At 40.4% G+C, this 105,815-nt stretch overlaps 5 protein-coding genes across 9 annotated transcripts; 2 read left to right on the forward strand and 3 right to left on the reverse strand.

Moving 5' to 3' along the window:
- Positions 1-15,131: 15,131 nt before the first annotated feature.
- irak1bp1 (interleukin-1 receptor-associated kinase 1 binding protein 1) lies at positions 15,132-17,009 on the forward strand (the record flags this gene model as incomplete). The annotated part of the gene is made up of 4 exons (XM_083898766.1): positions 15,132-15,406; positions 16,315-16,396; positions 16,481-16,611; positions 16,689-17,009. The coding sequence occupies 4 exons, from the start codon at positions 15,132-15,134 to the stop codon at positions 16,942-16,944; spliced, it is 744 nt and encodes a 247-aa protein (XP_083754892.1). The 3' UTR covers positions 16,945-17,009.
- Positions 17,010-17,050: 41 nt separating this feature from the next.
- LOC310934955 (uncharacterized protein) lies at positions 17,051-21,026 on the reverse strand. 2 transcript variants are annotated; one of them, XM_083898765.1, is made up of 7 exons: positions 20,891-20,984; positions 20,427-20,584; positions 19,402-19,491; positions 19,191-19,279; positions 18,696-18,856; positions 17,425-17,541; positions 17,051-17,336 (listed from the first exon to the last, which is right to left on the reverse strand). In XM_083898765.1, exons 2-7 carry the CDS (start codon positions 20,549-20,551, stop codon positions 17,226-17,228), a joined length of 693 nt encoding a protein of 230 aa, XP_083754891.1. In that variant the 5' UTR covers positions 20,552-20,584; positions 20,891-20,984; the 3' UTR covers positions 17,051-17,225. The 2 variants fall into 2 exon arrangements, with proteins under 2 accessions (XP_083754891.1, XP_083754890.1); XM_083898764.1 differs by having other exon boundaries at positions 17,052-17,336; positions 20,427-20,587; positions 20,891-21,026.
- An 838-nt stretch (positions 21,027-21,864) lies between these two features.
- Positions 21,865-57,561, reverse strand: phip (PHIP subunit of CUL4-Ring ligase complex). Its single transcript, XM_083898760.1, has 40 exons — positions 57,423-57,561; positions 57,247-57,305; positions 57,132-57,161; positions 56,923-56,982; positions 53,961-54,111; positions 53,119-53,217; positions 52,393-52,553; positions 46,826-47,047; positions 45,033-45,133; positions 44,561-44,631; positions 44,004-44,104; positions 43,468-43,508; positions 42,868-42,966; positions 41,996-42,152; positions 41,308-41,442; positions 39,376-39,504; positions 39,010-39,235; positions 38,122-38,304; positions 37,557-37,740; positions 37,313-37,415; positions 36,891-37,028; positions 36,025-36,125; positions 35,690-35,897; positions 35,149-35,259; positions 34,835-34,942; positions 33,238-33,362; positions 32,795-32,877; positions 32,521-32,632; positions 30,454-30,515; positions 30,179-30,334; positions 29,233-29,353; positions 29,000-29,125; positions 28,726-28,801; positions 28,086-28,145; positions 27,851-28,003; positions 27,415-27,567; positions 27,111-27,322; positions 26,776-27,017; positions 26,508-26,654; positions 21,865-25,948 (listed from the first exon to the last, which is right to left on the reverse strand). The coding sequence occupies exons 1-40, from the start codon at positions 57,460-57,462 to the stop codon at positions 25,242-25,244; spliced, it is 5,553 nt and encodes a 1,850-aa protein (XP_083754886.1). The 5' UTR covers positions 57,463-57,561; the 3' UTR covers positions 21,865-25,241.
- A 4,178-nt stretch (positions 57,562-61,739) lies between these two features.
- Positions 61,740-70,011, reverse strand: hmgn3 (high mobility group nucleosomal binding domain 3). 4 transcript variants are annotated; one of them, XM_083898769.1, is made up of 7 exons: positions 69,865-70,011; positions 67,705-67,755; positions 67,435-67,464; positions 65,460-65,510; positions 64,915-65,016; positions 64,566-64,665; positions 61,740-62,760 (listed from the first exon to the last, which is right to left on the reverse strand). In XM_083898769.1, exons 1-7 carry the CDS (start codon positions 69,877-69,879, stop codon positions 62,753-62,755), a joined length of 357 nt encoding a protein of 118 aa, XP_083754895.1. In that variant the 5' UTR covers positions 69,880-70,011; the 3' UTR covers positions 61,740-62,752. The 4 variants fall into 4 exon arrangements, with proteins under 4 accessions (XP_083754895.1, XP_083754897.1, XP_083754894.1 ...); XM_083898771.1 differs by lacking the exon at positions 61,740-62,760 and having other exon boundaries at positions 62,818-64,639; XM_083898768.1 differs by lacking the exon at positions 61,740-62,760 and having other exon boundaries at positions 62,818-64,665.
- Positions 70,012-74,784: 4,773 nt separating this feature from the next.
- On the forward strand, positions 74,785-96,412 carry LOC310934716 (uncharacterized protein; the record flags this gene model as incomplete). Its single annotated transcript, XM_083898511.1, has 10 exons — positions 74,785-75,039; positions 76,147-77,034; positions 77,816-77,992; positions 79,053-79,452; positions 82,891-83,542; positions 92,218-92,327; positions 92,430-92,555; positions 93,184-93,290; positions 93,495-93,676; positions 96,248-96,412. Exons 2-10 carry the CDS (start codon positions 76,167-76,169, stop codon positions 96,410-96,412), a joined length of 2,787 nt encoding a protein of 928 aa, XP_083754637.1. The 5' UTR covers positions 74,785-75,039; positions 76,147-76,166.
- Positions 96,413-105,815: the final 9,403 nt, after the last annotated feature.

The following is a 105,815-nucleotide window of genomic DNA, read 5'->3' on the forward strand; positions in this document are numbered from 1 at the left end:
TGTTGTTTTTTTTAAATTTCAGAAAGAAAAAAAAACCATCCTTTACAGGTGTCGAGTATTTTGCATGATCTACCCTTACACTTGAACAAAACACAGCTCTGTTAATACTGGAGTGGAACCTTAATTAACGTTACTGGTAAATCCTGTGTTTGTCTATCGCTAATATATAAGACCAGCTTTAAGTCGCATCACTTCATTACAAATTCCAATGATCACAGAATTTGAGAGACAGAAAAAACAACAGAGCTGGTGGTGCCCTGAAACTTTTGCAAAGTACTGTATACTCTAAAAAAGTGATTTCTTAAAAGTAATTTGTGACACTTAATTTAATAGAGTTTTCTTATCTTATGTTACTGAATTTTATCTGCTGCAAAATTCAGTAATCCCAGTGTCATTACAATTTCTTATTATACACTACTGCCACCAATTCCTGGAGTAGCGGTCTCATCGCATGCCTACAGGCACGCACGCACACACACACACACCGAATTCCAATGAGTTCCTGTTGGTCGGTGTGTTGTGGCCATGTGAAACACCTGACACAGAGCTTTAGAGCTAGACAGCTCAGCGAGAACAGCATTCTTCTACGTGGACAATCACAGACATAATGCATTCCTATAGGCTTTTACACTAACCTTTAGCATCACAACTGAATGTCAAACCCTAACCTAAACCCAATTCTAACCCTGACCCTAAAACCATGTTCTCACAAAGATAGGTTTGGATCTAAAGTTGTCCTCACAGCCTTCTACAGATATGTACACACACACACACACACACACACACACACACACACACCACTGCCAGATCTGGCTCCCGTCCTCCATTTCTTCTACATATAATATATCAAAGCACCTTTGGGTGTCTATGGATCTCAGAAAATCCACCCTCACTTCCTCCTCCTCTGACATTCTCTCTCCCCACACACACACCATGTGTGGTGATGAAGGATGGTACCGCTTCTCTCTCCGGTCTCCAGCTGATGTACATACAATATTCCCGACAAAACACCTGGAATAACACCACAAACACATGTACACACAGACACACACACACACACACACACACACACACACACAGACACACGAGTCTCTTCACTTGCAGCTTCAAGACGACCAAGACACACACCCAAAAAGAAATCACAACTGAACTGCTGTGTTACACATGACTGTGGTATCATAATGCTTAATGAAAAAACATGCCTACATGCTCCAGTGAAACACTATAACACTATTTATTGTACGACACTTCAAACAAGGACCAAGAAAGTTGATCATTAAATAAACCCCCATGACACCGAAGCTACGAGTTTGCAGATTTTCATCTTGCGTGCCATACCTGCAATTTTACTGTCATAGAACAATCTCTTAATTGTTTTTACAAGTTTACATTATTCATCTGACCTTAGTTTAACTTGCTGGACTTGCTCTTTCATCTGCCAAAAGGCCGACACAGTGCTCAGAGGGCAAGACCGAGGTGGAGACAGAGTTGTAGAAATGGCCTGAACCATCAAAATATAGGGGGGGGAAAGAAAACAGAGAAAGCAGGAGACAAAGAGAAATAAACAGTGTGGGTGTTTAAGGTCATGCACAAGTGCGTCGCTGGCAAGACGTACAAAAAAGCACATCTATATGTAAATGTTTGCTATCTGTGTGCCTGTGTACATTCAAGCAGGAGTGTGAGTAGACTGTACAGTCTGTCTCAGTTCACTTCCTGGTCAGGAGTAGGAAGAGGAGGAGAAGGAGGAATAAATAAGATAAGAGAAATACAGTGGAGCCATTCATGAAGCATATCCCTACAGGGAATATGGCTCTTTGTCCAGAAAGGAACAGAATGTGCATCTAAGAACGAGGGTGAGAGGAAAATAATCAGAAAAGCTACAAGAATCAAATGTGTCAAAAAAGTGATACCATTTGATCTAGAGATATGTACAGTATAAACTGTGGTATGCGTGTGGTCTCGCCTTCTCATCCGGTTGAAGAAGAAGGAGAGGGACCCCTGTTTCCTTTGGCTCCGAACGCTCTGTTGTGACTATATTACCGCCCCTCCATTTCCACACCCAGCTACATATGTCTCCCATACTATAGCAAGAGGGTTTATACACGGAGTATAAATGCTAGGTTTGGACGACCTCAAGAACCAGAATGCATGGATTAAACTTTGGAGCTGTGGAACTGTAATCTGTGGAGCTTGTAATCAATTAAATAACTGTTTTGGGAAGCACATGGCACAATCAGCGCTGTTTTGCTACATCTTTGTATCAGTTGGGCAGATCAGGGCCCGTATTTATCAAGCGTCTTAGAATTACTCCTAAGAACCCTGCTAAGAGTAGACTTATGAGTAAAAAAATTATTCGCTGAAAGTTGCACCCTTACCCAAATAATGCAATAGATGCATTAAGAGAAAAGGGGGAAACCTGGAGCAAATTTCTTAATGTTTATTCAAAATATACAGAACCCAGAGTTCCTTTCTTCTCATCTCAGCACGGACAAATCCGCCAACCGCTTATCAAATTAAACCCCCATTAGCAGCAAAAACACACTCACCCAAACAACCTATTACCAACACAAATATGCCGGAGCCTCACACATGTTCTGCTACCATTCCTGCTCTGAGTAGGTCACAGGCTCTTTCCATTAACCTGAAAACAAATCTACTTGTCTCTACATTCTGACGAGAGGAGCTGAAGAGCATATGTGCTCACTGCTCCTGACCTGTGACGTCAATTGTCAGCGCCTGTCACTCTGCGTGTCCAGAAAAATGTGCAGATTTAGCCCCATAACATCACACCTGATGAGACGGCATCCAGTCCATAGAGCAATTCTTTCCATCCGTGCCTATAGAGTTTTATTTGCAGCCACCATAAAAGCAGTGTACGCAGGTAACTCGGCCCCATGGATCTTCCTTCTGTGTGGCAGCTGCAAAAGGATTTACCCCAAAATGTGGTCATGTATACCCTAAAAGTAAGACATTGCTATAAAAAGGACAATTTCATCCGTCTTCCTTCCTCTTCCTGTGTGGACCCAGGGGACGCCCTGGCCAGTGGTGGACAGAGAAATTCTTGGAAGCAGAGACTCACTGGAAGACTTAATAGGCACTCCATCAGTATAAAGCAATCATCAGATGAGCTTCAGGTAGATGTTTAGATGAACATGGCTGGGTGCATTTATGGGCCGTGTCCTATAGTAACATACAAGGATAAAAACCCAGGAGGGAGCCGAGGTGTCTCAGTGATAGCAGCCAAAAGCTAAACTGAGGAGGACGTAATACACGGAGTAGATGACAAGAAACATCAATTCGAGTGAATGCTGCTGCTGCTGCTACATCAACAAAGTAAACTCAACCTGCGGCTCTTAACCTTAAATTACAGAGATATGAAATTACGGACTCAAACATTATAAGCACACCAGGAATATGTTTTCCACACTTCTCTCTTATTAAACTAATGCAAGGCATGAGGGCCACGTCTCCAGGTCTTAGTAAAAGTTCGACCAGTTTGCCAGAACTTCTTTCACACATCATCAGGGGTACGAGGGATTTTCAAAGCCTGCTGAAATAGAGGTAACTCATACAACCGCTTTGGTCTTGTTTGTTAGAAGTTTATAGTGATTTGCTGAACATGCTGAGGAGCCATTCTGCTGCTGGTGAAGTGATTTCTGAAAGCAGAGCCCCATATTTGGATTACATTCAGTATTCTAAGTGAAATTTCATTTCTCAACATTTTTTTATAGCCTGGAGCCTTTCCAGTCTTACCACTGTAAAAAGCATCTAATCACCTCTATTTAAATGCGTTTGCTTATAAAAAGTGGATCAAGAATCTTTTTTCATAGTTTGCGTGTTTCGTTGAGATGTAGCCTCAGGCTTTTAGATGTCCTGAAATCCAATCCAAACAGAAACTCTGTAGATCAGCCTCTTTCTTTCCTCCTCCTCCTACTCTTCTTCTTCCTCCTCTCTGGAATTCTACTCTCTCGCTTTTTTTTTTCTAATAAATCTGAATGGGGCCTTTTCCACTTTTACAGGAACAGCAACTCATTAAATGGTTGATTTCAGATGGCAGAGTGTGAATGTTTTGAGTTAACTTTATTGATCCGAGTGGGTCTGTGGGCCTGAGAGAAGCGGACATGCCCTTCGGCACATAGGTAGTAGATTTACACCTGGGTCATTTAAAGACACCTCTAAGCCCAGATGGCCACTGGCCCACATTCTCTCCTGTGCTGTACCTGGAATAGACACTGCGGTCACCTCTCCTGCACACATGTTCACATAAATTTGGCAAAAACACCTCAGATAAGATTTTATTCACCAACCTGCATGAATGCACTTCTCTCCTCCAAGAACTGCAGTGATGCGTAATTGTCTGATAGTTCATGCCTGGTTTACTTCCTTGGAGTCTGTCGAGCATCACTTCTGGCTGCCTGTAGCACATACAGAGGTTTGAATGAAATGAATAAATAAATATTTCCTTTTTCTTTTTTTTCTTTAATGATCGTTTATCGGGCTTTTCTGTTTTATTACACACTATATAACATATAAGAAAGATTGAGCAATTGCAGGATGATTGCAAGACAAGGAGGTTTGACAAATACCACAGATATGAGTCTATAACACAGAATTAATGGCATGCAACTTAAATCAGTGAACCATAAGAATGAAGGCAAAGATTTTTTGTTTTACTTTCTATCACATTTTGGAAATACATCAGCCCTTCTCCGAGTTCTTTGAGCATGAACTCACGTTGACAACTCGTGGAATATTGAGGGCCTGAGAGAAATCGCAGTTCAGCTTAGTTAAGGAGGTTTTGGTGTTTTTGATATTTGCCCTCCCTTTACCATATCAGCGAGGGAGAGTTTGGTCTGTCTCTTATGTATGACATCACTGCCTATGCATGAGCCATTTCCCATAAACCTCTAGTCCCCAGGGTTTCCCACCCATGACTTCAGTTAATAGGCAGGATGATTATGAAGACCACTTTTCACAAGTAACTTCATTTTTATCGGGTAAAATACCTCTTCAATGGAATCAAACAGGAAGGAAATGTCATTCTGCTCCCCAGTCCCTCTCTCTTTCTGTACTTGTCTCACTCTCTGCCTCAGGGCTGGGCGCTGTGAGGCTGTAAGGTCCCTTTCTTCCCACAACTGCTCTCAATCGCCCCTGTGACTGCTCTGCTGTCAATCACTTCAACATCAGACCTACGCTGAACAGATCAAGCCTGTTGGCACAGACATGCACATGCATAGACACGTATTTATATACTGCACAAAGAAAACAAGGTTTATAGTGGGAGCGGAGATGAAGGGGGTCCTGTCAGCACCTGCTGGGCCTCACCAGAGAATCTGTGGAGACACAGATACACCCCCACACACACAGACACACCACAGGGCACTAGTTGTGAAGGTACCACTTTAATTTCTCACGTATTTACTCAGCCTCCCTCTACATTGCCTCCGGCCACGCTGTCCCGCAGGGTCAGTATGAAGCTGCTCTGCCCTCTCACAGAAGAAAGAAAGAGCGGGCAGCTGAGAACCACATCGGCAAACACACACATGCACAGAAATTACAAGTGTACGAGAAAAGGGAAGTCTGAGGTCATACGGCTTGTCAAATGTTAATGTAAAGGCACGCTGACATTTCAACACACACCTTAAGTCAGGTACTTCATACATGCAACACAATCTCACAGAAATACACAGACTCAATTGTCGAGCTCCTCTCATATGAAAGCAAAGTCTATTAATTTCATCTGTTTCTGTCCAAAACTGCGCACACATGCAGATGTAACACACACAAACATACACACAGAGTCCATTAGGCTCATGTGTTGGGCCTAACCCATGGCCCAGAGTGCTCTTTCATGGCTCCATCATTACATCAATAAGTCTTCACATTAATCTCAGCGCAGCAGAGCACACAGGCTATTACCAGACCGGCCCTGCACCACAGAGGCTCACTCCGAAGCAGAATAGAAGTCAAATATATTCTGGATAGTTGAAAAACACACAAGTCGTGCTTGCTTTGCAAGTGATGTGTCCATTTTTGAGGCTTGTTAGAGGATAAATTACAAATACCTCGAGTAGTTCAAATGCATGAAAGCATATCTAGATATACGGTATTTGGCCATGTGTGCTCTGAAAGGCCATCAAACAGACTTTTTTTTGTAGACTGCTGATTTAATACAGAGCTCAAAATTATTTTAGAGGAGCTGGTTTCAATAGTGACTAAGATTAATCCTTGGCCAAAACCTTTTCAAATCTGTGTAACATAAGTATCATGCCCCTTTAATGAAGCTCTTGAGAGCAGTCTGAGAAAAACATGGCAACTTTTCTGAGATTAACTTACTCCATTGCTTTATTGAATCAGCCTTTGGTCTGCATTTAAGAGCTACTATTAGAAAAAGGCGGCTTGGTTAATAATCACTAGGATGAGCTAAGGCCATAGGCCGAGGCTACCATTACAAATACGGCATCAATCACAACCAAAAACACACACAAAGAAAAAAGTAACTGCAGTGCAGTGAATTTCAAACTAAAATAGAAGCCAAACAAGAAAATGGCAGAAAGAGAAAGACATGTTGTGGAAGTGAAAGGAGGGGTGTTTGGCCCTCGTCTGTCTGGACAGGAAATGGGGTTCTTTAACCCTTAACCCTGGTCCACCATGTCACAGAGAGCGTTTACATGTGTTTATATGCCTTAGAACAGGTTCTTTCAGACACTGGTTTGATGGACAGATGGTCCTTGTTGTCATGGTAGCCCATGCAGGTGCGCACGTATGGGGTTTCCTGCCCCTAGGTGCAGGATAGTGGTGGGTTGGGGTGTTTATTATCCGCAGTGCCAACAGGCAGCAGACTCCTGCCGCTCCCAAGAGGTAAGAAGAATGAAGGAGGGGAAGGAAAAGAGGGGGAGACTGAGACACGGTATGAATGGAGAAAGGAAAGGAGTGAGAGTGGTAAGTTGTTAAAGCATGAGCATCCACTTTTATCGCTCAGGATCTGTTCTTGGATAAAAACTTTTTTTTTGTTTTAAAAAAGAAGCTGTGAAGTATGTTTTTCACTCTTCTGAAACACTGCCATAACAAAAGAGTAAAAGATTATTGCCTCAGAAACCTCTGCCGTTCCTGGAATGGTAGCCACTGCTAAGATGACCTCAGACATTGTTCCGTTGTGTTCTTTTTATTCTCCTTTCAACATTTCGGACCACAAATGGGAGTCGGGAGAAGGTAGTGGGGGGGGGGGGGGTGCAGTGTGGAGGGAGTCGAGCGGTGGGGTCTAAGGTCACTGCTGAAGATTCGCCCCTGAAGGCAACTCCACTGCAAATGGGCTAATAATAAACATTTGGTGTTTTGAGTTTCTGACTTAAGCTTCTGGACCAAAAACACATTTACTAAATGTTAAAATGCTGAACGTCTCTTCCAACGGTCTTTTTCAAAACAATAAATATCAACGAATGCTATTTATTAATATCGAGATTTAGGAGTGGAGTCTAAATTTATAAAACCAAGTAGCGTTTTTTAACCTTTAACTATTGAGCAAATTGCAGGATTAAGGTTATAAGTAAATGCCTCATTTGGGATCTTTTGCAACAGCTGTATGGTGGCACAATTTATTTATTTTAACTAAATAATACTTCGACGAGTGTCATTTACCCATTAAAATGAATAATTAAATCAAAAAGTATAAAATAGAAAATGAATTAATGAAGAAACACAGCAGATTTCTTGAAAATAAATTTCCAACCACTAAAACAAAAACTCTCAGAATACACAGAGACGGAGAGAGAATTCAGAATGGGCAAATATGTCTCTACCACCAGTCTAATCCCAGGCCTCACTGTCTGCGGTGTTTGTTTTTGTGTTTACTCTGGAATGTCAGACATCCGAGGACACGGCTGAGCGGAAGGTCAAAACCAGCAGAACTCCAAAGACTAAACAAACATTATTAAATTCTAATTTGTTGTAAAATGTTTGTGGAAAGTATAGGGTTGTGAAATCATTAACGATTTATTTCTGGTTATTTACTTGTCTGTAATGCACTGTGAGAGCATGTCCACTTTAAAAGGTAAATTACACAAGCACTCGACAACTACGGCATGCACGGAGAAACAGCAGCTCAGCATATCACGTATAATCTGGAGCAGACAGAATATCCTGTGAGGAAACTTGATTACAGGAAGAAATACAGCACCATAAAAGTGGGACATGAAACCGAGACATAACTGAGGAAGTGAGGGCTTAAAAGCATAAAGGAGTTTTAGTGAGACTGTCGTACTGCGACAACGTGTGACTGGACCATGCAAGAGAAAAGCAGCTCTTTCGGACAGAGACGGCGATAATGACAAAACCACATTAATTGACCGAGTCAGATCTTAGAGTTTTGATTGTTTGCATCTTGATATTAAATGTGTTTGGACATAAACAGAAAATCGGGAAAACATTTTCTCACGAAACGGAGCTCTGGCTGTATCCAATGTTAATGATCGTATGAAATCACACATCTGTCAGTGTGATTCTGTTGTTTGGAGGAGAGGAGCAGGAGAAGTGGACATACGGAACAAACAGGGACAGGGCGCTGAAAGGGTTGTTAAGTCTGTGATCGATCTTTGGCACTCAAACGGACACGGTTTCTGCGGACTCTGTGGGGAACAGCGTTGTATAGCCTTCATGAGGGGAACATGTGTTGTGTGTATTTGACTTTTCTGCGTGTGCATATATGTGTGTGTGTTGTGCACTCATTAGTGAAAAGCCTCAGCGCAGACTAGCTCCAGTTACAGTAGTAAACGCTGCCTTTGAACTTTTAATGGAGTCCTGAAACTCAACTAGGCCTTAAAAAGCACAAATCTTTAAGAGAAGACAAAATGGAGAGAAATGGGGTATGGAAAACAGACAAAGCCTTAAAAATGTACATTTAATAAAAGGTAAGAATACGAGCAGGGTTTAGAACTACACATTTATAATTTGTACAAATAAAAGTCCAACAATCCTAATGAAGCACAACTTGCATAAAATGACACCTGCTGACCTGATTAAAGCAGGGCCAAAGCATCAAGGTTCTGCGTGTTTCCTTCTCCCAACACACACACCTCATTATCATATATACATATATATACACACACACACATACATATATGGGGCAGTGCCTATAGTGTCGGCACCTGTGAGTGCCCCTGCACACAGTAATTAAAACATGCAGACCTTTCTATGTGTTTAAGTGAGTGGGTATTTATCTGGGTGGGTGTCTGAGCTGCACGGTCCTCTCTGGTGTGCATTGCAATAAACAGATGTTGGGTCTTTATGAGGTCTTTACAACAGGTTCAGCCCCAAGTGTGTTTGTGTACCATGTGTCTTAATGTATAAATAAATATATACTGTATGTGTATGCCGAACATAGAAACCTGTCATCAGAGCATCATAAAGGAGACGGAACAGGAAAGGTGCGGCATTCATCCTAAGTGTTGAGATATGTAATCACTCCATTAACGCTGCCATAATGTCACAGATTACTATAGGCACAAACGGTACACGTAGAAATGCACTGTGCATACAGTACATGACAAACTATCGGCTAATACAAACTATTCACTGATGGGAGAAAAGAGGATTTGGGGACATGACTGTTTATTTGGCTCTAAGCTGTTTACAGAGATGGACACTGTGGAGCTGAATGACAGCATGAGAAAATACCTCTGATAATATACCGACATGCAGAGAACTCAGCAGTGAACTCAGCCTTGTTCTTCGTCTCTCAGGACCTATGAGCATCAACTCTCACAGTCGCCGCAATGTTTCTGCTTTCAATGTCACAAATTTTTCATTTTGGAATGACGTGTAAAATGAATTATCCAAATGTATACATTTATTTAATGATTAAGTATGCCCATTTAATTCCACTGTACGTTGGTGTCAGACATTGTTTAAAGAAAATCAAACATAATTTTACATTTATTATTACAACTATTCAAATGGCTTAAAAATGTAGTCATTGTGCAAGAGTAACCCGTTTATCATTAGTGGTCTGTGCATCTGTAAAAAATGTAAATAAAAGCTACAAAACACCATTTAGTCATTCATGTTGGGATATATAAATATAAGTGCAGAGTTATGTCGGTACGTAAAATATGAAACACGAAGAGCCTTGGGAAGCTTTCTTTCTGTACATTCTATAAAAGGATTATACAACCAACAATTTTACAAACTAGACGGCCTCTGTGCAGGGACTTTTTTTTACTCATTCGACCATATTTCACAGCTGAAAAACCATACATTTCACACACTGCATTAGCTCAATTTAAAGATGGTCTCAACAATGAAGTTCCAGCTCGAGTTGTGATTTGACCGAGCTCATAAGTTCACAGAACCTCCTGCTGATGAAACAATGATCACCACCTGAGCTTATTGTCCAACACAGCTGAATACTGTTGGTTTTATAACCAATAAAACTGTTCATTGGAGGAGTCTGGAGACGTAAACAATGACATCTACATTTATTGGTTTTTTTCCCCTCATTCTATCAGCATCTGTTTTTAAACAAAGAGGGATATTTGTGCAGGAAATAAAAAATGAAACTTGACTTTTTTTTCTCCCCCTTTTACAATAAAGTCAGAGACAGATGACAGCTGTGGACACACAGAGTGCATGCTGCATGTTTTATCGCCTTCACTCATAAATAAAAAAACGCAGAGTGGAAGAAATACAGTCAAAATATACGATTTATGGCAACGGGCACAGGAGGGAGTCTGGAGATTTCTTGGACAATATGAAAATAAAACTGCAATAAAACTGAACGGGCCTTGATTGTGGTCTATGGAGAGACATGGAGGGCCTCCAACACAGCTAACTTTATTACTTCATCTGAGAGAGGGGGGGAGACACATCAACAGATTTGGAGACCATTACAGTCAAATCTTTTTTCCCTAAGTGGCCACAGTCTCCATCTAAGGACCCCCAGACCCTTTTCACCCAACAACTAGGGACAAAATGGAGGCCAAAAATGCCCCCGATTCAGTTTGACCATCTTTTTATTTACACAAGTACAATCGTTTTTTGGTTTTCATAAATCTTTAGAACATTTCATAGCAGACATCAGAGTGTTCTGTTAAACTGGTGGTAGTTATATAATCACTGGGTAGAAAAAAAAGAATTTATGCATTAAGAGTATAATCGACTCTTGTTTGTGCAAGTGGTCACAAACCTTATGATGATCACCAACTGAACAAATAATTTGCCATCAATTTAATTTACCATACTAACTTAACATTAAACATTATTTGGAGTTAGAGGTGTGGAGGGAATCTAGACAGTGTTTTTGAAGAGATTAGAGCAACAGATGGACCGGAAGGTGGATGAAAATGTCCTGATGGTTTGCAGGCCACAGAAGGAAAATGGTCAGGACTTCGACTGCGATTTAAAAGCAAAGGTCTCCTTATCTTCCTCATTCTCTCACATATGAAAATAGCCTATTGTTGGGCTGCTGCATCTTTCTCGGCCAAAGCCGCGCATCAGATCTTGGGTTTCACAGAGCATACTGGGGGACCAGAGAAACCAGAGACAACAACAACAAATATGGCCTTGTATTTTTAGGTTGTGATTATAAAGTCCATTTCACAGTTTAATACTCCAGGGAGACCAAACAAACTTTGCTGTTTGAAGAAACCAGAATTGGATCAAATCTCCGCAGCTCCCCACTGTCCTCAGAAAAATGAAAGAGGGCAGCAAATCAAAGGTCCACAGTGCATGGAGAGACTGTGGCTTTACAAATACCTTGTTGCTTTCATATGAGATACACAATTATGCATTTCCCTTCACTACACAGGAGGGAAAAATAAGATACTATACTTTTTTCCAGAAGGCTAACTTCATTAAACTATTGTTGCACTTTTTGTTTTACAAATATTCAACAGCACACTCAATGCAAAAACTACACAACAAATGTATATTAGCCTCCATTTTTGCTGCAAGATGCAATCCATCATCTACCGCTTTATCCTCCACTGGAGGGTCCTGGGGGGTGCTGTGCCCATCAGCTGACATTGGGTAATAGGCGGGGTACACCCTGGACAGTTCTCCAGTCCATCGCAGGGCCACATACAGAGACAAAGAACCATTCACTCACACTCTCACACCTACGGTCAATTTAGAGTGACCAATTCACCTAATCCCCATATCGCATGTTTTTGGACTGTGGGAGGAAGCCAGAGAACCAGGAGAAAACCCACGCACACATGGGGAGAACATGCAAACTCCTTGCAGAAAGGCCCTTGTAACAAAGTTGTTCCAAACGGGGCTCGAACCCAGGTCTTCTTGCTGCAAAGGCAAGAATGCTAAGCACTACACACCACCAACTGTGGGCCCCAGAATGTGTTTTTTTGTTCAATACAATTAAATGACAAGAAAAACACAAAATGAACATTGAACGCAGCAACGTTTTTACATAAGGCTAGGTACCGTTTATAAAAGGCCTGATCATTCTTGCTGCATCACTGACTGCATGTGCCAGTGAAACATTTACCACCATCATTATACTTTGTTGCCACCTGCTGACCAAACATGGATACTGACCAACTGAATTAGTGAATGTGAGCTGAAATGGAGCATAATGCTACTCAACATGAAACAGAAGTTACTTCATGATAATTATAGAGGTACATGTAAAGTTCCCATCTCCTTAAAAGTAATTGTATGTGATGCACAGCATGAGGGTGTATTAGTCTGAATTGCATGTTGATCTTTTGCAGGACAGTTAGAGGTTTAATTAAACTAAAAGGAACCCATTTTCACCACACATCGTCTGGATTCTACGGAGTGATATGTGGGGGGAAACTAATCAATTGTGAACACAAATTAATAACATGTGACCACACACTATTTTGTTGCTTATGCATTTTGACATAAAAAAAATAATAATTTCCATGGGATTATTCTCATTTACATGCTGTACATGGAGTAGTAGTGCCACTGTACACCGAAGACAACACCACAAAAAATATTTAAAATGTTCTCATCAAGACTCTAAACACAAACCCAGCGTGCACAAACAGACACAGGATGTTTACTTGCAGAGTTATCAATGAGTAAACATCCTTCAGAATGCGACTGAAATGTTTGTCTGTTTGTTTGTTTGTTGCACCTGTGTGTGATAGAACGAGCGCGTGCTTGGGGCTAGCTTGTTGTCCCCACCACTTCGTTTGAGCTAACAGGCTGAGAAAATGATAAAAACCGATACATTAATGTGAACCGGTTCAGTAAATCATTATTCAAACAGGAAAAATGACAGTTTACCTGATGTTTCATCTCTAAAGTTGGAGAGCACCGGTGAAAAACCTGCCGGTTGGCAACGAGTGGGTCCAATACCGCCGCCATCTGGTACGGAGTGTGGATGAAAATGTGGCTCTCAATGGACTACTACTGCAAAATAAATAAAAGAATGAATAATAATTATCTATACACACACACACACACACACACACACACAAAAAGAGTGAAAATGCATAACTTAAATAATTTACATTCCAACCGATATCCTGTCAATGACGATGAGAAGCTTTAATGCACACGTAATGAGTCTAATCGGTCACAGGTGTGACGCTAACCACGTGACAATTACGACTATGTGTGTGTGTGTCTAGGTATTACTGATGCTGTGGGGACCTAAATCTGTTTTACACAGTCACATTATGTGGACAAAAAGCAAGTCCCCATCATGTAAATGACTATATTTTAAGGTGAAGAATGTTTTAAGGTTATGTTGAGAGTAGGGTTATGGTAAGTTTAAGGTCAGGGTTAGGGTTAGGCCAGTAGTAATTATGGTTATGGTTAGAGTAAGTCTCCAGGAAATGAATGCAAGTCAATGCAATGTCCCCTTAAGTCCTGAAAACCTCACGTGTGTGCCCATGTATTACCAATGTAAACAAACCTAATGTAATAGTCCAAGGCTATTCAACGTAAGGCCGGGGGCCAGAACCAGCCCTTCAAGTATTTTTGGCCGGCCCTCGGCCCATTAACCCATAAATAATGAATGTATTATTAAAAAGCCTATTTCTGGCACTTTGCAACACTTTGCGTCCCTTTTTGGCAAATACTAGTACAGCTGTAGTTGTAAGCAGCCTATGTATGTACCAGAATATTTTGCACTAAGAGCCAACTGTAGCAATTGTACCTGAATATTTCTGCAAAAAATAGCCTATTGCAGCCATTGCACCTTAATGTTGTTTATATTGTTACCTCTAATTTTGTAAACAACTGTAACCGTTTTACACTATACGCAAATTGTATTGTACTTGAATGTTGGTGGTTTTGTTACTTACCTTTTTTGCACAAAACTAGCAGCCATTTCAATAAATAAGTGCTAAATAATTTATAACATTTTATATTTATTTGTATCCGTTTACTGTACATGCAACACAAATAGTAGTACAGGAGTTGACTGGCTGGACAGTCACACAAGGACACAACCAGCACATCCTGCTTGTTTAGTGACACGCCCTAGTTTGTATTTGGCGGAAAGTTTGTCAACAGAAGCAGTCTGTCTGCCTGTGTGTGAGGAGAGTGTTGAGTTAACTCTGCAGAGTCCTGTGTAGATTTGTTGTTGTGAACCATTCTCAGTCTGTATGTTTCACAGACATAAATCCATCATAAGTGGAGAAAATATCCTGAGACTGGTAAAGGAATCACAACATTTTCAGTTGAGTTTTCTATTTTATTAAAATGGGTCGCACAACACAAGACAAACTAATGAAGTCACATGGGGTGAACCAAATGAAACCAAATTGTATTTTGTCATACGCATTTATACTAATGAAAAACATTTTTTATTGCTACTACTACTACTACTACTAACAATAATAATAATAATGTCCCAATCACTAAAAACTACTTGTTTAGTTCCCTTCAAGACACACATCACAAAGCCATATTATAATTTGATCTAGCTGTTTACTTTGTTTTATTGCATAAAATGTTGTTTTTATTGAATGTTTCTGTTTCATAAACTTCAGAGCGTTGTTTTTGCTTTGTTATATATGACTTTGAACGTTAACTTCTCTATAAATAAAGATTGAAGAAGAAATATATTTTGGTGGGCGTTTCCTACAAGTCCCGACATGCACCTCGGCAATTACCATAGCAGCGGGAAGTTAGTTTCCACCATGGACGGCCAGAGCAGAGTGTTTACTGCGATACTACCGGCTGCTGGGCTGGAGTTTGCCGGTAACGGAAAGGAGCAGGGGCTGGAAGTACGGACAGTTAACCGGCAGTTACCCAGTAACCGTGTGAGGGAGGTCCAGGTGACGGGGACAGCGGAGGTTTGTTGTCCGGCGGACCGAGTCTCGGTCCGGGTCAGTGTGAGCAACAGTAAGGAGTCAGTGAACGAGGTCACAAACAGCGTTTCCCGACGACTCGAGTACATCATACAGACTGTCAGGTGAAAATAAAACATACACTACATAAGAGTGGATCAACAACATTAGCTTAGCATTAGCTGCCACGTGTGTCTATCAACATAAGAGGATTAGGTTTGACTTCTTCAAATGTAATTTTTTAGACTTCCAGAGTCTTCAATCTGTCACCCCTGGTTTGGAAGTGAAAAAATAAAGAGAATATGGTTATTTTAACTTGACATTTCTCATAAACTGTACAGTAAAATGTCTCATTTACAGTGTGGTAGTAGTCATATAATGTGCTGAACACAACCTAGTCAGTCCTGTCGTCAGAACTTATTAAATGTAGTTTTTATTACATCACAAAATTGATAATTTCTTCGATTTAGAGAGTGTGAATATAGGACTTTCAACTTGAAAATCCTTTAAAACTATACAGTTAAAATGTTTAATATCCAATGCACTAATAGATATCATGTGACCATGGCTTTACAGCATGTGCCAAGTGAATAATGTTAATAATAAAGTTAAATTTATAGAACCCTGTGCAATACATTTTTAATTTTAATTGATTTAGTTTAAATTATTGTTGAATGTTTTAGTTTGATGTTTATTACTTGAATAATTTTAACACTTGCATTATTTTTTTTATTGTAAGCCACATTGTAGCTGTTTTAAAACTTAAATGAAGGTATTCTAATTATTGTTACTGTATTTAGTGTCTTCTATATCAAGTGCAGATATTTTGAACAGAATCTGACTGATACTAACACCAAGTTGGCCCATCCCTGACACCATTTTTGACATTTTTCGGACCAAATAACTAATTTATTAGTTGAGAAAATAATGAACAAAACAATCCATTGTACAAATGATCATTAGTTGCATACCTAAAATATAAAATCAATGAGTTTGCAGTAGTCATGTGTTTACATTCATTCACTGTGCTTAGACAATATGGAGTGAGCGACACAGACACCACAGTGAGGAGGTTTCTTCACAGAGAAGCAGACCTGTTCCACATGGATGCAGAGGTATTCAGGTACTTAGCCTTGAGCATATAGAGTGTGTCTGTTGAGTTGTGTCTGTCTGACAGTGTAAGAAAATTGTTCCCCCAGGTGGTGGTGACTTTCTTGGATTTTGAGAAGATGGAGCAGGTATGCAGTTTCCTGCTGGAGAAGCTGGACAAGAGTGTCTGTGTGGGATCACCGCAGTTTTACCACAGTGAAGGCTGCCTGAGTCAACTGAGGTAAGAACAAACAAAGCACACCTCTCTACAGCGCTGCTTGATGCAGCACTTGTAATCAGTGTTTTTGTCTGTTTTAGAAAGCAAGCTTGCGTATCTGCAGTTGAAAATGCTCAGCAGAAGGCCAACGAAGTCAGTCAGCTCCTGGGACAAAGTCTGGGACACCCCCTGCTTGTCAGAGAGGAGGGGACGAGGGAGTGGAAGGACCAAGATGAGGACTGTGGGAGCGGAGAGCAGGGAGCTGCACCCGTTTCTCACCTTCCTCATGTGCCCAAAATCACTGCCTCCTCACGGGTGACTGTCTCCTTCAGCCTCAGAGACAGGAAAAAGCTCTAAAACTCATGAAACCAAAGGCCTGTTTGCCACAGTTAAAACACTTTATTGCACAATTGCAGCTGATCCAAAGGTTATTTTTAGACTTTAGCAAACACTGTCATGTCAATTTCTATGTACAGCAAATTGAAAGAAAACGTCCACATTTCAAGCATTGATAATTATCATGTAACATGTCTTTTAAAAATACATTAAAACCTCATCAAACTTGTGATAAGGCCAATAACTGACCACAGAGGGGGAAATGTTATTGTCAGATGGATCGAATGCTTTAGTCAGATTCTTCAGCCGTCCATGATCTCATCTTCAGGAAACAGCTCTCTGAGCCAGGGCTGCATGATGAACCGCTCGCCGTCAAAATGTGTAAAGTAATTCTCCAGGGTGGGAATGTTTGGCTACAGAGACATCCAACAGTGAGTCCAAGGCCATCATGTGTGTTTGTGTATTTGTGTGTGTGTGTGTGCTGCAATTTCCACGTCTTACCCTCATCCCGGTGATGCGCTCCAGTTGTGTCTGAGGCAAATATGCAACCAACAGAGAGGAACCCGCAGGCCCACTGAACAGAACTTTGTAGTGAGGCGTCCTCTCTGCAGCGCCACCCTACACACAACACAACACACACACACAGCCATTAAAGTCATGAACTTGTTTTTGAACACACTAAACATTTCCATGTGAGAGTAAGTGGAGCTATAATGTGGATCACTTGCAGTTCTGAAGCACTAGCGGGAAATCTATTCACTGAATGAAGTGTGTCCAACCCCTTTATGTAGTATTGTTAGTATATTAGGTATTTTCTAGTTGACCTGTCACAGAGCACAACAACTTTAGTTAGCAGCTAGTTGACACAATGTTGAGTTTCATTCTGTCTCTCTGTGAAAAATCTTCAAAAATAAAAACACTCCAGAGATGATTGATCAAAATCACAATACAGCTTGCTGCAATTTTCAAATAGCAATATTTCTTCAAGCCAAAATGTCTGGAAAAATTACCATTTCAGATTAAACATTGTCGTGGCCTGTACACATCATATTCTACAGACTGAAGATTATCTTTGTTTCACACAGATCTGCACATATATAAATCAGTCATCATTTTATGATCAGTCATGTATTTTAACTGAAAATGAGAATAATTATGCAAAAATGCCATTCTCTATCATATCGCACACTAAAGCTGTTGTGGTCAATTCGATATTTCTTCAAAACCATTCAGCCCTAGCAAAAACGAATACATGTAAATGTGTGGGGTTTTTTGTTTGTTTTTTAATATGGTGTAAACATTTATTAAATAAATGTTTTTAAAACATGTAAAAAATGAAAAGTGATGGCAAGTACAAACTTATACATGATTGTGTTTCTGTTGGGGGTAAATAGTAAACGTGGTTTACTATTTTACTGTACAACAACACACTGAACACAGTCTATTGAAGTCATCCATGATGGATGATGTCCTTTTCCTCAACAATTCTCCCACATTAGACAAAAAAAACCAGGACTCCTGCTGGGTTCAGGATGATTGGGTCAATATTCTGTCAGGCTCGGTCAGGTTCAGATGCACTCTGACAGAAGTACACTAGGCCAGTTTGAGTTCAGTTTCAGTGAACACACTCCACTTTCAGTTACGCTATGTGGGAGTGCAAGTCCAACAGTTGCACTAACATGCGCTTACATGTCTTTTAAAAGTCTGGTTTTAGTCGGACTAACACAACTATTCAGTTTTTTCAACATACTGAAATACTTGTGGATGCTAACCTCGAAGCTGGAATACACCTTGTTAATCCACTCTGAAGGGGCTCGCAACTCCGAGTCCCAGCTCACCACCACTCCAACCATGCTGCCCTTCCTCTCCCTCACCACCTCGCCGACTCGTAGGAACACAAACGGAGGACGAGGGCTGCGCGCGGTCTTGGACGCTGCGGGAAAAAACAACGAAGAAATAAGACGAATTGTACTTGAAAGAACTTTTCACTTTGAATACTTGATTTTCTTTAAGATTGTCAGATTACCAGTCTTTGTGACGTGTTATGAAATGCTCTATTTGATAAACAAGGGAGAAAAATACTGAAATGCAGTTTCACACAAGACTGTGTTTGTGTTTTTTTTTTTCTTTAAATCACTGAATCCACATAGCAACAACACCTGTGTAGGCTACAAGATCAAAACCACTTAATCCTAGATTATTTCAAAAAAAATATCTACAGTAGTGTCACACAGTATATAGATATACATATACACACAGACACAAACCTCCAAAGAAGCCCAAGTCATTGTCAAAAATCATTGTTTCAACGGGAGGTGACTCCATTTTCACTTCCTGCTGCATGCCAACGAGAGACCTTTGGAAAGCACAGAATAGTTTCAGTGTCGAGTGAAAACGGGAGTTGACATGAAAATGATTCTCATAGTAGAGGAGCAGCAACGGTTGTTATTGGCTCTACAAACACTCTGGCGTACTTACGTAATATAGGACATCTTCTGGTCTGCCCAGTCCATCCATGCTGTGGCATTCAGGTACGACTTTCTCCAGTCTTTCCAAATTCTCATCAACCTGAAACACCAAGGTCACCTGATGAATGTTTGAAACAACGTCTGACAGCAGAAATACTCAAAGCGCAGCATCCTAATAGCATATCAATAATGATGGGGAATCTTTATTTACATGTGACGAACAAAAATTGTAATATAACACAGGAATCAGCAAAGATAAAAGGACATTTTACTAAAAAGTATGTCCCTTAATGTCATCATAATCAGGACAATACACTACGATTTGAACCTCATTCTCAATGAGCTCACACTTAAAAACCCATTCTGTGTTGATTTTCCCTCCATATGATAAAATATAACTCTTCAATGATAATATCAAATGTTGCATATGAATCTACAGTTTATGTCTGCACTGCACTGCAATTACTTACAGTATTCTAATAAAATAATGGATACACTAAATATTAAATACATAAAACAGGTCATCAAACAACACGTGCAATTTGGAAAATGAAGAGGATTATTTACAGTGTAATGCATATATTATTATTTATACTTTTTTACTCACTGTATATATGTTTCTTTCAGTTATTTACAGCATTTTATTGTTCTATATATTCATATTGTTTTATTATGTGGGTTCTTTACAGTGTAATGTATTTTTTTACTAAGTGTATATAGTTTTTTAAAAGCTATTTCCAGTATTTTATTGTTCTTTACATTTATATTTTCACATACTTTTTAAGTACAAGGTTTTTCCGTGTTATTTCATTCATTTTGAAAACAGACATATTTTGAACTCATACATTTTCTGTTGGTGTCAGATTATTTGTAACATAATGGTGATGAACACTGGTTGGAAGGAAGGGCCCCCTGGGAATTTTTGCTTAGGGCCCCTACAGACTCTAGAATCGCCTCTGCACACACACACAAATGCATTTACATACGTTATAAAGAAATTACATGTCTGTCACTCACTCACTCACTCACACTTACCGCGTGGTCGCGTGGTAGCGCTGCGCGGCGTTGGTTCCGGTCCACTGGGAGATGAAGTACTGCGCGGGCACCGCGGACAGAATGAGCGCGAGCTGCAGCGCCACGGCCACGGGGACCTGAGGCATGACCGCTGATGATGATGATGATGATGATGTCACCTGCTGAACGAGACAGGTCAGGAGTGTGGTCACATATCAAACTGTGGATAATAGCAGCCGTAAAAACATGAAAGAAGCAAATGACGACGGAGACCGGAGCGCGTGACAGGTGGATGTGGATGTGGCAGCAGGTGCGCAACCGGAAACTGAAGAGCAGAGTTTGTTTTATAGTATTATTATTCTGCCGTAAAGTGACCTTTTAATTGTTTTAGATGTTTCAAACTTAAATGAGCAGAAAGGAAACCTCTACAGAAAAAAGTAAACAGCAAACTTTTAATATTAAATGATCAACTTATGAGTCCTTACCTTATGTTAGAGTCCACAGTGTTTCCTGCGTCTCTCTGACAGACATCATGAAGTGCGTCTGCAAACCAGAACACAGTGACACGCTTTCACTCCTGTTTTATTTACATAAACCACGCGCCGCCGACGCCACCTGTTTATCCCCATTATTGTCAAAAGTTTCAAACTCGTAGTAGTTTACCCAATAGCAGGAGCCCACGGGTGAAGTGACGGACCTTTCGCTGCTCGCCACGTCAGGACAACGCGGCGGAGCTGAACGCGTAGTAGGCGGCAAGTGACGCACTTACACGCTGTGGACACCAGGTGTCAGTGTTGCTTTGCTGAGCCCTGGTGTTTTTATTTCCATATAAAGACTGTGTTTGAGTTCATTTTATTTACTTATACTCAGCCATAAACCAAGCGACATTCACAGTTTAATAGTCTTTGTTGAGGGGCCCAGATATGGAAGTGTCTGTTAATAAAAAAAGAAAGTATTCACAGTATTTTAATAGAGCTCTGAAATATTGTCCCTTTATTATTAGTTTAACTTAAAGATGAGTCTTCTTTTGGTGTGCGACTGTGCCTGATTTACTTATTTTTAACAATACTATGATAGGTTTCTGTGTTTTAGTGTATTTTTTGTTATTTCCTGTAATATGCTCACACAAGAATGCAGATTTTCACACCCTCAGAAGGCAATTTCCCCCCATATTATAATGGCTCATTTACTTTCCTTTTATATGTAAACATACATACAAATACCAAGTGATTTTATCAGAATAAAAATCCATATTTTAACTTGTATTTTGTGAAAAGTATATTTGACCTTCACTGTAATGGAAAACATGTATTTAAGTGAACAAAAAATAAATAAAGCAGAAGTTAAAGTGTATATGGAAACACAACTGTTTATTTACTTAAAATATTGGTATGAACTAACAGGACAGCAGTACTCCCCTACACATACATTCTAGCTTTATGCTTTTTTTTTTTTGCATTAATTCTTTTATATATAAAAAAGTATCCAAACTAACAAAGACGTCCTCGCTTAGTTCACATAAATCAGCTTTCCCTTTCCCTTCCCTGCTTCATTCACTCCTCTTCCACATCCAATTACAACTTAAAAACAACCAAGAAATGTTTCCCAGTGGCTCACATGCAGCCACTTCACAAACACACACACACACACGGTGACCTTTCAACTTCTGACCCAACACTATGACGCCTGGTCAGAAACCGCACGACCAACCAAACAGCACAACTCTGCCACACATTAGCACAGGCCCGTGGTAAATGAATACAAATGTTCAGCGAGGGTCTAAAAAAAGAGCGAGAGCTGAGTGAAGTGAAGCGCTGACACCAAAACCTCAATGAGGTCGAGTCAGTGCAGAAACCCAGACAAGACAGATGTGACTGGTATGAAAAGGTAAGAATCAATCGATTAAACCCATTTGACTAATAACCACTCAATAAGGCCCCTTTTTCACAATTAGAGGTTGTGTATTGTCGCTAACATGGTTCAGGTTAACCAGCAACACTAAGTCAGCTTTTACTTTGACAGATTCAAACGTATATAGAAAAGTGGTTGATATGATTGAGAGACTGCGATACACAACCCTCTTCTTTTTTTTTTATTAACGTGGGAAACAATGGCTTCAGCAGGCCAAAAATTGCTTGTGTAAACATTACTAGTTAAGATTTGACAGGAAGTTTGATTCTGGAAACATTGAAATCATGATAATCTGTGCGTAAAGTTAAATATTCATTGTGACTGAGAAAGAAAACCCCTTTATGTGCCTATGTAGAGTATAATAAATCCATTTCACCTAAAAACAAACAACACCGCTGCCTGCAAAATATGGATTTGTTTCGGGCAAAGAATAATTTGCTTCCTACTTTGATCAAAGAAAAAACATTGACTTTGATGTCAACAGGAAGATGGCGTCACTGTTCTCAGCCATCTTCATTATGCAATAAAGCTCTTTATATACACAATATAAACAAAGCATTGGTGGGAGAAAAGGAAGTGTGTTCTCAGATAAGTGTGGCAGAGTATAAAACACCATTCCAGCAATACAACTCCACAGATCAAGCTGCTGAGACATTGTCCAAAATGGCAGGGACACACAGACAGAAAACATTTGACACGTCGTATGCAAAAAGAAGCTCGACACTAAATAAAACGACAACAAAATAAAAACACATTCAAAAGCCAGGTTCTAAAATCTCAGTGCCCAAACACAAACATTTGGCATCAACTTATCCATGACAACAAAACAACAATGATAAGCAGATCAGATATATGTTGAATAATATGTGACAAGGAAGATCAATGAAATCAATCAGATGGATGCAAACATCCAGGTTTCTCCTGCAGTTTGCCCCACAAGTGTCATCTTTTAGCCTTCACTGCCAAACTCGGAGGCCGCCATCTTTGTAAATTTGGTCCATTCAGTGTACAGAGCAAGAGAGTGACATTATATATTTGTTGTCTGTCAGACTGTTCATTTTTCCATCTTTTCTCAGCCTTGAGTACAAGCCTGTCAATATCAGTCCTGTCCCCAGAGTCCAGTCCACTGAACCCCCCCCCCCCCCCCCGTTAAAAATAAGAAACAAAGGGAAAACATATATCATGCCAGAGTAGCGAAGGCACACAATCAGAAAAATTTAGGAATCGTCTTTCTCTTTCTCGGCTTTTTGTCCAAAACTCTGAACCAGTTCTGCCTCTGTCCTGTTTGCTTCAGACGTGAGAAAGTGTGGGAACAAGTGAGACAGGATTGTGTGTCTGTGAGTGTTTGTGGTCAAATAGAAACATATCAACATTTCAAAAGTTCATTTGTCTATGTTAATAGTTGTAAAACACAAAGGGTTACTCCCTATGACTGCATTGATAACTGGTCTGTGGTAAGTGCATCTTAAAGCCCAGCGCTCCACTCGCTGTACCTTAGGTATAAACTGACGATAGGTTGGTTATAGGACCATATATTTGACAGGAATAATGGTATGTTCACAATAACAGTTCAGTCTTTTTTTTTTTTTTTTTCAAACTGCTATAAATACATTTCTTTGAGAGGTTTCACAACGATCAAACTGTATGCCACTGTCTGTACGCTGAAAGTGAATGGCACACTCACTCAGTTGCGTTGTTAAAAAACACATGCACGCGCTCCTTCAGTTTCACACACACTTGCAGAATCGTGACATAAGTTCATACGCACACAGGCACATGTACCTTGCAGGGCAGAGGCCAAACACGCACACACACATTTATACTCACACACGCGCACACACATTTATACTCACACACGCGCACACACACACACACACACACACACACACACACACACACACACACACACATACACACACACACACAGGAGACATAAAGGCACAAGGTATTGCTAATGTTGAGGACACATTGACACATGGATGATCGAAACATACAAATGAATCCTTTCATCCATGCATCCTGTTTCTCCTCACAATAAAAACAGTGTCTATTTAAAAAAAAAAAGAAAAAAAAAAGAAAAGGTTCTTCATCTTTCAAACATGCAAAAAAGAAAGAAAAGAAAACACCCACACACCCAAGCACATCAATAGTAAACAAAACCTACTGATCTGTAGTACCTGCAAAGGTACAACATTTGGTATATTAGCTCAGACAGACACACTCATGTCAGCCAACATGTAAGACTTCCAAAACAGAGAGCCGATCATTACGTACAAATCTTAGAAAAAGCTAATTGTGGGTTGTACACATATATATAAAAAAAGAAGAGGAACGATGATGACGCGGGTGAAAGATGTTATCAGGCCAGCGGTTGTTCTACAATTTTAACTCAGCGGGCAGGTTTGACCGACCCCGCCGACACTTGACCAGTTCTCTGAAATAGTAAGACGGAGATGAGCTACGTCCATCTGTCCTCATGACATCTTCAAGTACTAAAACTCTGCTACTGTCTTGTCCAGTCTGACACCAGCAGTGTTTACGGTCAGACAAGGGTGAGGAGTGGTTCACTGGACAGGAGCCAATCACAAGACCACCAACACGAGGGTCAGCAAACATCTATCAGATCCAACATGGACCAATAATGTAATAAGAGGAGCTTGAACATATGTTGTCTGAAATCCACTGGTTGCCATAGCAATGTGCTTTCTGGGCCGACAGAGGGAGGATTGGACAGGTCACTGCGCTGCTGTGTCTCCCCAGAGCCTCGGCTTCCAACAGCAGCAGATAAAGCAGCAGCTACCCAGAGGCACATACACATACATGCACACAAATAAGCATGACTTCCACAACTTGGCCCATTACTCCTCTGACGCAAAGAGATTGTGATCTCTTAAAATGCCTGTCACATCCTGTGTATCTCCTAAGTTACCAGCCTATCAGGTTGGCTTTGGCCTTTTCTGTTAGCTTACGGACACGCCCCTTAGAGGAGGTGCCAAAGGTGATAGACGAGTCCTCAAACAGCAGCTGCCTCTGCTCCTCCTCAGAGTCCTCCTCCATGTACCACGCTGACCGTCGCCCCTGGTTACGTGTGCGCATGGACCCACTTGCTTCGTCCCCCTCGTCCTCCTCTGGAGACTCCTTGCGATTGGACCGTTGATGGACAGTCTGCGGCGGAGGGGTGACCTCCTCGTTTCCCCTCCTGCTGCTCCTCCTCAGGGGCTCAGGCTCAGGCGACTCTGTGGGTGGAGTGGATTCATCAGTTCTTATTGTTCGGGGCCGACCGCGGCGTCTCGGTGTCGACGGTGCACCAGAGTCTGACAGCACAGATGTCTCCTGCGCTGAAGATGTCCCTCCTTCGTCGCCAGTGGATTGGTCGAGCTCATCGTCAGGGGTGGAGCTCCTGTGGTTCCCGCTCTTCCTCATCTCTTCCAGTTCCTGCTTGCTCTTCCTGCCTCTCTTCTTTCCTGGAGGGCGACCTCGGGGTCTGGAAGGGCTTGCTGGAGTTGTGACTTCTGGAGGACTCAGCGGTTGTTCCGTTCTGGATTTCCGTCCCTTCTTCCCCACGGCCATCGTCATAGGACTGCTGTGACCATTCAGGTGGACTGTGGTCTGGACTGGGCTGGCAGGAGAAACTGAGCAAGACAAACATTAAATCAAAGGGAGTAAAACCTCAATAACAGCAAAGTAACATTTACTTCAAACTATAATTATATAGTATTAAAAGGGGTTATATGTAAAGAACGTATTCTATTAAGTCATAAAATTTCCATGATATGTCACCAGAGATTAAGGAAACACGTTAACTTGAAATAATGGCTTCACTGATGACAACAGTTTAGTTTTCATTTGCAGGCTGCAAACTATGTTTTGGTTTGGTGTTTTTCTGTTTCACCAAATAACGCCTCAAATCATAGTACTTTGACACACATGATGCCAGCAGAGTTACTTCACCACACTGGGCTGCAGCTCAAAAAAGCCTCACTAACCCTCTCAAAACGTCTCAACAAGAGGAGAAGTAACATGAGGATCTTTGAGGATTTTTGAAGTCAGTTATTGTCACCTTGTCATCTCCTCTCACCATATGTACGTGTATGGTTGTGCACATTAACACAGAGCAACACAAAAACGTGTTTTGAACTGGGACTGCAGTGACATATTTCACATATATACACTTTAAGCACCATCTCTTACCAGGTGTATGTCGTACAGGCGTCCTGAGTTTCCGCCGGGTGCTTCCTCCACCACTACTCTCTGGGGCTGGAGATGGAGTCACCTTTTCAGCAACGGGTGATGTTGAAGCTAAAACAGAGTTATGACCCCTAAGTGAACGAGTCGACTCTGAAAAAGGCAAAGAGAAATAACTAAAGTGAACTGCTCCGCACATTTAATGCGAGACACTTTGTTACCACAACAGTATTTCCTGAAGCAAAATGTACATGTGCAACATAAGCAAGCTCACCCGTTGTACTCTGTGTGTTGCTTGTGGCGTTTTGCGAGGAGGACGGGGCAGGTGGGGAGTGTGCAGAATGGCGTGCTGCACTTCGTGTTCGCCCTGTAGCCGCTGTATCCGCCTTTCCGTTGACCAGCTGTTGAGGCTGTTTCAGGGGCGTGCTCTGTCTCAGGGAGGAAGGCCGTGCAGGAGGTGGCGATGGCTCCTTTTTTGCAGTCACCCTGGATGATACACGTCTCTTCCTCTCTGGGCTTAAAGCAAGAAAGAAGGAAATAATTCAAAAGATAAAATAATAATCCATCGAAAGAGCCATAAAATTGAAAATAAAACGTCCTTTCTTCTACCTGGATGCAGTGCTGCTTGTTGGAGATTCACTCCTCCGCCTCCTCCTCTTCATTGTGTGCCGTGTCTGTCTGTCTGTAGTGTGTCGTGTCTGTCTGTCGGCGCCCTGTCTGGTCAGTTTATCTGTCAGGCCGTGGATGGCCTTGTAGTCAGCCAGGATGGAGCTGACATGCTCCTCGAACAATGCAGAAAGCCTCAGACTCATACTGTAGATCTGGAGACACAATAAATGACACACTGGATCAACTTCTGTAGTTTTAAGTGAGTGTGTGTCCGTGTGTGCATATGTGTGTGCTCATGTCTTACCCGAGACTTCTTACTAGGTGTGTAAGCCTTGGAATTGCTGAAAATGAGCCGGACATCTTTGCAGAGGTCAATGGGAGACTGGTACTTTCCTTCTGTCAGTGTAGTGAGAACAGTTCCAAAGTCCATTGGAGAGTCAACTATTTGCAGGTAGTCCTGGGTGAAGGAGATGTAAATAGAATAATGATAAGATGAGAGCACGAATTAGGAGACAGGGTTATTATCAAGAGTACTGAAGCCATTTTACAACTTAAACACTCATTTCTTTTTCCAAATAGACTTTTTCTTCAGGCCAAAAAACAGTTTGCCCCTGTCACTTCCCTTTTTAAAGTGTATTTAGAGGAATTTCACACCCATAATAGTTTGCCAGGTTTCTGAGTTTGCAGGTTTGTGTGCACCACCATTAATTAAGAGAGAAGAGCAGCTGTTGCATAAGTACCGGATATTCCTGGAGGTCCACAGGTTCTCTGAAGGGCTCAGAGTCTTCACACTGAAATATCAGGTCCAGCAACTCCTTACAGCGCCCCCTCCATGCTTGAGGGTCATACGACGGAGGTCGCGTTCGGCGCTGGCGCTGCGTAGGCCGACGTCCCTACATTAAAAAAAGACAATACACACAATGAAAGGTTATGGTGTGTTTTCACTTAAGTGGACGTTGCAGTGAGATGTGTTACCTTATGGTTTCGAGTGGATGTTCCAGGTCTATTAGTATCTTCATCTTCCTCCTCCTCATCCTATATAAGACAAGGGGGGGAATGATTGTGATGGTGAGTATTGTACTGTACTAATCTATGTATATTTAACAATAATATAATATAGTATTTAATGTTGGCAAATACCAGCTGCCTTACATATATAATTTTAAAAGAGAATCTTGAAATTGTTATTGCTACCCTGATCTATAAAAGCAAAAACAAATACATGTAGAATACTGTACATATATATAACTAACTTCTGTTTCAACATTTCAAAGTTCACAATTCCACAATTCCAGTAAAAGCACAAATACTGTAGCTCTCCCAGAAAGACAGTCAACTGCATGGCTAAAGCAAGCTAATGCTATTAAGTTAAATATCCTACTTGTAGCGCTGTATTCAAAATTTAATAAATATAAGTGATAAATGTTGTTTTTAAAATAAGTACTAATGAATGTTAATAAATAATGTAGACCAGAGACTACCATCTTAGCTTCTGAATCTCATGGAATGTATCGTGTTACAGAGCTGAAAAATGTATCCATTCATTTAATTAGAATAAAAAATATGCACTCATAGGCCATGTAAAGACATGATGTAAACATGTTTACAAACACACCTCATCTTCAGAATCAGAGAAGGTTGCCTTCTTCATAGTTTTGTAGAGGGGCATGATGTCAGTCAGATTTTGGTCCCTGAAGAAGAAAGAAAAAGCAGTTAACAATTCAAATGTTGTGAGACTTTTAAGATGAAAGCATGGGAAATTATTTGAAATGCTGAGATGAAATGTGATATAATGCAACATAGCTAAAACTAAGTACCTAATGCTCAATACTTAATCATTTTAAACACTGTGGTGTTGAAATTGTTGATACCCCATTTAACACACTCACTTAATAAACTGCAGCATGAGGTCCGAGACAAACTTGGCAGTAGTGACGATGAAAGATCCCGGTTCATTGAAGGTTTGGGCGTTGTGTTCAATATAACGAACCTCCCACATCAGAGAGGACAGTCGTCTGAAAGGGGAAACAAACAATCACAGACCGTGTTTGAATTCTATCTGTTCCATATACTGGAAGCTTTCAGTATCTTCTGCCTTCTCTTCTGAGCTGATGCAAGTTACCGGTAGAAGCGGTTCACCAGCCTTTGGCGAATAGTGCTGAGGTCAGTGACGTAGGCCACGACTGTGCAGTACGTGGGATAAGCCTGTAGGTCCACTGGAAAGGCAAATGGCGCTGCTACATCTATGGGTGTTGAATTTGATAGGTGGATAGAAGACATGAAGAGAGTATTACTACGGTGACACATCAAATTTGACATTCAAGCATTTTTGTACAACTCAGAACCAAAACAGTTTCAAGAAACGGTCATTTGTAATGAGGGTGAACAACATAATGGCAGGAAATTGTGAGTGTGTTTAGTCAACACATGGGCATACACGGGTACATCAAGGAAGGTGAGGTAAGACAGAAACATTTCTTAACATATGAATTGTGAGACATAGATCAAGCAATCTGAAATCACCTTTAATCTAAATATTTTTCCCAAAATTCCAGATGTGCCTGTGAGAAAAACTGCAGCATAAAGCTAATAGGGAGACACCTAGATAACTGTGTAGTGTGTACCCCGCCTATCGCCCTATGTCAGCTGAGATTGGCACAACGCCCCTGCGACCCTCCTGTGGAGGATAAAGCGGTAGAAAATGGATGGATGGATGGTTGCTGACGTCTGTGTGTGCATGCTTTTCCACAAACTGTCTCTAGAGGGAGCCCTCTAACCAGTTTACTTCCACCAGGATTGCAGTAATACAAAGTCTCTAATGTGACATTACATCACTTTCCAGGAATACAAGCAAGCACCTCAATATCCGACTCAACATGTCAGCAGCTTATTCTTTTAAACATATGACTCGTGTCCCTGCTGATGAGCACAGAGCGGTGACTCATGCTGTGTAAAGTCATGCTGCTGTTTCTTCACAAGAAATGCAGCCTTTGTAGCTTAACATCACATCCCTGCTTGACATGACATAAGCAGGCTGTTATTATTAGAAAGGTTTGACGACGTCATACCAAGGGTGCAGAGCTGGTCAATGGCTTTGATGATGCGTTCACACTCTTCTGCACGTGTGCGGCAGCCCCATTCCCCGTCCAGAGGGACGTACAGCAGCTCCTTCTGCTCCTCTTCTACGAGCGGGACGCTCAAGCCCAGTTCGTCAGGGAATGTGGCTAAATAATGAGAATTTTGAGGTTTTAAAGATGCTTGAACTTAACTTTATTGAGAAAGAAATTGTGTGCGAGTCTTAGTGTGTGTGCATTAACGTGTGGGTGTGTATTAGATAACTCACCATCATCAGGAATAGGCTCCATATCCCACGGACTCATCTTCTCTGTGTCTCCATTGTCCCAGCTGGATGGGAAATAGAGTTGATATGAATCATTGACATTCAACAAATTGCTAGTTCTTTCTTTTTCTTTTGACATAAGTGACATGCAGTGTTGTAAGCAGTGACGGTGCTTTCCCACAACCTAAATCTGAAGTCTATGTCTGAAAAACATTTTTAAAATGATCTGTAACCATAAGGGAGGAAAGAGAACAAACAGAGAGCATAAATATCAATCGCTTGAAATGTCATGTTTAGTGAAATTAAAACAATGCAACATAAAGAGCAGCTGCAGCCGGAATCATTGTAAATAGTAAATTCAAACTTTGCCAGGATACTTTCTCAGAGTTTGTGGAGTTAATGAGTATTACAAGCAGCTATTTGTTTTCATCTGAGTGGGTTTCTCCATGCAGACAATTTTATTTGTAAACCATTTTAATCAAACCGCTTCAGATGTCTTTTTCCATTTGTGTTGGTGTCTGCCAAGTCAAAAAATCATTAAATACAAGGACCAACATTTCTGCTGAAATTTCACTTGAATTAAAATAGCAAGACCTTTTGTATATAATTTGAGAAATGTTTTGCTGCGTGAGTGAGCATAAAACAAGACAAGGGATTGTCTTACAGGGGAATTGCTCAAATTACACTTTATTGTTTCATTTCAAGGGGCTGAAGTGCTATTGATATGGTACAAAATGATCTATATTGGCATATAGAGATGAAATATAAGGTACATAATCCCTTAATTGAAAGCTACTGCAGCCTCTTTGTCCATGTGATGACAGATACTATGTATATGATATTTGGCTTTGATAGGAGCTGCAGTATTACGGCACTTTTTCATTATACAGTTCTAACACTACTCTGCTCTACTCAGTTTGGTATCAGGTATAAATACGGCTGTAAAGGTAATGATTCGGCTCACGATCGCTAGTGTTTGGGCAGTGATGTTGCTAAATACACCAGACTCCTCTGTTAAATACTGAGATTTTAGAAATGTCCTGTACTAAATGTTGGAGATTGACGCATGTTTTCAGGATTTTTAAGCCTTTTTAACTGATCTACAGTCTGGCATTGTTCGGTTCTAATCTTGTGACGGAGGTTGCACTCTTTCAGTGAGGACACTCTCTGACCAATCGGTGAACAACAGTCTGTCAACATCACATTTTTCTATTGCCTCAGGTCACTTGCAATAGAGCTTAGATCAGGCCCAAATAATCAAGCCCGACCCTACCCGAGCCTGTGCATGTTGTGGCCGAGCCCGACACATTAACTGTAATTAGGAGACCGAGCCCGATTTAAACCCGACACGCGAGCCGTTAGAACTGACGTTCTCAACTACAATTCTGAGTTGTTTGAAATACAGAAATTTGTTTAGAATTATCTTAATGAATAATACAACAAGTACGAAGCGTGTAAACTGCGTTGTTTGTTGATTCATAATGGAATGGATCCAGTACCACGGGAAGCAGGGGTGCTGCAGCAGAAAAAAATTAAAGTTAACTGGAAACTAATAATTATAAATTGTCGCGGAGGCATCTTAAGTGACTCCTGTGAATAAAGACGCAAATGCCGCTGTTCACCACACAGGTGCTGAAAAGTGACATGTCCCTGGCGTATCTGAAGCCAATGTTCACTTGTATCATTAAGCATTTTCTGGGTGGTTTTGTGAATAGATAACACAGTTTACTGTGTCACCGCTGCATGTAACATTATTGCCATTCTGTAGGAGTCAAGCCGCAGTATATACACTGTGCATGACACACGCATTTTGTAACTTTGTACACATTTTGTTACTTAGGCCTACTTTTCTAAAAATATATATAATACTGTATTTCTGATTATGGCATAGTTTTCTCCCCGCCCAGTTAGGCAAATAAAGTAATCGTAATAAAAAAAAAACACAAAAATGCTAGATCAAGGGCTCCGACTCGACCCGGCCCAAGCATAGTGGCGGGAAATATCGGCTCGACTCGGACCTCTGGCTCTCTAAACTCTGCCAGGTCAAGTGAATCCAGAATGTGTTCATACCAAACATTGTAGCACTGGAACAGGCTGTCAGGATACTGCGTCTGGTACGGCTCCTGGCTCTCAATGGTCCCGAACCACCAGGCATCATCAATCACTGACCGAAACCTGTCACCTACAAGACATCACACGACTATTTAGAAATTTGCAAAAAAAAAAAGTTGGCATGAAGTTGGCATGAAGTAGAAAAGGTATATATTTTGTATATTTGCTTTCATACTATACATATTTCTAGTTATTCTAGCTTTGTCAGACAGCAAATACAGAACAGGCTGACCTATTCTCCACTGCCTATCTCTGGCATTGTCAAACTGCTGCCGCAACACCAGGAAGTCGATTACATCAGCCATGTCGTGGTACCTACAAGAGAAGAAGAGTGTTTACAAATTACTACAAGGAAGTGACGAAACATCTGAAAATATAACAGCAACGGTAAGAATGTGGAATAAATCAGAGTTTGTAGGACAGATCATTTTTCTCAAACACTGTAAATCAGTGGATTTAATGGTTTATGTCAAGATGAGAATTTATTGAGGAAAATATGCTGTATTTAAATGTAATTATTTACTTAATCTGCATATTGTTGGAGGAAAAGTGGAAATGAATGTAAGAAATGGAAAGTTTACATGAGCATATGACACACTGTGAGGCCACTTCCTGTTAAATGTTTCACATGTGTAACAAGCACTCACTATAAAACAACAGTGGGTGGATGCTTACTTCATAGAGAAGGATCCTCCGGTCAGTTTGCCAGTGTCAGGGTCCAGGAAGGAAAGCTTCAGACAGCACAGTGTGGGCAAACCCACCTCATACTTGATGCCAACTATCTTCATCAACTCCTGCTCCTGAACATTACAAGTAAAAGATATAAATATAAAATAACGCAAATCAACACAACGTTAAAAACCTGTCAGTTGAATTATTTGTTCAATGCACTGATAGACTCTGACAATGTCATGTTGGCTGACGTAGTATGACCATATATACTGGATATTTACTACATAAGCATACCGATGTCATTTACACTGTGTGTGTGTTTGTAAACAGAAAAAAAAACAAGAAGTAGTCATGGTAACAGTTGCATGTCAAGGACAGGGTACAGCTTAACACTACTACACTAGACTAACTTATTCCCAGCAGTGAAAACATGATACTGAAGACAAATGATTTTGAACTGTCATCCCCAGTTGTTCTAACTACAAACAAAGAGAGGGACAGAGACAGAGCACTGCTTTTCACAGACTATAAGCAACACAGTCACACTGATGCACACTGTGCCTGCAATGCATTAAAGGACTGCCATCTGCACTGAAATTGCTCTTTCTACCTCCTCACATGGAAAAGAAATGAAAAAAAGAATACAGACCAATAAGCTGTTGCTTTTACAAAATGTGTTTGATGGAGTTCTTCTTATCTATGTTTAAGAGACATTCTCACACACAGTGATGAAACTTTGGACATGTTTAGGACATAAGAAAGGATTAAGTCCACCTTAGAGTGACACTAGATCTGTGATTGTGAAGAAGAAATGCAGGTGAGAGGTTTGCCTGCTACTGTGACTGCATGCACACATTTACTTGTATTTCTACCTTTATTCTAGGATTCGAATCAAGATATGGTAAATGTGTGGTGAGGGTTGAGGTAAGGAATTTAGTTTAGTGATTATTATGGGTGAGATAATCATCTCCTGTTTTACCTTTCTTTAACGGCTTGCATGTCGTGTGTTGTCTAATTTCGCTGTCTGTCTTAACTGTTTTTGCTGCTGTACTGAGTGAATAAATAAAGTTCATCGTATATTATCTTAACGAATCGCTGATATCATAAATATTTTCTTTAAAAAAAAAACAAGCATGTGTGACCTACTTTGTCAATAACAATGAAAAACCAATGAATGCTAACATTTATTGAGTTTCCATTTCAAGTGCTCTGCTCTTTTAGGCCATATGGCAGAATAGAAAATATAACAAACACAAAGTCTCATTATTAGATTTCAAAACAGAATCCAACATCAAACGATTGCCATATTTATTGCTCAAAGACTTTGAGCTGTCTTGAGCAGCTTTACGATTTGTAACAGTGAAGTTTATGTTTATGTTCTTAATGAAAGACATTATTATACGCTTTACTGTCCAAGAACTGTTCCTCCGTGTGAAGCTTGTATTGATTTTGCGACATGGCTCTACTGTGATCTTTATTATGGGCTTCTCCTCAGTGGTTGCGGGTAAAGAGACAATATAAATCTACAGATGCATTGGTAGCAAGAGCAATGTCTCTCTTCAGAGATTCCTAAATCCATCTTTGTCAGACTGTTCCTTACCCGTAGCTCCATCTTGTGCCAGGGCTGCTTCTTAGGATTGATGCTGTAAATCTTTTTCTGTTTGGCCATCTCCACATAGGCTTCATGTCCCTGTCTGAAGTAATACAACTGCACATACACACATACATGTGAGCTACACAACAGAGTACAACATTACTTGTGGGTAGGTCACTTTCCTAAAACATTATCTCCTGTGGCAACATATTTTGATGTAGGCTTATAATTATGTTAATATGTAAGCCTGGGTTTTTGATGTGAGCAAACATGTGGGGCACATGTGGTGGGAACGCCGTAATGAGACATGCTGCATGTACCTCATCTCCCATCTGGGGAATGTAAGGACATCTGCGCGGCACTGTGTCTGTGATCCAAGCAGAAGGAAGCCACTCCTCCAGAGTTAGGCCTTGCTCCTGAAACTCTGTCCTCTGAAAGACATACAATACAATAGATGCTGTCACAGCTCAGAGAAAATGTGCATTAATCTAAGTCTAAATGCAGCAGCTGATTCACTTAACCACTTTTACAACAAATTATCAAATCAAATTTAGTGCAAAATTACACTATGCATTTTACCTAATATGACAGTGACCTTACAATATATAGAGAAAGGTTCACACAATGACCAAGCACTTGGCGTCAGTGGAGACAAAAACCCCTTTGAACAGGAAGAAATCTCTGGCAGAACCAGACTTAAAGACGTGCAGCTTTCCGCATTGGCCAGGGGCAGTCTAGGCCTAGATTATTAATTCTGATTAAAATAACTCTTAGCTTGGTCCCTTACTTGTGCAAGCAGCTGATACACTTATATACCACTTCCTGTAGATACAAGCAGGAAAATAAACATTTTAATCTAACCTTTCTTTTCTCTTTTGGCTGCTTCTTCTTTGGTAAGGCGTCATCTTTGTCTGGTTTGTCTTTCTTCCGTTCTTTCTTGCCTTCCCTCTTCTTCTCTCCATCCTCCTCAGAGCTGCTGCCCTTCTTTTTCACTTTCACACTCTTCTTGGGCGGTTCAAGGTTGATTCCTGCGTCTGCTGTCCAGTCAGAGTAGTCGCTGGAGTAGTCACTGTACGGAGAACAAACGCATACCTGTATCAGCTTGTGTTTACAATAATGATTTACATATGGCCCGTGTATGTATGTAAGAGATAGTTGATATGATTAATGTGTGTGATAAACTGCATCTATCTCACCTTGAACTGCTGTGGTCATCTGGCCATGGCTCTTTTTCCTCCTCCTCCCCCTTCTCTTCCTCTGAGGAATGCCCGTTAATCTGACGTACCTCCACCTCTGCCTGGAAACAAACACATAGAGGAAATTAAAAACAATGAATGCCACTAACAATGGTTGTCATAAAGATTAATCTGTTGATTATTTTCTTGATTCATTGATTTATTGTTTGGTCCATGTTGACCCACAAAAATCATGAGGAGGTTCTGAAATATCTTGTTTTGACCACAAACCAAAATTAATGTCTAATGATTTCTTTGTTATATGGAGAAAAGAAACTAGGGCTGCAACTAACAATTGTTTTCACGATTAATTAAACTGTTGATTAATTTCTCCATTAATAAAATTTTATAAAATTTTGACCAGAGTTTTACAAAGTGTCTTTTTTCATCTACATATCAATATTATTCAGTCAGATTAAGTTGTTATATGAAGCAAAGAAATAAGAACATTTCACTTCTAAGCTGCAAAAAAAATCAGAGAACTTGTTTTGATTGTAAAAAAAAAAACGATGAGACGATGATTAACTAAGTTATTGATTGATAATGGATTAAACAGTGCAGCCCTAAAGGGAACCAGAAAACATTCACATTTAAGGAGAACGATAAAACAAAGATGAACCAATTATCATAATAATAGTTGGTGATTAATTGTTCCAGCCCAAAATTACACATCATATTACTGTGGGCAAACAACTTTAGCAGAGCTCTTTGAAAATAATGAAATGCAGATGCAATTTTGAGGATAAATTACTAACTTATTTTAGATAATACACTAGTTGGGATTGAATTAAGTATAAACCAAATCTAGTAGCTGTAGTGTTGTCTACCTCTGAAGTGCTGTCGTCCTCATCTGCAGCCTCAGCACTCTGGCGACTATTCTCCTCCATGGCAGCCCGAGTCTGATAACCATGGTTACCGAGGCTCCTCCTCCCCTCATCAACTACACCCTCTGATGTGGGATGAACCTGCAACGTGTAGAATAGAAAAGGATGGACAGAAACAAAGGTAAGATGGTTACATTACAGCTGATGGAAGACTAAAAGGAAGTAAACATGAAGAAACCGAAAAAATCTAGCTGTACACAAAGTTTGTCCAGTACATACGCTGTGAGGGAGAGTTGGGACTGAGCTTGACTTAACAGAAGTTCTGAGATGTGTAAGCATCAATAAAATGTCTTAAGAAGAAAAGGAATAATGTTTCTGAAGTTTTGTAAAACAATAATGTCTGTTGAGTGTGTTCATTCACTTACCCTGCTCTCCTTGGGGAGAGAGTGGATGGTACGTCTCCTTCTTTCTGACTGATAAATATTGATTTCTTCCTCTCCTTTAGCCTCGCGCCAGTTCACCTGCCTCCTGCACCAACACACGAACACACAAACACACAGGTCATGATGTGCATCGAAGCGCTACCACCTCCAAGGCGGAGAAATCACATAATATTTGACCTTCCAACCTCTCTCTGTTTGTATGTATCTGTGAGCGCAAGTGTTTAACCTGACAGAGGCGTCCTCCAGCTCAGGGACCAGCACCCTGCGGCTCCAGGCCACCAGGTCGCCCTCTGTGGCCATCTGGCTGCGTGGAGCGTTGCTGTGCATCTGGCGCACTCCCTCGATCTGACCGCTGCGGCGCAGGCCCACGTTGGGTGGGGAGTGCACTTCAATTGGCGATCCCACCGATCCTAGGATTGAGACATCAAATTAAAGAGAAAAACACAGTGCTTTGAGTCAAGATCTCAAATTCTCACATTTGAGAAGCTGGAAACAGGAAAGACTTGTGTTACTGAATATTTCAAATTCACTCTAAATTATTTTAATGCTTGTTTTTACAAAATTTGAAGGAACAGTGACTATGATGAATATGAATTTCATTTAAAATACTAACAATATTTAATTCATTATGTATATAATGTATTGTTTTGTGTAATATTCACTATTCATTTTACACAGTAAAGTAAATGTGTGTCAAATAGAGATTGCAGTGTATAAGTGACAGCATTTGCATATTTTTAACTGAATCAAGATAATGAATTGAGAACCATTCAGTCACGATTTGCTCTTACCTCTGCTGGCCCTGGTGTTTATATTAGCAGCAGAAGCAGAAGTAGTGGAACCAGCAGCAGGAGCAGCCACAGGGACATCATTTGCCCCCAGTCTTTGGTCTTGCTCCTGCTGCAGCCTCTGAATTATCGAGTCCAGAGGACTGGGACCTTCCACAGCCTGCTCACTCACCACTTGGTTCAGGCCTAATAGAAACGTGAAAGAAGCAAAAACATAAAAAAAAATCTTAAAAAGGTGAAAGAGAAACCTGGTGAAATGTAATTAGTTTGAATTCCAACAAAGGTTGATACTGCCAGATAAAATGTAAACTTCATATGAATGATGATGATTTAATCTTTCTTTGGTGTCGGTCAACAAAGAAAACATTACTTATCAAGATTAGTACTGCATAATTCCTCCAAAATTCTATTGCCAAACATTTTATCCTAATTAAATAATTACAGTGTCTTTCAGTTTGAATCCGACTGATCCTTCACTGGGGAAATTCCCTTCTTACAGCAGCAAAGGTAGACAAGTGTGAGTAGAATAAGCAATCAAAAGATAAAAATAACAAATACAAGTAAATAGAATTTAATCGATTTTAATTATTTTGCAACCAGTGAACTAAATGCCAGTTGCTTCCTTTTCCATTTAAGATTTTGAGCTGCCTTATTATTCTGTATTAATTACTGATGCTAGTGCACTTAAGACGCCTTTCACTAAGGAAAGATAACACAGTCGTCAATTAATGAGTTACAAGAGTAATGTGATCAACTTGACAGTTAACAGTGTATTTGATGAGCTGATGGACGGGCTCTGAGGACACGGCCTGGTAAATATGTGACAAAAGCACTGTTACACCTGGTTGCATGACCTCACTACTGACATTGGTGTGAGCTCAGCCTCAATACCTGAGGAAGTGACGCCCATCTGTGGAATCAGCTGCTCGTCCCTGCAGCCCTCTCTGCCAGGCACCAGCCGCTGGTACCTGGGAGGGTGGGGGTTACCATCCACATCCACCAGGAAGGGAGGGGGCATTAGGTGTGGCGCCTGCTGGGTCTGCTCATCCAGCACATAATTGTTGGCATCCCGGATCAGCGGCCGATAGTCTGTGTGGAAGAACATCTGGTCCGCTATCTGAAACAAGAGGTGGAGAGGAACGAGTACATTTCACAGCACATTAAAGATGCCTGATCATTTGTCCCGGCTGATGTCATCAGTTACTCACATTAACATGATATGTCAAGTTGTATAAGTATGTGATCCTCTCACTTTACCTTGTCGTACTTGCTGCTGGAGCCAAAGCCAAAGATGAGCAGGTGTCCGTGGGAGTCAGTGGCTGCGAAATGCTGCCCATCTGGACTACATTTGCAGTCAAACAACGCTCCGTGTCCTTGACCCTCAATCTATCCACAGAGACACGAAGGGAGGGAGATCAGAGTATTACACTACCTGGTGGAATTACATGCAACTGTAGCACTTAGAATGACATGGATGCAGTCAATTCCACATGGCTGATACACAAGTGTGCACATGAGGCACATGGAGGTTGTTCAATATGATGCATTTATGATTGTTTATGGGAACATTTAATATCATCATTTCAGGTAAACAAATTTTAAGACCAACTGCATTTAATATTTCCAGCAACAAAACAGAAAATCTGTAGAGGTAACTTTCCTGCCTGTTGCTCTGTGTGTTTCCTTGACATTTTCAATAATCAAATAAAACCCTGATAAAAACATGTTTTGCATTTTTCAATAGTCATTAATTAAAGGTACTGAACCATATTCTGCTTGAGCATGGAGGAGGTCTTGTATACAAAGTGTGAGTGGATTTGAAGTGCAATTCAAGTGAAATAGGCACAATAATGCTCCAATAAAAGGAATAGTTCTGAATTTTTAAAACATTCTTGTTGAGAGTAAGAAAGGTAGACTGATACATCTCTTACTGTATGTCTGTGTCTGTTATATATGACCACAGGCAGCTGCTGGTGAGCTAAGTCTCACTAAGACAGAAGACAAGGGAAGCAGCATGTCTGGATTTGTCTAGAAGAAAAAACCTGTCCATCAACTCCTCTAATGCTCAAGCAAGTAAAAATTCACAAGTTTTACAGCTGAGCAGTCCAGGTAGATGCAGGCACATGTACAACTGTTTCCACCCATTTGCTTTTATATTGGATTTAACAGCAAAAACCTATCGTCTCATCTGTCAACAAGAAAAAATAATAGGTTTATTTCCAAGATGCTGCATCACTATCCCTTTAAGTTTCATAGTGAGAGTTGTGCCTTTTAACACAATTTGGTTGAAGACTAAGGCTGTTCGCTGCTTGTGATCCACACCAAGTTTCAGGGAACTGACCAGCTCACTGAGTGACTCACTGCAATGAATGCTGTCCTTGGTTACCATAGAGACACAAGCAGGAAATACAACAGTGTCTTTAATGATTATCACGCTGGGTGAATATGTACAGCAGCATATGCAGCGCAAGTGTGGCGACATGAGTTCACTATACTAGTGACTCATGCCTATGGACGCACATAATAATACAATTCACCGAGGGGATAAAGTGAGGCAGCAAAGGGAGAAAGTGAAAGCACAGGGGGAGGTGGGGGGGGGGGACTGTGGGTGAGAGGGGAAGAATGCAAGACAAAGAGTAACACTGGGAAAGGAAAGGGAAGGAATGTGTGGTGGGAACGAAGCAAATAAAAAAGGATATTTTTGAGAAAAAATATAATGTATCCCTGTAGTCCACATCACACAACGTAAACTAATTCACTGACTTCACATCCAAACATGACAACAAATGTCAAAGGGAGGAAAAATATACTCTGACTTTTTAAACCTAGAACACATGAAAGAACACTCACTAATATCTTGTATTCAGTGGGAAAAATTCAAATTGGAATCCATTTCTCGAGGTTAAGACTCACAGTTATTTATCTTTTCAAGATCAGATTGGAGCACTGACCAGCAAAGTGATTATTATTTGGTATACAACAAGTGAAAAGAGTACCCATTAACACATGATTACCACCCTTCATGCTGCTTTCTACTCACACCAACAACAAAAAACTGAAAATCAAACAGGCAGCGGAAAGTAGTCAATAAAAAGAAAATGTCATTGTGGTGTGAAAATGATTTTCCAGCTTTAGCATTAATGTTTCCAAAAAAACAGCTCAGAAATCCAGTGACAGTGACAATCTTACCATGTTGAAATAGGAGCGGATCTTGACCCCTCTGGCCAGGTCCCAGACAATACAGTTCCCATCATGCCCCGCTGAGAAAAGGATTCTTGGATCAAAGGGGTGTGGCTCCAAAACAAACACCTCGTCCTCGTGACCCTGTCAATAAACGACATGAACGTCGAAAATAAGACACTCATAAGAAATAAATGAAGACCGCGAGAAAATCAATAGCGTTTGTAAGTGTGAATTAAACAGATTTGAGCCCATTAACATTCAAGCAACTATTACGCAGATGGAACTGTCTCTGCCTGTTTATTTAAGTGAACTTTGAACATTTCACAGTCAGTGGTTTAATGCAAGCAGCAGAATCAATTAACATGATCATTTTTAACAACGTTTTCTGTTTTTCTTCAGAGGATAATAACACTTCTACATCTATGAATGCAACACCATAGATAATAATGTAATGTGTGGGGTGCATTTTATGTATCAAGGTAAGACAGCCACTGAAAAATCCATAGTATGTACTGAAAAACAAGTAAGCAAGCAAGCAAGGTTGATATGGTTGGTCATGTGTAGAGGAGGGATATGCTGTGGCGATCCCTAAAGAGAGAAGATAAAAGAAGACGTAGTTCTGCGAAACAATAGAGTTTATAGGAGTAGATGAGGTTGACATTCAACAAATGATTTGTGTTTTTTCACTTCATACCATCAGCACATGGACGAGGTTCCCGGTGGTGGAGTTCCACACCTTCAGCGTCAGGTTGTTGGCTGCAGTGATCACCGTGCCGTCGTGGCGATCCCACGCTACCATGGTAACCTTCAGCTTGGTCACCTTGTCTTCCAGTGGCGGAGGGTTGTACTTCCTGAAGGGAAGATGTCATGTTTACACATTTATTTATATAAGAGAGAAAATCATAATCATACATGTACACTATATACACATATATTAATATTCTTGCGCTTATGCACTGGAGATAAAAGTTTTACACAATCTATGAAATTATCAAGGAGTTTGAGTGCAAGCAAAGCACAGATTAAATAACTGTGTTGTGTGCATTACTCTTGCATATTCCTTGTGTACATTGTGTTCGGGCAATATGGATTTGAAATGCCAGTCAGTGTCATCTCCATTCATCCATTGTCTGTGATACCCACAGTAAATCGATATTCTGCCTGAAAGCAATCAGGTAATCAATCACTGTTAAGTTCAACCATCATGCCACAGGTGTCAAAGTGTTGTTTAAGTTGATTATGTATTAAAAGTAAACGATAAATCCCCTTGTGTAGCTGTGAATAAATAAATACTGAAGGTGATACAGAGGGATTTTAATCACTCCAATCTCCATTTAAATGAAAGTTGTTCTTTGGGTTTTTTTGGTTGCTTCAGAGCAGTGCACAGTTTTCAGCAGGGATTCTTCACATTATTCATGTACAGCAGGTCTGGGACGCTTTGATTGATTTGTATGAAATAAATCTTGACTTTATAACCCGCAGGACCTTCCAAGCCCACGGCTCTGAGCTCTGAACACAGCAGTGCTGGTGGAGAAAGCACACTTTGACAGCTGTGCACACACTTACCCGGGTAATTTGGTCTGCATGTCCAGCAGAATGCTTCTCCAGCCCTGAGGCTGCAGCTGCCAGATTCGTGCTGTACCATCCCTGCTGCCGCTCACAAACCTACAGCACACAGACACATAATAATGCAGCAGCTAAACTGTAAAGATGGCACTTGGTTCTATTTCAGCTTTCTGCTGTACAATAGCTGCTTTCATCTACACACGTCAGTATAAACTAATAGCATGTATCCTCCGCTCCACCCCTCCCTTTTGCATTGACAGTCTACCTCGCTCACTGCTGCGATTATGGCAGCCCAGGAGAATTAAAGCTGAGCTTGTTTTTCTGCACATTCAACACAGCCACACATAAATTTACACTCAGTGAGTTCATGAGATATACAAGCATGTGTGTGTGACTGTGTGTAAGAGAGAGAGGGGGAGAAAACGCATATCAGGGCATGTATCAGAAAGCAAGTAACAGTGGGGTTTCTGCTGACACGAACAAGTCACATTACAACACCCTGCGGTTCCATAAGCACAAACAGCAATGCACACACAAAAAATTAAATGCACCTAACTACAGTATGTGGCTCACACAAATACACAAACTGTGCAAACTCACCTGTCACTGCAGTGTGAAAATTGGATGCTGTCAACTTTGTCCTAGGTGAGAAAAAATAACAGGAGAAAAGTCATAAAAGCACATTTCTTCTCCCTGTCTTACAAAACGCTTTCATCGTGAATTACAAATAAGGGTCCCTAATTTTAGCAAGACCTTTTCAGAGCTTTTACACCACCTCACTGTCTTCCTCAGTCGACGGGAGTTTGCTAATTTGTCATGGATAATGGTGAAAACTATTCTTACTTGACAACAACAAAACAAATCTCAGCATTCCAGCAGCGTCAGAAGACCATGTGATGCAGTAAAAAGCTTTGGATAAAAAGCAAGAGTGATTTGTAATGTTTGTGTTATTTGTCTTCAAGAACAAACGTACACCATTTAAATATATAATGAGTTTTCACAAACAGTTTTGAAGCAGGGCATGTACAAGACAAACAGACAAACCAAAACTTAAAAAAATAGATCCATACATTTTAATAATAGTCATAACAAAAGAAACAACAATTACTGTTAAATAATTATATTAGTTGACTCACTGTATGGGACTCAAGTTCAGAGATCTTCTCTGGTTGGCCTGAACCAAAGTAGTAGACCCTGATAATATGGTCTGTGCTTCCTGTAGCAAGAAACATCCCACCTGAAAACACCACACAAAATGAAAATTATTTCTGTTATGATTAAGAACACATGCATTCATTTACAGTTAATTAAAATGTAATATTATTCATTATTTCTTCCTCATGCCAAAGTAGCGAAACAAAATCCACATATTCCAGTATTTAAGTTACTTATTTTCCATTGAAAATAAAACACATATGGCAAAACTTCAATGATTAATAACAGAAATATATATTTTTTAGTCAAATTTCAAACAGCCATGGTCAACAGCATCTAAAATATGAATATATGCTGAGCAAGAGAAAAGCAAACCTATTCTACATTTACTTAGTAGCAGTGGACGATTTGAGTGTGGCTGTGGCTACGCTGCACACTCTTCAGATAATCTGGGTTTATTGAGCTCAATTTTGTTTTAGCTCTGTTTCCACGTCGGGTGGTGTGGAACATGTGTGATAAATATTTTTGTGGTGTTCACCTGCGCTGAATGAGGAGCAGATCATCTGGACGCCAGGCCTTGAACGCTCTGTGAATTTACTGGGCCTCTGACTGAAAAATACACGCAAGAACAGTAAAGTACATATTTAATACAGTGAACAACCATTCCTGCCTGAATATACTGATACTGTGTATGCTTTAAAGAGAGTGGGTTTCACAGGCAGGCATGTTTGTCGATTTAAGATCATCTTTACACAGTGTATTATGTAAATAAATATATACAGTAAAAGTTATGCTATGATACACTTAAGCATCAAACCACTATAAACATATAGTTGAAAGTGTCAGTGAATTTTATGTGTAGTGTAGTCAAAACAGGCCAATAATATACTGCAGAAAATATATTCCTCTGTATTCAAAATACATTTTCACTGACTAGCAAACACACCAAAATATGCAATTGCCTGCAGTTGTGCAGGTGAGACACTGGAAGCTACTTTGGTGTTTCTCACCCAAACTTGAGCGTGCGTGCATCCCACTGCCAGAAGCAGATGGTTCCGTCAGCTCCGGTGGAGGACAGGTAGCGCTTGGAACCACAACAGAGAGGAGAGAACTGCAAACACAACCAGAGAGAGGTTACAACAAATCAATGTCAACAGTCAAATCATATTCCAGAAAATGTGTGAGACCTAAAGACAAACAGAAAATGCTTCAAAATGTCCTTCTGGACTCTTGCTTATTTTATCCATAAAAGGGTCGGAAAATGTCCTGTAACTAAGTGCTTTTGCCCAGTTTTCCAGAACAACTTTCAGTATCTGGCTGTTATTAATAATTTACTGCATGTGTAATAGTGTATTAAAAATATAAGATTAAGAAAACTGTAGTTTTATTTAGAAAAAAACACTGTAGTTGTACATGTAGTTGAACACAAGATTTTTTTGTGTTAAATTTGAAATTTGAGCAGCATGAAACATATTTAAAATAACATTTGCTCTTCCCACTCTCTCCTCCTTGACTTCCTGTAACAGTGTGATTGTAATTACCATAATAACCACGTTAGCTTTGATGTGCAACTTCTCAGCTTTCAGAAACCGCACAAACAACTGCGTAATTACGGTAATGCAAACTACGCTTGCATGAATGTGTCGTCTGCAATACGCTTGTGTTAAAGGGTTAAACTGTGGGTGATATAGAGAACATATACAGTATAAAGACCATATCTATCAATAAATTATTCATACAGAAAAATACTGACTGTCTTGCAAAGGCCAACATAGCTTTAAGTAACCCTGTTGTTCAAGATCTAACTTTATATTGTGGATTAAATCATGGCTTGAAACAGCCCCCAACTAATAGACTATTTTCTCTCGATTAAATAATATCTGCTAAAAAATAAAGTAACAACATATTTCATATTTACCTAGCCTTTCCAATGGGGATTTTAACAACAAAATCACCATAAGTGCCATAGCCATTGAGGAAAGATGTGCTCTTTTAACTGATTGTAAAAATGAGTCTGCTCATAGAAACAATACAGAACTTTTAATTTGTCAATCACTCACATGATGGAGGATAAATAGAGAGTTTAAGTGGCTCTCGATTAAATTAGTAATATAAGCTTAAAGTTTTCACAATATCACAATATATTCATCCATCCACCCATCTTCTATCACATTATCCTGCGCATGAGGCACAATTTCAAAATAAAAGCATTTAATATGTGAAGCTGACAAGGCTTAACCAGCATTGTGTGAACTAATTTGACAATGTTTTGAATGTAATGGGCATTTATTTAAAGTGCTGCACTACAATTTTTTTTACACATGATTGTGACATCAGCTTATTCCTAAACGGTTGAATAACTACGAGATATCGAAAGTGAAAGTTATCTCTGGTAAAAGAGCAGAAAGGTGCAGAAGCACTCACTCACTGAACATTTTTACATTTATTTTTTAATACTACAGCCATAAAATCAATATAAATCCAGGCAGCCTCATTATCGTGATGGTCATAAGAGGGTTAATAAAAATATATGTTATAATGTAGTAAATATAAATGTATGTAATTTAATGAAGCATTTATTGCAGTTACTTTCACTACATCTGTCTCTGCTTCACCCCAAGTGTGACGTGACGCTCACATGAGATAGAGCAGACTGATGAAGGGAGGGGGAACAGGAGAATGCAGTGACATAAGTCACATAAAAGAACTGTCAGTCTCGGTGAATGAAGGGGAAACGCTGGGTCAAGTGGCTGACCTATACTGCACATGTACAAATACGCACATGTAAATCCACATTCCCTACCTGTAGTGAGGTGATGGAGGCAGCGTGTCCCTCCAGTACAGCCAGAGGTGCGCACGTCTGTAAGCACCACACTCTGATGGTTTTGTCACAAGAACCAGCAGCAATCATGGTGTTCTCATAGCTGACGGCCATGTCTGAGATCTCGGCAGCGTGGCCGCGGAGCGTGGCCAGCAGGCGTCCATCGTCTGTTCCCCAGATTTTCACAAGACAGTCGTCTGAGCCCTTTGAAAGACAGACAACACAACAGTCCCCATGGCTATCACGTGTGAATTAGGACAAGTATTTGAGAAGTGGCCTGAAGCACACGTCCAGTAAGACAGATGAAATAATTATGTCAAGTTCAAAAAGGCTTTTCTGTCTGAGCATGCAGCTGCTCGGGGCTACAAATCCGCAAACCTGGAAGACAAACAGCCTTCTAATACATAATTATATATATATAATTAGATGTGATCCATCTATAGTGTGACAAGAAAACAAAGTGGACATCTGAATGTACCAGATTATCAATCTATCTGGTTCGTGAGATTATTATCAGTAAAGACAAATCGTCATCCGTCTTGTAAACACATTCCATATATTAGCATGGGCGACATGAAGCATTTTCCTTCATGAACAAGCAGATCACTACTGTGTCTTAAACTAAGATCACTTGTCTAAGGTGAAAGATTAATTTAAATATATTAAATACTACTTAAATTACAACCACATTTGAGTATACTGCATGTTTGTTTTTCTTCAGACCAAATACAACATATTTGTACATTATTTAAACCACTGTATGCATCTGAATTATTGAGGGAAATCAGATTCTTGAGACTGTGTTAATGTTTCATCGGGCTCTGACCTTCATTTGGCTTTTCACAATGACCGGGCTACAGTGTGCAGGTAAGTATACTGTACACTACAAACAAGTCCACTTATTCACCACCCAGGACTGATATTTTTCACACTCCTGTGAGACAGGCTGGCCCATACTAAGAGCTCCCACTGAAATAAAGAGCTACACAGAGGTAGATAAGAGTAATCGCAAAGTGTAGAGAAAAAATAAGGTGCATCAGCTGAGGCTTCAGTGAGACTTCACGGGATGTCTCATTTTGACAAAAGCTGCTCTGGGTTTAAAAAAGGGGGGAGGACATTAAAGGGAGAATCCTGTTTGTAAAATACTGTATTTAGCCTTAAATCAGAAAAGCAACACATGAACACACGGTTCAAGAAAATAAGGACCACAAAGGTTGGGGAAAAGCCTCAAAAAAATGATATAGTGTGGGTTTTTAAGACAATTTTAAAAAGGTTTTTTCTGCCCCAGAATCGTTTCATTAACAGACAAAGGAAACAGCTGAGAATGTCTGTTGTCATCCACCCGATCAGGGGTTAAACATTTTCTATTTGTGCATTGTGACATATCCACAGCACACTGCGTCCTGTGGACACTCCTCTGAACAATCACAATAATTGCCACACATACAGGTCCTACAAAATATTGAGTATGGTTAAAAATAAAAGTAATCGATTGACTAAAATGTCAAATGTCAACATACTAGATTATTACTCATGAATTAAGGTTGAATACAGTTGAAACTAATAATTATTTTTATTATGTGTAATAAATGTACTATTATTTATATTTTATTGCTATCATTAGGGTAGTTAGAGTTCAAAAGTTCACCTTTTTCCCAGTGGGAGACATTAGATAGAGAGGACATCGAGGGACAATGTTCTCCAAGATGAGACAATGCCATGTTCAATTTGGAAGATCCAAAGTCACTAGTAAACCACAGCAAACTGCTAGTATCAGCACTAGAATAGACACTAAAAGACTAGAACAGTGACTAAATTGCATTTAGTAAAAGAGTATTTAAAATTGGAGCTGCCCACTGCTCCTTCTAGGAAGGATCCGAGTAGAGGATTTAGTTAAATGCAGAGAAAGAATTACCCCTAGGGGATTAATAAAGTGTTTATATGTAATATGAAGAGTCTAGTTTTTGCCGTATAAGACAGGAATTTATAGGGGCCCTGAGACAAACAATTCTATATTTGAAAATAGTAAATGTTTCTTAAATTTCTTTTAATTTCTTATTATTTAGTAGTTTGGAAAATTGACAATTAACAAAATTAAAATTCAATAGTTCACATAATAAATGTTGGGACAAGAAAACGTTACAAAAATAAAAAAAGCTCACAATAAAAAAAAAAAGTTAGTACATTTATACTGTATTCACTTAACGGTATATGGATGCATCAGTTCTCTAAACACTTACGAAACGATGTAATAAAAACAAGGGAACTTAATGAAAGCTTTAATTATATAGAGCACTTGATTGGGCACATAATTACCCCCATGTAACAAATGTCACTGAAGTTGAGAGAAGGGAGGAGAGACCTAAAGCTCTGATCAACACGAATTGAACTTTTAATTAAACTCTATGTCTGACAAATAAGTCAGGCTCCTACATCAGATTATGAAGTTGTTTCTTTACAGAACCCACACACCAAAGCATTGTAAAAGAAAAGCCAGGCAATTAGATTGAAGAGAAACATGAGCTGAAAACACCAACTCCCCCACCCGCTTTGAATAAATCTTAATCACTTTCTCCATCATCGCCAGTCGAGCAGAGTGTGAAGAGAGGCTGTTTTTTTTCCCGTGGACTGACTGAACTACAAGTGGTCCCATGGCCATGTAAACCCCCCCAAGTACAATGAGGGCCTGGATTACAAGGTGCTGGACATGAAACATTATGTAGCACAATCTTAGTATAGATGTCAAGTTACAGTATATTACGGCCAGTTGAGTTAGCCACAGTTACTGAGACAAACAATCCATAGCAGCTAGTGTAATTTGTCCTTGTGGCCATGATAATGAGCCCCGAGCCTCTTCCAAAGCTATATTACTCAAATCAATATGGCCGTTTGCCAGTGAACTGTTTAGCCAAACCTTTATGCACGTGCCCATTGATCACACGCGACTTCAGTGAATGTTTAGGCTAAACTATTTAATCAATTACCCATCCTGCCACTGCAGCAAAGCCTGAAAAAAACAACACAACTAACTGATCTAAAAATAAGAAAATATTTAAATAAAAATTATATTGCGATGAAAGGAGACAGCAAGAAAAAAAAGAGAGAGGGGGGGGGGAAAAAAGAGCTGAGAGGGGAAAAAAAGGGAGATGGAGAAAGTGAGGGAGACTAAGAACGAATTTTAATTCTGGCACTTAGCCAATGCCTCAGAGGAAACATTTTCTCCTGTTATGATGAGAAATAGCAAGGAGAAGAGGAGGAGGGGGGTGAAAGGAACAAAGGAGAGGCAGTGTAGGATAAGGGACGAGGGGAGAGGAAAAAGAGAAAGAGAGATAACGTGAAGAGAGAGACAGAGAGTCAATCGAAAAGCCCTCCTCCTCCTCCTCCCCCCGCTCCCTTTCAGCAGACAGCCATTTTTAGAGATTTAAGAAGTGAAAGCTGAAAATGGTGTATAGCAGCAGGCAGAAAGCAAAACGAGGGACGGCAACATTAAATCAATATTATCTCCGTGTTGATTTAATATTCAACGCATTGCTCGCACTGTATCACCAACATGTCTGCACCAAAAGCTAACACAGCAACATATGCACAGGCAGCGACATCCATCTTTTCATGCACATCTCTTCTTTCCCTTTTTTAAAACATGATCGCTGTCAAAAACTTCTGTGGATTTTTTTTTCTTTTTTTTTTTTCTTTTGCTGCAAGGTGAATTCAGTTACAGCTGTGAGTCATTGAGTGAACGGTTCCCCACCCCAGTGAGGTAAACATTAATTACATCCTGCCACAACTGTTACTGTTAGATAACACAAACAGATACTGGGTCATCTTTGTAAGCCAAAGACACCTTGTAACAATCAAACGTGACCACGACTGACAAGAAGTGAACCCTCAACTAACATCATGCAGCTGGTGAAACTTTCACAGTCATTACTGATTTTGAAAAGACTTGGAGCGCACACTGACTGACTGCTTTCAGCAGATCTTTTTATGGATCGCACATTTAACGACTGCGTCTGATGACGGATCACAGGAGACGTGAGTCGTCAAACCAACTGAACGCATGCAACCGTGTCTATAGGAGCAACAGTTTAAAGGGTGAACAAACATCGCCATGATTGTTTTGATCACCGCTTCTGACACTATTTCCTGTGTCCCCTTATCTTTCATTGGTTGCTGGCTGCTTGCAGTTGGGTCAGTAATCAGTACACACTGTCCGATTGCGTCCAGAGTCGGGCTCAAAAAATTCAAACATGTTTGATTGACTGTGACTGAGGTCGGGTCTGTTACCCTCACACACTTGCTGATTCAAGTCTTTCCCGCTCACACACTAACATATTTCTGTGCCAACCAGCCATGCCAACTGTCCCCAACTACTAGTGCTGACTGGTGCAGACTCTGCCCCACTGTGAATCATGGGTAAAATAAGGCAAAAACAAAAATCTTGTAGTGTGTCCCCCGCTTTATGTTGCACACAAACGGAGGCATCATACTTAGGCTGAACAATTAATAATTTCCAAACACAATTCTCAAATCACCGAATCAAAACACACATTCTGCAATTTAATGATGCAATGAATTCATCTGTTGTTTGCTGATGATGATGATGATGATGACTTCACTGATGTTGAACTTTTGTTGAACGTAACGCTTCCATGTAGGAACAAACCACAGTGATGTTGGTTTATGTTATGGTGATAGTAATGTGTGGTTATGTGAGTTTGATGATTGTGTTGGTGTGTAGTGTCTTGAATGAAGGTGTTGTTGTTTTTAATTTAGTTTTTAAAGCATTAAAAGTATTAAAAATACTTTGCTTGTGGTATATGTATATATATGAGTGGTCAGTATTTAAATAGCACTTTTCTAGTTGATGACCACTCAACGCTGCTTTACACTATAGTTTCACCCATACACTCACACTTTCTTACAGCGCGCCTATGTGCAGCGCATTTTCTATCACTCATTCACACACTGCCAGCACAGCTGTCAGGAGCCACATGGGGTTAAGCGTCTTGCCCAAGAACACATAGACAGACTAGAATCGAACCCACAACCTTCGAATTGAAAGACACCCCACTGAGCTACTGTCGCTATCTGTCTAATCCGGAATTAAGGTTAATGGTTCCAGTCATGGTAATGTATATGTTTGTGCCCTTAGAGTAGTTAATAATTTGATCATATCTCCTTGTACAATAATCCCAGTTACCTCATTTCTGTCACAGTACATTTAACAAGTTATATGCAATTTGTGTTCATATAACAATTTAATCTGAATAATAATGAGAAAGTATGTTCATATTGTTAACCTTAGTCTGAAAGAACTTGTGAATAAAAAAATAATGTGTTGCCAGTATTTTTCTTTTTTCAGTGCTGCTCTATCAACTTTTATATCCATTACACAGAGGAATTTGAACTGAAACTTGACTTAAAACCAAATGGTCACAAATTGAAGCAGTTACAATATCTGTCAGAAACATAGCAATGACACATTCAGCCCCTACATCACACCACCACCACCACCACAAGCAACTGCACACAAAAAAACGCAGCCTTACCGTGAATATGCGCCGTCCCGTCCTGTCAAAGGTGACGCAGTAAACGGACGACAGATGTCCCAGGATCCTCTTGTGCATCTTCATGTGCTGGTACACAGCGGTGGGCACCAGCTGCCGCAGACGGTAGGAGCCGATCAATCGACGGCCAGAGCTCGTCTCCACTGCATGTCAACAAAATATTCAGACATCAGGGAGGAAAAAAATGATGCCTGGAGTAGGGCTGTGTGTTGGCAAGAATCAAGTGATGTGATGCGATGCAAATCCAGATACAGGGGTGACGATATGACATATTGCAAAATTGCTGTATATTCAGATACTGAAAGCAAGGTGCCATCTTGCAAGTGTTCCCCAAAAATAATGTACTATGTAAAAACTTCTAGTAAAATAACAAACGGTATATACAAATACCAATACATTTTTGTCTTTGTCTAGAGAGAGGAGTGACTCATGTCATGTGAAATGAAATATCACAATATTTCAATGTATCTATATTTTCTTACACTCCAAGCCAAGACAAGTCAGTATCCAGCGAACAGAAACTGGTTTATTTGATGAAAACATGCAAATACACTGCAAACACACTTTTGAAGGAAATCGACACAGACACAACTGTCAAATGCTGCTAGGACAAGATGCCTGGGCAAACACGTGACTCTTGTGTTTAAAGAGTAAAACTAGAAGAGTGTTATTCATTTCTTTGATTAAAAAAATGTCTCTCTTACTCACCAATATTAGGTGGGCTCCCATAGATAACTGGTGGCTCTGGTGGTCGTCCACAGTGAAGTGCAGCCAGTGCTGAGCCCTTCCACACCACATGCTTGCAACCTAAAGAAAGAAAAAAATAAAGGATTTCGGAAAAATATATAATTGTGATTAGCTCCATTGTGACAGCGTAACAGATCGAGTATTACAACTCGAGATAACTTAATTCGAAAGAATGAGATTAATCAATGAATCGATTATAATTTTAAAATGCTGTAACCGTGTTCAATAAATTAATTATACCAAATAATTCTAATTAGAATGTGATACGTCATTTCCGTAAAGAATACCGGACACTGAAATAGGTAGATGAAAACCAGTGACCATGAAGAACAGACCCTGGGTCTGACTTATACTCTCAACTGCAGCCTTTGCGATTCACTAAATCATTTTGAAAATGATTAAATGTTCAGCCCTAAGATCAAACATTATATAACTGTAGATTAAACCTACACTGACAGAATATATTAGTATGAGCTTTAGTCTATTCATATATGTATTAAGACAAAATCTGCCTCAGAGGGTGGGTTCACATGTGTGTACAGCTGAAACAATTACTCCATTAATCGATTACTAAATTAACCGTCAACCATTTTGATAATCGATTAATCAATTTGAAGCTTTTTCGACTATTAAAACAAGATTTCTGATCAACACTTTTTTAACGTTTCTGAGATTTTATGGACCAAACGATTACTCGATTAATCGAGAAAATAATCGACAGATTAATCAGCTATGATAATAATAGTTGGTTGCAGCTGTACGTGTGTATACATCACATAGGCAACACATGGAAATGCACTCACTCTTGCTGGTGCGGAGCAGATTCTGCCTGCCGGCCCCCAACAGACTGACGAGCCCCGGCGCGCTGGCGGGAACTTCGGTCTCGAGCAGTGGACAAACTCTGGAGCAGACCTGCAGCAGGTGGTCTGGACTGATGTGCCGGTTGAGCTTCACCTGAGCAAAGAAACAGCACACACATCCGTATTTATCTCTTTCTGCAATGCAACTGATATCACACCACCACATCAGTTCCTGGTGAGCAGGAGCAGCAGAAAGAGATGTGTATGAGCTTTTGCCAACTGCTGATGCATCGAAAACAGCAAACATCGGCAGATCAGTGACCCTGACAAAAATAAGTGGTTAGTGCTGAAGCACCCAATGAGAAAATATATCTGACACAAAAGGGAGGAATATTTAAAGGTTTATAAGTAAACAAAAAAAATAGTCAGTTTTTTCTCAGCAATATTAAGTGAAGCAAAACACAAGGTCACAGCTTCGTTTCAACACAAACTCAATAAGGATCATTTGAAAAAAAAAAAAAAACAACTAAATATTTACTTTTTAATTTAATTGAAAGGATTAACTGACGTGCAACCAAATGAATGCTGCTGCAACCAGTCTGTCAGTTCAACAGCAGTGGAGGGGGCGTGGTGTGCAACATAAGCATGAAGCCGAATCAAAGGCACACTCTTATAAACACAGTGTGTGTCTGACACATGGGGACACTCCTGCATGGCCTACTTCTGAAGACACACACACACACACACACAAAGCTGAGTGAAGAGCATGATGAGAGAGACGAACACACTTGCACGTGCAGGGCTGTGTTTATGACGGCACTATTTCAGGAATGTTCATTTAAATGAGATAATGTGGAAATCAGCTTTGTTTCAGACACATCTGATTTAAATATGTGAACTGGGTCAAATAACCCTGAAATTAAACAATAACTGCTCGGTCGCTCTCTCTCTCTCACACACACACATAAAAATAACTCCTTCACTCTTTTATCTGAGCACCAACACACACACACACAACCCCACACACAATTAATGACCCCTTAATTGCTTTCAACATCCTTGCTGCTTCAGAGACATGATCAGTAATTCTGAACACATCCAAGAACACACACACACACATCGCTCAGGTACAAGTACAGCCAGGGCCCACACGAGCAGGTACACTCTCACAAACACACACACACAGACAGGCACATCACCTGAGTGATGTGTAAAAACAATTTGCACCATTTTACTTGCTTCTGATGGGTAATGGATAACAACCACCGCCTCCCTACTCCACCACCACCACCACACGCCTACAGCAGCACCACCAGAAAGCACATGGTCCTACACACACATTTGTAGGTTCCCTCTGTGTGAATCGCCACCTTTAATTTGTTTTATAAACACATAAATATCTGTCACCTAAACTCATATTCCCTTTAGTCCATAAAACACATTAAAAAACAGCAAAATGTTGGAACTTCCAAAAAAAATCTAATCAAATTATTAATTAATAATTGCACATATTTATGATCATCATTATGCAATTTGAGCTTTTTTTTCAAATCATAAAATCGGTCTATATTTACATAGGTTCTGCTCCTGTATGGCTTCGCATGCAAATTAGAAATTAATAATAATAATTATTATACATCTAATTAACCCACCTTAATTAATTAGCCACAACTAACAATGTTAATGATTACAATATCACAGAGGTGTGCGTTGATTCCTCATGGCTGCCCATCCCTCTGACTGTGCGTCAGCCCAGGCATCAACCTCACACTACTGACAAGCAACCGCCTCTATACTCACTCCCTTTACATTTGTCCTGATAATTAAACACTATCCGCAGTATTTTTTTTTTTCCTTTTAATAGAGGGAATTATGCACAACAGACAGGAGGCAGGCTGAGAGGCTGAGGATGGGAGGAGGAGGAGGAGGAGAGAAGGGGAGCTGAGTGAGCCAAGCAGGAAGACAGACAAAAAAACACACACACGGGCAGACACACACTGTCGATAATTTCTAAAAAAAACGTATAGATCTGCATCCACTTCAAGCCACACACATGCGAGCACATCATGTCTGCCTTTTTGGACCCAAGAGGAAAACAACATGAAAAGCCAAATCGTTGTGCATTCAATAAACCAAGGGTGATTATTATAATATATTAACACAAATAAAATCTAACTTGTAAAACAGCAACAAAAACAAGATATCGTGATCTGTACTGTGAGCAGACTGGCTAAGAAATATGTAAGCAATGATTAATTCTCTCCACGCCCCCATGCGTAAAAGCCGCTTTCAGGCGAGCCCCTGTTTGTTTACATGACAATTAGCACGTCGGTTAATAGCCCGATTAAAAACGCACCAGCTCAAACGTTACCTCTCATCTTCACATCAACGATCTGCCTCCTGTCCTCAACCCGGAGCTGAGACCACAAACCCCGAACAACAAACTGAACAAGACTCCGACACAGACACCAGCCGCCTCACACACGAGCTACAGCCCCGGATTTACTCTCTATATTGTTTATATTCTCCTCCAAAAAAAAGAAAGTCCTGTTCTCAAACTCTTGCCCCCTTGAGTTGTTTTTCAGCCCATGCACAAAATTATGCTTCTTGCAGGACAAGAGCGCCTCCATCTCTCTCTGGCTTGTGGCGCAGGGAGTCCCTCCTCCGGATCCTGGCGCTCCTACACCACAACAGTCATGACGTATCAACATTTCACACACATTTTCACAACAACTATTAAAACCTTTAGGACGTGCATGGCAACAAACCCGCACCACAGCACGGTGCACACCAGGCTGGGACCCGACACCCACGGTGCCCCAAAACGACCCCAAGCTGCAACCAGCTCGCCCAGCAGAGCCCCCTTTTCCACTTTTGACTTCACCACCTGATTTAAAAATTGCGGGAAATTCAATTTTTATTTTGCTCTCTAAAAACTTTTTCCTCAGTTATAGAGCACCCTTACCAAATTTTCGTACGTCCCGGGGTGCTCCTGTCCTGTCCAGTCCAACCTCTGTGGCAGCAGCTGGGGTGGAAAAACAGTGACGAGTGTGGTCACCCAGTTGATAAATATATGAAGTGGTGTTTTTAAACAGTAAATGACAAATCAGAGTGAAAGCAACATGACAAAGTACAGTGCAGAGACAAGCATCTCTCCCACTGCTGACTGCTTACCTCCTTCTCCTCCACCTCCCTTATCAGAGTCTGAAAATAGGAAACAAATGCAAAATTACGCCCCGTGACCATTACGGACATATTCTAAATTAACCTAAAATGCAAGTACACCAACCTGGGCGGCTTTTTGACACGGTCCAGCTTCTAGAAATCGGGCTATTAGGAAGTACAGTTCTGGTATGGTTGGAGGGAGAGAAGAGGACGGGGAAGCTGCGTTAGAAGAGGGCAGCGAGGAAACTGGGGGGGATATTAAAACAACCATGACACATTTTGACGAGCTGCTTTACTCACCAGAAGTCAACTGCGCGATGTGTGTACTGTCTGAAGCCATTTTGGTGTTGTTTGCCAGGGCAGCGCCAGAGCCTGTGTGCTGGGTCTAGGTGGCTGCCCTGTAGCTGTCACTGTTTATCCACCAGGAAGAGGCTGCCTCCATTCAGCTCTGCTCACACAAAGTCCCGCCTGCGTCGAGTATTTCTCCGCGCAGCGACAACTAGGGCGCGCCGTGCGAATTCCCTCGCAAAACACCCGCTTCCACGCGAAAATACCCAACCGCCTTAACGGCCCTGCTCTGTGTAACCCGCGGGGTGAATTTTAGTGCCCGTCGCTTTGTCGTGGGCTCAAGTTTGTTTACACCCCCTCCCCCCTCAAAGGAAAAAAAGCGCAAGCCCCCTGCGGAAGGACACACGCGGTGTGTAGCACGCACTCCACTGTAGAGGGGAGGTAGAAATGGTAGCCTGCTAAAGGAGCGGACACACTGCTGCAGAATGTCTCTTATTCCGTAGTTAGGTGACATTTATCGTGTTTAATAACACATTTTTAACCGTACATACATTTTAATTTAACTTGCGGAATCATCAAAGCGCACACTTGGTCACATTTCCTGTATTTTCTTTAAAAATGCGGATGTAAAACATGGCTCCCGTGGTGTTTTGAGATGGATTCGTAACAGATCTCATCGTTTTCGGCGAGGTTTCCAAACAAATATCAAACACCTCGCTGTGACATTTCTGCGCTTTTTTGTTTGTTACGGCCTCGTTTGTTGTTACTCTGTCGTTATTGTGTAACAAGATGTCTCGCTAACACACCCACTCGCTCTGGGAGCCGTTTGGTGGGGAAGTCGTCCATTTCTCCTCCAAATACTGCCAGGCAGTAAAATGGGGGAAGGGTTGGAGAAGAAGGGGAATGCAGCTTAATGAATGAAACCTCGTGAGTTATCGGGATTTAATGGCAGTGAGATATGTATGCAAGATAGACTAACTAGGAACATGAATAAGGGGATAGTTACATGGCAGCTGTGACACACTTCCTCTGAGGTTAACACAACGTCTGTGAATTAATATGACTAACACTAAACTGTTGTGTTAATAAAAAAAAAAATCTAAGCAGCAATCAAAGCAGCAAATACATTTTAAATAAGCATTTATTTACTAATATAATCCTAGTACAATCCCTCTCATTCTGTGGGAATTGTAAAACAAGTTACCTCCTCTGTTTTCCATGGAGCCACGTGATCTAATCTAATGTTTGATTTATTTACTTTCCCCAGGAACCAAATTATATATTACAAACACATTGCAGGTGTTCAATGTCTTCTTTTTTTTTTTTATCAATTATAATCCCACATTTCTCAATATTCTGCAAACCACATGAGCAGGTGCTTATATTGTGTACTCTACCAGAACAAATATTTATTCCCATCTTTTTATACAATGTATGAATAAATGAGCCCACAGCACCACTGAAGTTATTGTAAAGGTCACACATTGTCAAATTAAACACAATCAAGCCCTGTTTTCTGTTTCTCTAGAACAAGACTTAAGGCCTCGTAGTGAGGACAACATTTAGCAGCGTCTGTTTTTTTGTTTGTCCTGATCCACATCTGCATCACAAGAAAATTGAATCATATCCTCCTGAAGCCATAACCTACATACCCAGAAAACTATTCAAAATTCCTCCTTAATTTTATTTTATTTTTTTTAAATTATGCTGCTCACAGACACTAACAAACAAAACAAAAACACAATCTCTTACCTGGATGTGTAAGACTCATGAATGACAGGTCACATTATGAAAAATCATTTTCAAATAATGGTTCAATTAGCTGTGATTAACTCTTGGTAGTGAGACATAAGTATTTGATTCTATAAATACAGTATATGTTATTATTGTATGCCATACATTTTTACTTTTTCCATCATCAACCAGATTTTTTTTAAAGGTATGTGGGTCTAGGTGTATTCTGACTGAATTTGACCAATATCATTTTCCATCCATCTTCTACCACTTTATCCTGCACATGAGAGTCTCAGGTTGCAGCTGGAGCCAATCATAAGACAAAAAGTGGGGTTCTCTACAATGTCTAAAAGCCAGTGTTCTTGCTCATTTTATTTAGCAATTGGAAAATAATTGTTTAATGTGCTATTTCATCTTGAGATGAAAGAAAACCGAATCATCAGCAGCAAAAAAAATGGCTAAAAGATGTGTCGTTTTCTGATAATAAATGAACTTAATAAAATGAAATGATGAAGGCCCTTGTATATACTGACCTGTGGCTCAGCCATTCTACGGTCCTTGACTGTGAAAGAGTTCCATTTAGATCAGTCATCTGCCTAAAGATGCACAGATATATACAATTAACCCACTTCGGGTTGTCGACATGAAACCTTGGGCTCTCTGCAAAATGCAGTACGGCCTTACCGCTTCATGGTTAAGTGGAAATTATTTTTTAAAACATGATTATAATGCATGTACAGTAAAAGTCGACTTTGTGTCAAATGAGTCATTTATTTCAGTTTGTGCAAGAGGTGACAAGATTTTTACTAATCAAATTAATATTTATTCCATTTCATGTGCCATATTATGTGTGTGTGTGTGTGTGAACATAATCTTTGCACTTAGTTATAGTTATAGTGTCGGGCTGACTTTTTTTCTTTCTGTAGCACAGATGAGCAAAAGGCAACTTTTCATGGCAGAAATGCAAATTAACTCAGGTTTCATTGTTTATAATCAGCGATGATTTATTATATGACCGCTGTAACTCAAATATTTTCCACCTTGGGAGAGTAATAAAGTCATATTCTCTTTCGTCTTCTGCTCATTGCTCTTCTGCTGCCCCGATTGATATATAACTCACTGTGGAAGTTCACCATCTTCACAGAAATCCCACAGTTATTGGGAAATTAGTACTACCTTTTCAGGTGTCTGTCACTTGATGGATGGTCCTCTAAACCTCCAGTCCATCTTGTAATCTCTAATACATATTTCACTGGCTTTACGACTCAAGTCAAAACACTGTTGGGTGGAACAGGGCCAGGTCTGATTTTTTAGTGCCTGGTCAATCTCTTCCATTTCACCTTTCAACCTTAGCCGTCAAGTGTATAGTTATTATTGTGCTGACTGACATGGCCACAAGGAGGCAATCTCTCTCAGTTACACACACAGTTGGGCAGGGGGCATAGATGTGTCAAAGGTTATGGAGGAGTGTCATCAATTATACAGGTTCTCTTCTTGTAACATGTATATAAATTTGCTTATTATTAGTGACCCAAAAAAAGGAAGATTAAATGTTTTCCTAAACTTTTTTCTCTTAACACATTAACATGCATGTATATCACTTGGAAACAGATGGTTTTTTAGCTGTTTCCCAGACTTTTTATATGGGACCACGTGGTCCAGAGGGTGATAAGGAATTCTAACCACCCATGTGTTTGTTTGTTTGTTTAACAGACACCAGATAACCTCTTATTTTGAAAGTCTTAGCACTAAATAGGCATTGAACCTTCACCCCTTTTGCCAAACTGTGATTTGAATCTTTTAAACCATGTTGCATATATTTTTTCCCTGCACATACACAAAGATAAATGCTCTTTGTTTAGATAGTGTATCGCTTACTTCCTGGGTCAGCGATTCACTGAATACCCCAAGAACAAAACAGCATTAGTCAAAGAGACAAATATTTTCATCATCCTCTTCTTAGCCTAAAGTCTGCTCATGTAAAGATCTGAATGGTCAATATTGTCCCTGTCAAATACCTTCAGTGGTGTAGTGGATGATTTAAATGTGATATTTTTCACTTGGTTTCAACAGGTTTCCATGGATTTTTATACATTTGGTTAAGTCTCCCTATAGAGTGCATTTTAATTGGACTTGTATTGCGTCACAACTCCACATGTTAAAAGGAGCAACGTGTCATTGGCGTGTGACTGAGTGACAGAAAGGACTGTCTTTCACTGAGTCCCACCACTCTTTGCAATCGCTGACCTTTCACTTTCTGACACAGCAGTTGTATTTAACACAGCAATGTGCCCCAGTCGACCTCACACACACACAAAGACACACAGCTTTGGCTTTGTGTGGGTTAAAAACCCATTTCTGAACGTGAACATGTTGAAAAAGAGCTCAAAGAGGACACACACTGAGAGCTTTGCACACACTACCTGAATTCACAAACTACAAAAAGCAGCACGAGTGGAGGTTTTACAAGCACAACGTGGTTAGAACAAAAACACGGTGTCGCTGTCAAACCAGAGAACCGAAACACAGGAATAAAGGAAAAACTCCAGGTTGACATCAACTTTTTCTTTTATTTCAAAATATTTTCCCAACAGAATGAAACTAGAGGGTCCAAAACCAATAGAGCTGTCTAGAACAGAAGCACCACTCGTTATTGCTATATCACTCTGCTGCGGCACACGGCCTTCGGGGTGGGGTAACGCGAGGGCGCAAAATGAACAAAGTCGAGCACTGACCCACAGACAAATTCACACATGCACACACACATTGTTGTACGGCATATTTGTGTGAGGACACTCACAGACATAATGCCTCCCCTCACCCCTTATTCTAACCTTAAATCACAACTAATGCCTGACCCTAACCCTTAACCCTGAAACCCTAAGCCTAAAATCAAGTCTTAACCCCTAATCAGTCTTTTTAAGGTGTGACAGATTGTGAGGACCAGCCAAATTGTCTTCACTTTCACAAAGTTTTTTTTTGGTCCTCACAAAGATGTATGTACAAGTACACACACACATACAAAAGGAGCTATGTGGAACACAATGGTGGTGATTTTTAAAACTAAGAGGTTTAAAAAAAAAAGAAGAAGAAAAAGCTGTAATTGTACTACATGGTTGTGACATATCACAACACATCCTTCAACTTAAAAAAAGGTGGGGGACTGAAGCAGCCCCTAATTTGCCAGAGTACCTGGTAATAATGATCATCGTTTGTGGAGAAGATTCACGACAGGTAGGCAGAGCTGGTTTAAAGATCATAACAGTCTTGTTTTAGGCCCACCTTTAGGCAAAATGAGAAACATTTGCAGCCGCCTCATAAAACCAATTCATTTGAGAGGCGTAATGTATAGCAATAAAGAACGGAGGAAGCAAGAGAATTGCAGAAAAAACATACTGAGCATGAACAAACTGTATGGGGATTGGGCTGCTGGTTGTCCGTCTTTACTATCACAAGTCTAAAATAAATTCTGCATGGTACAAAAAATTGTCAGTAAAAAAAAAGATGCTGCCATGGAGTCAGAAGGGACGAGTCAGTGGACACGTCCATGTCTTTACGCCTTCTCATCCTCCGCTTCCTCCTCCTCCTCTTCCTCCTCCTCTGCTGCCTCATTTACCTAAAGAAAAGAAGAAAGTAATATAAGATAAAGCGTTGTCTGCTTTGGTTTGCCAAAACTCAGCGGGCAAGTCTGCAGCGGTTGTAGACGAAATTCATTCTCCATGTAACGACCATGCCATGGACCAGGTAGAGGATCAAAGATGATCTCAGTAATCTAGGAACAATCCCCACTTTGGTCACTGAAGATTCTCAAGCATATTTAGTAGAACAGAGAGGTGAATTTGTACATTTTTACTCTAATGTATGTGTAACGAATATGAATCCAGAGTGACGTGCTATGACATTTGCATGTTAGCTATAGCCAGGAACCAGTATCCTGGCTATATCCAAAATTAACAAGATCTGAGTATAAACGTTATGCTCAGCGAAGGTAAATCTTGACAACCTCATAACAAAAATGTATTCCTAATTACTGCTGGTGTTGACAGTCACTTTCTCACGAATGATAAGGTGTCACAGATTTGACACAGAATGCTGCTACAAAGTAATTCCAGAGACGCTGTCTCCTCTTCTTTGTGGAAGGTTGTGTTAATATTTATTGACACCAAGACATTATGTTAATGTTAAAGCTGCAGTGTATAACTTTGGTGATTGATTGACTGTTTGGTCACTGCTGTATGTCTCCTTCATCTTGAAAACTGGCTGTCAAGCAATACTATCAGACCTGACTGAGGGAGTGTTTGTGTGTATACAGCAGCAGCAGTGCATGGTCAAAAAGTCATACTCTGACCTGTTTGCAGCTGTCTCAGTATACCAGCACTGAGATCTAAACACTGCTGTACTGAGAAACACAGATGGAGTCGTGTGGAGCTAACAGGATTTATCAGCTTTGTAACACGTATTTTGTTTGTATTTAAAAGTTGCACATTGGGGAAAAATAAAAACAATCACATAGAGATATATCACGAAATCTGTCTAACTGATAATTTGAGCAGTGATGCCGTGAGGAGACATGGAGAGGAGACACGTTCGGTGAGTGAAACTATTTTAGGGTGCCTTAATTAAAAAAAATAATATCTTTATTTGCCCTGGCGCATTGATTTTCGTATTGCACAAGGAAGGTGGTTAAATTAGGATTATCATTACTGTCTGCAACCTTGTTTCTGCAGATAAACACAGGTTTTTGAGTATGTTTTCTTTTAGCAATGAGTAAAGCACTGAAGAGCTCTGAGAAGAGTTTTGTGTAATACCTCAAAACCTGAGCAAATAATATCCAAAGCTACATGAGTACAAATGACTAAAAACGTGTTTGTAATGAGACTGCTGGTTAAAAGTATTCTTTTGTGTGTGTTTTTCACTAAAACATAGACTAAAATAGGTTTGCACAGGACATAAGTGCACACTCTTATTGCTCTACAAAGCAACCCACTGAATCCCATAACTCCTCTGGTATCAGCAGAAATCCAAAGCATTTCAAGAAGAGAATCAAAATCTTGTGATTGTGCATGTGAGTTTGCGTGATCTCCCTAGAGTGGACCTCTCCTGTCTGTTTTCTCTGGCTGCCCACTGGTGGAGCCAGTTGTCTGTGAACCCGGTGAGCCAATCATCTTCTACATCACAATACTGTGAACAGCACTAAACCTTCCTGCTCATGTGTACAAAGTTGTCCTTGGCCCACTTCACTGCACACAGCAAGGAAAACGCCAGACATCCTCCCTTCTTCTTCTCTCTCTCTCTCTCTCTCTAGCAAATACACACAGCACTGCAAAGCACACTGGGTAAATGTTTACTGCATTATCGTAAATGTTATATATGTTAGTGTCCAAAACACGCCAAGAATGGATTAGAAACACTTGACCGTACCCTTGACTCTGACTGTATCACTCTGCCCTCTCACTGACATCAAGGAGGGAGCTGTGCTTCTGATGGATGACACACTGACAGACGGACGAGACACATAGATCTGTGTGTGTGTGTGTGTGTGTCAGTATTCATTAGTGGAAGTGAAGATGTGATTGTTAGTGATAAGAAATAGATGTGGATATGAAGAGGATAATGAAGGAACATAGGTGTGGTGCGTGTACACATGTTCACGGTAATACACACATTGACACATTGAAGAAGGGAATACAGATTGTTATTGTCTTCTTCTCTGATCTGAGTGTGAATTTTTCCCCCTTGAGGACGTTTTCCAGTTTTTCCCTCCATGTACCTCATTGTTCTTGGTCTCTCCATTCTGGGTGCGGCCATCTTCCTTCTTACCCTTCGCACTGCCTTTCTTTGCCTTCGCCGCCTTGTCATCAGCCACCACCTTCTGCACGTCAGCAATCAGAAGAGCATACACAGCGTACTCACTGGGTGTTGGCAGTCATCACATATGTGAATGGTTTTCTGTATGATCTACAAAGATCTTTTGAATGTATAAGACTCACCTACATCCAACAAATCAAGTTTTTTCAAATAAATTAAGTTTTGACAGGGATTCAAAATAATAAGAATTTAAAAATGTATTAAATATGTTGTTGCTGTAAACTATACATTTAATACATTTGAAAATATTGGTGAAATCTCATATTATTTTAAAAGAATCCCTTCAATACAAAAGACATCTGCATATGAGGAGTCGTGAGTGAGTTTTAGTTTTCCACATGCAGCAACCTTGGTTATTATGCATATAAATCAGTGGTGGGAGATTTGCAGCCGTCTGCTTCCGACAGTTGCAAATTTATGGTCCGTGTGCGTGAGTGAGTGCTTTACCTTGACGATGGCCTTCTTGGGCTTGACCTCAGCCTTAGGTGGAGCAGGTTTCTACACATTATAAGAAAAGTAAACTCACTTTATTAAAGTGAAAAGCATTTGGACAGACATTATTTCTTCTCTACAATTGTAGGGCTACTTGTATGCTGTATACTCCATCAGCATTTTTTTTTTTAGCTCCAATGGATTATTTGGATGAGCATATGGATTATTGGATCCCACTGTAAATGTTAATAATGATGGAGTATTTCTAAGCAGTGGAATCAGACCAGTATTCCTGGACGAAGTAGTTTTAAATATCTGCCACATCTAAAAGTGAACCGACCTCAGACCACTGCAATGACTGCATCATTGAGTTTAAACTCTGGCCAGTCAGTGTGAGGAAGTTAGCTGCAGAGCTTTTTCCAGGCTGCTGCATGCGGACCACGTTATCCTGAAGCCACGAGCTAACACTAAAACTACTGTAACAAAATTAAATAATGTGATTTTGCTCTCAGAATATTTCTGTTTTTCTCTAGAAACAATAAACAAATACAAAAATGGAGTCTTTGTATTTACTGTAACTGTTCAAAGACATTTGTATCCTCCAGTTGAGATAGTAGATTATGAAAAACATACCATTGCGACATCAGGGAATATAGAATGAGGGAACATGCAAAGATTAATGGATTCAATGTGTGTACAGTAAAACAAGTAGAGTAACATTTTGGGAGAATACTTTTACTTTCTTTCTGTCTTTTGCCATAGCATAGCATAGCATAGCATAGCATAGCATAGCATAGCATAAAAAGACCTAGAAACTGTGACTTGCTGCTAAGGCCCCCACCTTAATCCTCGTGCTAAGCTACCTGGCTGCTAGTTGCATGTAGAAAGAATAATTGCATTTCCCAAAATGTCAAACTACTGCTTTAAATTGATCATACATAAATACACAGTGCAAACACATGCAAATACTGCACACAGATAAGTTCAACACATAAAGAACAACACAGATAAGAATACATGGACTGTGTGGCAGAGCTGCATGATCACATTAATGTTTATTTCATGTAAAGCTTATGGATTCTTTTGGTTTCTTCTGTGAAGTCAATCATTAAGTAAAAGTATACTGAATGGCCACCTGGGGGTGACTCTGCTGGTTCTAAAAAAAGTTCTAACCCTAACCCTTTTAGGTTTCATTTTCTGATGTAACTGGCAACCTGTGGTTACTCGGCAGCTGAGACTCTACTGACTGCAATGATTAGTAGACGGCGGTAGGTGGCGCCACATGCCAAAACATGATTTCAAACATAAACATGATTTGCAGGCTGCAAAATATATATTTTTTTAAATGCAAATATTTTGGCTGTACTGTTGTTGTTGGTGTGTTCAGTTTGTTATATGAACATTATTCCTGAGTCTCTGTTACATATTAGGAGGGTTTTATGGCCAGTTGCTTTAGATTTATTACATAATGCACCTTTAATTCTCACTTGAATTATAACGTGAGCAAACATTTTCTCGAGACGTCAATGTTCTCAATAGTTTCATGTCTTCTTCAACAGAACACAATGTCAGTTTTGTAAATGAAGCTCTCTTTTAGAGGACAATAAACATATAAAGTATGGAACATATGAGTACACAGCTGTGTGTCGTCAAATCGGAGCCCGGTTGCCGGGGATATATTTGAACTTCCGTTTGGAAAATGTCAACATGGCGCACAAGATTATAACAACAAAGCAATATGGGCAATATGAGAAGATTAGCATTTTAATCATGCAGCTTTGCACACACTGTATCAATAAGGTGTTGCAACAGACCACGTAGAGAGTGGACAAAGACAACAGAGAAAAGACATGCATACCAACAATGATGCAAGGAGAGAGGATGTTTATGGAATCTGTGAATTGCACTGTGTTTTGGTAATATGACTAGGACTGTGTGGATGGATGGAGGGAGAGGACAGTGACAGAGGTGAGGACAGAACGAAACTTACCGCTGACAATCTCTCTGACCTTCTGGTGGGCTACCGGAGCGAGGGATGATCAAAAAGAAGAGAGACAGAGAGAGAGAGAGACAGAAAGACAAGGAGAAATCAGTTGTACCTTTACAAGCTGACGTGCTTGGTGACTGCGCCAAGAGTACTAAACATTAACATTATGTCATGTGTCTATTGTCTCACTCACGCACTCACTCAAACTGTAAGTTAAAAAAAACCCACAGCACACAAACACACACACACACACACACTGCAAACAACATGTACCTCTTGTTTTGTGACTTTGGAGGACTCCTTGCCCTCAGAACCCTCTGGAGACTGCAGTTAAAAAGGAGACACAAATAACGTGCATACATTAAACTCACACTCAGATTGTGATATTACCCCAACTTTACTGTTGAGAACGGGTCATTAAGGTAACTGAACTTGTTGTTTAATGAGTTAATTCATTTTGATATGAGAAAAGAATAAGAAAACACAAGACAACAGTGACAGAAAATAATTAGTTTGAAGTAAAACGTACACTTTTGCTGTTCAATAACTGTTTTCAAATACATTTAAACTACATAACCAACACCATGTTCTGCTCAGTCTGTGTGTCCAGGCATAATATCTTAACACTTCTGTGAAGAGCTACAGTGAAGCAGGAGGAATCATAAATAATACAAATCACTCAGCAGTGCAGCTGTGGAAAAGGTCAAATGTTTCAAAAGTGTTTTTTTTTTTTTTTTTTAAATAAGGAGGCTCTTGTGTTTTCAGAGAAAGCTTTTATCTTCCAAACAAAAATATCACTTACTAATGGCGACATAACTGATGTGTGACTTGAGCTGAAACCGTCACTATCAACACAAAATGAACCAGCAACTGCATCTCAGACACTGATTTCTGAGATTTCCTACTGACTGATTGAGGAAGACAGTTATGCAATAATGAGAATAATTATTGGACACTTATCTTATCATTTGTTTTGAGGACCTTTTAGTTTAAAAAGTCCTGAGTGTGCAAATAAATCATACAAATAAATGACCAATTAAGTGTATAGCAAACAAAATGAGCGTCTTTTCTTCTGGTGACATTCTGATCATTCACTCTCAGGTGGTTTATGGATTAATTGTACAATAAAGAACTTTTGCAATTGTGTATAATACATAGAGTTTCTACTCTTTTAGGCTGAGTTTGATCAATTAATCACCCGACTGAGTAAAAAGGGCTGATTTTCCCATTTGCTCATAAGCATCAGTGGGTGATTTTGTTCTCAGAAAATCAATGAATGCATCAAAGTGCACTTCAACTTTATTTTTAGTTGAATTTATTTGGTACTTTAGCAATATGGTGGATCGCTTGTTATTGTTATATACTTGTCAGATAGAGGGAAAAGAGAATATCAGCCAATGACATACAGACAGATAGACAGATATGTGTGTATATAATGAATTAACCCAGAACACAGGCAGGTAAGTGTGGTGCACAAAACCTTATCCCTAACCACATTTCAAATCTTAGCTCTAAACCTAATCAGCTCCTCAGAAATCAGGTTCTGCCTCATTAGGACCAGGTTTTTTTTTCTCAGTGAGGACAACTGGTCCTGACAAGGTCAATGTTTATGCCAGAGAGAGAAAAAAAGGTCCTAAAGAGGTAACACACACAAAGAGAGAGAATGTCAGTCCAGCCCGCAGGTTGCCAATCCAAATAATGCCCACATGCGACCTCCGCCCCTAGAGGCCCTCATTCTCTGTCCTCAAAAGCGAGTGTGCGCAGACAATGGCAGTTTTTTAGGTGATAGAAAAAAAGCTCGTGTCCATGTTTGCGCTGATACAAAGCACCGGAGCCCGTCGTGCCTGTGTCTCTGATCCCCTCTTTCTTCATTCATTTCTATTCATCCCCTGGTTTTGTTCGATCGGCTAAAATTCATCTCCACTGGGGAATAAAATGATAAGAGCGTGTGTTTTCTCTGAGTTTTCACATGATTCACAACCTGCGGTGAGTCTATATTTATGCCTGAACGCGCGCACAAGAACGATCGTCGCGCACATTTCTTCACGGCGTTTACGCATCCGTCCATCCATCCACTCATCCATCCATCCTTCCATCCAGCGGGTCGGTGTGACTTTCACCAGTGCGCACAGTGGACACGGTGACAGACGAGAACGACCACAGGAACGGCCATTGAGATAAGCACGGGGGGGCGTTTTTACGGCACCAAAACAGATGAAAATGTTGTTGATCAAACAACGACGCTGTAAACACCGCGCAGGCTGTGGAACACAACGCGCTCCCTCAAACTTTGGCACCATCTCACCTGCCTCGACGTCGCCACACACACACACACACAGAGAAAAAAAAGAAATCGCGCACCGCAGTTTTCTTCAAAAGCAAGAGCAGTGAAAACTACAGTGAAGTGAGCGGCATGGAGCAGACCACACTCACCTTTCTCTTCGGCATTTTACGCGTGAAATATTCTCCACAGAACACGGGTGGGGAGCAAAAAAATTAAGGTAGAGCCCAAACGTGCAAGAGAGGTGAATTTGAACTACCTCGAAATACAGGATCAATATCTAAGCACCTTCGATAATATGTTGATTATATGCTCTCCCCAAAACTCTATACTTCCACTAGCCATTGGTCAGATGAGTCGAAATCCTGGACTGTACTGACTCCTGATTGGCTCCTCCCGCCTCTATGTAAATAATACTTTATCAGTCATTGGCTGAGGTTTATCAGAGGCTGCCTGTGATTGGCTCCGCGCTCTTTGTGCGCAGATCCCACCAGAGCGCGATGGCTGAGAGGGAAAGTGGACACAGGCCAATAAAAGCAGAGCCGACTCTCGGTGGATCTGGGTAATGTAGGATGAGAGGAGCGACACAGAGGGAGAGAAAGACAATGTTGTAAATAAAAGACAAAAGGACCAGAGAGAAGCGGACACAATGACAGGGTCACAGAGAGCAGCTCCAGAAAAGCTTTGTGTCTTTGGGGACTAAAGACTAAAGAACTGGACTAATGACGCAGAAGCACCAGAATGAACAACAATACAATGGATAAATTAGAAAATTAGACCAACACTACCCTCTGGATAGTTTTTGGATGACTTTGAGAAACAACAACTGAGTGTAAACACACTTACAAAACACCATCACTCTCTTTTCAATTCCAAATTTAAAACGTTTACAAGCTTATTTGATTTTGATTTCTAAATTCAGGCCCTTAGAGATGGCACCTGGGGAAACAAGATTTAATTGTGATATAGATTAAAGCACGTTAATGCAGATTCACTTTATTTTAATGGACAATACTGCATCCATTGTGAGTACCAGAGCCATGATTTCACAGTGACAGTACAAAAGAGAGGCTCAGATTCAAAAAAGTGTATAAATCCTTTATTAATTCATGATTAAAGTTAAAATGTTAGCGTTAAAAAATTTGTTTTCAGCTACCGTCTCTCTCATTTTCACTCAGATAAAGAATCACTAAAGGATTTGTTTATGTTTTGTACCTCTGATGCTTTTCTTTTCGACAGCCACTTATACTTAATGAACTTTCTCTCATTGAAAAGGACACTCATTATAGTGAAATTTGAATAGATCTGTGATTTCCTTTAAAAGCAGAACTTGATTAATTGTCCCTTGAGGTCACAGCCTGTTTGACCTCATGATTGGCCTATTGTGTCAACAAGTGTCTCTGTGGACATCCAGAGAAGACGTAGCTTGTCTGGACAGCCTGTGTTGTTGGTCAGCGTCCTGCAGGTCAGTGCTTTCCGTGATGACACACAACAACTTTGACCTTCGATTGACCTTTGATTGTCACAAAAATCCTCAATATCTTTCCCCCTCAGCTCAAGTTACTGATCCTGTCACTCACTTTAGAGATACATTAATGCTATGTTCTCATTTTATTTTACTGTTTTAACGTTGCTTCACATAATGTAATAAACACAAACACTGTCGAGAAGGTGACTGAAACATTGTTTAAAAAAAATAAATTGTATTCTTCTTCTTCACAGTACTGTATTGCTTAAATATTCTTGCTATTCACTACTCCTACCTGTACACTCAAACACATTTTGCCACAAAGAACATCTACTGTTTTATTATTATTTCTTTTACAGATTTATGACACCTTTTTAAATCATAACACTGTCTGGATGGTTGTTTGTCGCTATACGTCGCCCTGTGATGGACTGGAGACCTGTCCAGGGTGTACCCAACCTTTCACCCTATGTGGCAGAAGATGAATGGATGAGTGAGGACTGTGTGTCCTATTTTGTTCTATTCTACACAGAAACAGAATCAACCATAACATTCTTGAACAACATCATATAAGAGAAAGATGCACACATACACATACGCACACACACACACACACACACAACAACTGAAGTTAGCCTAGAACACACAGGAGCAGGTAACTTGATGCTCTGCTGTTCCCTCACAGAATCGACACCGTCAGCTAAAACTGAAGCTAAAACACAATGACAACCACATGAAAACATAAAGGAAGGCACAAAGGAACGCACGATGAAAAGAAATATTAAGCCCCAAATGATTTCTGAAACATTAAAAACAATTTTAAACAACATTATTGATTTTTACACATCACGGCTCTGTGTGTGGTCTACATTTTGTCTTGTTTTGTCAGCTATTATACACTTATATGTGCCGGTCCATAAATATTGGGACATCGACACAATTCTCTTCTTTGTGGCTGTATACACCACTACAATGGATAGAAATGAAACTAACAAGCTGTGCTTTAACTGCACACTTTAAGCTTTAATTTGAGGGTACTTGCATCGAAATCAAGTAGGAATTTCAACACTTTCTATATGTGCCTCCCACTTTTTAGGGGACCAAAAGTAATGGGATATTGACTGAAAAGCTATTTCATGGACAGGTGTGGGCTATGCCCTCATTATGTCATCTTCAATTCAGCAGGTAAACGTTCTGGAGTTGATTCCAGGAGTGACATTTGTATTTGGAATGTGTTGCTGTTAACTCTCAATATGAGCAGAGTGGACAGCATGACCACACACAGGACATCAGCACATAAAACAAGTGCAACATAAATACAGCTGTAGAATGTACAGTATAGTTACTTGAATGTTACAATGGGCATCATTGGAGATACATAAACTCCCTCTTAACGGGCAGACATTTCTGACTGAACCAGACTCAAACATGTGAGGCCATCTGCCTTGACCGGTTCGGATGAAAGGAAAAATCGGGTACAGAGGAGAAGTAGGGGAGAGAATGTGAAAGAGGGATGTGAGGTAGAGACAGAAGAGGGACATATAACACTTGTGTCAGGTTATAGGTTTAGACAGGACGTTGCTGAATCAGTTAATGGCATGTTTATAGTCCTACAATGTCATTTAATACTAATACTATATTTGTTTTTACCGTCTGTTTTTAATGCTGTGAGTCTGTAATGCTTTTATTTTGTAAGGCATTTTGGTCACCTGTTGTAAAGGGCTATAGAAGTAAAGTACATTACATGACATTATACAGGCAGCAGCAGAGATTGTTGATACAACTTGAGCATAATGACAATAATACAACTGCTAATGATAATATTATTATAATAATACAATAATAATAATAGCCTCGAACCGGGATTATACGTTCTATTTTTACATTTTATGCCGACTCAACCAGCCTGCACAAAAATTGCTGTAATGGAAAATAAAATCTTTAAAATCTTGAATCATGAAATTGCCTCCTTCAGAGTAACGTTAACACTGCACATTTGCCATTTCTATAACACCTGATATTATTTCCAATAGTGATGTGTTTCACTAATTTTATGCCTATTATTTAAAACATACAGAAATTTAGTCTCTTGACTGATTTAATTAAGTCTCCTGTTCTGTTAAAATCCCTGATTGAATACAGACAACAAAGGAGTGGAGCTCTTGAACGTGACATGCTCTCATGGATGTGCATCTCAGTTTGTTTGCATTCTTCTCAGCTGGGATTGAATTTATATTGTCGGGGGACGTGTTTCTATGGTAATGTGCACTTCTCATATCTGGTTGTTATAATTCTGCTTCAAGCATGTCATGCTATTTAAAAAAAAAAAAAAAAAAAAAAAAGCCCACACACTTCCGATCATATGGGAGTTTAAGTAATGACAGCGTTCACATTTAATCGGCCAAATGCCTGGTTAATTCAAATTATGACCAGCTGAATGAGTCAGGTCTTTGCACCGGGGCCTCATGTTTAAGGAGATTTGCTTTCTTTTAATGAATTCTGCAAGCTCACTTTAAGCCGAAATTATGAGTGTGTTAAAAAGATGCTCCTCTCAATGTAACAGCATATATATATATGACCTCATGAGGTGTCAATAATACCACATGATCTCCATCAGCAGGTGGAGTTGCACGGTTGTAGTGCAATATTTTGAATGTTCTGTTTTTGTTGGTGTAAAAACAAACAAACAAACAAACAAAAAACACTTATTGTGGAGCTTTTCATAATCATGAGTCAAGGTCAAACAAATCATTTTGCATAAATACACTGCATCAACAGCCAATAACGACTGTGCTCAGGTTGATAAAGAGTGTGATGGTGTATTCAGGCAATAACAAGCCTCAGTAAACTGATCTGTGTCTCTGCAGAGGGAGAGGGATCACAGGGTCAGAAATAGGTTCAGTGGGACCACGCGGGGACATTACTGAGATGCCAGCTTTCATGTATTTCAACAACTCAGATCTGGCGTGAGGTGTAAACACACGCAAACAACACTTGGCTGACACCTAGTGGACAAATGTGGTACTGTTACTGTTGCAGGCAGGCTTTTTGCTCTGCATGATCAGCATCATGGTTAATAATGATGTAATAAAGGATCACATTGTATTATTGTATTATTGTTTTATTTTATGGAATCACATGAATGGACATCCACGTGCATATGTGCCATATTAAAGACATAGGCTGATTTACATATTTTGTAAGGTTTTTTTTTGCCTTTGAAGATAAGCATGAAATGAGGGAGTCACACAGGTGGAATTGTGTTAGTAGGCAGTAAGTAAGTAGACATAAATTAAAATAACGACAATTAGATAAAAAGAAATGTAAAAATGAGCATGTAGTGCAGTGTAAATTGCATTGCCATTTATTGCATCCTGTCTTTTTACATATTGCAGGTATATATAATCCAAAATCCCCAAATATAACAAGTATAATATATTATATTTTATATTGCAGATATAATAATAATCATCATCATAATAATAATAATAACTAAAGCGGAAATGACACCGTTATGTCTTATTTTTCCTCCACATGGCTCCTCCTCCTTCCTCCCTCCCTCTCCTCTTCCTCACCCTACATTACGTCACCGGGACCTGTGCACTTGTCGATCGCAGTGTATTTTGGTGATGCAGCTCTCCAGGAACTGAAGCATGCACTTGCAGGACACAGCGGACAGAAGACTGTTTCGGTTTAACCTGATCTGCAACTAAGACACTCGGCGAGGTGCGGAAAACAAGCAAACACACAAATAAACAAACAAACACACCCAGAGGAGGAAGAGAGAACAGGCCTGGCTGACTGTTTATCTGTGCGTGCAGAGCAGCAGGGGCGAGCCGGTGCAGGATCAGATAACGAGGTGAGCTTGTTGACATGCAGTGCAGCGTTTTTGCATTTTTGGATTCATGCGTATTTTCTTTTTTGTTATTCTTCGTGCTGCTTCAATGTCGCGTCAACTGGTGTGAAATGGACTCGCTGTTGTGGGTGCGTGTTTATTCCTGCAGCACAAAAGCCTATGAGCATTAGTATGTGACTGTGGAGAAGCTGTGGACAGTCGCTGTGTCTCTAGTCTGCTAAATGTCTTTGGTGCCTTTGGTTTTCTTCAACTGATTTCTTTTATATATATTATATAGACATTATATATACAGTGTTTTACCAAAGGTCACTGCTGTATCTGAACTCACTTCATAAGTTCTTGCTCATCATTTTGTCTACAAAAGGGATTATTCTAATAATTATTAATCTGTCGCTGTTTGTTTTCTGATTAACTGATTAATATTATCACCTAGAACCATGGTTCTCAAACTGTGGTACGTGTGTCACTAGTGGTACACGAGCTTCCTCTGGTAGCACAAAAATCTGAAATACTGTTCTACTGTATATACCAGCGTTTAGACCAGAGTGCACAGAAAAATTAAACAAATAACAAAATAATAATGATTAATAAATAGTAATAAATATATGTCACATTACCTCTCGCTCCATTTTCATCTAATTTCACTGAAGGAGGATGATGAGAGAGTATTGGGAATAAATCTGCCTCCTGTCAATATTTCCTCAGGTGGTACTTGGCAACCACTGAGACTTTAGGTCAGAGAATAGAAAAATCACCTCAAGCTAAGTGTGACACCAGCTGGCTAAAACCAAATGATGTAATAACACTGGAAACACAAGCTGGTCGTGTTGGATAAATGACTAAAGTTTATCCAAATATCAACCAAATGTAGTCTTTTCTCTATACACACTGTTGTATTGACAAGGCACATAGATTATGAATAGATGTAGATTTGCGTGAAAGGTATTGGCAGATTAATCTTTTAGCTGCGTGTTGTATTATTGTGTAATGTAGTATGAGTAATCTCAGAATAAAAGGTCACGCATGTATGTGGACTGGTTTGTGCACATACATCTGTATTAACAGGTTCATTACTTTGCCATAAGCAGTTTTTTTTGCATGTGTTTCTAGGTGTCATCAAACACAACACAATGCTGGGCTGCTCGCTGCGAGGAGGCTGCAGTCCTCTGGTCTTCCTCTGGGCCCTGCTGCTGCCTGTGGTTTCCCCTCATAGCTTGAACAGAAGCCACAGCGCGAAGGACCGGCCCAAGCTGCTTCTTGTGTCCTTTGATGGCTTTCGCTGGGACTATATCGACCGTGTCCCGACGCCTAACTTCCATCTCCTCATGGATGAAGGTGTGATGGTGGAGCAGGTGGAGAACATTTACATCACCAAAACATTCCCCAACCACTACACCTTGGTGACAGGTCTGTATGCCGAGACGCACGGCATCGTGGCCAATGAGATGTACGATCCCGTCCTCAACCGCTCTTTCTCCATCGAGACGGACAGCATTTATGATCCACGGTGGTGGGAGGAGGCAGTACCTCTCTGGGTGACCATCCAGAAATCTGGAGGCCGGAGTGGGGCGGCAATGTGGCCTGGGTCTGACGTGAAGATCCATGGCATGTTACCCTCCCAGTTCCTCCCCTACAACTCCTCAGTCTCCTTTGAAACCAGAGTGGGGCGGATTATTGACTGGTTCTCTGCGCCTAAAGAGGATGCGGTGGATTTCGGAGTCCTGTATTGGGAGGAGCCCGATGAAAGCGGCCACCTCCTGGGCCCTCAGAGTTCCCTCATGGATTCAGTCATCGCTGGAATTGACGAGAAGCTCGGCTTCCTCATTAATGAGCTAAAGAAAGCCGGGTTGTTTGAGAAGGTGAACCTGATAGTGACCAGCGACCATGGGATGACGCAGCTTTTCGCTGATAACATCATAGAACTGGACGAGTATGTCAGCAGGGACCTGTACACTTTGGTGGATAGGAGTCCGGTGGTGGGGATTCTGCCCAAAGAAGGTATCACTTCCAAACAATCAATAGAGTCACTTGAGAAAAGCACTTGCTTTCTTCCTGAACATTACAAGAGAATAATGATGCCACTGTCACGTCTGAATTGCGGAGGAAAGATGAGTCTAAAACTCACTTATTAATAATCATTTTATACAAAAACAAGGACAAAACTGAATAATGTCAATAATCATAAACGTTATATTTACTGTATGGAACGGAGAGTGGTATCAATCTTTTCATTAAAGTCTTTGTAATACGCTTTTTTTTCCCCTTTAAAATTAGTTGAGCTGTTTCCTTAATGGATGCATTCGTGCACATGTTTTACTATAAGCATACACTCTTAGAAATAAGGGTTCCAAAATGGTCCTTCTACAAGGGCTGAGGTTCTACCTGGAACCATTTACTTCTGAGGGTTCTTGGTAACACTAATGGTTCCAGTAAGAACCATTTTGATCCAGAGAACCCTTTAAAATCCCTTTCCTGAATAAAGGGTTTTAAAAGGGTTCTTGGTGGAACCCTCCAAAAGGGTTCCAGGTAGAACCTTTTCTCTCCTATGAGGACAAGCCGAAGAACCTTATATGGTTCTACTTAGCACTTTTATTAAGAGTGTATTTTCTGTCTATGTTTTGTAATGTTTAACCAAATTTAATGATTTTGCTATTATTTTGCAATATATACAAATTTCAGCAACGTGGCCCTTTTTCTGGTCATATATGAACGTTGGTTATCTCTCTGAAATGCTTTTCTTATCAGTGACAAATCTGCTGTGTCTTCATCTCTCCTCCAGGGATGCTCAACGAGGTGTACGGCAAGCTGGTGGACGCAAACCCGAACATGGTGGTGTACAAGAAAGAGGAAATCCCCACGCGCTTCCATTATCAGCACCATGTCCGGATCATGCCCATCGTCTTGGAGGCCAAGGAGGGCTGGACCATCATGCAGAACAGGAGCGGGCCCTTCATGTGTACGTTTTGAAACGGTGTGAACATTCTGGTTTTGTGGATGTACACTGGTAAAACAGGGTTTTAGATGTCTCTTTGAGCAGTGGTTGACAAAAAAAGCTATTTTTGTTCTCCCTTTGAAGCATTGGAAATGTGGGAGTGAGTTATTTTTGTGCTGCTTTGTTTTTTTTTCCAGTCCAATTCAGATTAGATATATTTTTTTAAACACCTTCTTTTTAGAGTAGGGATCAGAGATGTTGAATTTTTAATGCCGACGACAGCAGCTAATTTTACTGCTTCCCTCCTCTCTGGTGGGGGATTGGTTAATCAGTGAAATTACCTGGTGGCAGGAAGAGAAACCTGCTGACTCTCAGTTCTCAGTGATGTGATGAGCAAAAGTAGCTATAGCTCAGCGTTATATGATTCTGCTGTACATATGAAACCACCAAGATACAAACTGTAAAACCACCTCTAGCCTGTGAATGTCGTGAAGCCAGATTTTAATATTTGAAACCGTAGTATTCACTGTATAAGTCTGTGTAATGCCACCATAGATTGGTAGAATACCCTGAAACCATGGACATACGCTTGCACACTTGCATCCTCATACATATTAATAATACAAACGTAATGTAAAAATCATTAAAGCATTTCCTCTGTAACATTACTACTGGTCAGAGACTCCACCAGAGTCGCTGTATCTGATTGGATGGTTACTGCCATCACTGATTAACTGTATTGATTTGACTCACAGAGAAGCCTTTCAGCGAGGTAATAGCACTGATGAATGTTGGGAGCAACAGTTAGACAGTCCAAGCTTCCGTCGGGACTTTATGCTTGTGTCTCTTGATTTAATCTCCAGTTCTGCGTGTGTGTTGTGTCTGTGATTGATGCAGCAGTAAGCGGCTGGATGGCGGAGGCAGTGGTGGTTGTAAATCTTGATCCAAAGCGGTTGAATCTGATCCCATAAATCTGTGAACGAAAAGTGCTGCGCGGGATCCACGCGATGTGGAATCTCAAGATTAACACTAAAGCGTTGCACCTCCTCATGCAAATGTGTTTCTTGTCTCTTTTTGTCTGCAGTGGGAAACCACGGCTATGACAACACCTTACGCAGCATGCACCCTGTGTTTGTGGCCCGCGGACCAGCCTTTCGCCAGGATTATGTGAAACCCACAATGCGCTCAGTCGACCTTTACCCTCTCATGTGCCACATCCTGTCTATCCGGCCTCTGCCGAACAACGGCTCCCTTGCAAACGTTCAGGACCTGCTGTCCCCGGACTCGGCTCCACCAACTCCCAGCATCCCCCCCAGGGTCGCCGAGTACTCCTACGCCCCGGTCGTGGGCTCTTTCCTGAGCGTGGTGATGGTGCTGGGCTTTTTGGTTGTCTACATCCGAGAAGTGACGCTCAAACAGCTGCCCTCGCTAAAGCACAGACGCAGGGAGATGTCGCAGCCTTTACTGCAAGAGGACTTGCACCTGTAGCTGGAAACAGGAAGGATAGGCGACATAAAAGAAGAGGAGGTAATGCTCCCCAAGGTAGCCCGCTCTGTCCAGAAGCATCCCTGAAATGCCTCCGTCACACCACTGTTTGTCACTGTGCTGCTCTGTCATTGAATGGAGAGCAAGAGAATCTGAGCTTGTCTTCATGTGCAGAGTTTTGCCTTTAAGTGTGAAGGAAATGTGCGGGGTTTGCTTCTGGTACAGGCTTGATCAAGATATTCAACCTGTTACATGGGCTTCTAGTGGCTTTGCTTTGATTGTGAATTTCACCTGATTTCATCTCGTCATTTTCATCTTCACTCACAATGTAAAAGATGTGATTCTGAACCTTTGGTGGCTAAAACTGTGACAGGGATAAAGTGTTTATGTTAAGTAGATGTGAGGATCGCTTAGGGTGAAAAGCTTGCCACTCTAAAAAAAGGGTAGGATGCAATAATTATTTTTAAAGGGGGATAAGTGCGCACACTTTAGACAATCTTTCTCGATGGCATTCATAGTGTTGCATTCATTTGTGTGTAGGAAATATGTGAAAAAAATTCAACTGAGAAGAAAAGAGTTGAAATTCTACCTAATGTATCAACCAATTCCTCTTAACCTGTGATTAAGCTTAAGTATTTAAAACTCACCTCACTTTTTCTTGGAATTAAATGTTACAGTTAAGATTCCACCACTACTCCTCATATGTATCCATGAGCCAGTCACTCCTCTGTCACGCTCTTTACTCGTCCGTTACTATTTGCCTTTTAACTTAAATGGAGAACATCTCTCCAAAGTGTGCAGTCATTTATGTGTCAGTCCATCTTTCTGTAAAGACGACGCTAAACTCATCCTCATGTGTTGACTGTCATACCCATGGCCATTTGTCGGTGAAAATGTGAAGTGCAGTTGCTATTGGTCAGTATTCTGTCGTTAGGATTTTAAGGGTTTTCGTTGTTGTTTGGTTAAGTCGACTATTTCAGCCTGACTTGCAAGAACTGTTCCTCTGATTTGCACTACAGGACAGATATGAAACAGTATGAAAGAGGCAGTGGTGGTAGAATGCTTTTTAGGTCATGTATTATTTGCACTTCTTATTCGTAGTTGCTATTTGACACATTAAAAATGTTCGGTGCCTCTTGCCAAAAAGCTTTTGGATCAACATAATCGCAGACAGTCTAGTAGAATCCAGATCAGCCAGTCAATTATTCTGCTATTGTTTTCAGCATATTTTAAGAAAGAATTGGTTTGATTTCTTCTTCTTCTGCTGTAAGATGTATTAACTAATGCCTGTGCCCAAAAATGACAGACGTCACTGTGACTGATTACTTTTTACAAATCTAAATTCATAAATTGAAAGTATTTTATGGAAATTGTTCATTTTCTGAAAAGTGTTGTCTGATAATTGTGTTTCCCTTAATTGTCTAAAGAGAAATTAGATCTATCCATACTATATTTAAATAACGTACTTGAAATAGTTAGAAAACGTTAACTATCAGGTCTTTATAACCATTTATTATGACTTTGGGTTTGAAGTATGGATACTGATATGATTTAGCGATGAACTATGTTTGCCATGTTGATCATGTTGATGCAATTAAAGACTTCTGAAAATAAAGGGACTAAAGAGAAGCTAAATGCAATCTGTTTGTTTCATTTTTTCCTATATGCATGATGTTCCAGGTTTGAGTCTTTGATTTTCTGATAAAAAAAGAAGGAGTTCCAGAGTCTAACAGCTGAAAAATCCATGATAAAAACACCAATTTGCTTTAATCTACTCTAATCTACTCTGTTCTGATGTATGCATTACACTCTTTTTAACAAAGGAGAAATAAACTTAATATATAAATCAATCACATCTTCAGCAAACAGAGACACATGTGTAAAACTGTATTAAATGACTATAACAACAAAACCTAAGGTTATCTCAACACGCAGACCACAAGATAAACAGACACAAAACTCAATCTCTGTCAATCTTTGCAGTGATATAGACAATTTTGTACAAAACAGGTACAGCCCACTTCATTAAACTCCCTTCTTCACTTGTAATAATAATAATAATAATAATAATAATAATAATAATAAATACATCCCATAATAAACTGCTCCTCCTGGATTTATATACCCATGATTGTCATATTGATTATCAAGATTTAAATCTGAGTTGTCAAACTGGTAGGACCATCACATTTGCCCCCCCCCCAACCAATTACATATCATATTATAATGAAAACATGGCTGCAAAAAAAGATGTCCACATTATTATTTAGTTGTATTTCTCTGATTTTGACATGAATAGATTTATTTTTGCATCATTAATGATTTTACTGTGAAGTACAGTCACTCCATATCAACAACAAGAACTGTTACTTTAAATTCTGTGTAAAATCATCATGAATATGTTTATTGAGCTATCACAATGTTATAGTGTTAAGCTTATAGTGACCTCCAGCTACTGAACAGTTGTTTCCTCTAGACCAGAGGTCCCAAACTCAAATGACCTGAGGGCCAATGCACATCCACTGTGGTCAAGAGGGGGCCGGCCTAGAGAACAAAAAACGTTTACAATATTACATCATGATATCACACGTATAATTAATAATACTATTTATGATGCAAAATGAACGTATTAATATCAAAAACACACATTTATTTTAAATTACATCAATAATAGTGTGGACAACTGTAATTCAAATTTGTGCCAGGAGCCGATTCGGACACTGCCATTCGTGGCTCGGGCCCTAACAAGTGTATTTATATATGTAACTGAATGCTGTATATGATACATTTAATAATGGGATAATAATGGCCAAATGTTTTATTATTACTGTTATAAAAACATCGCTAGAAGACATATATTCTATTCTATCACCTTGCTGTGGTCGTGGGCCATGTTTTCATTATAACAAGATATTAAGTGGGGGGCCGCATGTAATCGATTGGGGGGCCAATTGAGATACCTGCTCTAGACCAAACTAGACATTCATTGCCCCGCCCCCAAACCCCCCCCCCCCCCAGCTAATTTGACTGACACCTTTGATTTAAAGTCTTGATTTAATCTTCAACTAGAAGGAGTGATCAATTCTATGTTTGATTTGGCACAAAGCAAGACTCTAAGTTGACAGAGACACAAAAGTCCATACCATTATTTCACTCGTCAAAGTTTGTTTCTGCTTCAAACTAAAGTCACAGTCAGGTGTCCTTGAAGGCACAGTCCTCAGCTTTTGCATGAATCACTTGTTAACTCGCAGGACCAAAGGTCTTTTTTGTGTTACTGCTGGAATTTGCCCAGCAGGCGCTCAAACAGTCAGTCAGTCAGTCAGTCAGAGGCAGGCGCACTGTGCCACCACTCCAGACCCCTTTTTTCCTCCTCTTTAAACCTCAGCTCTTGTCCAAAAAAAAATCTCAACAAAACTAATCATGAGCAACACGGTCAGTGACACAGTCGATGAGGCAATTGTGCGTGAGGAGCGCCGTGATGGAGCTGACAGTCCTGACGCAGAGCGCACAGGTGAGGCGAAGGCGCAGCTGCACAGCGAGGCGCAGGTCCACGTTGCTGCCGAATATATGGAAATCAAGGACGGCGACAGAAAAAGCTCCTCGTCCTCTTCGTCATCCAGTGACGACGACGACGATGAGGTTAAACGTAAAGGAGCAGATGTGGATCCAGCTGCAGAGGTGCTGGTGAACCTAGAACCAGAACCTGTCGCATTGGTGGAGATAGAACCTGTGGTACTGGTGAGTCCATTGCCAGAGCCAGTGTTACTGGTGGATCCGGTGCCAGAGCCAGTGTTACTAGTGTGTCCATTGCCAGAGCCAGAGGTTTGGGAACCAGAGCCTGTGGTAGATGTGCAGGCGGAGGCGCACGACGGATCCAGGCGGTCATCGACCTCTTCTTCATCCTCTTCCTCCTTTGGTGATCCGTGCGACGACCCGCCGATCCAGGATAAAACTGCTGACATCGAGCCGGTGGAGAGTGGCGACTACACCCTGACAACTCTGGAGGCCGTCACTCTGGAGGAGAGCAGCGCTGCACCTGCTCCTGAACCTGCTGAAGCCAGTCACCCCGACATCTCTCTGTTCGTCAAGGTGAGACACACACTGAGACAGACACTGAGACAGACAGTGGTGAGGACAGAAGAGGACAAGGCAGGACAGACACAGACACAGACAGACACAGGGCAGAGAGGCTATGATGGGCAGAGTCAGGTCAGTCTCCAGGTGCAGGTCTCAGCTTCTGTGTAGGAAGAATAGTATATATATATATATGTACATTTAATAGAGTGCTTCATATAAAGACAATATATACCCACACACACACATCACTACATTAAACAGATGCATTCATGCATCATGCAAACAAAAGCCCAGACTATAGAAATCACACACAAAAAGAATTGAATAACATTTAGATGACAAGAAAAACTACAAAAAACACAAAAGGGATTGATAAAAATGTTGTTTTTATCTTAACAGAAGTATGATAAAATGCCAATAAAGGGACCAATAGATATTCAATTACTTATCAAACATGTCAAAAGTCTCTTTGAGGACACCCTGTGTATATATATTTTTGCACTGTACAGCTTTTTTCCTTTTGTAACACAACTGTCATGTCTGCTTTTCGGTTGCTGGTGATGGAACACCAACACTGCAGGGTGTGGCTTTAGATTAGTCTATAATGAAGCGATTGACAAACCCGCTCAGTCTGCAAATGAGGATTGATTAACTGCGGCTGAACAATAATTGTTATGTTTCACACAGTAAAACGTTGATCCTCATTAAGTTCTATATATATGTGTGAGGCTCTTTTTGATTTCCAGAAAGTATGTGTTTATCTGCACATATACATATATAACATATTTTTGGTGCATGTCTTGAGTCATCAATTTTTGATGACTTCGCCAATTCATAAATAACATTATCCACATTAGCATCATGGGTCATGATGCAAAATTTAGCACAATTAAGATGTGCATTATGATTCCTTACAGGCCTGAAATACTAATAACTATTTAAAACCCAATACTATATGTATTTTTGCTCATAAAGAAATGAAAACATATAACTGCATGTGAAGCGATAATCCCCACCCCCTATTTCTTACAACTTTGTAAGCTCAAGGTCAAGGTTACATTTATTTATATAACACATTTAAAAACAACCCCTGTTGCCCCACACATTAAACATAGAGGAGACAAAAATAACAATTGCACCCAATAATTTAAAATGAGAATAAATAAATACATTTAAGACTTAAGACTGGTATTAAACGCCAAAGCAAATAGGTTTTAAGTCTGGAGCTAGTAATGTCCAGGACATTGACATTAACATAGATGTTGTTGACCTCACCGCTCTGAGTGGAACAACTCCGTCAAATAAGGTGGAGCATTAGTTTGCAAGGATTTAAAAACACGTAATACCATTTTGAACTGGATCCTGTAGGTGACAGAACAGAGGTGATGTGATCACATGGTCTCTACCTCATCAGCATACGTTCTGATTCTGCATTTTGGACAAGTTTAAGACGGTGAACAGATGACTGATATTCCCCAAAGCACACAAAGGGAAAATGTGTTACTAGCCACCTAGCCAAAATCAAATGGCAAATCGTAAAATTCAGCAACACACGTCCACTGTAGAGGCGCACACACGCTTTATTAGGGACCAAAGCATGGGAATATCACTGTTCATCAAAGTTTGTACAGAATATATATAAACTCTCTGGTATCAAACCTCTTGTTTAACAAGTATGATGAGAAATTACATTTTCACTAGCTACAGTCCTGCTCTCTGTCTCCCTTCTTCTCTATCAGTGGCACTGCAGCCTCACAGTGGGAGTGAGCTCTTCTTTCTCTTCTTCTTCTTCTTCTTCTCTACTTCATTTTCTCACCTTTAGGAATTTTAAATAAAGTGGGCAGAGCTTTTCTGTGTGTATTTGCGGAACAAAGACATCTCAGTTAGTAAGTGGTGTAGAAGCAGGTGCACTGATTCATGAGTACAGTAACAGTAAACTGCAGATAAATTAACACTTACTAACTATGGCACCAGGTTGTCATGGAGCCATATTTCAGACATGCCTGAACACAAGACCAAAGACAATCTGTTTTCAGTCTCGACTCCACAGTTGTATTTTTCACATTCTCAGCCACTATTTTACAAAGTGAAACTCACACATTTACGTCATACAAACTTTAAAAAACAACAATCTACGGAATGTAAATACTTTATCACCATATATCGACATAGATACATTACTAATTACAAATGTCCTCGAATAATATCTTTAGTAATAAACTGAAATATGTGATTTCAGTCAGAAATGTCAGTGACCTGTGTGTGTGCGTGTGTGTGTGTCAGGACCATCATCAGTGACTTTGCAGACCAGTGTAATAATTAACCTGTCTTCTGCAGCGCCATATAAAGCAGGGCTGAACTCCATGGCTGAGCAAATCTGACTGTGTATTTTGTTGCTTTTCTGATAGAGCGCTGCTCTGAGAGGTGAACTATCAGCACACGCAGGGGTCACTTTGCTGATTGAGTCATTGGCCTGGAATGAAGGCGCTCACAAAAGCCCTTGTAAAAAGGAATGACAGCAGTTATTTATGTGGAACATTTAAAAGTGTCATCATAAAAAGTGAGAGGATCTGATTTTAATCAGTGGTGATTCTGTGATGTTAACCTGTCACAGGAAGATAATTAGCTTCATAAATAGTGCATTACCACCAAAACCCAACATTTTCATTATTATTTGAGGTAAAATTCTCAGTAAACCTAATTAATAAAAGTAATATGAATGAGTCACCCAGACTTAGCATTTCTGTAGAATATTATTTATTTATCAATATATCACAAATCACTACAAACCTCAGCATATTTACACATTAAGAGGACACTTCTGACACACACAGGTGCTATATCTTGATGTTGTTATATCACAATTATGATAAAGACTATAGTTCACTGGTGATGTGACAACATACTTGGCCCCTACTCCACAAAGCTGGCCTTCCTATCTGATCGTGTCCATGTGCTGAGTGCATTTCCCAACAGTTTAACCTTCAACAGTTGCCATAAACCAAAGCGGAGGGACTATAAAAGTAGGTATAGGTTAGAGTTACGAGATCAACTATCTGCGCTCAAAGTTTATGCGACCCCGCTGTCGCTTCCTTTGATAAAGCCGACCATAGCAGAATAAACTAAACGATCAATTACAGTTTTCCCACAGGGCAGTCTGTTTTAATCTCATTCTGAATGATAACGCTTAAATAAAAGCAGCCAATTAGGATGTGTCTAAAATGACACGATGCATACGCCTGTTGGACTGTCCCATTTTGGAAGTGTGTATCACTCGAAGAGTTTAAACATTCCCCACCACCTTTGTGGTGATGAACAAACTGTTCAAGTGAATGATTAACCCAACAAGTCAGTGATTTAAGCTTCCTTTTGTCTCAAGGGAGCAGGAAAAAACACACTAATGTTATTTTATAACCAGATTGAGAAATCCTTACATGTATATGGAGAGCTGTGAGAGAATATGATGCACTGGTTTGTAAGGAATATAAGAAATAAAAAGTCCAAAGATGAGAAGGTAGTCATCATTAAATGTTTAAAACTGTTAGTAAAGGCTGATAGCGAATAGAACTTTCAAAACAAACTTGGGGAAAAGTCCAGTGAACGCTGTTTGAGGATGTCAGTGTTAAAAAGGCGAAGAAAGGTGTTTTTCCTTTTTATTTAGTTATTTTTTGCTTTAACTTTGAATAAAGGTGCCACATGTAAGAATGTGGCCAAAAACGATTACTACATTCAAATTCAAAATACCAAGGTATTTTAGGTTTAGTTTTCTGACGTAACTGGCAACCCATGGTTTGTTTGGCAGCTGAGACTCTACTGACTTCAATGACTGGTAGACGGCGGTAGGTGGCGCCACATGCCAAAACATGATTTCAAAACATAAACATGATTTGCAGTCTGCAAAATATTTTGTCTGTACTGTTGTTGTTTGTGAGTTCAGTTTGTTATATGAACATTATTCATGAGTCTCTGTGACATATTAGGAGGATTTTATGGCCAGTTGATTTAGATTTATAACATAATGCACCTTTAATGCTCAAACCAAACCCTAAAATGTGCTTTGTGCTGCATGTTGCTGTTTCTGCCAGGAGATGGGGCTGCTCTATAAATACAAACAGAACAAAAAGCTCTCTTTCCTTTCTATGCTTTCATCTACCTTTCACACAGGTGACATAATTTTTTTTTCTCTTTTTTTGGGTGGAGGTGAGGTGGTGTGTATTTGACATAATAAGCCATAAATCCCTCACTTTGTTGTGATGATTACAGTCAGGCCTGCTTTTATTTTTGTTGCTCTACATAGCACTTGTCTGTAAATGTATGCCAGTTCCTGCCCTAAAACCAAGGCCAAGCATCAATAATTCAAAGAGGAATCTTCTCCAGGTCTTCTCTTGGTGATCAAATATAACCTGCACTATCCCATCTCTCTCTCTCTCTCTCTGTGTGAATGCACATTAAATATGAACGACACCGTTCACGCAGCACATACAGTATATAATGACGGAGACATGAACACAGAAAGAAAAAGTGACACAAAAACATCAGCACATCACCGTTTTTGAGACATTTCATGGGTTGGTGGTAAGAGTTTTGATGGTTTAAAGAAAATGTTTCTTCAATTTGACAAAATAAAGCGAATAGACCATGAGCAAAATTAAAAAATAATACTGTGAGGTGACTTGTTAAGGACATGAAAGCAGAGATAAGAGAGAGTGGTGCTGATGATGTGTGTCAAAATTGGTTGCTGGTGTTGGGAAGAGAGAGACGGGGCTCCACCCCCTGGTGCAGACTACAGACTGACACCTGTTCCCCACTCTGTGTCAGTGAGAGGGAAACTCTGCTGTGCATCTGTGTCTAAATCAGAGCACGGGCTGTAACTGCCACCTGGACCCACTCTCAGCCTCACCTGCATGCTGAAAACAAGGGAGGAAAACGCCCTTTACAGGACTGAAGAGAAAAAAAGTGCTTGACATTTTCAGGATCCTTAAGTGTGAGGACTCAGAGGAGAAGATCACACAGAGAGGATAACAGCCATTTTTTTTCTCATTTCATTGAGGATGTAGACCACAGAGGATAATTTAAAAGAACAATAGGTTAAACAACCGATTCTAAAGAAACAGCCAGAGTCAAACATCATGTCCACAAACGGTACAGACAGGGATCCAGATATCGAACTGTTTGTCAAGGTAAGACAGACACAACTCTATGATTTCACAATGACAGAGTGGATGCAGTGTGTGTGTGTGTGTGTGTGTGTGTGTGTGTGTTGGAAAGCTGGTGTAACTTAATAACACAGGTTGAGTTACAGCGGCACACGGCGCTCCATGCTGACCTGGGGTTGTTGTGACACTGATATTGAAGCTGCATGTTGATGGTGGGAAGCTCTACATTGTTGAGCACAGTTATTATAGTGACATTTTCATCAGGAGGATTGTTAACATAAACTGAGGATGGGTTTATATATTTGTGTAGTCAGCTAATGCTGTAGGAAATAGAAAAAAAACCATTTATTTCTCATAGCAAATTTAATTCTATTGCATGTGTATAGTGCCAATTCATCACATACAGTATAATAGGAAGAAATCTCTGACCAGAACCATCAGACTGTACAAACATGTGCCTCAACCGGTTGGGAGGAGAAGTGAAGTAAAATTTGTCATCCTGCACATTATTTTGCAATAGATTGTCCCCTGAAATAGAGATAAACATATAAAAGTACCAGTTTGCAATGATGGGAGCAGTTTAGATTCACCTGAGGCCCGTCAGAGGAACACTATAGCGGCAGATGAACACACAGTACCTGAGGCAGGTGAATTGGAAGCAGGTGGAAACGCTGATGTGGTGCTTGGATGCACTGACCCAATTAGCTGCTGTGAGGGTTCCTCTCAGCTAATTTACCTCCCAGGGAAACCAAAGCTCACACACAGCTCAGCTTGCATCTGTCGTAAGCCTCCGCATTCATTTATTTACCATGGATGGAGCTATACTGAAATTTGTGATATGTGTCATATTAGGTTTCACAACTGCAGCTCTTTAATTAGACGTTGTTTTTAAAGAAAATAAATTGACTAGACTATTTTAGCACAACTTAGACAAACCATGTATATTGTGGTCTGTCACTGTAGCTGCAACAGTGACAGACAGTGAGTCTAATACCTGTGGATGTTTACTGGGCAGTGGGTTAAAAAGTGGTTTGTTGCATTATGGGAAATGTAATATGCATCATGTTTGAGTCTTGGCCAATAGATGAGTAAAAGTCTGGATATTCTGGCCTGTGCTGCAACTATTAGATATAGTCATACTGTACATACTTCCACATTTTGACCTTTTGTGGAAAATCACTGAAGATAATAATAAGTGTTTTAGAAAACAAATACTTGAGTTGAAACTGAAACAACTGTCACTAAGAACTTAGTTTGTACTTGTCAATATGATCCCATATCGTCGTTTTGTTAATCCTGACTTACTTTATCTCATTAAAATGATAACAATCAATGAAACTAACCCCAGTTAGAGTGTAATATACATGAATATGTATGCGACGGATCGTATGAATTGACTCTGCCTCCACTGGACCCCACACATCACCATCACCATCATCATTCCATCACTCACTGGCTCCACACACACTCACTTTCTTCATACCGAAAGGGCTCAGATGTACAGTGTGTGTGTGTGTGTGTGTGTGTGTGTGTGTGTGTGTGCGACAGCTTTTGTCCTCCATGTTCTAGATGTTGATTGACTATTTTCAGCGACTGTGTATTGTGTTACCGCCGTGCTACTGAGCATAGCCATAACAATGCACACACACACACACACGCACACACACACACACACACACACACACACACACACACACACACACACACACACACACACGCACACACACACAGGAGAATCACATGCACCCAGGCAGCATGACAGCAGCAGGATCATCAATGGCAGAATACAGTCAGCTCAGCTACTTTTAGACTGACAGTGTGTTTTTTTCTGCTCTGCACCATTTATAGTACATGCAGTGTCTGTCTTATAAAGTGATTAAGCTGCACATTTTCTCATCTTTCATGTTAACCAGTGTGGGTTTTTCTATGGCAATAGAAAGAAAGAAAAAGGTTGTTTTTTTTTTAGAGTTTTTTCAATAATAAGTCAATAATAAAACACATTACACACTACACTGCTAAATGTAACAATAAACATCAGTTTTACATTGAAGGCCTGTCTTTCATATATGCAGTTTGTGCACTTGGAAACAATAAATGTATGTTTTAATACTAAATCCGTAACGAGTTACTGAAATGAAAGAGAATAACTCCACTTGTCAAATCTCACCCTTCCCTCCGCTGACCTCGAGGTCAGTGCTCTTACTGTGACATGCCTTGTGGATTCTCAGCATGTGACCTACAGGCTCTGCACTCTGTGCTCCGGCGGCCACTGAACCAGGTGATGGAATCACTATGTATAATTCAGCAGGGCCAGTGGATCAGGTGTCAGTGTTTGTGCTCTGCCGTGGATCTATACATGAATATAACTTATTACTGACGAGGAAGAATTAGATTCTATGAGTGGCACCACCATAAAAAGGAAAACCCTTGTATGTATTCTATCCTCAGTTGAGTAATTTGAGGTGATTTAAAATGCTGGAGTAACTGATGAATTCATTTCAAAGCCATTTGGATAAATGCAGAGCCATTTGTAAAAAGGCAGCTTTTATTTTGGCATTTGACCAAAGGCTTTTACTGCACAAAACTACCGAGTTGTTAACTTGTGTATTTCCTGCTCAAGCAGTTATAATAATAACATGCACATTAATGCACCAGTATAATCTGCAATATAATATATATCCACAGAGGTTTCTTTTTCCAAATAGTCATTACTTTTACTTTTAATACTTTGAATGAAAACATTCTCTTAAAATACTGTTACTAAAGTGACATTTAGGTCATGTTGTATTTAACTAGCGAAGCATTTTGCTGCCAGGTTTGAATATGTGGGAACTTTCCCCAGAAGGTACTTTCAGTTTGACTCAGTTTGACAGTTTGAGCTTGAATCCTTATGTGATTTATGTGTTTGCACAGTGTTATTTTCATGCAAACAAAGAAACTTCTCTTAACGGCCTTACTATTCAAATATCAAGATAACAGCCAAGATTCACGATAAAAGTCATGTAACGCAAATACACGTTTAAATGTGAGCATCAAGGTCACAACATTGTTACTAAAGTGCACAGTATTTATTTGATTTCTTGTTTGGGATGCGTCCCCTATCATTTCAGTCCAATACTGGTCAAAATCACAGGAAACTGGAGTTAATTTCTTCTTCACAGGAGCAGAATATTTGATTTCTAGTTGGATCATTATGTTTAGGAAACAGTTGGTTATGGTTAGATGGTGAATCCATCAGCACAAATGTGTTGTACACTATATCAAGCTGATGCCAGTGGTAATATACAAGAAAAAGAGGTATTGAGACAAAGTGATAGCAACAGAAACCCTGAAATCCAATGGACTTGAATCTAGCTCTTGTTTTACACAGCTATTTTTAAAAATGTAGTTGTTCCAGTTGTGGAAATGGTTTGTACGACACTATGATCCGTGCAGCCACTGTGAGTTTGTCTGCATTCATACACCATATACCAGTATTTGTGTCATATTTCATCACTGACTGATTTCCTGTCATGTTGTGTGTATGTGCAGGCTGGAAATGATGGAGAGAGCATTGGAAACTGTCCCTTCTCTCAGCGCCTCTTCATGATCCTGTGGCTCAAAGGAGTCGTGTTCAACGTCACCACCGTCGACCTCAAGAGGTTAGTGACACGGCGATGCAAAACTCGCCAACCCGAACGTTAAGCGCAACCCGTGGCTTTTGTTGACAGAAACACTCACTGTCAACTGTGTGTCCTGTGTAGAAAACCAGCAGATCTGCACAACCTGGCCCCGGGGACTCACCCGCCCTTCCTCACCTTCAACGGAGAGGTCAAGACTGACATCAACAAGATTGAGGAGTTCCTTGAGGAAGTGCTCTGTCCTCCAAAGTAATTTCACTAGAAGGTTTTATGACATGTAGTTTACAGTATCAGATTATATTACTCACACACACACACACACACACACACATGGCATTTAGCTGATTTATTTCACTTCAGAAACACTGTTGAAAGGACAGGAAACATGTTAGTCTTGTAAAGAGTGTTGTTTTTGATGAGGACCGATGTTAACTGATATGGCTGCTTGTTGTTTATGACTGTTGTAAACGTTTGTTTGAATGTATGCGTCTCGTGCACCTTTGAACATTCAGCTCCTTCAAAACAGCAACAAAAAAAGTCAACTAATCCAACCTAACTAGTCCCCAAATGCATATGCATGTGTGTAATTTTAGCGTTGATTAAGAAACATTTGTCATTTGTCAGTGTGGGAGAGAAAAATGTCAGATTAACTAAATCTCTCTTTTATTGCCTGTAAAGTTTTTTACATTACAAATGGACCTTACTGTGAGAGAGCTTACGGGGCAGGCGGCCAACTTGGTTTCAGTGTGTAACACATTTTTAGTCTGAGCTGAGCCCCAGTCCAGGTGTTAATGTTCTCCAGATGCTTTGGTCTGACTGTGTCTCCTGCCTCCATACCCCCCCCCCCCCCCCCCCTCCGTACGTCTGCTCTGCTCAGGTATCCCAAACTGGCCGCCAAGCAGAGAGAGTCCAACACAGCTGGAAATGACATCTTCGCCAAGTTCTCAGCCTACATCAAGAACACCAAACCAGAGGCCAATGCTGGTGGGCTGCTCATTTACACACACACAGACACACTGAAAAATGAGTCTGGGGGGGAGAAAAATAATCTCACAGTCATTATTTTATTCCACCACTAGGTTGTAGCAGAGTCCAGCGTTTGTGACTCACATCCTTTGCTGTGCTGCCACCTAGTGGGATTAACATCAACCTTTTGAATTCATTCTTGTGTGATGTGTGTGTGTTTAGTCCTAGAGAAAGGTTTAACCAAAGCCCTGAAGAAGCTGGATGAGTATCTGAACAGCCCGCTGACAGATGAGATTGACGCAGACAGCATGGAAGAGGAGAAGAGCTCCATCCGGTGCTTTTTGGATGGGAATGAGCTCACTCTCTCAGACTGCAACCTGCTGCCGAAACTGCACATCGTCAAGGTAAACAAGGAGTGTTTCTGAAGACAACGTGAAATGTGTCAGGGTCCAAATACAGCACTTAAAGGTGCCATATGTAAGAATGTGGGCAAAAAATTCAAAATACCGAGGTCTTTTAGGTTTCGTTTTCTGACGTAACTGGCAACCCGAGGTTGCTCTGCAGCTAAGACTCTACTGACTGCAATGATTGGTAGACAGCGGTAGGTGGCGCCACATGTCAAAACATGATTTCAAAACATAAACATGATTTGCAGTCTGCAAAAAAAATGTTTTAATGCAAATATTTTGTCTGTACTGTTGTTGTTGGTGAGTTCAGTTTGTTATATGAACATTATTCCTGAGTCTCTGTGACATATTAGGAGGATTTTATGGTCAGTTGCTTTAGATTTATTACATAATGCACCTTTAACAATGCTTCACAAGAAGTGAAACACAAAATAAAAAGCAATAAAACATCATTGAATAAGAACAACATAGATGCAAATCAGATAATCCCAAAAGCCAAGGTTTTTAAAAGTTGTTAAGGATGTGCTTTGTCTGTAGTTGATCTCAGTGCTTATGTGGACACATACCAGCTTAACAGATCTGAAGTATAAATAGGGGTAAGTTTGAAAAGTAGTTTAAAAATCAATGATGAAACTCAAAGCACAAAAAAGCACTTCAGAGCCAACAAAATCACCATAATTATAACCTTTATTTAAGCAGGAAGATCTCATTCAGATTAAAACTCTCTTTTTACAAGAGGGTCCTAGGCCAAGACAGGCAGCAGCACAGTCATCGTGATTACAGACAGACAAACTAACAAATAACAGACACAAGATCCCACGATATCTGTAATATATCCACCCAAAATAAAATGAAATACAGAATTACTAAGATTAAAGGCTGAATCAGTGCTGACGCTGATCACACACACACACACATAAGGGCTCAAGATGAACTGGTGGTGAAGTGAGGGAAGCACACAGAGGAAATACACAGCAGAGGCTAATAAGGATAATGAGTCACAGGTGAAACACGTCAGACAATCACAGGAGCGACAAAGACAAAGGAGGGAGAATAACCTACAGAGTAAAACATGCACACACAGAAACAATAATACAAATCTAAACATCCAGTTTTGTGTTAATATCGCAAAAATAAATAAATGGATATTTCAAATCCCTGTATATATAGTTTAGTGTATGTGTCTATTTGAAGTTATTTTGATTATTTTACAAATGTTTCAGTTTATTCATGCAGAACATATTCCGATCAGTAGATATACATTGATTCTTAATTCACAGATTACTAAAATACAGCGAATAAACACCCACAAATTCAAACGTTTGACAGAAACATCATCATCTATATTTTATTATCAGTTTATTTTCAGATATAAAAAACTGTGAAGAAAAACATCAAATTACCTTATCTCACTTTCAAGATGATGGTTATTATTGAGCTAAAATGTCCACAAGGTTGCATTTTGAGTATAAATGTAAACAGTGAAGACCAGGTTTTAGTCTTTTAATCTCAGAACAGGATTAATTCTCAGGTCATACTGAAAAAAAAAAACCCAAAAGACTCCTAACCCTTTATGGTACTACTCAACCATTTGGTCGACCACACTTTAAGTCACTATATCTCATTGAAAAATGCATCAAGCTGAACTCACAAACACTGAATGTGACTTGTTCTGAATGTTGTACTTTATGAATTATGCAAACCAGGTTTACTATGAACAGACGTCTCAACCGTTTGGTAGAGGCCTGTACCTGAAATACTGCAGGGTATAATTTAAAAAAAAACCCCCAAAAAAACATTGATTGTCGTTATTGTTATCATAAGTAAATACAGTAAAATAATAAAATATAAACATACATATATATATATATTTTTCTTGGTGTGTACCTTAAAGGGTTATCGTATAGTCTTTACTCCCGTACTGCAGGATCACACACTCTGCAACTGCTTTTGATTTCATTATGTTGTTTAGCAGCACGGCTTTATTACAGCACCGTTTCAAACTATTTCACAGGCTGCTGTGAAACTTGTAGAGTAGACATTCATGCTTCTTATGTGATTTAACGGCAGTCATTGTGGGAACTTTTCATCTCGCACCAATAGAGGACAGTTAACATTTCGAGTTATCCAATACTTTGGAGCAAACACCTGCAAATCTTGTGATATTTCAGCTGATGTGGGCGGATAAGTGCACTGCAGCCCCACTGAGCTTAGACCTCATACATATGTATATATATATATGTATCATTTTTAAGTATTTTAGAAGAAGTGCAGCAACTCATATAACATTTTTCTTCTTCTCCTCTCACATTTCCATTCCTTCTCTCTGAAATAAGCCATCACTCTTTTGCTAGTTCTCTCTGACTCGGCCATATGAAAACACCGGGAGGTTGTTTCAAGTCATTTATTCTTGCATTTATTAAGTGAAGAAGCAGGAAATGAGGGCAGTTAAAGCACTGAACTTGACAAATTGATGATAGAGGTCGACCGTTGACTCCTACCTGAGCTGAGTTTTTTTAAGTTTTCAAAATTTCATGTTTACATGGCGGCCTTTCTCTCCCTCTGCAGGTCGTCGCTAAGAAGTACCGTAACTACGACATCCCTTCAGACATGACGGGCGTGTGGCGGTACCTGAAGAGCGCCTACAAACGCGACGAGTTCACCAACACCTGTGCTGCTGACTCTGAGATCGAGACCGCCTACAAAGACGTGGCGAAGAGACTGGCCAAGTAACTCGCCAAGCAAGACCGGGCAAAACGAAAAGTTCAAAAAAGAGCAGCACAAGACGAGAGAAAACACCACCGTCGGCGCATTATGAATTTCCTTTTAGAGTCTCTTTCAGTGACATTTTTCCAACGAACCTGGGACTTTTGTCCGTTGTCGGGTGGTTCGTACAGCTTTGTAACCACCACGTGCGTTATGGATTCACACATAGCATAGGAAACGCAGAAACAGACACACGTCAAGCAGAGTATAAATCAATCCCCGAAAATTTCATCCGCGACTTTTTAAACCCGATTTTGCTGCTGTGAAACTTCTGACATAACCGTTTCCACTCAAACGTGATTGTGTCTGTCTGTGTTCATTTCTCACAACACAAGGCTCTCTTTCATACGTACTCCACTGGCCCGCACGGCCAAACATTTTACTAGTCGCTGATGTCAGGGTTGTTCACTTTATTTATTCCAAAGCCCACAGAAGTCTAGTCTGACTGCAGTGTTTATTGTCATGCTCTGGCTCCTGGGGAGACACCTTTGATTCACATGTGATTGATGCTTCTGATTGTTTGCTGAATATGACTGTTGCAGATCCATCCTGATTGTCACTCATCACTATGGGTTGTGTTGTTAGTTCTTTCCTTATGAATTCACTCCTGCTTCTAAAGAGGTTATTTTTTAAGAAGGACTGAGGTGAGAAAATGAGATGATATGGTTAATGACTCTGGAGTGAGGATTAGCTTGTTTCTGAATCGCTTGCATGAAAATCTGTTTTTAAATTCTAATATTCAAACGTGATCTTTTTATGATATGAAATATCCACGATGGTGTGCCTTAATTTGAAAGTCTCAAAAGTCCATGCCAATGTCAATGATGGACTCATTCTAAAAAATGTATCGCAGCCAGAGCTGAGATGTTTGTTTTGCCTCCAGCTATTAGTGTTCACTCTAGCTATTGATTTCGTCTAAAGTTTCAGATGATATTATGAATGGAGAGAGTATTTATTTTGCAGCCCCAATCAGGCCTGATTAGCTGGAGAGCCATTAGCGCTGCGATGAAAAGCATCTCCCAGGCCGGGGTCCAGAATGGTCAGGAGCGCTGCCCTCCAGCTCTTCATCAAAGAGACATTTCCGCTGCACCGAGGAGTCCATCAACTTCCACGGCCTAAAAAAGTTTAAGTTCAAAAGTTTCATTAGGAGGAGGATGGAGTGTCAGAGGACAAGGGAAATTTGTTTTGGGAGCTTATCGTCTTTGGCTTGGTGTCAGGCTGCAACTACAGCGAGACTTCCTAGAAGAACCATAAGGCTCTTGTGTGGTTTGGACAAACGTATGAAATGAAATTGGAGCATGATGACTGAGGGGTTTGCTCATTGCAAAGCTCTACAAATAAAATAATATTTTCACAGATCTGCTTCTGCCTTTTCTTTTCTTTCCCAGCGAGGTGATCAATCAACACTGATACTTAAGGCTGTCGTGGCGGGAGGGCTGGGTCAGTGTGTGTCTCACTGATAGCAAAGGTGCTGTTGAAGTCTGGGTTCTGGTCCTGCCGTCCTGAAAAGGGTTAAGTGTATCTGACTGAGTTGATCAAATCCAGCGGTGCAAGTCTGTTTCTCCATCCATGACAGAGAGAGGGAGAGGGAGAAGGAGAGAGAGTTAGAGTGATGACCGTTGACAGGCTTAAATAGAGGCTTCCATGCCAGGGATCAAACGCCATCCCTCTTCTCCACTCTCTCATTAAGACGGAAAACCCGAGCACCGCCATCCGATCTGTCTCCATTTTTCCTCAAAGGAGTCTAACTTGAAAGATCTGCGCCTGTCGGATTTACAATGGTGGGCGAGTGGTGTTTACTGAGACGCAGCCTTGCCAGAAACAACAGTCAAAGAAAATAAATGGAGCCTGCCTAGTGTTTCCACAGGAGTAAGGAAATATGGAGCGAGACTTGTGCCTTGCTGTTTGGTAATTAGTACCTAAACATCCCTGTCCTTGGATCCCATCGCTCACATCCAACATTTCTGCACGCTGGATAATATACAGTGGAGCATTAACGTCAAACATGTCTGGTCATGGGGCCTGGCACGGCACATTAATCTGTTATTACACTCCCAGTGGATCTACCAGTCCCTGGCCTTGGCTTGGCCACCATCGCACAGAGAGTCTGTATATCGGCTGACAGGGACTCACACATGGCGTACTTTTATAGCCACGTTTAGTAAACCTTTTCAGCTCAGGCATAAATTGTGTAAATTGAGTCCTGCTTTGAGACCTGAGCTGATTAAAACAAACTGGTGTGTTTGACGTGTGAGGACCTACCAGAAACAGACCTGTGATCCAATTAAGGGCCAGACCCATAGTTTAAGAAATACTGCCTCCGGCCTCAGTCCCCCCTCCTCCTCCTCACAAGAACAAGTCAAATTTAGCTGCTGCTTACCATAGATATTGTTCCCAGGAGACAGACAAATATGTTTCAGCCTGAGGTGAAGTTTGCTTTTCCCCTCTCCTGTCATTGTGTTTTAGTAGAAACTTTGTTTTATTCATGTCTTATAGCGGCGGTCGTAGAAGAAAAGGCTTCGTTGGTTGTTCTTGTCTGGAACAAGTCCTGATTTTCACCTCACTTTTTAAAAGCGACCTCAGTCTGTGCCTCTAATGCATTATTTCACGGGATTTTTTTCCGTGGAAAATAAATGATTAATTAATCAAATTGGATTGCACTTTTCTTTATCTCATGTAAAATTCTGGGTAAAAAATATGTATATTTCAGGTGATTAGAGCCAGGTCCAGTGTGTAAAAAATAGTGCCATCTAAAGGTGAGATTGCAGATTGTAACAAGTGTAACAAGGACACCTCCACCCAACTTGTCAGGGAAACTACGGTGGCCTTCACAACCAGAAAGAAGGTTATTCTTGTTTTTGTAGCAAGCCTCCACTTCATAACACACGTTCTGGCTGGTTTGTCCATTCAGGCTGCTGTAGAAACACAGTGGCACAAGATGGCAGCCTCTGTAAAGCAAGGCACCTGCTTTAAGTACGTATAAAGGCTTATTCTAAGGCTATTGAAACCATTTTCATTTTAAAGTAATTGTACATGTCTACAAAAAACTTATGGCTCGTATATTTGCCAGTAAACCCTCCTGGACATTTAGGGACCTGCAGTATGTCAAAAGTCACCAGTAACAAATGATTTATGCAGAAGTAAAATCCTCCCTCCATTCACATAAGTGCAGTGATTCCTAAAGCGAAAAGTATAATGACTGACATGTGACATTAACATCAAAAGGTGACAGCTGAGGTCCAACAGGCCTGAGAGGGAAGCGTCTAATCACAACACAGGAACCATGTCATAACAGGAGATCGGGTTTAAAGCAGACACAGAGCCGCAGCAGAAGAGTCCTCGTCTCTTCCACTCTGAGACAGAGAGCATCTCGGAGAGTATCAGATTCTCTGCACCTCCTCCTCCCCTCCACCAACTCCGCAATCCTCCTCCACTCGCCTGCCCTTGGAGGTTTGAGTGACTTGTGGTGAAGCGTGATGTGGATTATTGATCTGCCTGGCGCACGCCTGCGGTTTCGGCGCAAGACTGACGACCTCACCAGAGAGAGTTCTTGGCACACTCTGACCCCCGTGTCTCAGACAAGTGGAGGAGGCGAGCGGTGGCCGGGACAGACCTGAAGCGTGCAGGCCGACAGTTTGAGCTCGGAGCCATTTGATCAAGACATTTTGACTGTGTATTTAAATAATCAGGCCCACATTTAGGCAGAAGATAACAATAAACATATCTGATTGGCTTTTTGGAGAGGAGTCATTGAAATGAATAACCATGTCTGCAGACAGCAAAGCCCTGGGGTTTTTATGCCCTTGGTTAAATTTACTGGCTGTAGTTTCAGTTCCAGTTGTGAACCACATGAAATAATCCACGGTCACTGGAGAAGGATGTGGACACTGTGCTAATTATGTGAGATGATGATGTCAGGTATTGATAGCGACGAGGGAGCCAAAACTTTTCTCTCTCTATGCTTGTGTTCCAATGTATATAACCGCACTGTGCGACCACACTCACATCCACATGTCGGACATGTCTGGATCCTCAGCAGCCCTCACACATCCACACTGTCAGCCGGGGGCCTCACTTTATCATTCATGGTAGTAAATCATCGCTTTGCCTGCAGGAAACACGCAGCATTTTTATTTTCCAGTCATAAACCATAAAACCTGCCTCTAACACGAGTTATGATCCTTGGAGACAGAGAGGATGAATGTATAAAGCAGAACCAGACACGATGGCGGGCATCCTTCATTCCCCTCTTTGCCTGGCATCCCCACGTGACCATGGGCGCGTGGTGGATTTTCCAAACAGCTCCAACATGATCTAAATGTCACCAGGGTTGTGTGTCACTCAGCCGTGAACTGGATCTGTGCGACTGCTCTGAATTACCAGCCCATTAGTTCTCCATTAACACTCGCCTGATTAAGTTTTCACAGGCCTTCATCTCACAGGAAGAACACACAGAGCTCCTTCATGCTTGGTTTCAGATAAAGATGGGGCCCCTGCTGAAATTTTTCAAATTCTACTGCCTGGCCGAAACGTATGGAAAAGGCCTGTTTCGCGTGAATTTCTGGCACCGAGCGGAGGTTTATCCTGTTTTATGTTCTGTGCACTCGCAGTGCTGCAACAGTTTGCCATTTTTGACAGTTGAGATGGTGTATAATTTGAAACACTGACATCAAGCAAAGGCCTCGGACAAAGAGGCCTTTTGTTTGCAAAACCCTGTTTGCATGTTTGGTCGCTGTCCATGGTCCTGACACTTGAATTTTCACAGTAATTCCCATTTTTGGTGCTCAGACGATGTGGCCGGTATCACATTGCATAATCTGAACTGGCAGAAGTCATTAAATGTGGGCATTTTTAAGGTTTCATAAGTGCACTTCTCTTTCTCTGAGCTGGGTTCACTTCGCAGCAAATGGTTTCACGGAGTCAAATGTTTCCAAAGCAGGCTGAAGACACAGGCACGCTTTAATCTGGTGATGAATGGATTCTGCTACAGGACGACAGGCAGCCTTACAACCTACCATGTCTGTGAAGTTCTGGGCCGCTGCCTGGATGCAGTTTGCCTGCCAATTGATCATTTCTTTTATTGCAGGTCAAGAGACAAGTCATCGTTTACAACCCTGCTCTCTGTGAGAGTGAGGAACTTTTCATATCTGGTGTTCATTTTGTGTGTAAAAGCTATAAAGCAGGCGGCAGAGACAATATGGGGGGTGCTGGAACTTTTGTAGGAGTACTACTAACATAAAATCTGCTAGTTTGGCTACATTCAGTCTGCGTTTGGCTGTATGGAACACCATATGGGTGGGCCCCCTCACACAGTCCCTTAGGTTAAATAAAAAAGCCACTAGAGTGCGCCAAAGTACACATTTATTGTTGACTCAGTTTGAAATTCGCTCAGACTGTGAGGGCAGTTGCTCAATTACAATCAAATCAAATTAGGTTCAGGTTTGTGTACTTTATGGTGGGCATGGACTGATCTCAACGATGGTTTTCCTGTGATATTTAAGTGGCCTGTCACCATTTGTTAAGATCAGATGACACAGCAGATTAGAGAAGTTCAAGGAGGGCAAGACATAACACTGATCCAAGAGCAGGCGCACACTACTGAGAGCCCCCGGGCTTATCACTGGCTTAAATGAGAAATCAAGATGCATGGGTTCCCTGTCTGAGTGCACACAACACACACACATTGAGTCCTGTTGACAGAATCATACACAGAGATATACAGCTCTGTGAGTAGTATGGGACCCTTGAGGATCACTTCCCGCCTGAGCTGCTCCTCTGAAACGTTTGTAGAGGTCAAGTAAACAGTTTGTGTTGGGCTGACAACTGTGTGTGTGTGTGTGTGTGTGTGTGTGTGTGTGTATGTGTTAGCTTTGTCTCCTGTCTAAATCCTGTTTGTATGCCTCTCAGCTGATTGCATAATATAAGGAAGAAAGCAGCGTCTCCTTTGTGGTGCTGCAAAACTACTTATAATCTGGTATAACAATCAAGTGTACACATCATCACTGGCAATAATGTTCAACCATCAAATTTACCAGGGACAAAAAAACCAAAAAAAAACCTCCATGCTGGTGTCTCTGCCGTGTGTGCAGGACATTATGCTAATTTCTCCTGGTGTCTGGGTCCTGTTGCTCCTCCAGAGTTCATTATTATAATTGCTAGACACGCGGCTGAGAACGCTAAGAATGTGAACCTGAAACCGGTCGAAGCTTTTTCCACTCAATCTATATTCAGGGAAATCCCGAGAATGTTCCCAATCTGAAAAAAAAAAATACAACACATGGGATGGTGCAGCTCGCCCTCGCTCTCTCTGTTCCAACATGTGTACGTGTGTGCGCACATTTAGACTGGCTCTATTATGTCTTGGAATAATGTAAAACAGCTTCCCCTGGTTCTCTCTGTCTCTGTTCCTGTCTCCATCTCGCTGGTTTCTCAGTGTACCTTTGAAATGAAGCCATGGCAGTGGCAGTGGCAGTGGTAGTCTGGCTGAGCGCGCCGGGGCCCCAGCCTGCCTTACAGTCTCCGTCCAAAGACAATGTTGGTGCAGACGAACCGGCAGACAAGAGATGACACCACAAAATGTGCCTCATATGCACAAACATGCTCACAGATTTGCATGTCAACTGTTTCATAAAATATTAAATGAGTGGTGACACGACTTAATGTTCGTGGAGAATTAAAAGTGCGCTCTGTGGTGGCCTTTCCTATTAAAATGGAAATTTAGCAGATGGGAAAATCGAACCCACATATGCAGACAATATGGTGGATACAAATACGTAAAGCACAGTTCACTGTCTCGCTTATAGAATGAATGAATATACTGTACAAATAACTATAAAATATTAGGTTGATTTGGGAAAGGAAAAGAAAAACCCAGAAAACACAAACATATTCCTTTACGTGTTGAACCACAGATGACATTAAAAGGGAAATTAAGTTACAAAATTCCTATTTTATTCTTAAAATAAACAAAATGTACAATCACAATGCCAATTTCACTCACTGTTGTCAGGTGTGTTTGTCCCTTAAAAAAAAAAAAAAAAAAAAAAAAAAAAAGAATCACTCGATGATGTTTATGAAACGTACCAGCAAAATCTAATGGCGTCTCCATTAGGTTCAGTTTCCTGACAAGTGTTCATGAGAGAAGAAGCATAACAATAGGACACATTAACAAGAAAACTTTACATAAGAGCAGGGTAAAAGTAAAGTATGCTTCCTGGATATCATACATGTTAATTATTAAATAATACAAGGTCTCAAATGTATGCAACATTAAACCAAAAGGAAAGAAAAGGATGATCCGAAAAATGAGATGAGAAGAAAAAAAACAACAAAAACTAAAAAAGCACATGAGGACAGAATGGGATGTCAGTGCTGCATCGACATGTAAACAGTTTTTTAAAGAAACTTTCCTGTTCAAAGTTTGGAAAAAAAACAAAGAAATAAATGGTAACTATGGAGATTTTGTGTTTGGGAAGACGCTATAAAATCACGACAATCTAAAAGGATTTTGATTGCTTTCTTGTGTTAGTCTGTAACAGCAAAAACACTTTTCGTTTGGGCTGAAGCAGTTGGGGAAATGTAGTGTGACATGTTCAATTCCATTAAGTGAGTTCAGAACATCCTCTGCAGAGACTGGAAAAGACACGCTGCGTGCAAACCTCCAATGAAAAGCTTGAAGTCTGATCTTTGGACAGGGCCGTGTTTTTCTCAGCTTTTTCAAATTGGGTTATTATATTACCTATATGCACTGAATATCATATTGCATGAAAGGAGGGGGAAAAAAAGTATTTTTTTCAAACAAATACCAACTGCCTTGTGAGATCAGGTTCAGCTCCAATGTAAATGGCTTGTTTGGCCAAGTGTTATCCATTCTGTGTGTGAGTGTGTGTGTGTGTGTGTGTGAGTGTGAGTATGTGTGTGACTCCAGTGGCGTTATATCGGCAGTGAGGACCAAAACCACGAGCCCTGCTGGCAGCCAGCCACAAGTGCTGCTAGAAATAAAACAAGAAATAAGTGCTTTATGAAACAAACATACACAAGTCTCCCATATTTTTTGGTTACCAATTTGCTGCCAGCAGCTGCATCCAATCACCTCGGTTTTTGCACTTTTTCCCTTTACTCCAACACTTTAAAAAAAAACAAAACAAAAAAAAACCCTCTCACATACTAATTTCAGATTGGAAAATATCAGACCTCCCACTCATCCTGGTGCCACAGAGAGATTTTAGATTGTGACACTGGTTAGTGAGTACTGTATGCATACATTTGGTAAATCATGTCAACAAAAGCAAAGAAAATGGAATAAATAAACATCTGCAGGAATGTCACAGTCTCTTTTTTTTTGTCTTTAACTGTGATACCCCCCCTTTTCAACCTCAAAGACCGAAAAGAAGAGAGAAGTACCCATGTGTCACACACTAAGACAAACTTTTTCAAAGCTATCTTTTGCACATAACGTGAAAGCAACAACAGACTTGGCGTGTGTTTCCCCTGTGATCTCGACAGAGCACATACAGCAAATGTGAGGGATTACTCCAGTCCTGAGGAGTTCATGTATCACAAACTGAACTGAACCTTCAAAATCTGACCTGACTCTTTGGAGCGGCACCACCAGACGTGGCACTGCAATCATCATCTTTGGACTCCCGTGTCAATTTCGTGCATAAATGTACCATTTCTTATTTGGATAAGAAAATGCATATGTATTTGTGTGCATGTCAGACCAGACAAACTCGAGAAATCAAGCAGACTTTCCCCCAACGGGTAATTATTTTTCCCCATTGAAGCTCTCTTTCGTGGTATGTTGCCAAGAGGCACAATGCGAGTTATTGCTCAATAAATACTGAAGGTTTAATTCCAAGCCAAATGTGTGTCAACGCCTAGCGAGGATGTCAGGCTCTTAATGTGTGGAGCAGTTAAACTGAAAGTTACACCAGAAGAAACATGTTGCAATACTCTTTGGAAATTACATTTCATATTTGAAACAATTTAAATCTTTGGGTGCTACAAAAAAATTAAACCTCTCACTCTCTTAAATTACCTATTTAAAAAAAAAGAAGAAGAAAGAAAATAATTTTAACTTACTCATAGATGCATCAAAAATATTCAGATTACACTTCTTTGACTCAAGTTTCAAATACAATACATAATTTATGGCTTTATAAGTTAAAACTAAGAAGAAAAAAAACAACAAAAAACGCCTTAATCTACATCATTTCACCCACAATATACAAGTTAAATTAATTGTTTTAAAGCAAATTTACTGTCCATACCACTTAAGGTAACATATGTGTTACGCTCATCACTTGCTACTCAGTGCTTAACTTGCATCTTGATATTGTCATAGTACAAAAACATGCTCTGCAAAAAG

Source organism: Microchirus variegatus, assembly GCF_963457635.1.
Source record: "Microchirus variegatus genome assembly, chromosome: 12".
NCBI lineage: Eukaryota > Metazoa > Chordata > Actinopteri > Pleuronectiformes > Soleidae > Microchirus > Microchirus variegatus.

Bases quoted from the DNA above. Each gene is read 5' to 3' on its own strand.
- LOC310934955 (XM_083898765.1), bottom strand. From the start codon at position 20,551: ATGCCTCAGGTCCCCGTGGCCGTGGCGCTGCAGCTCGCGCTCATTCTG. The intron at 19,492-20,426 runs GTAAGTGTGAGT...TTGGTGTTTCAG, and splicing joins CGCTACCACGCGACCACGCG to GTTGATGAGAATTTGGAAAG. The intron at 17,542-18,695 runs GTTAGCATCCAC...TGTTGTGTGTAG, and splicing joins AGGTGTATTCCAGCTTCGAG to GGTGGCGCTGCAGAGAGGAC.
- phip (XM_083898760.1), bottom strand. From the start codon at position 57,462: ATGGCTTCAGACAGTACACACATCGCGCAGTTGACTTCTG. The intron at 29,126-29,232 runs GTAACTTGCATC...TTCCCCTTTCAG, and splicing joins CTGGTGAACCGCTTCTACCG to ACGACTGTCCTCTCTGATGT. The intron at 28,004-28,085 runs GTAACACATCTC...TTTTTAATGTAG, and splicing joins CATCCACTCGAAACCATAAG to GGACGTCGGCCTACGCAGCG.
- hmgn3 (XM_083898768.1), bottom strand. The intron at 65,017-65,459 runs GTAAAGCACTCA...GCTGACGTGCAG, and splicing joins CCAAGAAGGCCATCGTCAAG to AAGGTGGTGGCTGATGACAA. The intron at 64,666-64,914 runs GTACATGGAGGG...ACACACACACAG, and splicing joins GAGAGACCAAGAACAATGAG to ATCTATGTGTCTCGTCCGTC.